The 142500-nt window shown below is 45.0% G+C and overlaps 8 protein-coding genes across 17 annotated transcripts in view; 6 read left to right on the forward strand and 2 right to left on the reverse strand.

Annotated features, from left to right (window-relative positions):
- Positions 1–9177, forward strand: part of arhgap4b (Rho GTPase activating protein 4b) — a 28456-nt gene extending 19279 nt beyond the window's left edge. For 4 of the 5 annotated variants that reach the window (XM_064983285.1, XM_064983283.1, XM_064983286.1 and 1 more), the window contains exons 16-23: positions 1–24; positions 163–390; positions 943–998; positions 2876–3047; positions 7088–7174; positions 7345–7458; positions 7886–7976; positions 8408–9177. The exon at positions 1–24 is cut by the window's left edge and continues 82 nt beyond it. In XM_064983285.1, the coding sequence (XP_064839357.1) occupies positions 1–24; positions 163–390; positions 943–998; positions 2876–3047; positions 7088–7174; positions 7345–7458; positions 7886–7976; positions 8408–8623 (988 nt within the window). In that variant the 3' untranslated portion in view covers positions 8624–9177. The remainder of the gene's footprint in view (positions 25–162; positions 391–942; positions 999–2875; positions 3048–7087; positions 7175–7344; positions 7459–7885; positions 7977–8407) is intronic. The other variant, XM_064983287.1, reaches the window with a different exon arrangement.
- A 46-nt stretch (positions 9178–9223) lies between these two features.
- dclk3 (doublecortin-like kinase 3) lies at positions 9224–19312 on the reverse strand. Its single transcript, XM_064983282.1, has 7 exons — positions 19069–19312; positions 17757–17968; positions 17392–17523; positions 15967–17304; positions 15677–15809; positions 13303–13470; positions 9224–11466 (listed from the first exon to the last, which is right to left on the reverse strand). Exons 1-7 carry the CDS (start codon positions 19148–19150, stop codon positions 9521–9523), a joined length of 4011 nt encoding a protein of 1336 aa, XP_064839354.1. The 5' UTR covers positions 19151–19312; the 3' UTR covers positions 9224–9520.
- Positions 19313–40095: 20783 nt separating this feature from the next.
- fabp3 (fatty acid binding protein 3, muscle and heart) lies at positions 40096–43962 on the forward strand. Its single transcript, XM_064983290.1, has 4 exons — positions 40096–40274; positions 42460–42632; positions 43506–43607; positions 43747–43962. Exons 1-4 carry the CDS (start codon positions 40202–40204, stop codon positions 43798–43800), a joined length of 402 nt encoding a protein of 133 aa, XP_064839362.1. The 5' UTR covers positions 40096–40201; the 3' UTR covers positions 43801–43962.
- A 912-nt stretch (positions 43963–44874) lies between these two features.
- On the reverse strand, positions 44875–52390 carry zcchc17 (zinc finger, CCHC domain containing 17). 2 transcript variants are annotated; one of them, XM_064983288.1, is made up of 7 exons: positions 52252–52390; positions 51161–51333; positions 50397–50497; positions 50205–50296; positions 49995–50095; positions 47772–47962; positions 44875–46938 (listed from the first exon to the last, which is right to left on the reverse strand). In XM_064983288.1, exons 2-7 carry the CDS (start codon positions 51297–51299, stop codon positions 46777–46779), a joined length of 786 nt encoding a protein of 261 aa, XP_064839360.1. In that variant the 5' UTR covers positions 51300–51333; positions 52252–52390; the 3' UTR covers positions 44875–46776. The 2 variants fall into 2 exon arrangements, with proteins under 2 accessions (XP_064839360.1, XP_064839361.1); XM_064983289.1 differs by lacking the exon at positions 52252–52390 and adding an exon at positions 51559–51739.
- Positions 52388–58117, forward strand: snrnp40 (small nuclear ribonucleoprotein 40 (U5)). Its single transcript, XM_064983291.1, has 10 exons — positions 52388–52606; positions 53001–53130; positions 55834–55927; positions 56044–56209; positions 56505–56635; positions 56843–56976; positions 57173–57255; positions 57474–57535; positions 57624–57727; positions 57844–58117. The coding sequence occupies exons 1-10, from the start codon at positions 52499–52501 to the stop codon at positions 57891–57893; spliced, it is 1062 nt and encodes a 353-aa protein (XP_064839363.1). The 5' UTR covers positions 52388–52498; the 3' UTR covers positions 57894–58117.
- A 1298-nt stretch (positions 58118–59415) lies between these two features.
- On the forward strand, positions 59416–66367 carry nkain1 (sodium/potassium transporting ATPase interacting 1). Of its 2 annotated transcripts, XM_064983293.1 has the most exons (8): positions 59416–59529; positions 59769–60159; positions 60939–61076; positions 63596–63676; positions 63795–63992; positions 64099–64159; positions 64811–64892; positions 65049–66367. In XM_064983293.1, the coding sequence occupies exons 2-8, from the start codon at positions 60106–60108 to the stop codon at positions 65056–65058; spliced, it is 624 nt and encodes a 207-aa protein (XP_064839365.1). In that variant the 5' UTR covers positions 59416–59529; positions 59769–60105; the 3' UTR covers positions 65059–66367. The 2 variants fall into 2 exon arrangements, with proteins under 2 accessions (XP_064839365.1, XP_064839364.1); XM_064983292.1 differs by having other exon boundaries at positions 59416–60159.
- A 2501-nt stretch (positions 66368–68868) lies between these two features.
- pum1 (pumilio RNA-binding family member 1) lies at positions 68869–105481 on the forward strand. Of its 4 annotated transcripts, none has more exons than XM_064983294.1 (24): positions 68869–68976; positions 71619–71791; positions 73524–73646; positions 73955–74023; positions 74300–74405; positions 74538–74728; positions 75944–76113; positions 77022–77283; positions 82385–82478; positions 82611–82709; positions 88651–88793; positions 89056–89194; positions 90467–90604; positions 93875–94078; positions 94376–94480; positions 94695–94937; positions 95076–95343; positions 97720–97849; positions 99544–99678; positions 99810–99947; positions 100453–100578; positions 100785–100906; positions 102801–102993; positions 103128–105481. In XM_064983294.1, the coding sequence occupies exons 2-24, from the start codon at positions 71630–71632 to the stop codon at positions 103257–103259; spliced, it is 3492 nt and encodes a 1163-aa protein (XP_064839366.1). In that variant the 5' UTR covers positions 68869–68976; positions 71619–71629; the 3' UTR covers positions 103260–105481. The 4 variants fall into 4 exon arrangements, with proteins under 4 accessions (XP_064839366.1, XP_064839368.1, XP_064839367.1 ...); XM_064983296.1 differs by having other exon boundaries at positions 93875–94060; XM_064983295.1 differs by having other exon boundaries at positions 74303–74405.
- Positions 105482–109812: 4331 nt separating this feature from the next.
- The window catches only part of sdc3 (syndecan 3), a 42554-nt gene continuing 9866 nt past the window's right edge, over positions 109813–142500 (forward strand). The window contains exons 1-2 of the mRNA XM_064983298.1: positions 109813–110210; positions 137610–137706. Coding sequence (XP_064839370.1) covers positions 110151–110210; positions 137610–137706 — 157 coding nt within the window. The 5' untranslated portion in view covers positions 109813–110150. The remainder of the gene's footprint in view (positions 110211–137609; positions 137707–142500) is intronic.

A 142500-nucleotide genomic window follows, 5' to 3' on the forward strand; every position in this document is an offset into this window, starting at 1 on the left:
TTACCTCTTCGCTTTTCTCAACCAGTACGTTTCAGTTTGCACATTCATGTCCTGTGTGTGTCTTCACAGAGCCAACTCCCTTACACAGCTGTATAACTTGGCGGTGGGTGGGTGTGTGTGCGTGCATGCGTGTGGCTGTGTATGTGTCTGGTATGTGTGTAGTGTGTCCCAGTACAGCGATGAGAACATGATGCAGCCCTATAACCTGGCTGTGTGTTTCGGGCCGAGCCTCCTGAGAGGGTCGGATTCTGGTGATGTTGTCGCTAGGCAACCACAGGTCAATGACCTCGTCAAGACCATGATCCTCCAGTATGATGTTGTCTTCCCGTGCCAATCAGAGCTGCCCGGGCCCGTGTACGAGAAGCACATGACTCTGGAGCAGGAGTACTGGTAAGATAGAGAGAGATAGATAGATACTAACAGATACTGTACTATCCTGATTTATAAACCAGTTACCATAAAGCACAATCATTTTGTCACATTTAAACATCTCTTAAAGGTGCTGAATGGTCAATCTGACGTCTGCATTGGCTGTGCAGCATTTACAGTGATTCAGCCTCTGCACAAGTCAGGGCATTCATACCTCTTGTGCTTCGTGGAGCTGCACAGAGCTGTTGTTAAGGAACTTGTCAAGGAAAGTAGCTTGTATTTATACAGGACCTCCCTTACCCACCGACCGGCAACCAATCATGTCAATGTGAAGCTAAACGGAGCTTACGGAGCACTCCGCATTGTTACAAAATTTGGGAGGTGCACAGTGATGCGGTACGGAGCTCAATTTGGCCTCTAATATGCCTCCGGATGCTCCGCAATTGCATCACATCCTCCATACGGAGCCTCCGACCCCATCGGATCAAGCATAAATGGGCTTTTATGCAGTACTGACCATATTGTTTACTTGTGGAACAGAGAGAAAAAGACTGATGTCGTCTCTGTTTGTAGTGAACCAATCACAGAGGAGGGAGATGGGGAGCCTGAACAACTCCACATTGAGGATGGTGAGCACACACACACACACACACACACACACACACACACACACACACACACACACACACACACACACACTGTGGTAGATAGCACGCACATATACACACACACACACTGTGGTAGATAGCACGCACATATACACACACACACACTGTGGTAGATAGCACGCACATATACACACACTGTGGTAGATAGCACGCACATATACACACACACACACTGTGGTAGATAGCACGCACATATACACACACACACACTGTGGTAGATAGCACGCACATATACACACACACACTGTGGTAGATAGCACGCACATATACACACACACACACTGTGGTAGATAGCACGCACATATACACACACACACACTGTGGTAGATAGCACGCACATATACACACACACACACTGTGGTAGATAGCACGCACATATACACACACACACACTGTGGTAGATAGCATGCACATATACACACAACACACACACACACACACACTGTGGTAGATAGCACACATATACACACACACACACTGTGGTAGATAGCACGCACATATACACACACACACACACTGTGGTAGATAGCACGCACATATACACACACACACACTGTGGTAGATAGCACACATATACACACACACACACTGTGGTAGATAGCACACACATACACACACACACACACACTGTGGTAGATAGCACGCACATATACACACACACACACTGTGGTAGATAGCACGCACATATACACACACACACACACACTGTGGTAGATAGCACGCACATATACACACACACACACTGTGGTAGATAGCATGCACATACACACACACACACACACACACATACACACACACACACACACACACACACACACACACACTGTGGTAGATAGCACGCACATATACACGCACGCACATATACACACACACACACTGTGGTAGATAGCACGCACATATACACACACACACTGTGGTAGATAGCACGCACATACATACACACACTGTGGTAGATAGCACATACACACACACACACACACACACACACACACACACACACACACACACTGTGGTAGATAGCACGCACATACACACACACACACTGTGGTAGATAGCACATACACACACACACTGTGGTAGATAGCACATACACACACACACACACACACACTGTGGTAGATAGCACGCACATACATACACACACTGTGGTAGATAGCACATACACACACACACACACACACACTGTGGTAGATAGCACATACACACACACACTGTGGTAGATAGCACATACACACACACACACACACTGTGGTAGATAGCACGCACATACATACACACACTGTGGTAGATATTCTGATTTAACAAATGAGGAGAGCAAGAACCAATCAAAAATCTTTATTGCACTTATTAATAAGGGAGCTGTCACAACATTGGATCAAGAGAGAGCTCAATGTTTCTGAGTTGGGGCTTGTCTTATACAGCCCAACCTTGCTACATTTCCTACAATGCACCACAACTGTATCAATGTGTCGAACCAACCCCTATCTACAAGATGTGTCCAAATATTCTGTACCCTATGTTCTCTTGTTAGTACTAAGAACTGTTTGTTCTTAGAATAGAGGTTAAGGAGAGACTTTTGTTCAGAACAGAAATACCTCGTTCCGAACATGCAAGTTTCAGAGTACAGAGGGTGGGGGCAAGAACACAAGATGGTGGATTAGGCACAGAGTTAGGTGAAAACAGCAATTTACACCAGAATACAGGATTGTACATACCTATAATTTAAAGTAATGCTAATACTAATTTTTCACCCCCACAACACACAAACACATGCACACACATGCTCACACCACTCTCTTTCTTCAGAAATGTACAATAAAGTTTTCTATTTCTTGTAGAGTGGGAGGCGGTGGCCATGTTTGATTACACCGCGCGGTCTGCTACTGAACTGTCCTTTAAGCAGGGGGATCCACTCCTTCTGCACAGCAAGGCCTCTTCTGATTGGTGGAGAGGGGAAGCGGGAGGAGTTAGGGGTCTCATACCGCATAAATACATCAGTGTGTTGGAAGGGTGAGTAAAATGTAAACAAGAGACTAGAGAAATACCTCTTCCCTCTCTTCTCCTACTTTTCCCTGTTCCCTCTCTTCTCCTACTTTTCCCTGTTCCCCCTCTCTTCTCCTACTTTTCCCTGTTCCCCCTCTCTTCTCATACTTTTCCCTTTTCCCCCTCTCTTCTCCTACTTTTCCCTGTTCCCTCTCCTCTTCTCCTACCTTTACCTTTCCTGTTCCCTCTCTGCTATTACTTTTCCCTTTTCCCCCTCTCTTCTCCTACTTTTCCCTGTTCCCCCTCTCTTCTCCTACTTTTCCCTGTTCCCTCTCTTCTCCTACTTTTCCCTGTTCCCTCTCTCTTCTCCTACTTTTCCCTGTTCCCTCTCTCTTCTCCTACTTTTCCCTGTTCTCTCTCTCTTCTCCTACCTTTCCCTGTTCCCTCTCTTCTCCTACTTTTCCCTGTTCTCTTTCTCTTCTCCTACCTTTCCCTGTTCCCTCTCTTCTCCTACTTTTCCCTGTTCCCTCTCTTCTCCTACTTTTCCCTGTTCCCCCTCTCTTCTCCTACTTTTCCCTGTTCCCCCTCTCTTCTCCTACTTTTCCCTGTTCCCTCTCTTCTCCTACTTTTCCCTGTTCCCCCTCTCTTCTCCTACTTTTCCCTGTTCCCTCTCTCTTCTCCTACTTTTCCCTGTTCCCACTCTCTTCCTTACTTTTCCCTGTTCCCCCTCTCTTCTCCTACTTTTCCCTGTTCCCTCTCTCTTCTCCTACTTTTCCCTGTTCCCCCTCTCTTCTCCTACTTTTCCCTGTTCCCCCTCTCTTCTCCTACTTTTCCCTGTTCCCCCTCTCTTCTCCTACTTTTCCCTGTTCCCCCTCTTCTCCTACTTTTCCCTGTTCCCTCTCTCTTCTCCTACTTTTCCCTGTTCCCCCCTCTCTCTTCTCCTACCTTTCCCTGTTCCCTCTCTGCTATTACTTTTCCCTGTTCCCCCTCTCTTCTCCTACTTTTCCCTGTTCCCCCTCTCTTCTCCTACTTTTCCCTGTTCCCCTCTCTTCTCCTACTTTTCCCTGTTCCCTCTCTCTTCTCCTACTTTTCCCTGTTCCCTCTCTCTTCTCCTACTTTTCCCTGTTCCCTCTCTCTTCTCCTACTTTTCCCTGTTCCCTCTCTTCTCCTACTTTTCCCTGTTCCCCTCTCTTCTCCTACCTTTCCCTGTTCCCTCTCTGCTATTACTTTTCCCTGTTCCCCCTCTCTTCTCCTACTTTTCCCTGTTCCCCCTCTCTTCTCCTACTTTTCCCTGTTCCCTCTCTTCTCCTACTTTTCCCTGTTCCCCCTCTCTTCTCCTACTTTTCCCTGTTCCCTCTCTCTTCTCCTACTTTTCCCTGTTCCCTCTCTCTTCCTTACTTTTCCCTGTTCCCCCTCTCTTCTCCTACTTTTCCCTGTTCCCCTCTCTTCTCCTACTTTTCCCTGTTCCCCCTCTCTTCTCCTACTTTTCCCTGTTCCCCCTCTCTTCTCCTACTTTTCCCTGTTCCCCCTCTCTTCTCCTACTTTTCCCTGTTCCCTCTCTCTTCTCCTACTTTTCCCTGTTCCCTCTCTCTTCTCCTACTTTTCCCTGTTCCCTCTCTTCTCCTACTTTTCCCTGTTCCCTCTCTTCTCCTACTTTTCCCCTGTTCCCTCTCTCTTCTCCTACTTTTCCCTGTTCCCCCTCTCTTCTCCTACTTTTCCCTTGTTCCTCTCTCTTCTCCTACTTTTCCCTGTTCCCCTCTCTTCTCATACTTTTCCCTGTTCCCTCTCTCTTCTCCTACCTTTCCATGTTCCCCCTCTCTTCTCCTACTTTTCCCTGTTCCCCCTCTTCTCCTACTTTTCCCTGTTCCCTCTCTCTTCTCCTACTTTTCCCTGTTCCCTCTCTCTTCTCCTACTTTTCCCCTGTTTCCTCTCTCTTCAACTACTTTTCCCTGTTCCCTCTCTTCTCCTACTTTTCCCTTGTTCCTCTCTCTTCTCCTACTTTTCCCTGTTCCTCTCTCTTCTCCTACTTTTCCCTGTTCCCTCTCTCTTCTCCTACTTTTCCCCTGTTCCTCTCTCTTCTCCTACTTTTCCCTGTTCCTCTCTCTTCTCCTACTTTTCCCTGTTCCCCTCTCTTCTCCTACTTTTCCCCTGTTCCTCCTCTTTTCTCCTACTTTTCCCCTGTTCCTCTCTCTTCTCCTACTTTTCCCCTGTTCCCTCTCTCTTCTCCTACTTTTCCTCTGTTCCCTCTCTCTTCTCCTACTTTTCCCCTGTTCCCTCTCTCTTCTCCTACTTTTCCCCTGTTCCCTCTCTCTTCTCCTACTTTTCCCTGTTCCCTCTCTTCTCCTACTTTTCCCTGTTCCCTCTCTCTTCTCCTACTTTTCCCTGTTCCCTCTCTCTTCTCCTACTTTTCCCTGTTCCCTCTCTCTTCTCCTACTTTTCCCTGTTCCCACTCTCTTCTCCTACTTTTCCCTGTTCCCTCTCTCTTCTCCTACTTTTCCCTGTTCCCTCTCTCTTCCTACTTTTCCTTGTTCCCCCTCTCTTCTCCTACTTTTCCCTGTTCCCCCTCCCTTTTCCTACTTTTCCCTGTTCCCCCTCTCTTCTCCTACTTTTCCCTGTTCCCCCTCTCTTCTCCTACTTTTCCCTTGTTCCTCTCTCTTCTCCTACTTTTCCCCTGTTCCTCTCTCTTCTCCTACTTTTCCCCTGTTCCCTCTCTCTTCTCCTACTTTTCCCCTGTTCCCTCTCTTCTCCTACTTTTCCCTGTTCCCTCTCTCTTCTCCTACTTTTCCCTGTTCCTCTCTCTTCTCCTACTTTTCCCTGTTCCCCCTCTCTTCTCCTACTTTTCCCCTGTTCCTCTCTCTTCTCCTACTTTTCCCCTGTTCCTCTCTCTTCTCCTACTTTTCCCTGTTCCCTCTCTTCTCCTACTTTTCCCTGTTCCCCCTCTCTTCTCCTACTTTTCCCTGTTCCCTCTCTTCTCCTACTTTTCCCTGTTCCCTCTCTTCTCCTACTTTTCCCTGTTCCCCCTCTTCTCCTACTTTTCCCTGTTCCCCCTCTCTTCTCCTACTTTTCCCTGTTCCCCCCTCTTCTCCTACTTTTCCCTGTTCCCTCTCTCTTCCTTACTTTTCCCTGTTTCCTCTCTCTTCAACTTCTTTTCCCTGTTTCCCCTCTCTTCTCCTACTTTTCCCTGTTCCCCCTCTCTTCTCCTACTTTTCCCTGTTCCCCCTCTCTTCTCCTACTTTTCCCTGTTCCCTCTCTCTTCCTTACTTTTCCCTGTTTCCTCTCTCTTCAACTTCTTTTCCCTGTTCCCCCTCTCTTCTCCTACTTTTCCCTGTTCCTCTCTCTTCTCCTACTTTTCCCTGTTTCCTCTCTCTTCTCCTACTTTTCCCTGTTCCCCCTCTCTTCTCCTACTTTTCCCTGTTTCCTCTCTCTTCAACTTCTTTTCCCTGTTTCCTCTCTCTTCTCCTACTTTTCCTTGTTTCCTCTCTCTTCTCCTACTTTTCCCTGTTTCCTCTCTCTTCTCCTACTTTTCCTTGTTCCCCTCTCTTCTCCTACTTTTCCCTGTTCCCTCTCTCTTCCTTACTTTTCCCTGTTTCCTCTCTCTTCAACTACTTTTCCCTGTTTCCTCTCTCTTCTCCTACTTTTCCTTGTTCCCTCTCTCTTCTCCTACTTTTCCCTGTTTCCTCTCTCTTCTCCTACTTTTCCTTGTTCCCCTCTCTTCTCCTACTTTTCCCTGTTCCCTCTCTCTTCCTTACTTTTCCCTGTTTCCTCTCTCTTCAACTACTTTTCCCTGTTTCCTCTCTCTTCTCCTACTTTTCCCTGTTCCCTCTCTCTTCTCCTACTTTTCCCTGTTCCCCCTCTCTTCTCCTACTTTTCCCTGTTCCCCCTCTCTTCTCCTACTTTTCCCTGTTCCCCCTCTCTTCTCCTACTTTTCCCTGTTCCCCCTCTCTTCTCCTACTTTTCCCTGTTTCCTCTCTCTTCAACTACTTTTCACTGTTTCCTCTCTCTTCTCCTACTTTTCCCTGTTTCCTCTCTCTTCACCTACTTTCCATGTTCCCTCTCTTCTACTTCAGAGCGGAGCGAGGGAGGAGGGATGAGGTCAGTGGAGGAAGCACTGGAAACCTGGCTTCAGAAGAGCTTCAGACTGAGAACACGACCCGGTACACACACACACACACACACACACACACACACACACACACACACACACACACACACACACACACACACACACACACACACACATAAACATGCAAATGCTTGAGGGGGTCTACCTGTATATATCAAGAACTAGCAAAGGAAGGTCTATGTGTGTGTGTGTGTTTGACAGGCTGCGGGTGAACAGTGACAGTGCTTCGTTGCCTGGACGGCAGAGGGCAGCGGAGGGCAGAGGCAGTCCCGTCCGAAAGAACCCCCTCTCCCCTGTGACACGTCAAACCACAGGGTACAACATGCTACGCATGCACGCACACACACCCATAAACACACACACACACAAACTAACACACACCTGTAATGTACCAAAAACACTCCATCAGCAATCTTACTCCCTCCCTTTCCCTCTCCCTCTCTTCTTTCTCCCCTCCTTCGCTCTCTCCTCTCTCTTCTCTCTCTCTCTCTCTCTCTCTCTCTCTCTCTCTCTCTCTCTCTCTCTCTCTCTCTCTCTCTCTCTCGCTCTCTCTTTCTCTCTCTCTCGCTCTCTTTCTCTCTCTCGCTCTCTCTCTCTCTCTCTCTCTCTCTCTCTCTCTCTCTCTCTCTCTCTCTCTCTCTCTCTCTCGCTCTCTCTTTCTCTCTCTCTCGCTCTCTTTCTCTCTCTCGCTTCTCTCTCTCTCTCTCTTCTCTCTCTCTCTCTCTCTCTCTCTCTCTCTTAGGAATCAGGAGCGTAGGCACACCTTGGACAGTGTGAGGCAGAGGGCAGGAGCCATAGAGAGACAGACAGATGGAGGATCTATTGAAAGACCGGTGGGTGGAGATTAAGTCATTTTTGGGGCCTCGCCCTTGAGACTGCTGAAATTAAATACATTGAATTCGAATTTAGTGCAAATAGTAAACGTCTCTTCCTTCCTCGTTTCCCTCCCTCCCCCTCGCTCTCTCCCTCCCCCTCGTTCTCTCCCTCCCCTCGCTCTCTCCCCCCTCTTTCCCCCTCGCTCTCTTTGAAGCATTGCAGATGTTTAATTTTGAGGTAGATGTGGCTGGATACTGTACGTCTAAGACACTGAAACGTCTCTTCCTTCCTCGCTCTCTCCCTCCCCCTCGCTCTCTCCCTCCCCCTCGCTCTCTCCCTCCCCCTCGCTCTCTCCCTCCCCCTCGCTCTCTCCCTCCCCCTCGCTCTCTCCCTCCCCCTCGCTCTCTCCCTCCCCCTCGCTCTCTTCCTTCCTCGCTCTCTCTTTCAGGACATCAGTAAACAGATGAACTCTGTATTCAAGGAGCTTCTCTCTCGCCAGCCGTCCCTACATCCTGCTGCAACCCAGGCACCTCCCTCCTCTTCTTCCTCCCCCTCCTCCCTCCCTTCCTCTTCCTCTTCATCCCTCTCCTCCTCTCTCCCAGGAGGCAGGAAGGTGGGGTTCAGCCTCAGGGGGCGGGCTCTCTTCAGACCAGCGGACCAATAGGAGGACTGAAGCAGAATTATGATAATGATAATAATGATGATTTATTTTTCTGACACGTTTGTGTGTGATATGATATTAGTGTGTGATGATGTTTGTGTGTGATATTGCTAGTCTTTTACACCTGTCTCAGTGCTGTCTATCGTTCTCTATTAGAACAAGGATGGGTTTGGTTTCCAATAACTCAGGGCTGGGGTAACTTACCTATTTCTGTGGTAAATTGTTTTTAAACTTGATAAACACTCATTTAAACCACTTAGTAAGAGTATAACAACTTACTTCTTAATTATAATACTGGAAACTGGGTCCAATAGCATATCCAAGATGGCCTCCACACCAGATCCTGGGATGCTGGTTAAACTGTGAAAATGATTATTTCCACCACTCTAGTAATTCTAACTCTATGGTCTGAGGGGCTTTGTTCACTCTTGTCATTATATTTCTATGGATGCAACCCTCCTCCCTCTTCCCTGGACCACTGTTGATGATGTCACTGGAATAGCTGTATTAAAATACTTCTGTGGTAAAAGGAATAAATAATAAATATTAGATTCTGATTGGCTGGTCTGTTGTTATCGGTTGTCATACATCACAACGTAAAAGTCAGTTCAAAGTTATTTATTGTTAGTGCAGTACAAAGGGGAAGTGTGTGTAATACACACATTGTCAGAAAAAAACATGTATTGAAACTATTAGAGTTATCTGTTATGCTAGATAATCTACTGAACTAAATACTACAAGCTAAATGGTAAAGTTTATGATTACTATTTTATTGGAATGGGACTGAACATCAGTGTATGACAATTGGTGAGTTCCAGATACACAATCCTGAACAGGGTCTGTGCAGAATACCAGATCTTTTCAATTCCTGGAGAAGCGTTTAAAGTTTCAGGAACCCCATCATTCAGGAGGCTGGGTTGAGGGGAACTGGGGCTTGGTGTTGAGGGGTGGGACACTGCGTGCTGGGACTGGGACTGGGTGGGTATTCGGCTGGGAATGGGTGGGTGGAGGCTGGGTGGAGTGGGAGGGCAGATTGAGAGTTCTGCCAGGTGGGTGGCAGCTGCGTTTGGATGTTGCTGTGGATAGGATGGAGGGTGGGGAAATTGGGTGGGGCGGTTGAGAAGTGCTACTGCCGGGGGGCTGGGGAGCAGTTGATGGGTCCTGCTGGGGGGTGGAGTGAGGAGATGGGGCTGGCTGGGTGGTGGAGTGAGGAGATGGGGCTGGCTGGGTGCTGGAGTGAGGAGATGGGGCTGGCTGGGTGCTGGAGTGAGGAGATGGGACTGGCTGAGTGGTGGAGTGAGGAGATGGGGCTGGCTGGGTGCTGGAGTGAGGAGATGGGACTGGCTGAGTGGTGGAGTGAGGATATGGGGCTGGCTGGGTGCTGGAGTGAGGAGATGGGGCTGGCTGGGTGGTGGAGTGAGGAGATGGGGATGGCTGGGTGCTGGAGTGAGGATATGGGGCTGGCTGGGTGGTGGAGTGAGGAGATGGGGCTGGCTGGGTGGTGGAGTGAGGAGATGGGGATGGCTGGGTGCTGGAGTGAGGATATGGGGCTGGCTGGGTGGTGGAGTGAGGAGATGGGGCTGGCTGGGTGCTGGAGTGAGGAGATGGGGCTGGCTGGGTGGTGGAGTGAGGAGATGGAGCTGGCTGGGTGCTGGAGTGAGGAGATGGAGCTGGCTGGGTGGTGGAGTGAGGAGATGGGGATGGCTGGGTGCTGGAGTGAGGATATGGGGCTGGCTGGGTGGTGGAGTGAGGAGATGGGGCTGGCTGGGTGGTGGAGTGAGGAGATGGGGATGGCTGGGTGCTGGAGTGAGGATATGGGGCTGGCTGGGTGGTGGAGTGAGGAGATGGGGCTGGCTGGGTGCTGGAGTGAGGAGATGGGGCTGGCTGGGTGGTGGAGTGAGGAGATGGAGCTGGCTGGGTGCTGGAGTGAGGAGATGGAGCTGGCTGGGTGCTGGAGTGAGGAGATGGGGATGGCTGGGTGCTGGAGTGAGGATATGGGGCTGGCTGGGTGGTGGAGTGAGGAGATGGGGCTGGCTGGGTGCTGGAGTGAGGAGATGGGGCTGGCTGGGTGGTGGAGTGAGGAGATGGAGCTGGCTGGGTGCTGGAGTGAGGAGATGGAGCTGGCTGGGTGCTGGAGTGAGGAGATGGGGCTGGCTGGGTGGTGGAGTGAGGAGATGGGGCTGGCTGGGTGGTGGAGTGAGGAGATGGGACTGGCTGAGTGGTGGAGTGAGGAGATGGAGCTGGCTGGGTGGGTGGGTGGTGCGCTGGGGGGATTGGGTGTGGTGGTCGCTGTTGGTCTGGGGTTGGTACTGGTCTGTGGTGTTCTGTAACGGTCTGTGCTGGTCGGGACTGGTCTGTGGTTGGACTCTGTACTGGTCTGTAGTGTTCTGTGTTGGTCTTTGCTGGGCTCTGCTGGTTTGCACTGATCGGTTCATGTCGGTGTTGGCCTTTGCTCGGCTGTGCTGGGCTCTGCTGGTCAGTACTGATCTGTGTTGGTCTGTACTGGTCAGTAGTGGTCTGTGTTGGTCTGTACTGGTCAGTAGTGGTCTGTGTTGGTCTGTACTGGTCAGTAGTGGTCTGTGTTGGTCTGTACTGGTCAGTAGTGGTCTGTGCTGGTCTGTACTGGTCAGTAGTGGTCTGTGTTGGTCTGTACTGGTCAGTAGTGGTCTGTGTTGGTCTGTACTGGTCAGTAGTGGTCTGTGTTGGTCTGTACTGGTCAGTAGTGGTCTGTGTTGGTCTGTACTGGTCAGTAGTGGTCTGAATCCAGGGGTACATAAGAGTCTGAGCTGCCGTCAGTCTTTCTGTTGGATCCACCTGCAGCAAGGCTCTCACCAGGCCTCGCGCTCCTATGCACACACACACACACACACACACACACACACACACACACACACACACACAGGGTACAATATGTGTGAGCATGTGTGTGTATACATGTACAGTGCCTTGCGAAAGTATTCGGCCCCCTTGAACTTTGCGACCTTTTGCCACATTTCAGGCTTCAAACAAAGATATAAAACTGTATTTTTTTGTGAAGAATCAACAACAAGTGGGACACAATCATGAAGTGGAACGACATTTATTGGATATTTAAAACTTTTTTAACAAATCAAAAACTGAAAAATTGGGCGTGCAAAATTATTCAGCCCCCTTAAGTTAATACTTTGTAGCGCCACCTTTTGCTGCGATTATAGCTGTAAGTCGCTTGGGGTATGTCTCTATCAGTTTTGCACATCGAGAAACTGAAATTTTTTCCCATTCCTCCTTGCAAAACAGCTTGAGCTCAGTGAGGTTGGATGGAGAGCATTTGTGAACAGCAGTTTTCAGTTCTTTCCACAGATTCTCGATTGGATTCAGGTCTGGACTTTGACTTGGCCATTCTAACACCTGGATATGTTTATTTTTGAACCATTCCATTGTAGATTTTCCTTTATGTTTTGGATCAGTGTCTTGTTGGAAGACAAATCTCCGTCCCAGTCTCAGGTCATTTGCAGACTCCATCAGGTTTTCTTCCAGAATGGTCCTGTATTTGGCTCCATCCATCTTCCCATCAATTTTAACCATCTTCCCTGTCCCTGCTGAAGAAAAGCAGGCCCAAACCATGATGCTGCCACCACCATGTTTGACAGTGGGGATAGTGTGATCAGGGTGATGAGCTGTGTTGCTTTTACGCCAAACATAGCGTTTTGCATTGTTGCCAAAAAGTTCAATTTTGGTTTCATCTGACCAGAGCACCTTCTTCCACATGTTTGGTGTGTCTCCCAGGTGGCTTGTGGCAAACTTTAAACAACACTTTTTATGGATATCTTTAAGAAATGGCTTTCTTCTTGCCACTCTTCCATAAAGGCCAGATTTGTGCAATACACGACTGATTGTTGTCCTATGGACAGAGTCTCCCACCTCAGCTGTAGATCTCTGCAGTTCATCCAGAGTGATCATGGGCCTCTTGGCTGCATCTCTGATCAGTCTTCTCCTTGTATGAGCTGAAAGTTTAGAGGGACGGCCAGGTCTTGGTAGATTTGCAGTGGTCTGATACTCCTTCCATTTCAATATTATCGCTTTCACAGTGCTCCTTGGGATGTTTAAAGCTTGGGAAATCTTTTTGTATCCAAATCGGGCTTTAAACTTCTTCACAACAGTATCTTGGACCTGCCTGGTGTGTTCCTTGTTCTTCATGATGCTCTCTGCACTTTTAACGGACCTCTGAGACTATCACAGTGCAGGTCCATTTATACGGAGACTTGATTACACACAGGTGGATTGTATTTATCATCATTAGTCATTTAGGTCAACATTGGATCATTCAGAGATCCTCACTGAACTTCTGGAGAGAGTTTGCTGCACTGAAAGTAAAGGGGCTGAATAATTTTGCACGCCCAATTTTTCAGTTTTGATTTGTTAAAAAAGTTTGAAATATCCAATAAATGTTGTTCCACTTCATGATTGTGTCCCACTTGTTGTTGATTCTTCACAAAAAAATACAGTTTTATATCTTTATGTTTGAAGCCTGAAATGTGCCAAAAGGTCGCAAAGTTCAAGGGGGCCGAATACTTTCGCAAGGCACTGTATGTCTACAAATGTGTGTGTGTGTGTGTGTATGTGCTCGCGTGCATGTGTATGTGTGTTTGTACAAGCATGGGTGTATGTGCCTGCTTATGTCTATAACCATGTGTGTGTCTCACCGTCTGAGATGTCATCCCAGTAAGGTGACAGGAACGTGAGGTGAGCCTCTCTGATCATCTGGAACAGCTCCCCTTGGTCTCGGTCTCTGCTCCGGAACGGAGGGAACCCACAGAGAAGGACGTACAGTATCACTCCCAATGCCCACAGGTCTACTGGCAGACCATACCCTGTGGAGGGAGGAGAGAGAGAGACAGAGGTAGAGGTAAGTGATTGATAGAGTGACAGTGGTGTGTATTCATGGATGCTAAGGGAAGCCAGGCTTCCCCAAAAATGTTTAAAAAAAAGAGAAAACCCCCCCATATAAAACAGTTAATCTTTCGCCTGCCAGTGTTTCATAATTTTTCTTCAATTCACAAGAGGCTGAACATCTCACCGGAGAAAGTATCTGAGCGAGCGAAACAGCGCCTCTCTGTCTCAGTATGTGTAGCCAAAGCCCATCTATCTGATACTGTCTGGTCAGAAAGAGTATGACATTGTTGCCACCCCTAGCATTGAATGGAAGGGAAGCCAGAGAGCGTTTGGCCTCCTTTGATTAAAAAAATAAAAAATAAATAACAGCCAATCGGTGTTGAGCTAAACTGAGTGAGCTCAACTGTGAATGGTCCTTGAGCACCAAAACAAAGTGTCAAGGGAAGCCAGTTTGGGTTTGGCTTCACACCATTCACATCACATCAAAAGCAAAACTCATTTATAGAAACAAATGTAATTGTTGCTTCTCATTGTCTTCTGGTGGCTAGCTAGCTAAAATCGTCCCTTTCCTAAACTAGCCATGGAAGGAAATAGGGATTTAGATTTGTGGTTTTACTTCATTCTGATCCAACCATTAATTCATACATTGTGCCCCTGGCCTGAGAGGATGGAAGTTCAATATGTAGCTATATGTAGAAGGCTAATGTTAACTAGCTGGCCTGGCGCATCATTGCCCATGAAAAGAAGTTTGGCTAGCGAGCAAGCATTTTAGGATAACAAAAGCTAAAAGAGCGTACTGTATGACAATCATAGACCGTTTCTGCAACATGAAAGAGAGGAGGATGTCATTGGTGTTTCTCTACCAGTCGGGTGAGTCAACATGTTTTTCTACTTGCACACACACAAATCAATACCATGGACAGCCACATCGTATTTAGCTGGACTACATTGTTTTTGGTATCTTTTAGTTGTCACTGTACTCAACTATGCAGAGGTGATATGATGATGTTGAAATGGTGCTGGAATTTTTTTAATTTAACTAGGCAAGTCAGTTAAGACCAAATTCTTATTTTCAATGACGGCCTAGGAACAGTGGGTTTACTGCCTGTTCAGGGGCAGAACGACAGATTTTGTACCTTGTCAGCTCGGGGATTTGAACTTGCAACCTTTCGATTACTAGTCCAACGCTCTAACCACTAGGCTACACTGCCTCCCCACAGTGGAGGCTGCTCATGTTTTCTTTGCGAGTTGTGGCAACTCTCTGTGGTTCTAAATCATTAGTTGTTCAGTGGTCTGAAAATGTTGGAAACATTGAGCAAAGTTACATGCACACAATAGTGCGATTATTGTGGATAGGTTAATATAATAGTTTGTTTAAAACGTTTACATACTTTGCAAGAATAACGATTTCTCTAATATTCCTGTTTACATGGACACATCTGAAATCAGGCTACTGATGGGATTTTTGATAAATGCAGAAAATCGCCAATCAAAATAAACCTTCTACCACAGTGACCATGTTATTTTTGCGAACACTATTCGATTCTTAGTCCGGATATATAAAGTTTGTATGTGAAAGCTATTTATAAGATGCATACTTTCAGTTTTTCCAAACTCACTTCACTCGTCCATTTTAGGGAAACTTGCGCTACCCTTTGCTGGGAAATGTGCAGATCAAATACACCACTGGGATGCTGTTTACGTGTCCTAATAATTCAAAAGATTGCACACAAAACCAGGTGTTTGAATTGGTACATGCTTACTTTGATTATGACCCTATGCTGATTAAGATAAGCAGAGTAAGGTGTGTTTACATGACTAATGCCATACTCTGCCTTTTGCCATAATCAATTTAATATAGAATTATGACTGTGCATGTTAACGTACTCATTAACCTGCTTGACCATGCTGTAGGTCATGTTACTGTGTGTTACATGCAAAATGGTGGGGTTGTGGACTTCACCAGGCAGATGTTGCTCTCCAGGTTTTGTGATGAAACAGAGGTGTGGTTGAATTTATTCTGCCACTGTGTCTTCTTATTGTCTCAGTCTTAGGCCTATATATCACGGTGTCAAGGCATATGAATTAATAGGTTATAGAGCAAACATCGCAATTGCCACAATACAGGCACAGCTACTGTAGAGTGATAGATAAAGGTAGAAATAAAGTGATGGACATGGTCACCTGTCTCTGAGAGGATCTCCGGGGCGACATAGGTGGGAGTTCCACACACAGTGAAGATGGGTTCTGTTACAACCATGGCCAGACCAAAATCACCCAGCTTCAACCTACTGACGCCATCACTACTACATTCCACCTAGAAGAGAGAGGGAGAGGGCAGGGAGAGAGAGGGGGGGAGAGAGCAGCAGGGAGAGAGTGGGTTACAGAGAGAGATGCTTGGAATGCTTGTATTCACACACACACACACACACCTGCACAGACACACAGACACACACACATACCCTCTCCCTTACCAGTAGGTTTTCAGGTTTTAGATCTCTATGTACTATGGTCTTGCTGTGGATGTATCTCAGAGCCTCGCTGACATCACACACCATCAGCCCTGCCTCCTCTTCTGGAAACTTCCCACGGACCGCGATTGCCTCAAACAGGTCGCCCCCGGCAACCATCTCCATGACAAGATAGGAGTGTGTGTGTGTGTGGTGGTGTGTAAAGAGGCGAACCACGCGGGGGTGTGACAGGCTACCCAGAAGGCTCAGCTCATTCTGCATCATGTGCTCTCGGCCAATGAGCTTTGAGTGCTCCACAATCTTCACAGCGAAGGCTTCCCCATTGTCGCGCCGATGACACTCGTGCACAACAGCAAAGTTCCCGTCTCCGACCATGCGGCCAATGTCATAGCAACGCTCAATGTCTGACAGGGTGACATCACTACCATCAGATGGGAGGTCAAATATCACTTCCTGTTTAGTCCTCGCCTCTTCCTGTTTAGACTCTGAGGATGAAGGTTCTGATTGGCTGAGGGACTCCTCATCAAGCCTGCAGATTGGTCCAGTGTGGAGTGGGGTGGGACCGACATGAGGTTTCTCTACTTCCTTGTCGTTTGGTCCGTTTCCTGTTTGCTTCCTGGTTACGGGAGGAAGTGGAGCCCTCCCTGCTCTTGGATTGGGTCCTTCAGAAGGCTTACAGTTCCTGCAGAGTGGAGTAGGGGGCGTGTCTAGCTCCTCTCCTAGCTCTTCCTCCTGGGTGGGGGGACCTATTGGTGAGGAGAGAATCTCTCTGGCTGCAACTTTCACTTTGACCCTCTGAAGGTGATTGGGGGGGTGAGAGGGGTGTGTGGCGTGTTGGTTAGAATGCGTGTTAGGGTGTCTATGTGTGTGCGCATCCGTGTCGAGGTGTGTGTGAATAGGGTGTATGGGCTGTCTAGTTGGGTGTTTGTTTTTGTGTGTGGAGTGCCTGTTTGGATGTGTATTGTGGTGTGTCAGTGTTTTGGGGTGTGTATTGGGTTGTGTCAGTGTGTCTTGGTGCGTATGTGTGTGTGTGTCCAGGTTGCATCCCTGTGTGTATGTAACACTGTATGTCTGTGTGTTCGTGTCGAGGCTTGTGTGTGTATCCTTGTCAGGGTGTGTGTGTATGTCTGTCCCCTCGCTGTATCCACTGTCGGCCTTGGCAGCTTTATCAGGTGAAGGTTGTAACCTCCTCTCCCAGGCCTGGAGTGCGTCGTTGCGGTAACAGGAATGTTGTGGAAACAGCTCCTCCAGGGCCTCCTCGACACTCCGGAGCTCTGGACGAGACTTTCCCAATGCCAGGAACGCTGCTTCACCACGGAAGAAATCACACACACCCCGCACCTGGAGGGTTAGACACAAACACCTGGAATTAGAGGTGTGTTGTTGTTGTTGTTGTGTGTGTGTGTGTGTGTGTGTGTGTGTGGTTACCTCTCGTGCGTGTGGTGTGTAGAGGCGTGTGACTCTGGCCCTGTGCCAGCGAGGGAACCCCAGCGCCTCGGAGACGTCCAATAGAAGCTGCTCGTACGAGACCACGCTCCTACGATTCAACAGCAATGTCACCTGACCAGGCATAAAGATGATGTCATCAAGAAACCAGGAAGAACTGAACATGTGGGAGCCAAGCCAACCATATAATTATAATTGAATAAAATGTAATTGAAGCCAACTTCTTCCGTTATGAATCATGTGTGTTAGTGCAGGAATGGAACAAAATCCTGCAGATCCAGTAGCTCTCCAAAAAGAGGGTTGGTTACTTCTTTGTAATCATTAATCATTTCATTCTGGACCGTTACCTTCCTGAGGGTGCTGTGACCGCATGGTCGGACCACAGTAACCAAGCGTGGTCGCTCGGCACTCTGCTCAGCATGACGAGTGTGGAAGACTGGAAAAGGACTAGGGAGACGTGTCCTAGTGGCTGGAGGGAGGGGGTCAAGGTGGGGGAGGGGGAGAGAGGGCCAGGCCTGAGGGTGAGGAATACCCCCCATACGTTTAGAGAGGGAGGAATCTGAGAGAGATGGGGGAAGAGAGGATGGTGGGGAGGCAGGGAGAGAGAGAAATGAAAGATGTGGGGAAAGGGGTGAGAAAGAGAGGGTGCCGGAAAAGGGGGTAGAGGGTTGAGAGAGAGATGAAAGAATCAACGGGTTAGTTAGCTAAGTTAGTTGAGACGACTTCTTTCCACTTTCTAAATTTGTCATCATCAACTGTCTGTATAGGTTACCTGGGTTATTGCTTTTCCTTAGATAAACAAGGAGGTAACATGATGCGTGGTCCTCATGTGTGTGTGTGTGTGTGTGTGTGTGTGTGTGTGTGTGTGTGTGTGTGTGTGTGTGTGTGTGTGTGTGTGTGTGTGTGTGTGTGTGTGTGTGTGTGTGTGTGTAAACAAATCCGGCTGATCAGATTTGAGTCTTTTCCATGGACTGCATGAGATTCTTTGAGCGCCCCGCTCTCCTGCCTAAATTATTAACGCTTCCTTAAGACACACACACACACTCACACACACACACACACACACAAGCCACAACAACAAAAGCATGGCCTAGTTCTTTCCTGAAGCTGCATGATTAATTAAGCATTAGACACAGTATCAAAGTTGAAGATGTTTCACTTTCAGACACACACACACCTGTGTTGTCCATGGAGTTGGAGAGGAGGTATGGGATCCCTCCCTGACGCACACCCCATCCAGTATGTGCCATGAACCTATTTTACCCCTTTAACAAGGCTATCCCAAAAATTCACCATCTCCCACCAATCTCCCATCAGCTTTTCACTGAGGCAGATCCTAACCTCCTATGAACAAACACCTGATAAAAATAACTCTAACACAACAATAAGAACAAGGCCAAAGTGCGGAGGTTTATGCACAGATGGAGCCACAACAGCGACCAGAATACAAGATACAGTTGTATCTGTATTTTGCTCATTCTTCATTCCTCACAAATTGCTACTTTTTTTAACATAAAAAGAATCTAGATATTTTTCTAAAATACATAAGCAATAAGAAATAAAGACTAAAATGTTGAAATAAAGACTAAGCAATATATATATATATTTGAGAGAAATTATACTTTTTACTTTTAAAGCATGAAGATTGAGTGTTTTCACCTCTTGACTGACATGCCGCTCTCCATCTCGTGCCTGGCGCCGCGTAACCGCATCCGAACCGTTGTTTCCACACGGGCGTCATAGCCTACCTGTTCACTTCCAGCACAATCATTCGGAGTTTCAGTTGGACATTTCTTTACCGGCAGCGGTGGTCATTATTTCAATGTAATATCGTCTTCCTTTTCCGTTTTTGGAAGAGAGATGAGGGATAGGGCTACAGGAGTTGACTGGATTCGCGCGTTGAACCGCTTTGACCAGAACATAGGAGGAACACTAGGGTTGCTACGGGTGCGCGTGGGAGGAGTCCAGTTGTGCAATTTAAAACGCTCTCTCGAAAGTTATAAGAAAGGGAAGGCGGGCATGGACAACCGAAACCTGTGCGTCGAATGGGATGTTAGCGTACATAACAGCAACACTGCCGCCAAACCGGGACGGTAACAATAACAAGGGGAGTCCAGGTGATCATTGCCGGAATAACGGGAGAGATGCGTCACCGCTCTGACACAGCTCGAGCCCGTTTCCAAACAGCCCCCACACACAATCACAGACACACACACACACACACAATCACAGACACACACACACACACACACACACACACACACACACACACACACACACACACACACACACACACACACACACACACACACACACACACACACACACACACACAGTAGGCTATGCGATTGACAACAAAACAACTTTTCCCCTTGGCTTTGTGCAGGGCAACTTCAGTACTTCATTACCAATCTAATACACTTTTTAATATATCCCTTTTCCTGCATTGGGCTAAATCAGGGTCACACTGAGTGTTTCTTGGTAGTCTTAAACAAATCTACTTTGAAACAACAGTATACACTTCACACACATGGTTATGGGGTTAAACAAAAGAAGACAACTATACCATGTCAGATATGTATTATATTTTTAGTTTGCATCCCAATATTACAGTTTATATACATCACAGAAGATTGAAATATAACAAAACCGTTTGAAATAGAAACACCGGATTTTCAGCAGCTTTTAAAAAAAATGTAAAAAAATATTACAGTTTTTTTTCAATTGCTAACATGCATTGATCAAAACTGAAGTCACATTGTCAAAACACTTCACACAGTCAGCGAAACAGAAGTGTATGTGGAACAAACTGTGATTCATTTTTCATTGCTTTCACACAAAATGCATTCAATAACCACATTCTACGAAATCCATTAACTCTTTTCCCATTCATACTCCACCACCTGCAAAACAATATATTTCCAGCACGTTTTCAGATGCTAACACTGTTTCCAAAACTGTTAAAAACACATTCAAAACAGAATGAAATCGATAGAACTAATTTCTCAATACTTTGGTCATTTTTTCAAAACTCTTCACATAGTGAGCACAACAGCAGTCTATCTGGGCTAAACTGTGGATCAATTTTCATTGCTTTGGCACAAAATGCATTCAATGACAACATCTTTCAAATTTCATGAATTATTTTCTCACTCAGACACAACCACCACCAAAACTCTATGTGCCTACAGGCCAATTTCAAAACTATTAAACTTAAGTTCAAAACCTAAAATAACACAAAATTGAATAAGACAGCAATTTGCTACATTTTTACAGTAATACCGTATTGAAATATATTCCAAATCTAAAAAATGAAATACTATCAAAAGAATTCGACCAACCACAGCTGATTCCCATTGTAGCTGAACACCTACCCAGGTGTTGGTCGTTCAAATACATTACCATCTATACAAAAGGGGACATCTTAGGAATAATGCTGTACTGTAATGTCAACATGGACCCGCTAGAGAGAGAGAAGTGGCTGACAGAGGAAGAAGAGTGGCTGGGAGAGGGAGAGGAGTACGTATGCGTGGTGGAAGAAGACCGAGAGGAAGATCAAGAGCTGTAGTCTCAAATGAGATTAGGGCTACTATAATTGATAATGTAATAATTAATGATCTGTCAATGAGTGAGGCTGGTCTGAGAGTGCAGCCAAATCTGAAACGCTCAACAGTGGCATCTATTGTGAGAAATTTCCGGCAAAACAACAGGTAAGATGTTCATTCTGCAAGGACATCTGACTGAACTGCACAATACAGAAGTAAATTGAGCAAAGCCTCCAAACCCACTTGTGTGTAATTGTTTTTGCATTTCTGCTTAGGACCCAACGGTTACCTCACACAGGTGGGAGAGGTAGGATTTTCACTGCTGTGCAGGAAACTGCAATCGTTGATATGGTCATCAGAAACAATGGCATAAAACTCACAGAGATTTGAGTGTTGTTGAGTGTTGACAGAGTGTTGAGTGTTGACAGAGTGTTGAGTGTTGGCAGACAATATTGCATATGGAAATATTCACAATGTAAGCATAACAACTATTGCTAGAGTCCTGAAACAACATCAAGTCAGGATGAAGCAGCTGTACACTGTCCCCTTTGAGAGGTACTCTGAACGGGTTAAGCAAATCAGGAACCAATATGTCCAGGTAAGATGATTATAAAATACTGGTTTTGAACAAAACCAAACAGGGCAGAGGAACACAATGGCATGTTTTTAGGTATAATGTAAACTACCGTAATAGCCTCACTGTTATGTTGCATTGTGGATTTATTTGAGAGAGTCATGGAGATTGAAGCCAGGCAAACACCCCACATATTCATCTTTGTGGATGACGCTGGTTTTAACTTGGCCAAAACACGGCGGTGAGGAAGGAATGTGGTTGGGAAAAGAGCCACAGTGGATGTCCCGGACCAGAGGGGTGCCAACATCACAATGTGTGCATCAATATTCTCTGATGGATGGCTGTTACACAAACCGCTAATTGGGCCGTACAACACAGAGCGTCTCATTTCATGCCTGGATGACCTCTATGGAAGCGTTGTGCCAGGTGAGGAAAGGGGTACAGTGAGGCGAAATAGACCAACGTTTGTAATCGTAAGGGACAATGTGGCATTTCACCAGTCCCATACAGTCACAGAGTGGTTTACAGCCCATCCCAGGATGATGTCACTTCTCCTCCCACCTTACTCTCCATTCCTCAACCCCATAGAGGAATTATGTTCCTCCCACCTTCCTCTCCATTCCTCAACCCCATAGAGGAATTATGTTACCTTCTCTGTCTCTCTCCTCATTCCCACCATAGAGGAATTACTCCCACCTCCATTCCTCAACCCCATAGAGGAATTATGTTCCTCCCACCTTACTCTCCATTCCTCAACCCCATAGAGGAATTATGTTCCTCCCACCTTACTCTCCATTCCTCAACCCCATAGAGGAATTATGTTCCTCCCACCTTACTCTCCATTCCTCAACCCCATAGAGGAATTATGTTCCTCCCACCTTACTCTCCATTCCTCAACCCCATAGAGGAATTATGTTCCTCCCACCTTACTCTCTATTCCTCAACCCCATAGAGGAATTATGTTCCTCCCACCTTACTCTCCATTCCTCAACCCCATAGAGGAATTATGTTCCTCACACCTTACTCTCTATTCCTCAACCCCATAGAGGAATTATGTTCCTCCCACCTTACTCTCCATTCCTCAACCCCATAGAGGAATTATGTTCCTCCCACCTTACTCTCCATTCCTCAACCCCATAGAGGAATTATGTTCCTCCCACCTTACTCTCCATTCCTCAACCCCATAGAGGAATGTTTATCCATTCCTCAACCCCTCACACCTTACTCTCCATTCCTCAACCCCATAGAGGAATTATGTTCCTCCCACCTTACTCTCCATTCCTCAACCCCATAGAGGAATTATGTTCCTCCCACCTTACTCTCCATTCCTCAACCCCATAGAGGAATTATGTTCCTCCCACCTTACTCTCCATTCCTCAACCCCATAGAGGAATTATGTTCCTCACACCTTACTCTCCATTCCTCAACCCCATAGAGGAATTATGTTCCTCACACCTTACTCTCCATTTTCCTCATGGAGGTGGAAGGTTTATGACCACCATCCACATGATCAAATGTCCCTCCTGGACGTAATGAATGCTGTATGACTGGACATATCTGCAGAAGATTGCCAGGGACGGACCAGACCAATAGATTAGTTCCTAGGTGTATTGCCCAAGATGACATAAGATGTGATGTGGATGAGAACCTGTGGCCAAATGCAGAAGACAGGGTTGACTAGCATTGCTACTGTATCTGTATTCGTAGATGGTGTATATATACAAATTCTTGCATTTTGGAATCACTCAATGCCAAAAATGATATAAAACATATTGAAGCATATTGCATAGTGTCTGATTCATTCCTGTAACATATACTGCAGTCAATTCTAAACAGTAGAGAGGTGTCATTCTTGTTGTGTAAAAACATTTGACAAAATAAAACATTGTGTAATGCTACCTGTTGTTAGTGTTTTTTAGGTCATTGTTTTATGAGTGACAAAGTGTGCTTGTTGGGTGACAACCTTTGCTAGTGTTATGGAAGAATGAGTTGATTTGAGACATGTATGAAGTGTTTTGGTAGTTTTAGTGCATTTTGGAATTGAAATTAACTGCTGTGCCAAGCTGAAAGTTGGTTAGGAGAACTGTGTGAAGAGTTTTGAAAAGTGAATTAAGTATTACAAAATGGGTCCTAGCGATTTTAAAAAACAAATAATTCCAAACACAGCTGATTGCAATTTCAGCTGAAAGCCTACCCAAGTGTCCTGTTTTTAGTCTCCTTACCAAACAGACAAAAGAGGACGGCTTCGGAATGATTTATTTTGGAAACATGCATCAAGGAAGACATGTTGGTGGGGGAAGAAGAGTGGCGGGGAGAGGGAGAATGCGTGGAGGACAAAGGAGACGAACACGAAGAGCAGTGGTCTCTGATGAGATAAGGGACACAATTACTGACCATTGTAAACCATGGTCTCTCTTTGAGAGAGGCCGGTTTAAGGGTGCAACCAAATCTGCAGCGTTCACAGTTGCATCAATAGTACGAATTTTCTGGCAAAACAACAGGTGAGATGTGCATCCTTCAATGATAATTGAACTTCATATTACAGTACAATACAGTATGGTCACATTTTTCCATGTACTGATATGTATTGATTGTTTTGTGTTTTTCAGTAGGATCCAAAGGTTGCCTCCCACAGGAGGGAGAGGCAGAATATTATCAGATGCGCAGGAAATTGCCATTGTTGACATGGTAATTGGCAACAATGCATTATAACTGCGGGAGACACGGGACAGAGTGCTGGAAGACAATATCACTGTTGGGAATGTGAATACGGTCAGCACAACGACAGTTGCCAGAGTCTTAGAGAAACATAAGATAAGGATGAAGCAGTTGTACACTGCACCCTTTGAGAGAAACGCTGAACGTGTGAAGAACTCCGGTATCAATATGTCTAGGTCAGATGTCTGTTTTATTTTTTATTTCACCTTTATTTAACCAGATAGGCTAGTTGAAAACAAGTTCTCATTTACAACTGTGACCTGGCCAAGATAAAGGATAGCAGTGTGAACAGACAACAACACAGAGTTACACATGGAGTAAACAATAAACAATAAACAAGTCAATAACATAGTAGAAAAAAATAATCTATATACATTGTGTGCAAAATGAGGAGGTAGGTAATAAATAGGCCATAGGAGCGAATAATTACAATTTGGCAGATTAACACTGGAGTGATAAATGATCAGATGGTCATGTACAGGTAGAGATATTGGTGTGCAAAAGAGCAGAAAAGTAAATAAAATAAAAACAGTATGGGGATGAGGTAGGTAAATTGGGTGGGCTATTTACAGATGGACTATGTACAGCTGCAGCGATCGGTTAGCTGCTCAGATAGCAGATGTTTAAAGTTGGTGAGGGAGATAAAAGTCTCCAACTTCAGAGATTTTTGCAATTTGTTCCAGTCGCAGGCAGCAGAGAACTGGAAGGAAAGGCGGCCAAATGAGGTTTTGGCTTTAGGGATGATCAGTGAGATACACCTGCTGGAGCGTGTGCTACGGTTGGGTGTTGCCATCGTGACCAGTGAACTGAGATAAGGCGGAGCTTTACCTAGCATAGACTTGTCGATGACCTGGAGCCAGTGGGTCTGGCGACGAACATGTAGCGAGGGCCAGCCGACTAGAGCATACAGGTCGCAGTGGTGGGTGGTATAAGGTGCTTTAGTGACAAAACGGATGGCACTGTTCAATAACCAAACAGGGTACATACACAACTATGCATAATGTAAAGTACTGTAAAACTGTGGATTGACTGTATTTTAGAGAGTAATAGAGATGGAAGCCAGGCAAACTGCACAGATATTCATCTTTGTGGATGAAACTGGATTCAACCTGGCAGAAAAACGCCGCAGGGAAAGAGAGCAACTGAGAGCAACTGTGGATGTCCCAGGCCAGATAAGGACTAACATCACAATGTGTGCAGCACTGTCCAACGATGGTTTGCTGTTACACAAACCACTCATTGGCCCCTACAATACAGAGAGGCTCATTTCTTTTCTGGATGACCTACATAATGGACTTGTACCAGCAGAGGAGAGAGGGGCAGGAAACTCCCCTACCTTCGTTGTTGTGTGGGATAATGTGGCATTCCACCACTCTGCATAATGGACTTGTACCAGCAGAGGAGAGAGGAGCAAGGAACTCCCCTACCTTCGTTGTTGTGTGGGATAATGTGGCATTCCACCACTCTGCATAATGGACTTGTACCAGCAGAGGAGAGAGGAGCAAGGAACTCCCCTACCTTCGTTGTTGTGTGAGATAATGTGGCATTCCACCACTCTGCATAATGGACTTGTACCAGCAGAGGAGAGAGGGGCAGGAAACTCCCCTACCTTCGTTGTTGTGTGAGATAATGTGGCATTCCACCACTCTGCATAATGGACTTGTACCAGTAGAGGAGAGAGGGGCAGGAAACTCCCCTACCTTCGTTGTTGTGTGAGATAATGTGGCATTCCACCACTCTGCATAATGGACTTGTACCAGTAGAGGAGAGAGGGGCAGGAAACTCCCCTACCTTCGTTGTTGTGTGAGATAATGTGGCATTCCACCACTCTGCATAATGGACTTGTACCAGTAGAGGAGAGAGGGGCAGGAAACTCCCCTACCTTCGTTGTTGTGTGAGATAATGTGGCATTCCACCACTCTGCATAATGGACTTGTACCAGTAGAGGAGAGAGGGGCAGGAAACTCCCCTACCTTCGTTGTTGTGTGAGATAATGTGGCATTCCACCACTCTGCATAATGGACTTGTACCAGCAGAGGAGAGAGGGGCAACCTTCGTTGTTGTGTGAGATAATGTGGCATTCCACCACTCTGCATAATGGACTTGTACCAGTAGAGGAGAGAGGGGAGGAGACCTTCGTTGTTGTGTGAGATAATGTGGCATTCCACCACTCTGCATAATGGACTTGTACCAGTAGAGGAGAGAGGGGCAGGAAACTCCCCTACCTTCGTTGTTGTGTGAGATAATGTGGCATTCCACCACTCTGCTGCAGTCAGACTGTTTACTGCACATCCCAGGATGTCAGTACTGTTCCTACCTCCATACTCCCTCTTCCTAAACCCCATAGAGGAGGTTTTCTCTGCATGGAGGTGGAAGGTTTATGACCAACATCCACATGACCAGATGTCCTTACTGGATGCCAAAACGTAGGCAAAAATGTACTCAACTTAAAATGATGTGTTTGCTCAAATTGTCTCATGTTCTTTCAACTAGAAATTATTATTTGGGCATCTTACCTAAAAAAAAGGCTGTGGAGCTATAAATGCAAAATGCAACAATTTGAAAGATTTTACTGAGTTACAGTTCATATAAAGAAATCAGGCAATAGAAATACAATCATTAGGCCCGAATCTATGGATTTAACATGACTGGGAATACATACATGCATCCGCTGGTCACAAAAGAGCATTTACAAAGGGGCGTGGATGATGGCAGCGGATGAATGGCATGACAATGGGCCTCAGGATCTCATCACGGTATCTCTGCATTAAAATTGCCATCGATAAAATGCAAATGTGTTCATTGTCCGTAGCTTATGCCGGCCCATACCATGACCCCACTGCCACCATGGGGCACTCTGTTCACAATGTTGACATCAGCAAACTGCTCACCCACACAACGCCAACATTTGCCATCTGCCCGGTACAGTTGAAACCGGGATTCATCCGTGAAGATCACACTTCTCCAGCGTGCTAGTGGCCATCGAAGGTGAGCATTTGTCCACTGAAGTCAGAACTGCAGTCAGGTCAAGACCCTGGTGAGGACGACAAGCACGCAGATGAGCTTCCCTGAGACGGTTTCTGAATGTTTGTGCAGAAATTCTTTGGTTGTGCAAACCCACAGTTTCATCAGCTGTCCGGGTGGCTGGTCTGCAGTTGGTCCGTCCTTCTACATCTGTATTTTCTTTTGTTTGGGGTTTTAGTCTGTGTTTCTATATAAGCCGTTTGTGACATTGCTGATGTAAAAAGTGCTTTATAAATACATTTGTTTTGTGAGGCCAGTTGGACGTACTGCTAAATTCTCTAAACAGGATGTTGGAGGTGGCTTATGGTAGAGAAATGAACATTTAATTTTCTGGCAACAGCTTTGGTGGACATTCCTGCCGTCAGCATGCCAATTGCATGCTTCCTCAAAACTTGAGACATCTGTGGCATTGTGTTGTGTGAAAAAACTTTACAATTTAGAATGGTCTTTTATTGTGCCCAACATAAGGTGCACCTGTGTAATGATCATGCTATCATGCTGTTTATTCAGCTTGTTTATTCAGCTTGTTGATATGCCACACCTGTCAGGTGGATGAATTTGTGCCTCTATATTTCAAAAATTTTGAAAGTTTCTTCAAGTGCGGTCGCAAAAAAGCACTATGATTAAACTGGCTCTCATTAGGACCCCCACGGGAAAGGAAGACCCAGAGTTCAGACAGACCCAGAGTTCAGAAAGACCCAGAAATTGCAGCACAAATAAATGCTTCACAGAGTTCAAGTAACAGACACATCTCAACATCAACTGTTCAGAGGAGACTTTGTGAGTCAGGCCTTCATGGTTGAATTGCTGCAAAGAAACCACTACTAAAGGACACCAATAATAAGAAGAGACTTGCATGGGCCAAGAACCACGAGCAATGGACATTACTGTGGTTCCCACCGTGAAGCATGAAGGACGAAGTATGATGGTGTGGCAGTGCTTTGCTGGTGACACTGTCAGTGATCTATTTAGAGTTCAAGGCACACTTAACCAGCATGGCTACTACAGCATTCTGCAGCGATACGCCATTCCATCTGGAGCTTAGTGGGACTATCATTTGTTTTTCAACAGGACAATGACCCAACCCACCTCCAGGCTGTGTAAGGGCTATTTGACCAAGAAGGAGAGTGATGGAGTGTTGCATCAGATGACCTGACCTCAACAATCACCCACCCTCAAACCAATTGAGATTGTTTGGGATGATGGACCGCTTAGTGAAGGAAAAGCAGCCAACAAGTGCTCAGCATATATGGGAGCTCCTTCAAGACTGTTGGAAAAGCATTCCAGGTGAAGCTGGTTGAGAGAATGCCAAGAGTGTGCAAAGCTGTCATCAAGGCAAAGGGTAGCTACTTTGAAGAATCTAAAATATCAAATATATTTGACTTTGTTTAACACTTTTTTGGTTATTACATGATTCCATATGTATTATTTTATAGTGTTGATGTCTTCACTATTATTCTACAATGTCGAAAATAGTAAAAAATAAGAAAAACCCTTGAATGTGTAGGTGTGTCCAAACTTTTGACTGGTACTCTACATATTTGACATACTTTATTATATTGTACATGTTTATTTATACAGTAATTAATGTTCAACATTTCCTCACCTGGGATTTGAATTCACAACCTCTTAGTTCACAGCATTCCAATCTTCCTGCTAAGCTACCATGCCTGTGTCAATAAATGATTTCACCTGTATTGCTACACCTTGCACTTCAAAGTAAATCTCAGCTCTGTTAAAAGTACATTCAAGAAAAACAAGTGTATTTATCCTAGTGATGATGGAGTACCATTTAAACAAGGTAGTTTGCACCACCTATCTTCGACAGCTATACAGCAAACAAAACAAACATTTCAAAGCAGTGATGAGAGAATAGTCAGATAAACAGATAATTGAGCCAGACATGGTGGCATATCAAGAAGATCGGAATGCCATGAACCAAGAGATTGTGAGTTTAAATCCCAGGTGAGGACATGTTGAATAATAACTACTGTATAAATTAACATGCACAATGTAATCATGTACTGTTTGCCAAATATGTAAGTTGAAAACATTGTGTTAAAAGCACTATTTATGTTTGTCACCAGTTTCACAGCCTTTTGGAGTTAAGATTCACAAGTAATAATTAGTTGAAACAACTAGATTTGTGCTTTTTTTTTTTTACAGTGTAGCCCTACACAGTTTGTGAAAACAAATTTATAGGAATTTCTTTGATTTGAAAATGTGTTTCTGTCCCTCAGGTGTGTGGTGGAGATTCGCTGAGCAGAGAGAGTGAGAGGGAGGGAGAGAGAGATGGAGAGAGCGAGAGAGAGAAACAGAGAGAGGAAGAAAAATAAACTGAAAAACAAATTAACAGAGAAAGAAACAGACAGACAGACAGACAGACAGACAGACAGACAGACAGACAGACAGACAAGAGGAGAGAGAGGGGGAGGTGAAAAAGAGAAAGAGAGTTAGAGTGGTGGTCTCTCTAGTTTCAGGCATAGCTGAGGTGGAATCCCACCTCTGTCTGGCCCGTCTCTTTGTCCTGCTCTCCCCAAGGGTCTGTCACCATGGTTACTGTTAACACCAGGTCAGTTACCACGGTTACTGCTAACACCGGGTACCCGGCAATGAGTCTCATTCCGGATACTCATCCTGGATCTACTCATCAGATAACAGGATGTATGTGTGGGTAGGTGGGTTTGTGTTAGTGTGTGTGTGTGTGTCACAGGAGGCTGCTGAGGGGAGGATGGCTCATAATAATGGCTGAAATGTAGGGAATGGAATGGTATCAAACACGTAGAAACCATGTATTTGATGTGTTCGATACCATACCATCAATTCCGTTACAGCCATTACTATGAGCCTGTCCTCCCCAATTAAGGTGCCACCGGATGCCTTTAGTGTTTGTCAATACCGAAGTAGTGCATGCTGCAGGAGGGGTACGGGCATATGAGGGTCTTGGAGCTTGCCTACATTGGAAATCACCAATAGGGGCAGTCTGACCAGATGTGAATTCTGTTGTTGATTTCTCCAAGCAGGAAGTTGACCTGTTCTCTATGATGATGTCATAATGCTGAGTCCATGTTAACTATCAGAGGAATGAAACATTGTCTATCTCACCACCAGAGAGCAGAAGACACTCACTGTAGTAGCATACCACTTTAGTACCACTGTAGAAGCACAGTAAAAGCATACCACTGTAGTAGCACTGTAGTAGCATACCAATGTAGTAGCACTGTAGTAGCATACCACTGTAGAAGTGCTACTACATACTACTGTACTAGCATTCCACTGTATTAGCATACCACTGTAGTACCACTGTAGTACCACTGTAGCAGCATACCATTGTAGTAGCATACCACTGTAGTACCACTGTAGCAGCATACCACTGTAGTAGCATACCACTGTAGTATCACTGTAGTAGCATTCCACTGCAGTATCACTGTAGTAGCATACAACTGTAGTATCACTGTAATAGCATACCACTGTAGTATCACTGTAGCAGCATACCACTGTAGTACCACTGTAGTAGCATACCACTGTAGTAGCTTTGAGCAGACAGAGAACCAGGATTCCTCTAATGTGGAGGCTAAAGGCACATCAAATCAAATGTTATTGGCCACATACACATATTTTGCAGATGGCATCACAGGTGCAGCAAAATACTTATATTCCTAGTTCCAACAGTGCAGTAATACTTATATTCCTAGCTCCAACAGTGCAGTAATACTTATATTCCTAGCTCCAACAGTGCAGTAATACTTATATTCCTAGTTCCAACAGTGCAGTAATACTTATATTCCTAGCTCCAACAGTGCAGTAATACTTATATTCCTAGCTCCAACAGTGCAGTAATACTTATATTCCTAGCTCCAACAGTGCAGTAATACTTATATTCCTAGCTCCAACAGTGCAGTAATACTTATATTCCTAGCTCCAACAGTGCAGTAATACTTATATTCCTAGCTCCAACAGTGCAGTAATACTTATATTCCTAGCTCCAACAGTGCAGTAATACTTATATTCCTAGCTCCAACAGTGCAGTAATACTTATATTCCTAGCTCCAACAGTGCAGTAATACTTATATTCCTAGCTCCAACAGTGCAGTAATACTTATATTCCTAGCTCCAACAGTGCAGTAATACTTATATTCCTAGCTCCAACAGTGCAGTAATACTTATATTCCTAGCTCCAACAGTGCAGTAATACTTATATTCCTAGCTCCAACAGTGCAGTAATACTTATATTCCTAGCTCCAACAGTGCAGTAATACTTATATTCCTAGCTCCAACAGTGCAGTAATACTTATATTCCTAGCTCCAACAGTGCAGTAATACTTATATTCCTAGCTCCAACAGTGCAGTAATACTTATATTCCTAGCTCCAACAGTGCAGTAATACTTATATTCCTAGCTCCAACAGTGCAGTAATACTTATATTCCTAGCTCCAACAGTGCAGTAATACTTATATTCCTAGCTCCAACAGTGCAGTAATACTTATATTCCTAGCTCTAGCAGTGCAGTAATATTTATATTCCTAGCTCCAACAGTGCAGTAATACTTATATTCCTAGCTCCAACAGTGCAGTAATACTTATATTCCTAGCTCCAGCAGTGCAGTAATATTTATATTCCTAGCTCCAACAGTGCAGTAATACTTATATTCCTAGCTCCAACAGTGCAGTAATACTTATATTCCTAGCTCCAACAGTGCAGTAATACTTATATTCCTAGCTCCAACAGTGCAGTAATACTTATATTCCTAGCTCCAACAGTGCAGTAATACTTATATTCCTAGCTCCAACAGTGCAGTAATACCTAACAATACAAAACAATACACACAAATCCCCCCAAAATGTCATTAAGAAATTAAGAAATATAAGAACGAGCAATGTCAGAGTCCGAAATATAGTCGGAAGGTTACATACATTTAGGTTGGAGTCATTAAAACTTGTTTTTCAACCACTCCACAGGTAAGTAATTTGACAAACAATTGTTCACAGACAGATTATTTCACTGATAATCACAATTCCAGTGGGTCAGAAGTTTACATACACTAAATTGACTGTGCCTTTAAACAGGTTGGAAAATTCCAGAAAATGATGTCATGGCTTTAGAAGCTTCTGATAGGCTAATTGACATAATTTGAGTCAATTGGAGGCGTACCTGTGGATGTATTTCAAGGCATACCTTCAAACTCAGTGCCTCTTTGCTTGACATCATGGGAAAATCAAAAGAAATCAGCCAAGAACTTCATCCTTGGGAGCAATTTCCAAATGCCTGAAGTTACCATGTTCATCTGTACAAACAATAGTATGCAAGTATAAACACCATGGGACTACGCAGCCGTCATACCACTCAGGAAGGAGACGCGTTCTGTCTCCTAGAGATGAACGTACTTTGGTGTGAAAAGTTCAAATCAATCTCAGAACAACAGCAAAGGACCTTGTGAAGATGCTGTAGGAAACAGGTACCAACATATCTATATCCACAGTAACAGAAGTCCTATTTCGACATAACCTGAAAGGCTGCTCAGCAAGTAAGAAGCCACTGCTCCAAAACCGCCATAAAAACTACGGTTTACCACTGCACATGGGGAGAAAGATCGTACTTTTTGGAGAAATGTCCTCTGGTCTGATGAAACAAAAATAGAAACGTTTGGCCATGATGACCATCATTATGTTTGGCGGGAAAATGTGGAAGCTTGCAAGGCGAAGAACACCATCCCAACCGTGCATCATGGGGGTGGTAGCATCATGTTGTGGGGGTGCTTTGCTGCAGGAGGGACTGGTGCCCTTCACAAAATAGATGGCATCATAGGACAGGATAATTATGTGGATATATTGAAGCAACATCTCAAGACATCAGACAGGAAGGTAAAGCTTGGTCGCAAATGGGTTTTCCAAATGGACAATGACCCCAAGCATACTTCCAAAGTTGTGTCATAATGGCTTAAGGACATCAAAGTCAAGGTATTGGAGTGGCCATCACAAACTGAAAAAGTGTGTGCGAGCAAGGAGGCCTACAAACCTGACTCAGTTACACCAGCTCTGTCAGGTGGAATGGGCCAAAATTGACCCAACTTATTGTGGGAAGCTTGTGGAAGGCTACCCGAAATGTTTGACCCAAGTTGAACAATTGAAAGGCAATACTACCCAATACTAATTAAGTGTATGTAAACTTCTGACCCACTGGGAATATGATGAAAGAAATAAAAGCTGAAATAAATCACTCTCTCTACTATTATTAAGACATTTCAAATTCTTAAAATAAAGTGGTGATCCTAACTGACCTAAGACAGGGAATTTTTTCTAGGTTTGAATGTCAGGAATTGTGAAACTGAGTTTAAATGTATTTGGCTAAGGTGTATGTAAACTTCCGACTTCAACTGTAAATATATTTAATGGTGTGTAGACAGTATGGACAGTATATGAATAGAAAAGTGTGTACAGCAGTAGTTATATAGGATGAGCCTTGACTACAATACAGTATATACATATGAAGTGGGTAAAACAGTTATGTAAACATTATTAAAGTGACCTGTGTTCAATGACTATGTTCACAGGGCAGAAGTCTCTAATGGGTAGAGTACCAGGTGGTAGTCGGCTAGTAACAGTGACTAAGTTCAGGGCAGGGTACTTGACGGAGGCCGGCTAGTTGTGACTATTTAACAGTCTGATGGCCTGGAGATAGAAGCTGTCTCTCTGTCCCAGCTTTGATGCAGCTGTAATGTCTCCTTGCTCTAGATGGTAGCTGGGTGAACAGGCCGTGGCTCGGGTGGCTGAGTTCCTTGATGATCTTCTTGGCCTTCCTGTGACACCGGCTGCTGTAGATGTCCTGTAGGGCAGGCAGTGTGCTCCCAATGATGCATTGAGCTGACCGCACAACCTTCTGGAGAGCCCTGCTTTTGCGGACGGAGCAATTGTTGTACTAGGCTATTATACAGCCCAATAGGATGCTCCAAATGGTGCATCTGTAGAAGTTTGTGAGAGTCAACCTCCTGAGGTTGACAAGGCACTGTTGCGCTTTCTTCACCACACTGTCTTTGTGAGTGGACCATTTCAGTTTGTCAGTGATGTGCATGCCGAGGAACTTGAAGCTTTTGACCTTCTCCACTGCGGACATTGTTTCAACTCTAACTATGGTGTGTTAGTATGGTTTGTTAGTGTGTGTGTGTGCGTGTGTGCGTGTGTGTGTGTGTGTGTGTGTGTGTGTGTGTGTGTGTGTGTGTGTGTGTGTGTGTGTGTGTGTGTGTGTGTGTGTGTGTGTGTGTGTGTGTGTGTGTGTGTGATAGTCTTCAGAGGATTAGGACATCAAGATATGGGTGGAATGTGAATATGTAAAAAATAAAAATATATATAAAAAAAAAAACGAACACTGTTGCTCTAATACTCACATTTATTTTTTATCACTAGAACTGACTTTGCTGATAGCTACTATATTTGCACTCAGGTAATGTAGATCACAGGTGTTATGTCATCTATAACTAAAACTAGACTAGAGGAAGAGGGAGAGAGAAAGAGAAGGGAGGGAGGCTATGGGGAAAGAGTGGGATGATGAATACAAAAGGGATTGGAGACAGAGAGAAAGGGGGAGGAAGAGTCAGGATAAAAAGGGACGAAGTGAGAGGAATGGATGTAGAAACACTGCAATCAGGGTCCGGTCATCATTGAGTCAATGTTCAGATGTTTTTCTCCTTTACACAGAGTAGCCTGAGACACAGAGGGCTGGGATATACAGCTGAGTATAGCAGAGTATAGTAGAGTACCGTAGAGCGGAATCCAGTAGAGTAGAGTAGAGTCCGGGAGAGTACGGTACAGTAGAGTACAGTAGAGTAGAATACATTAGAGTCGGGTAGAGTCCAGTAGAGTACAGTACAGTACAGTAGAGTAGAGTACAGTAGAGTACAGTAATGTAAAGTAGAGTGGTGTTGATCTCGTTCAGTTCAGTTGCATTAAAGTGCAACAAGTAGGAGCTTGATTAGACAGCATACTTAACAAGTTTGAGAACTACTGATTTAGCCAATAGAATCAGGTTAGGTAATAGCTTTAGCCAATGGGAGCAGGTTAGGTTTGTGCTTTAGCCAATGGGCTGCTTTCCGAACATTTGAATTGTAGATTAGAAAACCAGGAGTACCTGTCTCTCAAGTCACTCACTCAAACACTGCATACAGGTGAGCTTAGCAGAAGTGTGTGGGTGTGGGTGTGGGTGTGTGGGTGTGTGTGTGCGTGCGTGCTTGCGTGCGTGCATGTGTGTGTGTGCATGCATATGTGTGTGTGGTGTGTGTAAATGTAAACAGTGTTAACAGTACAACTACTAACTTTAAGGGTGTGTCCTCAGAGTATGGGGGGGTGTGACATAATCTTTCTGCACCTGAGTATACAGAGCACACTAGAATTGATCCCTTGAAAGCACTCAAGTCCCACTCATAACCCTTAGTGGGACAGTGTATCCAAAATAATGATATATACATTGAAGGGTTGAACTGAAGGGTTGCCGGTTCAAATCCGGGTCTAATGGAAAAATCTAAGAATGAGTAAGAATCAATATCTCAGATGTATCCTAGTACTGCTGTGCTCCAGAGGCTCTGCTGACCTACCGGTGATACTAATCCTGTGTCCGGGATTGGGTACTACTGTGTCAACAAAAGACTGTTTCTGTTGTATAAGTAAGCAATGAACAACGCCACATGAAGCGGTAGGGGCCGTTCCCTCGAGAACTATACAAATTGTTGCTTTAAGTTTAGTAACTGTCCGATAATCTTCAATCCATCAGAATCAAATATTAATCCATGTCTGATTCTTTGTGTAATAGATCTATACTATTCTATTCTATGTTAATCAACAAGACCTCAGATTTGCCATTTGGTCCTTTGGTTATGTTAAATATCCATTTTAAAGAGGACCCAGAATATATTCTCCAGTCTGTAAGGAACTGTTTTTACCAAGTCATGGTGATCAATATAATCAATATACAGACTGGCCTGGGTCTGAACAAAGATATATGAAAATATAAGAGAAAATACGGTATACTTTAGAAGTAAGTCAATATGGGATGAAAATCTGTCTGCTGCACCAGCAGTGCAGGGCCCTATGAGCGTTTTTTAAGTTTCCTGCTCAAGGTTAAGTTCTTTTCTCTGGCCTGCTTCTCTAAATATTTAACCTTGAGGCTATCGCCGCCCAAGATACAATATATCCTGACCCCTATGAACCCACACAGTAGCAAAACACACTCCTGCAAGACAACACTCGTTATCAGTACATATGGATTACTGCACTTATCCTCACAGTGTCGTGTCTGTTGATTTGGTCAACATATCACTTTAGTTTCTAGACTACATGTGGCATATGGTTGTGTGTGTGTGTCACTTGTGTGTTTTCTGAGCAGGGGTGGGTACGAATAAGCCTGTTGGCAGTTGCCTGAACAAGTCCTTTTGGTATTCAGTTTGAATTATTTATGACTAAGTGTGCTAACCATTGTACCCCCTCACATATCATACTGTATATCATATAACAATCACACACACCTATAGATGTTTGCCAAGGAAAGAGTTGGATCATTTTGACCTTTCACCTCATTTCTCTCTCTCGCTCAGCCTCCCTCTCTAACCCTCCCTCTGTGTACTCTCTGGCCACCTGTTTGTGTCAAATGTCGAACATATGCACACAGCATACCGATTTCGCCACACACGTGTCAGTTTAGGCACAGAGATACTTTGGTGAGGGGGAGGGGTGAGTGAGGGAGTGAGAGAGATGAATAGAGTGAGGGAGGGGTGAAGGGTGAGAGGAGGGAGAGTGGGGAGTGGTAAGAGAGGGGGAGGGGAGGGGAGAGACCGGGTGAGAATGATTTAACATTCTTACCAGGGTAAGGGTCATTTCCATTTCAATTTAGTTAGTTCAAGGCATCCTCATCAAAAACACACAGCGCTTTCAGAAAGTATTCAGACCCCTTCCCTTTTTTGCACATTTTCTTACATTACAGCCGTATTCTAAAATTGATTAAATCGTTTTTTCCCGTCATCAATCCACACACAGTACCCCATAATGACAAAGCAAAAACAGGTTTTTAGAATTTATTTAAAAAACAACAACAACTGAAATATCACATTTATATAAGTATTCAGACCCTTTACTCGTTACTTGAAACACCTTTGGCAGCAATTACAGTCTCAAGTCTTCTTGGGTATGATGCTACAAGCTTGGCACACCTGTATTTGGGGGGTTTCTCCCATTCTTCTCTGCAGATCCTCTCAAGCTTTGTGAGGTTGGATGGGAAGTGTCGCTGCACAGCTATTTTCAGTCTCTCCAGAGATGTTCGATCAGTCTTGGTTTCATCAGACCAGAGAATCATGTTTCTCATGGTCTGGGCCAATTGTGTGCCGCCCTATGGGACTCCCGGTCACGACTGGTTGTGACACAGTCTGGGATCGAACCCGGGTCTCTAATGACTCCTCAAGCATTGCGGTGCAGTGCCTTAGACCGCTGCGCCACTCAGGAGGCCCCAACAAGGCATTTCTGTTTTTTATTTAGCAAAGAAAACTGTTTTTGCTTTGTATTCATGGGGTATTGTCTGTAGATTGATGAGGAAATGATTTAATAACTTTTAGAATAAGGCTGTAACGCAACAAAATGTGAAAAAAGTCAAGGGGTCTGAATAGTTTCCGAAGGCTCTGTATAGATTTTTTCAATTTTAGAATTGGAATTTAAATTCAGTTCTTCAATAAAAAAAAGGAATGTCCTGAATTGAAATGGAACTGACTGGATTGGTATGAACTTTTTGGTTTTTCAGAGCGAGCCTCTGTGAGTGTGTTTGTCTGTCCATTTGTCTGTCCCTTACAGAACCAGTGGAGTTGGTTGTCTCATTATTGGCTAAAGACAATATTTCACAAGACACATAAACAGTCTGAGAGACTTGTGTGTGTGTGTGTGTGTGTGTGCGTGTGTAAGAAAGAGAGAAACGACAAGCCATGGTTCTACAAGAGCAAGAACAGGGACCTCTATAGCGAGGCCAAGAAAAAGCTACACTCAGGAATTAAGGCAGCATTTTACATTTACCAGACACTCTTATCAAGAGTGACTTATAGGAGCAATTAGGGTTAAGTGCCTTGGTCAAGGGCACATCAACAGATTTTTCACCTATTCATGGTTAAAACCAGCAACTTATTCTGTTACTGGTCCAACACCAGCAGTAGGGGAGAGGGGGGCAAGCTGCGGCATTTTTACAATCAGCATCACTCCGTCAAGGGAAATATAGTATTCTGTCTAACAAATATACTGTATCTACATATATTTCAGTATGTTGTGTATCCCTGGAAATAATCAAAATTCCTGTAAACATCACAGTTTCTAAAACATCCCACTTAGCACAAAGTCTATTTCACATTGGTTCAACGTAATTTCATTGAAATGAAGTGGAACCAATGTTGAATCAGCCAGTGTGTGACCAGTGGGATGTTGATGTTGTGGTAAGTAAAGCCGCTACATATGTCTGTACTGAATGGGATAATACCTTTTTAGATTTCCCAAACACAATATAAACACAATCGGAATCACTTTTTGCACAATAAACAAATTCATATAATTGAATAGTTAGCTCGCATCACATCACACACACACTTTGTATTTAAAAAAGAAAAAAGGAAGTGACTCCACTCAAACCAAAAGCCCCCCGGGAGCAGACAACCCCTCACTGCTGAATAAACTAAACCAGTTTGACTCACAAAGGCCCATAAATCACCAGGATCTACCCCCCTTGCCACTTCCACTCTCAGCCATCTACCTCCCACCCCTCCCTCCCCCATTCATCTCCAGGCTGCTATATCCTCTACCCCTCTGCCATCCCAGGAACCCCCACCTCTCTGCATTTAGATATATTTAAACTGATACTGTACATTTGTACGTCCACTGTCTATCAACTGTAATCCACTGTATATCCTTACAGAGTCATTAACATTACAGAGTTAGGGAGGTAAGTCCCGACTCCTGGTCAGTGTGTCACTCTGTTGCTGGTAACCACACACACACACCCGTGTGCACGCACACATGCACACTCTTTCTCTATCGTTGTCTCTTTATCTGTTGAGTGAATAATTAGAGTGAGGTCGATGACGGTCAGATGGAGGAGAGAGAACGAGAGAGAGAAAGAGGTAGAAAACAGGAGAGAAATAGAAAGAGAGAAAATGTCCATGTCGTTCCCCCTGACCTTCACACCAAATCAATCATCAACCCCTCCCTCTCTCGCTTCCTCCCTCTTTCCACCTCCCTCTCTGTCTTCCTCCCTCTTTCCCCCTCCCTCTCTCGCTTCCTCCCTCTTTCCCCCTACCTCTCTGTCTTCCTCCCTCTTTCCCCCTCACTCTCTCGCTTCCTCCCTCTTTCCCCCTCCCTCTCTGTCTTCCTCCCTCTTTCCCCCTCCCTCTCTCGCTTCCTCCCTCTTTCCCCCCTCCCTCTCTGTCTTCCTCCCTCTTTCCCCCTCCCTCTCTGGCTTCCTCCCTCTTTCCACCTCCCTCTCTGGCTTCCTCCCTCTTCCCCCCTCCTTCTCTGGCTTCCTCCCTCTTTCCCCCTCCCTCTCTGGCTTCCTCCCTCTTTCCCCCCTCGTTCTCTCTCTTTCTGACTGGAGCAAGATGTTCTTCTACTCTCCCCTCCCCCACTCCTCTCCTCTTTTTTTGACTGTCTTTTATTCTTCCTGCTGGACACCTTAATATCCCCCTGCCCCTCCTGTCTGTCTGTCTGTCTGTCTGTCTGTGTCTTTGTCTCCTCTCACCTCCCCTCCCTCCCCCTTCCCTCCTCTCCCCGCTCAGAGTGATGACATCACGAACAGCCGGTATAAAACCGACCAGTAGGATTGCAGCATAGCAGTCTCTCTGTCCCTCTCTCTCACTCACTCACTCTCTCATTCTGTTTCTGCTCTCTCACTCCCTCTCTCATTCCTCCACACCACTGCTAACAACATGGCTGAGGCATTCACAGGCACATGGAACCTGAAGGACAGCAAGAACTTTGACGAATACATGAAGGCTCTGGGTGAGCAGTGTGTGCGTTTGTAGTGTAACGGTAATGGTAAAGGATGGGGTGTGCCTCCCTGTGGGTGCATGTGTGCACTTGTGAGAAGGGTGTGAGTGTTCATGAGTACTTAAAGGTGTGTGCTTGTGTGCACCCACATGTGTGTTTTTGTACTGATGTGTGTTTGTGAACATGAGTGTGTGACACACATGAGCTCACAAATACACATATACGCCCAAAACTACACACACATGCAGGTGTGTGTATCTGTGTGCGCCCTCATATATGTGTGTGGCAGTGGAGGCTGCTAAGGGGAGGATGGCTCATAATAATTGCCGGAATGGTGTGGAATCAAACACATGGTTTCCACATGGTTTGATTCCATTCCATTCTAGCCATTATTTTAAACAGTCCTCCCCTCAGCAACCTCCACTGGTGTGTGGGCGCTGCATGTGTGTGTGTGTGTGTGAGTAGCAGAGCATGCGTGTTTAAACGGATAATGCAGCCGTTAATGCTAAGCATGGGAAAACAGGGTGTGTGTTGGACACACAAATAGAGAACGAAGAGGGAAAGGGACAGAAGGAGAGAGGGATATCAGGAGGGAGAGAGTGAGGGAGGTTGGATGAAAGATAGAGAAGTAGGAAAAGAGCCAGAGAGGGAGATGAAGACAGTGGTTCACCACATGGAGATAGTGGTAATTATTATTATTATTATTTTTTAATACTTTTTTTATTGAACCTTTATTTAACTAGGCAAGTCAGTTATTATTTATTTACACCAGCCAAACCCGGACGACGCTGGGCAAATTGTGCGTCTCCCTATGGGACTTCCAATCACGGCCGGGGTGAGTGGGAGACTCAATTTAATTCAAAGGACTTTATGGACATTGGAAACATGTTTACATTGCCAAAGCAAGTGAAATAGATAATAAACAAAAGTTAAACAAACTAAAAATGAAACAGTAAAGAATTATTTATTTTTTTAAACCTTTATTTAACTACGCAAGTCAGTTAAGAACAAATTCTTATTTTCAATGATGACCTTGGAACAGTGGGTTAACTGCCTGTTCAGGGGTAGAACGACAGATTTGTACCTTGTCAGGTCGGGGATTTGAACTTGCAACCTTTCGGTTACTAGTCCAACGCTCTAACCACTAGGCTACCCTGCCGCCCCACATTCAAAAAAAGTTCCAAAGGACTAAATATTTCAAATGTCATATTATGTATACAGTGTTGTAACGCTGTGCAAATAGTTCAATAAAAAGGGAAAATAAATAAACATATAGGTTGTATTTACAATGGTGTTTGTTCTTCACTGGTTTCCCTTTTCTTGTGGTAACAGGTCACAAACCTTGCTGCCGTCTCTCTCGCTCCCTCCGTTTGAATGGGGGAGGGGGGGAATGACCCTACTGTGAGAAACTCATTGTAGTCTGAGCTGTGTACACACACACACATAGGGGGTGAAATTCTCCGAAAGAGTGGTCCTTTTTTGAGGCTAGGTTGTGAGGAGGGGTTGAATATTAACATAGTGTGTGTGTGTGACCCGTTCGTTGACCCCTGGGGTTATTAGCTTCGACCCCTCTGCTCTTGTCACCATAGTATTGACCCCCAACCAACTCTCCGGATCACTCAGGCAGGTGCCACAAACTAGCTGTTTGTTGTGTGACTGTGTCTCTATTTGCCTTGGGAGATCAACTCAGCTGCTACAGAAACATTACTTTAGTTCATGGGAGGAGGAAAGTACTCTAGAACGGATCACACACAGCTGGGTCTGATGACTTTTGCTGAATGTTTAAAGAACACAGGAAATAGTGATAAGAGTGGGAATTAGATTCCGTTAGATCAGTCCAATCAGCAGTCAGTTTCCTCAAACAGAACAGATCAATAAGTGATGCAGTGCACTGTCTTTTGTAAAGACTTCCCTTAGTATGTACCTTTTTATTTTGGACCTATAGTCACACTATAGTCACAAGGAGTTTTTATGGGCTTGAAAAGTCAGTCAGTCACACATCATTAACCCCAAAAGAGTTTTCGTGCATGGGTGTGTGCATGGGCTTTTTCTTCCGAATGGAATATCTACAGTAAGGGTGGGGCTGTATTGGCAGCAGCAGCAGCAGTCTTTCTAATCAAGATGTGATATGAGATAGTAGGCTATAATGTTCTTATCTAGATGAAGTGTTAACTTGTGATGTGTTTTTGATTGACAGGTGTGGGCTTTGCAACACGCCAGGTTGGCGGTATGACCAAGCCCACCACCATCATCGAGGTAGCTGGAGACACAGTCACTCTGAAGACACAGAGCACCTTCAAGAACACCGAGATCTCCTTCAAACTAGGAGTGGAGTTCGACGAGACCACCGCCGACGACAGGAAAGTCAAGGTAAGAGGTCAGGGTTAAGAGTGCTGATATAGGATCAGTTTAGCCTTTTAGATCATAATTAGTAAGACTATATGGACAGGATGGACCTGATCCTAGATCAGGATGCTGACACTGATTTAAGTCCTAGATGTCTAGCTGATGATCAGTCATACTTTATGGTGTGTTTTAACTGTATGTTTTTAGTGATAACACTTTACAGTCATTTTTATGGCTACCACGTTACCCTTTACAGCTATAATGCATTATGATGCCGTTATAATACATTGTAAGAGTTGTCATGAGTGTGTATCCTAATAATGAGGTGAGAGGTCAGGGACTAGAGGTTATGTATGCTGGATTACAGGTAATGGTTGTATCCGCCATGACATGCAGGATTCAGTAGAAGAGCAAATGATTTCAAACAGACAAACAGAGCCAGAGGCCTTGAAATGTTGGGTGGGTTGAGGGGTCAAAGGTAAGAGGTCAAGGATGATGAGTTGTAGCTTTGTGACCGGAGACAGCTGCTACATGAATCAGAGAGAGAGAGAGAGAGAGAGAGGCTGCTAAGCATGATCTGAGTGAAAAAGAGAACAGACACACACACAGACACTCACAATGTCTTATTGTTGAGGAATAGTTACTTTTGTTTGTGTGTGTGTGTGTGTCTAATAACCTCAAGTCAACTCTCGATAGGTGGCCACACATGTCACATAGTGCAGGCTAACTTTGTTGAAAGTGCAGTCATATCCATTCTTAATCTGCAATTACACCCATTCACCACAGTCTCAAACTCACTTAATTAGTAGTAGATTTTATCTTATCACCTCTCTCCAGTTTTCCCCAGTCAATAGTATGTGACGTGTGTGTTCATAACATATCTCTCGCTCTCTCTAGTCTCTAATAACGATAGACGGTGGTAAGATGGTTCACGTGCAGAAGTGGGACGGCAAGGAGACCACTCTGGTCCGTGAAGTCAGCGGCAACGCCCTCGAACTGGTCAGTACTGAGTGTGTTTTTGTGTACATTTATGGAGCGTCTGCATATACATACACACTGTATATATGTATATAAAAAAATCTCTATATAAATCTGTGTATATTGTATATCTAACTATCCTCTCCTCTCTGCTCCACAGACTCTGACTCTGGGTGACGTCGTCTCCACACGCTCCTACGTCAAGGCCGAGTGACAACATTCCCCAAAAACAACCCTACCCGACCCCCACCGCAACGACCTCTAACCCGTCTGTCCGAACCCCTGACTTCCCCTGCTGTCCCGTCCTTCTCTTTGTAGTGTTTCTCTTCTGTATGAAACACTGAATAAATTCCACTTATGTTTTTTTTCTCTAAAACCGTTCCGAGTGCTTCTCTGTCAATCACACTCACCATGACAACAGTCACAGTATATAAACCATTGTCATAAGTCATTGGTTATAACACTGGGTACTGCACTTACACACTAGTTTCATGAAACCACAGGAATTTTTCAACTGGCCTGTAGGAAAGTCAACTCATCTACCAACGTTGTGTGGCAACCATTTTGTGCCAAATGGCTCATCAAGTCTTACAGTAGTAGGACCCATCAGGGTGAGGCACGGCAGCCATTTTGTGCCAAGCTGAGATCATAGGCTGCTGTGTGGAAACAGCATATGGCTCCTCAGACAGATCAAGGCAGTTTACTTGGTGTTGTGGCAACACACAAAGGCCTTTCCACTTTGACCCATTTCTGAGTAGTTATGGCCGTGTGTGTAGCTCAGGGAGGGGGAGTTGACTTCTGGTACAATTATAGCAGTTCCAAAACAGCGACAAGTTTCCATCTTAACTAGGTTTACACAGAGCATCACGAGGAGAATAATTATAGACCAACCTCAGTGTGTGCCACCATCGGCTCCTCCTAGGTGAACAGAAATTGTGATTGGTGCCTGGCTGCGTAGGTGTGTGTGTGTGTCCTGGGCTATGAGTGTGTGTTCTAATTTGGGCGCATTCCTGACTTGTGTAGATTGGTATCATGTGTTGCAGACAGGGTGCCAACCAGGGACAGAGGACCTGCAGTACAGGACACCTCACAGTGACCCCTACATTCTATGACCACCACATGAAACAAACAGACTGGTGTTTGAGCAAATGAACCCTACAACGTAATGATCAACTCTAACAAAACCATTCAAATGAACTCAAAATCAACATCACCATAAATTACCAAGCCAGACTGGAGCAAAGCTCTGCTTCATGAACGCTTTGTGACCATACGGACCATGAAATACTTGACAGTTCAAATCTTTAATAAAGACCCTCATAGTTTGCATACAGGAATATGGACCATGTTACACAAACTCCTTTGCGCACAAACACACATCTTCAAGTACTGGATGACATGTTTGCAGAGTACACGTGTTCACACACAATAAGGGGTGTGTACCAACAGGATATCGCAAGCATGAGGTTCCTGTATGTTTGACCGGGACTCCCTAAAAACTCAGCACTTCCATACAGCTATGACTGTGACTTTTCGTAGAAGGTTACGAGAGCATTTTTTCTAACCCTAGCCTTATTCTCCTAACCTGCTACGAAAAAGTAACTTCCAGTCATAGCTGTATCGAAGTGGCGTGTTTCTGGGGAATCTCCTGTAACACATATACACTTCCTCTTTACGGCTTTACCACTTCCTGTGTGTGTTGCTTTGATGTATGTACACTATATATATACAAAAGTACGTGGACACCCCTTCAAATGAGTGGATTTGGCTACTTCAGCCACACCTCTTGCTGACAGGTGTATAAAATCGAGCACACAGCCATGCAATCTCCATAGCCAAAGATTGGCACTAAAATGGCCTTACTGAAGAGTGGGACCACGAAGTGTGGAAGGGTGTAAAAATCATCTGTCCTCGGTTGCAACACTTACTATCGAGTTCCAAACTGCCTTTGGAACCAACGTCAGCACAAGAACTGTTTGTCAGGAGCTTAATGAAATGGGTTTCCATGGCTGAGCAGTCGCACACAGGCCAAAGATCACCATGCGCAATGCCAAGCGTCGGCTAGAGTGGTGGAAATCTCGCCATCATTGGACTTTAGAGCAGTGGAAACGCCTTCTCTGGAGTGAAGAATCACGCATCACCATCTGGCAGTCCGACAGAGAAATCTGGGGTTGGCGGATGCCAGAAGAGCGCTACCTGCCCTAATGCATAGTACCAACTGTAAAGTTTGGTGGAGGAATATTAATGATCTGGGACAGTTTATGGTTCGGTCTAGTCCCCTTAGTTCCAGTGTAGGGAAATCTTAACGCTACAGCATACAATGACAATCTAGACAATTCTGTTCTTCCAACTTTGTGGCAACAGTTTGGGGAAGGCCCTTTCCTGTTTCAGCATGGTTTGTCGACATCATTGTAGAAGAACTTTACTAGCCTGCACATAGTCCTGACCTCAACCCCATCAAACACCTTTGGGATGAATTGGAATGCCGTCTGTGAGCCAGGCCTAATCATCTAACGTCTGTGCCTGACCTCACTAATGCTCTTGTGGCTGAATGGAAGTAAGTCTCCGCAATGTTCCAACATCTAGTGGAAAGTCTTCCCAGAAGGGTGGAGGCTGTTATAGCAGCAATGGGAGGACCAACTACACATTAATGCCTATGATTTTGGAATGAGATTTTCGACGAGCAGGTGTCCACATACTTTTGGTCATGTAGTGTATGTCATGCGTTTAACCTGACCAGTGAGGACAGGTGGACTGGTTCCAGATACACGTATTACTAACACAGCACAGGCCTGCACAGATTACAACGTCTTGATATGGTTCCTGAGATGTTAACTCCAGGTGTTGTGGGATCTGAGACACCTATACTGTCATCCTGAAAACAACACTAACCTCTTCAGTGTTAAAGGTAGATCTGAGGGAACTGGATAGGTGCAATATATACTTAACTTTCCGATGGGCTCAGGGAAGCTGCCATATTGCTAACACCTATCAGGTTTCTATCGATCTGCATGTGTCAGACGGTAGGGGCAAGGGGCTATGAGGGGCTTCTGACTGTTGCGTCAACTTGTGTGTGTGTCCAACCAAGTCTAGACTGTGTATGTGCGTGTCCACCTGTGTGTATGTGTGTCTACAGTGTCATTTGTGTGTGTTTAGTGCAATGTATGTGTGTCAGTCCGTCAGATCAGTCTCAGATGTGTTTGTGGGACTTGTGTTTCTTGTGTTTCTTCTTCTTTCTGTCCTCTCTGTCGTCATGGCGCCCTCTCTTGGCCTGACTGGGTCCACTGCTGCTGCTGTCACTTTCGGACTCCTTCCTCTCCCTCTTCCTCTTCTTCTTCTTCCCCTTCTTCTCCTGAGGAAAGGGGAGGAGAGATAAGCAATGAAAGACAAAGAAGAATCAAACTGCTCGATTTTTATATCCCTACATGAATCATCTATTTAAAATGTTGGTTATTCTGCAATGCGTCACTGATGCAACTTTTCTCAGGACAGAGAGACATGGTCACCAGGGGGTGTTAACCCAAGTGTTACATTTTACAGGAGCGATAAATACCTCACACGAGAGAGAGATAGACAGACCGCCGTAGGCAGACCTGGCTTTCAACAGAGAGCACACTGCCCACAAAATGAGGTGGAAACTGAGCTGCACTTCCTAACCTCCTGCCAAATGTATGACCATATTAGAGACAAATATTTCCCTCAGATTACACAGACCCACAAATAATTCCAAAACAAATCCAATTTTGATAAACTCCCATATTTATTGGGTGAAATACCACAGTGTGCAACCACAGCAGCAATATTTGTGACCTGTTGCCACAAGAAAAGGGTAACCAGGGAAGAACAAACACCATTGTAAATACCCATATTTATGTTTATTTTCCCTTTTGTACTTTAACTATGTGCACATCATTATTACACTGTATATAGCCATAATGAGATTTGAAAAGTCTATTTAAAAAAAAAAACTTGAGTAATGTTTACTGTTAATATTTGTTTGTTTATTATCTATTTCACTTGCTTTGGCAATGTAAACAAGTTTCTCATACCAATAAAGCCCTTTGAATTGAGAGAGGGAGAAAGAGCCACTGTAGACTATTGATAAATACCCCTGGCGCCAATCAATCCTTACCATGGAGACAGGAATATAAAACCTTGACTTCTATGTCACTCTGTGGTCTTTACCTTTTTCTCTTTTTTCTCCTTTTTCTTCTTCTTGTGTGAGTCCTGTGGAGGTTGGGTTTTGCGGACTGCGAGTGGGATGAGGTTGGGGTTGATAGGCTCTTTCTGTAGCTGCTGAGGCTCATCATCGCCCTCCTCAGGTATCAGATCATACTGCAGCCCTGGGGCCGAGAAACAGTCCTTCGCAAAGTGACCTGAGAGAAAGAGAGAAACAGTCCTTAGCGAAGTGAACTGAGAGAAAGAGTCCTTAGCAAGGTGCCCTGAGAGAAACAGTCCTTAGCGAAGTGAACTGAGAGAAAGAGTCCTTAGCAAGGTGCCCTGAGAGAAACAGTCCTTAGCGAAGTGCCCTGAGAGAAAGAGTCCTTAGAAAGGTCCTGAGAGAAACAGTCCAGCGAAGTGAACTGAGAGAAACAGTCCTGAGCAAAGAGACCTGAGAGAAAGAGAGAAACAGTCCTGAGCAAAGAGACCTGAGAGAAAGAGAGAAACAGTCCTTAGCAAAGAGACCAGAGAGCAAAGTGCCCTGAGAAAGAGAAACAGTCCTGAGCAAAGAGACCTGAGAGAAAGAGAGAAACAGTCCTGAGCAAAGAGACCTGAGAGAAAGAGAGAAACAGTCCTGAGCAAAGAGACCTGAGAGAAAGAGAGAAACAGTCCTGAGCAAAGAGACCTGAGAGAAAGAGAGAAACAGTCCTGAGCAAAGAGACCAGAGAGAAAGAGAGAAACAGTCCTGAGCAAAGTGCCCTGAGAGAAAGAGAGAAACAGTCCTGAGCAAAGAGACCAGAGAGAAAGAGAGAAAGAGAGCAAGGTGCCCTGAGAGAAACAGTCCTGAGCAAAGTGCCCTGAGAGAAAGAGAGAAACAGTCCTGAGCAAAGAGACCTGAGAGAAAGAGAGAAACAGTCCTGAGCAAAGAGACCAGAGAGAGAGAGAGAAACAGTCCTGAGCAAAGAGACCAGAGAGAAAGAGAGAAACAGTCCTGAGCAAAGAGACCTGAGAGAAAGAGAGAAACAGTCCTTAGCAAAGAGACCTGAGAGAAAGAGAGAAACAGTCCTTAGCAAAGACACCTGAGAGAAAGAGAGAAACAGTCCTGAGCAAAGAGACCTGAGAGAAAGAGAGAAACAGTCCTGAGCAAAGAGACCTGAGAGAAAGAGAGAAACAGTCCTGAGCAAAGAGACCTGAGAGAAAGAGAGAAACAGTCCTGAGCAAAGAGACCAGAGAGAGAGAGAGAAACAGTCCTGAGCAAAGTGCCCTGAGAGAAAGAGAGAAACAGTCCTTAGCAAAGAGACCTGAGAGAAAGAGAGAAACAGTCCTGAGCAAAGAGACCTGAGAGAAAGAGAGAAACAGTCCTGAGCAAAGTGCCCTGAGAGAAAGAGAGAAACAGTCCTGAGCAAAGAGACCAGAGAGAGAGAGAGAGAGAAACAGTCCTTAGCAAAGAGACCAGAGAGAGAGAGAGAAACAATCCTTAGCAAAGAGACCAGAGAGAGAGAGAGAGAGAAACAATCCTTAGCAAAGAGACCAGAGAGAAAGAAAGAGAGAGAGAGCGAGATCATATGCTACATTAGGATGGAGGTAAACAACAGGGGCCGTGTGTAGAGGCTTTTGTTCCAGTCCAGTTCCAAACACACATAATTCAAGGATTGATTGAAGGTCTTCAAGATTAGTTGAATCCGTTTGCCTAGAGAATGTGTTCATTAGGGATATGAATGGTTATTTGAATGTCCGAACGGACATTACTATTTGAATACTTGTGAGTATTCATTTTTGTGATAACATTTTATTAAAGGCCTATTATAACACTGAAAATGCTTTTTTCTCAATTAAAATACCCATGTGACATTGTTACATACAAGGACATTTCAAATGATTAATTTAATAAAACAAACTTTTCAATGAGAAGGAGTAGACTACAACGAGAAACCAACAGGTAGGCTGTTTTATCTGAATGGGGTTGAGGAGAAAGCGCAGCATGTGGCCTCAATTAGCTTAGCTAGCTAGCATCTCTAGGCTACTCCAGTCAAGACAGGCACTTAAATGGGATGATAAATAACATGATAAATAATATTGTAGCTGCTACAAGTTAGCAAGTCATGGCTGTAGCTGAGTTGCCTTGGCATCTCTCCCTCAGTCTTTTCGCTCACAGCTGCAGCTATAGTGCGTGCAGGTTTTGAATATCCAAGAAATTCATGATACTATTGGAATAGTGAAAATATTTCAACCCCCATGTGGCTGTACCTTTGCAGCCACACTTCTTGCAGGTGGTGTTGAGTACAGCCTCCAATGTGATCCTCCGTCCTGTACCATCTTTGAACTGTCTACGCCTCCGCTCATCCTGCCTACACACACACACACACACACACACATACATACACACACACACATTTGATAAAAAGCAGCAATAGCCAATCATCGTATCAGTGAACCCAGTTGGACACAAAAACATACTCTGCTATGACATTGTTGGGGTCCAGGTCTTTCCCTGTTCCTTGATTGACAGCTTTCATTGAGAAGGAGAGCTTCACCTTGTCATCACGCATCTGAGAAAGATGGAGGGAGGGAGAGGTAAGGCCATGTTCGGAACCATTTGCTCATTAGGGAGAGATGGAGTTTATTTACATGTATGTGTCTGCGTGTTACCTCTCTCCCGATGACCTTGATCCACACCTGCTCTCCCACGTCAACGACTTCTGCAACATTTTCAACCCTACAGGCTGACAACTCACTGATATGAACCAACCCTGAGAGAGAGCGAGAATAGATAAAGTGGGAGAGATAGAGGGAAGAGGTAGAAAGTGAGGAGAAAGAGTAGTGCCTCAGAAGAAACCGTAATACTCAAAACAGACAAAGATAATATAAATCAGAAAGAGATCATGAAGTCAAAGATATTGTAAAGTGAAAGATGCCCAAAGATGTCCGCATGCTTCCAAGCCGAAACAATTCGGAAGAGTTTGTGCATATATCACGGCGACATTTTGTGACGTTTCTGTTCATCTTGGACTTGGGTTTTTTCTTGAGGCCCGAGAAGTTTGGGAGCCAAAGTCTACACCGCTTCGTCAGTGATTGGTCAACAGTAGGAACTCTTCAATAAAGTCCTTGTTGTCATTCAATGAGAGACAACAGGTTTTCATGCACATTTTGGGGGGGGGAAATAATGCACCAACCATTAATTAGATGTAAAATTGCATGACTAAGATCTCCAAATGAATGACAGATTATTTGAGTTATATTAGATTAATTCTGACTTTTGAGGAAGTATACTGGCTACAGCGTCTCAAAATGGACAAACAAGTACTATTGCCGCTTTTTTCTCGTTTTCCAAGCAAAGGTCTTTTAAGGGAGCATGAGAGCACACTCGTTCCAGGCGCCAGCCGAACTGAAGCATGCTGATGCCTTAAGCCTACCCTGCTTCCTGTAGCCAGGAATCTTGATGAAGGCTCCGTAGGTCTGTACAGAAGCCACCTCTCCCTTCACAATACTGTACATGGCTGGCAAGCCATCTAGTCCTGCAGGCTCCTGCTGGTCATGGTCAAAGTCTGCCATGATGATGATGGCGACTCACAGTATAACTCTCTCCCTGCAGACACACAGAAGGACATCTGGGTTAGGTAAGGAGATGATCATCATGTAAAGACTAGGTGCAACACCTCAATCTAAACATTCTGTAATGTTGCACCCCACTGAATACGCCTGGTTATGTATTTTGGCACTCTGCTTTGAAACTGTGTACCCTTCCTCCTTCGTAATGCCTTGTTAAGAGGAATCACTGATCTAACTAGCTAGCACAGAGTTTTCTACCAACCTTAACTTGGCAATACTTTCTCAATTCCTGACTTGGAAGACACCAAGTCTTTTAAACATCCATGTCTAGTTGCAGAGGGTTCGTTTGAATTTAGAAAATGCTCTGTTATTAAATGTAATCATTGTTTTGCTCCATGATGTAATCCAACAATGTGTACGCCGCCATCTTGTCTATTTCAAATATTCTCTCATTGATCGAGACTGACGAGTGTCATCATGACGTGTAGCACTTTGGGGTGGACACCCACTTGTCTCAATCAATGAGACAAGATTTGAAAAAGAAAAAAGATGGCGAGGTAGACATTGTTTATCAGCCAGCTGGAACAGTGTCTGACTAGGCAACATGTTAAATAGCTATACATACAGTATAGAATACATGGCTGAATGTGGGGTCAACTAGCTACTGTAAGCAACCTGAGTAACTTTGCCAACAAGCAGTATGTTGCTGAGGGTGACAAACGGATTCAAAATTTAGCCGTTTTACCTTTTCCTGTTTTAAGCACTAGATTGATGGGCTGGCTGGCTAGGCTAGCGAGTTTATATAGCCTATGGCTAGAAGCCTTGGCGTTGTTAGCTTGCCCTACCTTAGGGGCAAATATACGTATGTACACTTCTTATAGGGAGATATGTAGCAATCAAATCTTAATCCGCACCTACACACGTTTATATACACACTATTATATATTATAGCTACCTTATGTGCCGAGTATTTATTTTTGTAGTCTGTTTCAGATGTTTTCTTCCGGTTCACGGACCATGATCAACAACAATGATAACCAATCAACGTTAACAGAGGAGCTGCGAACCAATCAATCGCCCTGAGAACCGGAAGTACCTCAGACCGCTCTTCACTTCGTACTTGTGTCGAAAGCGGTTTGTTGAAAGAATTTATTCAATTCGATTTTTGTTATACACCATCGCGTTCATTGAGTTGTTAAACCATGATTGAGCCAAAGAAGAGACCGGGGGACATGGCTTTGGTTCCTGCCGGCGGAGTCAAGAGGCCCAGGACGGAACTGATCGCCGCGGCACAGTCGCAACAGCTCGTGGTAAGAAAGGAGGGGGTCATCAAAATACAACAAGGGGGAAGTTCAATTTCGCTAGTTAGCTTCAGAGAGTTGTTAACTACCAATGTTTTCAGTCTTTCAACTAGTAACATAAAAATAACCTCAATTGCAGCTTTGATACGCTGTGACTGAGATATGCACTTGTTTACTAGTTAAGGCTATCCAATGCATATACTGCATATACATATATAAGCAGAAAACTTATTTTGATCGCTAGATAGCAAGTAGAATTGTTTTACTTTATCAGCTAGTTTAATCAATACCAGGATTGTTAGTGGGCCATGCACATATACAGTAATGCTCTGAGAATAGTGTGTGCGTCTACCTGCCTGCCTGTGATTGTGCGATATGATAATCTAACATGTCCCCTCTCCAGGGCCCTCCCCGCAGCTCCAGCCTGCAGGCTCCCATCATGCTGATGTGTGGCCATGAGGGAGAGGTCTACTGCTGCAAGTTCCATCCCAATGGAGCCACCTTGGCCTCCTCTGGCTATGACAGGCTCATCTGTGTGTGTGTATACATACAGTACCAGTCAAGAGTTTGGACACGCCTACTCATTCAAGGGTTTTGTTTTATTTTTTTTACATTGTAGAATAATAGTGAAGACATCAAAACTATGACATAAGACATGGAATAATGTAGTAACCAAAAAAGTGTTAAACAAATCCAAATATATTTGAGATTATTCAAAGTAGCCACCCTTTGCATTGATGATAGCTTTGCACATTCTTGGCATTCTATCAACCAGCTTCATGAGGAATGCTTTTCCAACAGTCTTGAAGGAGTTCACACATACTGACTACTTGTTGGCTGCTTTTCCTTCACTCTGCAAATGAGAGTCCCACTAAGCGCAAACCAGATGGGATGGCGTATTGCTGCAGAATGCTGTGGTAGCCATGCTGGTTAAGTGTGCTTTGAATTCAAAATAAAGCACCCCCACAGCATCACTCCTCTTCCTCCATGCTTCACGGTGGGAACTACACATGCGGAGATCATCCATTCACCTACTCGGCGTCTCACTAAGACGCAGCAGTTGGAGCCAAAAATCTCGCGATTTGAAGTATTTCAAATATAAAATATATTTTGATTTGTTTAGCACTTTTTTGGGGTTACAACATGATTCAACGTGTTATTTCTACAATGTAGAAAATAGTAAAAAATTCAAAATCCTTGAATGTGTAAGGGCGTCAACTTTTGGCTGGTACACACACACGTGGAAAGTATTCAGACCCCTTGACTTTTCCCCCATTTTTTTTACATTACAGCCATATTCTAAAATGGATTAAATACATTTTTTCTGAAATACATAATACATTTACATTAGTTTTCAGACCCTTTCCTATGAGACTTGAAATTGAGTGTTCTAACACACTGCATCTAAGTGCTAGAGGCATCACTACAGACCCTGATTCGATTCCAGGCTGGATCACAACTGACCAGGATTGGGTGTCCCATAGGGCAGCGCACAATTGGCCCAGCATCGGCCGGTGTATGCCGTCATTGTAAATAAGAATTTGTTTCTTAACTGACTTGCCTAGTTTAAAGGTTAAATAAATATTCAATTGATTGGACATGATTTGGAAAGGCACAAGCCTGTCTATATAAGGTCCCACAGTTGACAGTTCATGTCAGAGCAAAAATCAAGCCATGAGGTTGAAGGAAATGTCTGTAGAGCTCCGGGACAGAATAGTGTCGAGACAGATCTGGGGAAGGGCACCAAAACATTTCTGCAGCATTGAAGGTTCCCAAGAACACAGTGGCCTCCATCCTTCTTAAATGGCTGAAGTTTGGAACCACCAAGACTCTGGCCGCCCAGCCAAACTGAGCAATTGGGGGAGAAGGGCTTTGGTGACCAAGAACCCGATGGTCACTCTGATAGAGGTCCTCTGTGGAGATGGGAGAATCTTCCAGTAGGACAACCATATCTGCAGCACTCCACCAATTAGGCCTTTATGGTAGAGTGGCAAGGCGGAAGCCACTCCTCAGTAAAAGGCACATGACAGCCCGCTATGAGTTTGCCAAAAGGCACCTAAAGACTCTCATACCATGAGAAACAAGATTCTCTGGTCTGTTGAAACCAAGATTTAACTCTTTGGCCTGAATGCCAAGCGTCACACCTGGAGTAAACCTGGCACCATCCCTACGGTGAAGCATGGTGGAGACAGCATCATGCTGTGGGGATGTTTTTCAGCGGTAGGGACTGGGAGACTAGTCAGGCTCAAGGGAAAGATGAATGGAGCAAATTACAGAGAAACACTTGATGAAAACCTTGTCCAGAGCGCTCAGGACCTCAGACAACAACCCTAAGCACACATCCAAGACAACGCAGGAGTGGCTTTGAGACAAGTCTTAATGTCATTGAGTGGCCCAGCCAGAGCCCGAACTTGAACCCGATCTAATATATCTGGAGAGACCTGAAAACAGCTGTGCAGCAATGTTCCCCATCCAATTTGACCACTTGAGAGGATCTGTAGAGAAGAACGTGTCACGAACTGGCTCAAAGCCAGGAACAAAAAGGGAGACAACATGGAGATAACAAAATATATTTCATATCTCAAGTAACCTATATACAATAAACATTGGTGTATGTAGTCAGTAGTGTGAGTGGTTGCGTGCATAGATGTGATAATGAAGGGTGTTGAAAGGTGCAAACAAACAAAACGGACATGCAAAAAAATGCAACAACAAAAAACAAAGTGTGTCTGCATGGAGAATTTCTTCAATGAATGGGGAAGAGATGTATTTATCCCGGGACACACCCTGGCCCAGGTGTGTCCCATTTCTCTGACGACCCTCCCGGATCTGCCCACCAACATCCTATTCAGGGAAACGAGAGCAAAGAGAAAGAATACGGAGTGAGAGGGTCGTTACAAATGGGAGAAACTCTCCAAATACAGGTGTGCCAAGCTTGTAGCGTCATACACAAGAAGACTGGAGTCTGCAATTACTGTCGAAGGTGTGAAGGGTCTGAATGTTTATGTAAATGTTTTATTTTTAATACATTTTGCCAAAATGTTTTTTTTTTTTTAATGGTTTTGCTTTGTCATTATGTAAAAAAATTTTTTTTAGAAAAGACTAACGTAACAAAGTGGAAAAAGTCAAGGGGTCTGAATAGAAGGCATTGTACACGTGCGTGCGTGCGTACGCACACAATACTCTCGCTCACTTGACCTAACTGGTGACACTCATCCATCTCCCTCTCTCTACAGTGATGTGGAATGTGTATGGGGATTGTGATAACTTTGCCACCTTGAAGGGACACAGTGGAGCTGTGATGGACCTTCACTACAACACAGACGGCAGGTAGGATATATATTCACACACACGAACTCGCTCAGGTCCGGCAAAAACGTGATGTAGTTTTTGGGTCAATATCCCGTGTGTTTAATGACCCTTTCCCCACCTGTGTGTGCGTGCAGCCTGCTGTTCAGTGCCAGTATAGATAAGACAGTGGGAGTGTGGGACAGTGAGACGGGCGAGAGAATCAAGCGTCTAAAAGGCCACACCTCCTTCGTTAACTCCTGCTACCCTGCTCGACGCGGACCCCAGCTTGTTTGTACCGGCAGTGACGACGCAACTGTCAGGGTAACCATGCCTACCACAGACTGCTTTAATTAAGCCAGTGTTCTTCAAACCTGGTTCTAGACAACTACTGTGTGTGCAGGCTTTAGGTCCATTCCAGCACTACTAACATGCCTGATTACCTGATCAAGTTCTCTTACGAGCAGTGTATTTATTGAATCAGGTGTGTTAACACTGAGCTGGAACTAAAACCTACCCTGCACAATCTTTCTGAGTGTTGTTTGACTGTTGTAAGTGGAGGACAGCCGTCATTAGGATATTGTTGTGTTTGTTAACAGTGTGCGTGTGTGTGTTGTAGCTGTGGGACATCCGTAAGAAGGGGGCGGTCCATACGTTCCAAAACACCTACCAGGTGTTGGCTGTCACATTCAACGACACCAGCGACCAGATCCTGTCTGGGGGCATCGACAATGACATCAAGGTACATGTGTGGGTTTTGATAGTGTGAAAGAAAGACCTGGGCCCATGTCCACAAAGTATCTCAGAGTAGGAGTGCTGATCTAAGATTAGTTTAGCCTTTTAGGTCATAATGAAAAATATTATATGAGCAGATCCTAAATCAGCACTCCAACTCTTAGATGCTTTGTGGCTACGGGCCTGGATACTACCAGGAGGCAAGGCTACTGTGCCATACAGTGATCAACTCCTTGTGTGGGACCTGAGTCAGAATAAGCTGGTCTACAGTATGCATGGTCATGGTGATTCTCTGACTGGACTCAGCCTGAGCTCAGAGGGGTCCTACCTCCTCTCCAACTCCATGGACAACACAGGTCAGTGTGTGTGGGTGTGTCATATTTAAAGACGTGTGTTTGCGTGAGATACATTGTGTGTTTACAAATCAAATTTGTATTGGTCACATACACGTGTTTAGCAGTTATGCCGGGTGTAGTGAAACGCTTGTTTCTATCGCCAACTGTGTGTGTTTACTGTACTTGATTATGTGTACAAATGTGTGTTGTCCTGCAGTGCGTATTTGGGACGTCCGTCCGTTCGCTCCCAAGGAGAGGTGTGTGAAGATATTCCAGGGGAACATTCACAACTTTGAGAAGGTAAATAAAATACCTTTGACCAGAGAGTATGAGATTCAAGTGTTTTGATTTTGGAACTGGACAAAGACTTTCAGTGTGAGTGTCAATATTTGTGCTCATATCATGTTTGATAAGCCTAGTGGCCTGCTATAGCATGGTTATGGCCTGCTATAGCATGGTTATGGCATGTTAATACACTCTGTATAGGTTTTGTTTATAATACATTGATGTGTCTGCAGAACCTTCTGAGGTGTTCCTGGTCCGCTGACGGCAGCAAGATTGCAGCAGGCTCAGCCGACAGGTGAGTACACTCTCCGCAGTACGAAACCTCAACATAAATGCACCAATCCCCTCTTTTATGATCCTTTATAAGCTGTGTGTGTGTCCAGGTTTGTATATGTGTGGGACACCACGTCTCGTAGGATCCTGTACAAGCTGCCAGGCCATGCTGGGTCAGTCAATGAGGTCGCCTTCCACCCTGAGGAGCCTATTGGTGAGATGGCTTTATATCTGTCTGGCTATTTACACTCTCCCTCTTTCTATTGCTTTTTTTTTTTTCATTGAGTGCTTAGTCTCTCTGTCATATTTTTTTTTTTTACTTTCCCACAGTCCTCTCTGGTGCCAGTGACAAGAGACTCTACATGGGAGAGATTCAGTAGGACTGTTGTTTGTGTGTGTGTGTGAGAGAGAAGGGTAATTGTGTGTACATCTGAGTGTGTATGTTCTGCTCTGTTGTGTGAATGATCAATACTCTGTACTTTTATATACTTCTGTTTATTTAATAATGAGACAGTATTTTGAGTTTATAATTTCCAGTCACAACAACCAACACCTGTATTTTTTTTTTGTATTTCTCTTAATAAACTACTTCTGGAAGAATGTTGTTGTTCTTCCGTTTCCTGTTCTTGTTGAAGCTGAATATTTGTATGTCTTTACTATGAAACTATTAGTATGCAAGCCTGTCCTTTTGTTAAACTCTCACACTCTTAATAAACACAGCCATACAACCAAATGGGGGTTTAAATGGCCAAAAGGTTAAATTGAGTTTTAGAATATCAAATCAATATTGAGCAATCTAATCAAAGTAATAGATTATTTAGATTTCGTTAATGCAAATGTATTTGAATTATTTAACCACTGGCTGCTTACCATGACAGAGCATGTTCCTAGATATTCTATTATTCTCACTCTTATTTCTGCCGGCAATTCCATTATTTATTTGTATTCGCTGCTAGTCCTGTTTCTTTTGTCTCTGCTGAACGTCTCGCGCTCCACGGTTTCACTACCCACAGGGCCGGTCCTATATGTTCTGCCCCACCTGGACAACAGTTGTGATCCTCCAATCAATATTGTCCATTTTACTTTGACCTGTCCTGTTTTTAGGATATGTTTGTTACTTGATTGGGCGCAATTTAGGTTAGGCTGTTTGATCGGAGAAACCTGCATGATGTAAAATGTGTCTGTCTCATTACATTGTCATACATTTTATCTCCAGCCTGCATGCTACTGAAAGGGCCACATACCGGTTCTACCATATTCTATATCTGCTACAAGATTTATGTTCATGTTTTTATTTGACGGAACGTTGGTGGAGCGCCGCACTGATGTGTCTCCAACAGCACCCTGGAGAGGAATGGACAAGCAAAATATTTTACGCCCCTTCCTTTGACAGAATGGGGACTATTTATCACAGGGCAGCCAGCGACAACTCGCACATAAATAATCCCATATGCCAGTGGTTGAGATCAATTGTTTGGGGGTAGAATTATGTGAGGTGTTGTGTTGTTGGAGATGCGTCTTGGTCAATTTGACGAAGGCTGTATTTCTGAGTTAGTCTTCACTCTGCCTCAACTAGCCTACCTTGTTAAATAAAGGTGAAATAAATAAATAAAAATGAGCTGACCAGCGGTGATTTCCCCAAGCAGTCTGCAGAATACAGGGGCCCATTTCGACTACTTTAAATTGCATCCTTACTCCCTCTCCTTTAGTTTATAATTTATTTGACAAAGTTTGAAGTTAAAATCTATTTAGTGGGTCACTAATTTACTTTATTCAATCCCATCATGTCAAATCAGTGATCGCCATCAAGGAACACGGCCCATTTCCTAATTTGAAATGAGGGGGGCTTGCAATGTCCCCTCCTCGACCCCCCTCGCGCCCACCCCGGCAGGCACCACCGATTGTTGACAAAGACACCGCGAGACAGAAGAGAGCCCTAAATCTTGGTTTTTAGCATTACGCCATCGGAGGCCTACGGAGAACGGGAAAGCAGCGCAAACGTCTTGAAAACCAACCGTGAGTCACTATTACGGCTTTGTGTGTGTCGGGCATGGCATATTTCATTTAGCCATCCCAGACAGTTGGCCACCTCCATCCGCTCATTTCATTCCTCTCCCTCCCCGTGTTACCCATTATCATATTATGCTAATGTATACCCGCTAACCCGCGAGACCTGCTCCGTTATGACAGCTTTCCGTCTTTCTTTGTGTCTGTCTGTGTGGTTTTCGCCCCCTCCTTTCGCTACCAACCGGAAGGTGTGGTCGGCTCGAGGCGATTCGTAATCGTTACCTAGTGGTCGGACCGCAGACCTCGCCGCGTGAAGAAGAGGACACCTCCGGCGAACCACAGCCACCTTTACCTACCCACACCGACAGAATGATCACGGCGGGTCGGGCTGGGTTGGTGTCGGTGTGATTTAACGTATCTCAAGGAGTCTTCCGTACCTAGAAGAACCAAGAGGCCGGGGTATAGGCGAGATCTGGCCGGGCATGGTGTGATCTGAGTCGGGCTGCCAGTCTGGATCTGACCGGTGACCACCCGTCCTTTCCCCGGAGCCTTTGTGGCTCCAAGCCGCGTCCAGAGCACTCCAAGATGGGGAATTGTGACGGGAGATGCACGCTGGTGGCGATATGTTCACTGCAGCTGGTGAGTGTGTTGGGGTGAGGTGAAATGTGATTGGGAGAATGTGAAAAGGTGTTGTTGTTGACCATATTTTGACTATATCCCTATTCCTTTCCTCTTTCACTCAACGAATCTGTGTGTGTAACTGAGAGGGAGTGCTGGTCTGACTGACTGAAAAGTGTTTCAAAACTACTAGCTGTGTGTGTCACATTATTGGTATTATTGGCAACCACACAGTGTGTGTGGTGATCACTGTATTCTGGGAGACCACGTGAAAAGGAACCCTTCAGCTTTTGAAAGTAACAGCAGGAAAACAAGGGAGCTCCCTCTCGCTGTCTTCCTGCTCTATCGGTCTCTCTAAACTTTTTAATTTCCAGTTTTTAATTTCTACTCTTATTTTCTGACTTAAATAGTGTGTGTGGTGGTGTGCTATTGTTGGTGTGTGTGTGTGTTTATTTTTTTGTGATATAGGGTGACAGTGGGCACTTGGAATACAGCATATTTTCAGTTGTTTGGGGAGTTTATTAGTGGGTGTGTGTGGGGTGGGTGGGGTCGGGGGGGGGGGGTAGTCCCTCAGCTGGTGCTCCTGGCACCCTCAGCTGGTGCTCCTGGCAGTTTCCATGGAAACAACTGGCAGACTGTGTGAAGTGTGTGTGAGAAAGACAGTTGTTTCCTTATCTGTGTGTTTGTGTGTGAAACTGTAGCAATGTATTACCATGCCAATCCTCTAGAAGTACAGGTGGACTCTTTTAGTAAAAATATACCTGTGTGTGTGTGTGTGGTGTGTGTGTGTGTGTGTGTAGATGGCAGCACTACAGAGACAGGTGTTTGACTTCCTGGGCTACCAGTGGGCTCCTATCCTGGCCAACTTCCTCCAAATCATGGCCGTCATACTGGGGATCTTTGGAACCGTGCAGTTCAGATCCCGCTACCTCATACTGGTGAGACATACATGCATGCATACACTATATACACAAAAGTATGTGGACACCCCTTCAAATGAGTGAATTTGGCTATTTCAGCCACACCCATTGCTGACAGGTGTATAAAACCGAGCACACAGCCATTGAATCTTCATAGACAAACATTAGCAGTAGAATGGCCTTACTGAAGAGCTCAGTGACTTTCAACATACCGTCATAGGATGCCACTTTTCCAAAAAGTCAGTTTGTCAAATTTCTGCCCAGCTACAGCTGTCCCGGGTCAACTGTAAGTGCTGTTATTGTGAAGTGGAAACATCTAGGAGCAATAACGGCTCACCCGCGAAGTGGTAGACCACACATGCTCACAGAATGGGACCACCAAGTGCTGAAGCATGTAGTGCGTAAGAATCGTCTGTCCTCGGTTGCAGCACTCACTACCGAGTTCCAAACTGCCTCTGGAAGCGACGTCAGCACAAGAACTGTTAGTCAGGAGCTTCATGAAATAGGTTTCCATGGCTGAGCAGCCGCACACAAACCTAAGATCACCATGCACATGCCAAGCGTCGGCTGGAGTGGTGTAAAGCTCGCCGCCATTGAACTCTGGAGCAGTGGAAACGTGTTCTCTGGAGAGATGAATCACGCTTCACCATCTGGCAGTCCGACAGACGAATCTGGGTTTAGCGGATGCCAGGAGAACGCTACCTGCCCCGATGCATAGTACCAACTGTAAAGTTTGGAATAATGGTCTGGGGCTGTTTCTCATGGTTCGGGCTAGGCCCCTTAGTTCCAGTGAAGGGAAATGTTAACGCTACAGTATACAATGGCACTCAAGACGATTCTGTGCTTCCAACTTTGTTGCAACATTTTTTATTTTTTATTTTTTTATTTCACCTTTATTTAACCAGGTAGGCAAGTTGAGAACAAGTTCTCATTTACAATTGCGACCTGGCCAGGATAAAGCAAAGCAGTTCGACACATACAACGACACAGAGTTACACATGGAGTAAAACAAACATACAGTCAATAATACAGTTTAAACAAGTCTATATACGATGTGAGCAAATGAGGTGAGATAAGGGAGGTAAAGGCAAAAAAAGGCCATGGTGGCAAAGTAAATACAATATAGCACATAAAACACTGGAATGGTAGATTTGCAATGGAAGAATATGCAAAGTAGAAATAAAAATAATGGGGTGCAAAGGAGCAAAATAAATAAATTAATTAAATACAGTAGGGAAAGAGGTAGTTGTTTGAGCTAAATTATAGGTGGGCTATGTACAGGTGCAGTAATCTGTGAGCTGCTCTGACAGTTGGTGCTTAAAGCTAGTGAGGGAGATAAGTGTTTCCAGTTTCAGAGATTTTTGTAGTTCGTTCCAGTCATTTGCAGCAGAGAACTGGAAGGAGAGGCGGCCAAAGAAAGAATTGGTTTTGGGGGTGACTAGAGAGATATACCTGCTGGAGCGTGTGCTAAAGGTGGGAGATGCTATGGTGACCAGCGAGCTGAGATAAGGGGGGACTTTACCTAGCAGGGTCTTGTAGATGACATGGAGCCAGTGGGTTTGGCGACGAGTATGAAGCAAGGGCCAGCCAACGAGAGCGTACAGGTCGCAATGGTGGGTAGTATATGGGGCTTTGGTGACAAAACGGATTGCACTGTGATAAACTGCATCCAATTTGTTGAGTAGGGTATTGGAGGCTATTTTGTAAATGACATCGCCAAAGTCGAGGATTGGTAGGATGGTCAGTTTTACAAGGGTATGTTTGGCAGCATGAGTGAAGGATGCTTTGTTGCGAAATAGGAAGCCAATTCTAGATTTAACTTTGGATTGGAGATGTTTGATATGGGTCTGGAAGGAAAGTTGACAGTCTAACCAGACACCTAAGTATTTGTAGTTGTCCACGTATTCTAAGTCAGAGCCGTCCAGAGTAGTGATGTTGGACAGGCGGGCAGGTGCAGGTAGCGATCGGTTGAAGAGCATGCATTTAATTTTACTTGTATTTAAGAGCAATTGGAGGCCACGGAAGGAGAGTTGTATGGCATTGAAGCTTGCCTGGAGGGTTGTTAACACAGTGTCCAAAGAAGGGCCAGAAGTATACAGAATGGTGTCGTCTGCGTAGATGTGGATCAAAGACTCACCAGCAGCAAGAGCGACCTCATTGATGCATACAGCGAAGAGAGTCTTTGGGGAATTTGAGAGTTTGGGGAAGACCCTTTCCTGTTTCAGCATGACAATGCCCTTGTTGAACATCTTTGAGATGAATTGGAACACCGACTGCGAGCCAGGCCTTATCGCCCAACATCATTGCCCAACCTCACTAATGCTCTTGTGGATGAATGGATGAATCCCTGCAGCAATGTTCCAACATCTAGTGGAAAGCCTTCCCAGAAGAGTGGAGGCTGTTATAGCAGCAAAGGGGGGACCAACTCTATATTAATGAGCAGGTGTCCACATATGAGCAGGTGTCCACATACTTTTGGTCACTTCGTTTTATTTAACGCACACGCACTAACCCCTTTTTGTCACTGTGTCTGTCAGTATGCAGTGTGGTTGGTGCTGTGGGTGGGATGGAACTCCTTTATCATCTGTTTCTACCTGGAGGTGGGACACTTGTCTCAGGTAAGAGATGTGTGTTTGTTTATAGCATGTTGATAATGTGTGTTTGTGTTTAGAATGTGTTTATAACATTTGTGTGCTTATAACATGTTTTAAAATATATATATGTGTGTGTGTGTAGGACAGGGACTTCCTGATGACTTTCAATACGTCGCTGCATCGGTCATGGTGGATGGAGCATGGCCCTGGTTGCCTAGTAACACCAGTGTTGGACTCCCGCATTGCCCCTGATGACCACCATGTCATCACCGTCTCCGGCTGTCTCCTTGACTACCAGTACATTGAGGTGTTGAGCTCTGCACTACAGGTCTTACTGGCTGTGAGTATCTCACACACACACACACACACACACACACACACACACACACACACACACACACACACACACTATGATACTAACCTTATCCTGTCTACCTGTCCCTCAGCTCTTTGGCATTGTGTATGCCTGCTACGTGAGCAAAGTCTTCCAGGATGACGAGGATAGCTGTGAGTGTTGCTCACCTTTCTTCCATCGGTCTGACGGTCTGAGTGTCCCGGTCTGAGCGGTCTGAGTGTTTGGCTGAGTGTTCCTGTGTCTGAGTGTTCCCTCGGTCTAGTGTTCCTGTCGGTCTGAGTTCTGAAAGTGTTCCTGTCCAGGATCTGAGGATAGCGTGTCTGAGTGTTCCTGTCGGTCTGAGTGTTCCTGTCGGTCTGAGTGTTCCTGTCGGTCTGAGTGTTCCGTCGGTCTGAGTGTTCCTGTCGGTCTGAGTGTTCCGTCGGTCTGAGTGTTCCTGTCGGTCTGAGTGTTCCTGTCGTTCTGAGTGTTCCCGTCGGTCTGAGTGTTCCCATCGGTCTGAGTGTTCCCGTCGGTCTGAGTGTTCCCGTCGGTCTGAGTGTTCCCGTCGGTCTGAGTGTTCCCGTCGGTCTGAGTGTTCCCGTCGGTCTGAGTGTTCCCGTCGGTCTGAGTGTTCCCGTCGGTCTGAGTGTTCCCGTCGGTCTGAGTGTTCCGTCGTTCGAGTGTTCGGTCTGAGTGTTCCCGTCGGTCTGAGTGTTCCCGTCGGTCTGAGTGTTCCCGTCGGTCTGAGTGTTCCCGTCGGTCTGAGTGTTCCATCTGCATCTGAGTTCTCTGTCAGCTTCTGATCTTTCTCCCTCTGTCAGTTGATTTCATTGGTGGCTTTGACTCCTATGGTTACCAGCCTCCTCAGAAGACCTCCCACCTCCAACTGCAGCCCCTCTACACGTAAGTAACCCCTGACCTCTAACCTTTCATCCTTAACCTCGCGGTGATCCCTAAACCCCTAACCAGTAGGGAGGGAATTGGTTCAACAAGAGATATCTACTTTTTAGTGTGACCTTTTTAGTTTTCCTTGGAACTGTATATCATTCTCTCTTTCAGTGCTGGGTAGGTGAAGGTGGCGCACCTATCAGACAATACCTCAGCAGGGAAGCGGAGTCGCCATGGGAATAGAACATTCACTCTGTGTGTCACAGTACAACTGAAGGATAGACTCACCTGTGTGTGTATGTGAAACCGTGTGTGTATGTGTTAACCAAGGGTAAACTGACTGACACCCCTGAGGTGAATGTACCAGCAGTTCTAGGGGGAAGCAGGGGGAGATGGCGGGGAGACACTGGGCGTGGTCACATCCTAATGGACACTGAGGATATTGAGAGGACACTGCACCTACCGGCTCTCCACATTCCTGCGACCCCGTGTGTGTATGTGTGGCGCTACAGGACTAGCTGGATGACCTCTGAACTATTGTGGAAGGGGCCTCGAAGTCACATGGGGCACAGCTCTTCATGTTGTCGTTTTAGAATGTGATGTCGTAATAGAACAGTCGAATGTCGAATTCCAAGCTTGTCCCTAGTTCTGTTGTGACAGGGTGACTGTTTAAACACAATCACGGCAAAAATGGACTGGTTAGGGGTGGGCTTTAGTGTCTCTGGGTAAAGATATGGGGGATTCTGTGCATGTACATATCTGGCTGATGAATGGTTGTTGCTTTTGTTTGGTGATGAGGGGGTGATCGTGTAGCCACGTCCCTTTACATTTCTCCTCTCACCGTTAGACAACCCAGGGAGGATCTCAATTGCATACCTCTCGCATACTCTCCTCGCCTCCTTCTCAAAACGAATTGGAGGAGAATGTTCAAGGGGAGTGACCTCTGGCTTTCTCATCCAATGGGTTTTGAAAAGGAGGCCAGGAGAGAGATGATGTGAGGAGTATGTAATTGAGCTTCTCCCCCAATGTCCTCCTTGACTTTGGGGGAGAATGCGTCCTTCCTCACACCCTACTATCCTTCCTTTTATTCTCTCCTTACACTTCATTCACTCCCTCTTTCCTTCCATCCATCCCTAAATATACAGTATCACTGGTCTGACCTGATGATATTGATGAAAGGAATATATGAAGGACACTGATTTATTTCACCAACATACAATAGGTCTGGTCAGGGAGTGTTTCCAGGAAGAAAGAGAAGAGATGGCAGGGAGGAGAGGATAGGAGGGCTGTATTTCTGAAGTGGTTTACTTGGATGAGACAGGTGTGTGTGTGGGGGGGGGGAATAAATAAACTTTCTAAATTAAATCAGTCTGGTGTTGTCTATACACAAACACACACACCTGTATAAAAGATCCCAGAAATGTTTAATTCTCTCAAATTGTGTGCACAAATTTGTTTCCATTATTGTTAATGAGCATTTCTCCGTTACCAAAATATGCCACACCTGTCAGGAGGATGGATTATCATGAAGCTGATTAAACAGCATGATCATTATACAGGTGCACCTTGTGCTGGGGACAATAAAAGGCCACTCTAAAATGTGCAGTTTTGTTACACAGCACAATGCCACAGATGTCTCTAGTTTTGACAGAGTGTACATTTGGCATGCTGACTGCAGGAATTTCCACCAGAGCTGTTGCCAGAGAATTGAATGTTAATTTCTCCACCATAAGCCGCCTCTAATGTCAATGTGAGGACTCGCAACCCGAAGACCACTTGTAACCACGCCAGACCAGGGTCTCCACATCTGTTTTTTTCACCTGTGGGCTCATCTGAGACCAGCCACCCGGACAGCTGATGGAACCGTGGTTTTGCACAACTGAAGAATTTCTCCACAAACTGTCAGAAACCGTTTTAGGGAAGCTCATCTTCATGCTCGTCGACCTCACCAGGGCCTCGACCTGAATGCAGTCTGTTAAGACTCCAGACATCAGTGAGCAAATGCTTACCTTCGATGGAAGTGTGCTCTTCACAGATGGATCCCAGTTAAAACTGTACCTGGCAGATGGCAGACGGTATGGTGTGGTGTAGGCAAGTGGTTTGCTGATGTCAATGTTGTGAACAGAGTGTCCCATTGTGGAGGTGGGGTTATGGTACGGGCAGGCATAAGCTACGGACAACAAACACAATTGCATTTTATCAATGTCAATTTGAATGCACAGAGATACCGTGAAGAGATCCTGAAGCCCATTGTCGTGCCATAAATCCGCCGCCATCACCTCATGTTTCAGCATGATAATGCACGGTTCCATGTGGCAAGGATCTGTACTCAATTCCTGGAAGCTAGAAATGTCCCACTTCTTCCATGGCATGTATACTCATTAGACATGTCACCCATTGAGCATGTTTGTGATGCTCTGGATTGACACGTACTACAGCGTGTTCCAGTTCCCGCCAATATCCAGCAACTTTGCACAGCCATTGAAGAGGAGTGGGACAACATTCCACAGGCCACAATCAACAGCCTGATCAATTCTATGCAAATGAGATGTGTTAAGAATGTGTTCTTAACTGACTTGTCTAGTTAAATAAAGGTTAAATAAATAAAAAATAAATGTGTTGCGCTGCATGAGGCAAATGGTGGTGGTTACACCAGATACTGACTGGTTTTCTGATCCATGCCCTTACCTACTGTTTTCCCAGTCATATGAAATCCATAGATTAGGACCTAATGAATTTAAAATTAACTGATTTCTTTATATGAACTGTAAAATTGTTGAAATTGCTTTTATATTTTTGTTCAGTTTAGCATAATTTTCCATAATAGACCATGCATTATTTGTTGCATATAGTCTCCTGAGGATTAATCTCCCACAAATGAAACAATATGTGATTTGGGATCTCAATTTACTGTTGAGAGTTAGAATAGTAGAATACAGCAGGTGCAATTTCGAAATGTGGTTATGCATCAGCAGTTTTTCTCTTATGTCAGTCACTGACAGTCACTCAACTGGCCCATGTTAGCATTTTTTAAATTTAATTTAGTCTAGCCAGCTATCTAACCTTGTAGCAATCATGGTCTAATTACCGACCAGGGGGACCCCAATGATTTTGTTAGTCACTCTCACTCAGATATCATATTAACAACTTCAAAATTTCTCTCCACTCTATGGCAAAATGCATATAATTGTGTGAAATTAGCTCTAAATCTGTGCAGCAATTTCAGTTGCCCCACTCTTGAGTGAAAACTCCCATTTTAAAATTAATTTTCTGCAATTTTACACATTTTGTCATGACTTATTTCATGTTAATATGATATCTGACTAGGAATGACTACCAAAATCAATAAAACCACTTGTCACTTGCCTGGAACCGACCCTGACTGTGGCCCCTCATGATAAGTTTGGGGTTTTTGTGGGCCCCACACCATCAGTTGCCCATCCCTGGTTTACTTTATTTTAGTGACAGTAACACACTCGACTAGCTTCACTATTGAATTGTAATTTATTTGGTTGTTACAGGCTACACCCTACTTTTCACTATGGCTGTTGGTTGGTTTACATTCCACCAGTCTAGCAGAGCATCCAGATCCAGCCTCTTGAACACCCTCTGGGTCTTTGTGTCTCAGCACGTTGCCGTGGCTGCGGCTGGACTCCATCCATTACGGTCATAGTCCGCTGAACATGCTGTACCAACCGGAATAGCAGTATGTTTATTATATGTTTATGTTTATTATAGGGGAACATCAGCCCAGGGGATCTGGGACTGGGAATAAACTGTCCAGATTTACCTAACCAGTGTTTTTGATATTTAATTATTCGTATATTTCTTAGTTTATTTTTAGGTTATTATTGTATTTTTGTCGATTGTGAGATAGAATACATCATGTCAACAAAGCCACATAACAAAGGACTGGCAGTGGTGAAACGGTTGGCGCAATGAACCGCACGCGCTCCGCTCTCGCCATCTTCCGTTCCCATGATGCAGCGCGTCAGCCTGTCTCTGAGTCCCTCCGAGCCGCCATGTTGTTGGAGTGAAAGCTTGGAAGTCTGGAAAGAGAACCGGGGCTGAAATCTGCGACCATCTGCCCTCTCCGCCTGTAAGTAGCCCTCTCCCGTGGGCACAGAAACACTCTAGACGCATTAAACCACACATCACCCGGTTGATTGTCTTTACCGGACCGGAACGAGAGTTCTGGGTGTTATTTTAACGGCTGTGTTGTCGCCTCCCTCCCCTGCCTCCGGTTGTGTTGCTGTCTTCCGCTCTTTGCCAGACAGCTCAGGCCTTTGTTAGCTAGCTTATATCCGCGTCATGGAGACAGCGCTCTTCTCGTGCCCCTCCTGGTACTAGTAACGGGTCACCGGTGTGTGCGATCCAGCGAGGAGGTGTTGGAGCCTGGTTTGGCCAGTGTCGGACTGGGCTGAACAGGTCTCTGGCTTGGAGGCCGTGTATTGTTGGTAAATGGGTAACGTTAGCTCGCTACTGAAACCAGTTCCGTGGTTGGCATGCGACTTTAGCTAGTTAACGTTATTCGGCTAGCGAACACTTCCTTACACGGAGAACATAGTTAACTAGCTATATGTCAAAACCAGACGAACTAATTTGCTTACGTCCATTTATGCCTAAATGGCCTCATTGTTTTGTTTAGTTAGCTAGTTGGATGTTGTGCCTCAGCGACTGACAGCTAACGCTAGCAAGCTGCCACACAAAACTACGTTCCGCTTTTGTTCTGGCACGGGTGGACAGGACAGTAGATCGCGGTGATAATCGATCCCTGGTATTAAATAATGATTAACCCAGTTAGAGCCAACAATGCCTATTTCCGGGTGGCGAACACAACGACTCGAGCGTGATGAACAAGAGACTGTGGTACTGATTTCCGGGTGTTTCCAAATCGGTAGCTAATGTTACATGTCTAACATGGCATAAACCATTGTTGTCTGCTTGCATGGAATAACATACTTTAATGCTATTTTCATGCAACTGGGGGTATTTTTATATATATATATATTTTATTTCAAGTGGCTGTCTTGAAGCGTTGTCTGGATGGCAGGACCTAGCTTGCTGGCTAGCTAATGATACCTGCAGAGGGGGGCGTGTTCGTTACGGTATAGCTCAATGCATGGAGGCGTCTGCTCATTGTAGTGTGTCTGTGGTTGATAGGTGTGTGTACACCTCGGAACCATGATGGTGTGTTTGAGGTAGAGAGAAGAGTTTTGCGATTTGACAAATTCAGGCTGTATTTCCCAAGACTTCTCTTCCTCTCCATCTGTGTATCAGTACAAGGCCTTATGATTCAGACAGAGGTTGAGGTTCAATGATAAATAAAACATGGAAACAGAAGCAGACCACCTGGTTGTCTAGATAGAAAATACCTTACCACTGAACACACTCCTCGCCTGTTGAGTGGGTGGAATCCACATCACCTGAGGTGTAGGCTGTTGGGAAACCATCTTCTCCAAGTGGAAAAATTGAGGTATGTCCCTCGCTGTTTGGTTCTGTTTGCTTCCATTTGGTACCTAGAGTAAACGGTTCGGTCTGTTGCAAAACGTTTTGCAATGGTCTGTAACTAATGAATACACCCCTGGCTGGGCTGCGTTCAGCAGGACACAATGTTGTGGAATGTTGCAGATGTCTTAATTACAACTGACGTATGTTAGAAAAGCATGTTTGCACTACAGAATATATTCCTATAGGAACATTGCACAACCCTGTAGTCAATGTTCCTATGGTCTACTGATCAAGACAAGTGATGCCCTTAATACAGTTGTTGAACATAAGTAGGTTCATATATCCAAGCCATCTGAGTCTATAGTAGAACATGTATAAGAAACAGGCGTGCCTCCTGAAATATGACAATGCAAGCATTTGCTGCAGAATCATGTGGAGTAAACTGTATCAAAATGGGTTTCTGTCTAGCATGTCATGTAGGCCACATAAGATGAAATACACCAGACTTCTAATGTTACCCACCTACGATACCTATTTACCTTTAGATCAGTGGTGTCAATCTAATTATATAGAGGGCCTAGTGTCTGCTGGTTTTTCTTTCGATTAAGACCTCGACAACCAGGTGAGGGAAGTTCCTTAGTAATCAATGACCTTAATTAATCAATCAAAAGTACAAGGGAAGAAAGATAACCTGAAGACACTTGCCCCTCCGTGGAATAAGTTTGACAAGCGGTTTAGATAATCTATTACTACTGAAAGGGAATGGGCAAGTGGTGATGTCAGGCTTCAGATCCATTTCAAACTCTAGTCTATCAGTTAAATCGAACGTGGAAATCCCCCACACGAGTCATGAATTGACAAAGTATTGTCGAGATGGAATTTGACCCCAGTTTTAGCGTGTGTGTTATTTATTTATGACACTGTGGGTGATTTGCAAAATGCTGGGTATGAAAAATAGGTTTTCCCCAACCCCAGTTGTTGCTTACCTGATTCACCTTATCAACCAGATAATTATTAGAATCGGATGTGTTAGATTAGGGTTGGAGTGAATATCTATTGGACGGTAACTCTCCAGGAACAGGTTTAGGGAGCCCAAACTTAGAATATGTTGTAATTTATGTTCTGCAAGTTGACTCCACTGGCTGGTGGACATAAATGTTGATTCATTCCAGTCCCTGCAAATGTGTATGTGTGTTCCAGATTGTGTTGAAAGGAGTGTAGCTCATGTGTATTGGAGGTGTGTGTGTCACTAACAATGTGTGTGTGTGTGTGTCTCCCTCTTCTCCCCAGGCCTTGGTGGAATGAGCAGTGTGTGTGTGTTGAAGGGTAAAGCAGTGCTCTGGCAGGACTCATTCAGCCCCCACCTCAGAACTTCAACTCCCAGCATGCCTGTGGTGCTGAGCAGCGGAGGACACGCCCCCCCGGCCGGACAAACCCCACATGCCCCGTCCCCTAGCCAACAGGTAAAGGTGGAGATGGATACAACCGCATATAGTCGGTAGACACCAATACAAACATGTCTCCTATTTATACATTACATGTCACACGTGCAGACAAATTAATACACTGCTCAAAAAAAGAAAGGGAACACTTAAACAACACAAAGTAACTCCAAGTCAGTCACACTCACACAAATTAAACTGTCCACTTAGGAAGCAACACCGATTGACAATAAATGTCACATGCTGTTGTGCAAATGGAATAGACAACAGGTGGAAATTATAGGCAATTAGCAAGACACCCCTAATAAAGGAGTGGTTCTGCAGGTGGTGACCACAGACCACTTCTCAGTTCCTATGCTTCCTGGCTGATGTTTTGGTCACTTTTGAAGGCTGGCGGTGCTTTCACCCTAAGGGTAGCATGAGATGGAGTCTACAACCCACACAAGTGGCTCAGGTAGTGCAGCTCATCCAGGATGGCACATCAATGTGAGCTGTGGCAAGAAGGTTTGCTGTGTCTGTCAGCGTAGTGTCCAGAGCATGGAGGCGCTACCAGGAGACAGGCCAGTACATCAGGAGACGTGGAGGAGGCCGTAGGAGGGCAAAAACCCAGCAGCAGGACCGCTACCTCCACCCTTGTGCAAGGAGGAGCAGGAGGAGCACTGCTAGAGCCCTGCAAAATGACCTCCAGCAGGCCACAAATGTGCATGTGTCTGCTCAACTGGTCAGAAACAGACTCCATGAGGGTGGTATGAGGGCCCGACGTCCACATGTGGGGGTTGTGCTTTACAGCCCAACACCGTGCAGGACGTTTGGCATTTGCCAGAGAACACCAAGATTGGCAAATTCGCAATTAGCGCCCTGTGCTCTTCACAGATGAAAGCAGGTTCACACTGAGCACATGTGACAGAGTCTGGAGACGCCTTGGAGAACGTTCTGCTGCCTGCAACATCCTCCAGCATGACCGGTTTGGCGGTGGGTCAGTCATGGTGTGGGGTGGCATTTCTTTGGGGGGCTGCACAGCCCTCCATGTGCTCGCCAGAGGTAGCCTGACTGCCATTAGGTACCGAGATGAGATCCTCAGACCCCTTGTGAGACCATATGCTGGTGCGGTTGGCCCTGGGTTCCTCCTAATGCAAGACAATGCTAGACCTCATGTGGCTGAAGTGTGTCAGCAGTTCCTGCAAGAGGAAGGCATTGATGCTATGGACTGGCCCGCCTGTTTCCCCAGACCTGAATCCAATTGAGCACATCTGGGACATCATGTCTCGCTCCATCCACCAACGCCACGTTGCACCACAGACTGTCCAGGAGTTGGCGGATGCTTTAGTCCAGGTCTGGGAGGAGATCCTTCAGGAGACCATCCGCCACCTCATCAGGAGCATGCCCAGGCGTTGTAGGGAGGTCATACAGGCACGTGGAGGCCACACACACTACTGAGCATAATTTGGACTTGTTTTAAGGACATTACATCAAAGTTGGATCAGCCTGTAGTGTGGTTTTCCACTTTAATTTTCAGTGTGACTCCAAATCCAGGGCTCCATGGGTTGATAAATTTGATTTCCATTGATAACTTGTGTGATTTTGTTGTCAGCACATTCAACTATGTAAAGAAAAAAGTATTTAATAAGAATATTTCATTCATTCAGATCTAGGATGTGTTATTTTAGTGTTCCCTTTATTTTTTTGAGCAGTGTAGTTTTTGGTGCAAAACCGGCGGGGCCAGAGGCGTTAGCTAAGTGTGCCTGTGTCACAGGGCGTGGCGGGTGCCGGACGGTCTCAGGATGATGCCATGGTGGATTACTTCTTCCAGCGGCAGCACGGAGAGCAGCCTGGGAAACATCGCTGGCCCATTGGGGATAACATCCACGACAGCCAGGTACTAAGTGTGTGTGTGTGTATAAAATCAGAAAATAGTCTGGGTTAATGTGTGTGAGTGTATACCGTTAGTCTTTACCGACCGTCTCTCTCTGTTGCTCTGTGTATGTGTAACCTTGCCTCTCAGTAGGGCTGATTATGTGTGTGGTACTCTAACATTGTCTGTCTGTAGATGTTTGATGCTCTACCTTGTCTTTCTGTTGGGATGTGTGTGTTACTCTAAACTTGTCTCTGTCTGTAGGTGTGTGTTACTCTACACTTGTCTGTGTGTGGGTGTGTGTGTTACTCTAATCTTGTCTCTTTCTGTAGGTGCGGTCGATGGATGAGCTGAACCATGACTTCCAGGCCCTGGCTCTAGAGGGGCGTGCCATGGGAGAGGTAAGGGGTCAGGTGTTAGAGGTCAAGTAGTTTGAGGACTGTAGACACAGCTTACCAAAGGCCATGTGGTGGTAGGAAGACTGAAACCCAGAATAGTGTCCTGTCATACAGCACATCCAGCTGCTGTAGGAATCTTCAGCATTGTAATGTTAGCTAGCAGTTATCTTGGTAGTTATATAGCGAAGACATTGAGGAAAATGTCCTTACACTTCATATTTCTCTTTCTGTTTCTCTCGCTGTCCCTTTCGATGTTTCGCTCCTGTCTCTCCTCTATAGCAGCTTCTGACAGGTAAGAAGTTTTGGGAGAGTGATGAAGCGGGGAAAGACGGACCAAAAGGGATCTTTCTGGACCAGTGGAGGGACAGTGCGTGGGGGGCCACAGGTAAGACAGAGGGTGGGCCCAGTCCCAGGATTAAAACACCAATGGGTCAACACACCAAAGTCTCAGTGCCCAGCCTAATGTGTGCGTGTTTGGAGACTGACGGTAGGGTGCTCTCTAATTTCCCCTCCCCAGACCACTCGGTATCTCAGCCAATCATGGTGTCCCGTCGGCCTGGCGGTGGGTTCCATAGCGGCGGGGAAGTGGGCGGGTCAGTGATGTCACCGCGGTCAGAGAGTGGGGGTTTAGGAGTCAGTATGGTAGAGTACGTCCTCTCCTCCTCTCCTGCCGAAAAACTGGACTCGTGCCTTCGCAAGGGACCCTATGTAAGTAGCCTAAACCCGTTTTCACTATCATTCATCTATCACTATAACCAACTCAATTTTATCACTGACAAACTGGACTCCTACACTAGGTTCTATTGTAGTCTGAACCTGGACTCCTGCGCTAGGTTCTATTGTAGTCTGAACCTGGACTCCTGCGCTAGGTTCTATTGTAGTCTGAACCTGGACTCCTGCGCTAGGTTCTATTGTAGTCTGAACCTGGTCTACTGCGCTGCACTGAACCTGGTTCTATTGTAGTCTGAACCTGGTCTACTGCGCTAGGTTCTATTGTAGTCTGAACCTGGTCTACTGCGCTAGGTTCTATTGTAGTCTGAAACCTGGACTCCTGCGCTAGGTTCTATTGTAGTCTGAACCTGGTCTACTGCGCTAGGTTCTATTGTAGTCTGAACCTGGTCTACTGCGCTAGGTTCTATTGTAGTCTGAACCTGGTCTACTGCGCTAGGTTCTATTGTAGTCTGAACCTGGTCTACTGCGCTAGGTTCTATTGTAGTCTGAACCTGGTCTACTGCGCTAGGTTCTATTGTAGTCTGAACCTGGTCTACTGCGCTAGGTTCTATTGTAGTCTGAACCTGGTCTACTGCGCTAGGTTCTATTGTAGTCTGAACCTGGTCTACTGCGCTAGGTTCTATTGTAGTCTGAACCTGGTCTACTGCGCTAGGTTCTATTGTAGTCTGAACCTGGTCTACTGCGCTAGGTTCTATTGTAGTCTGAACCTGGACTCCTACGCTAGGTTCTATTGTAGTCTGAACCTGGTCTACTGCGCTAGGTTCTATTGTAGTCTGAACCTGGACTCCTGCGCTAGGTTCTATTGTAGTCTGAACCTGGACTCCTGCACTAGGTTCTATTGTAGTCTGAACCTGGACTCCTACGCTAGGTTCTATTGTAGTCTGAACCTGGACTCCTACGCTAGGTTCTATTGTAGTCTGAACCTGGACTCCTACGCTAGGTTCTATTGTAGTCTGAACCTGGTTACTGCGCTAGGTTCTATTGTAGTCTGAACCTGGACTCCTGCGCTAGGTTCTATTGTAGTCTGAACCTGGACTCCCTCCATCTTACTGGTTCATTCCTTCCTGCACTCCTCTATCGATCTCATCCTCTGATCAGTAAAAGGACAGTGATACATCTCTCAATCACAATGTTCTCAATCTGTCCATCCATCGACTTTTACATCTCTATCCCTCGCTCTCCCTCTGACAGGGCCCGAGGGATGGAGAGGTGGAGGATGAGAAGAGGGAGAAACCTAAGGCCGCGTTTGAAGTAGAGAAACTCGAGATGACGGAGGGAGAGAATGATGTCATCAGTGATGTCATCAACCCTAATGGGCTCCCTGTGCAGAATGGCCTGGACGTGGACGTCAAAGAGTACAGGTACACACACATTCACACACACACACCAGCATACATACGTTCACTCACACCGGCACACACACCAGCATACACACGTTCACTCACACCGGCACACACACCAGCATACACACGTTCACTCACACCGGCACACACAGCAGCATACATACGTTCACTCACACCGGCACACACACCAGCATACACACGTTCACTCACACCGGCACACACACCAGCATACATACGTTCACTCACACCGGCACACACACCAGCATACATGCGTTCACTCACACCGGCACACACACCAGCATACATGCGTTCACTCACACCGGCACACACACCAGCATACATGCGTTCACTCACACCGGCACACACACCAGCATACATGCGTTCACTCACACCGGCACACACACCAGCATACACGCGTTCACTCACACCGGCACACACACCAGCATACACGCGTTCACTCACACTGGCACACACACCAGCATACACACGTTCACTCACACCGGCACACACACGTTCACTCACACCGGCACACACACGTTCACTCACACCGGCACACACACGTTCACTCACACCGGCACACACACGTTCACTCACACCGGCACACACACGTTCACTCACACCGGCACACACACGTTCACTCACACCGGCACACACACGTTCACTCACACCGGCACACACACGTTCACTCACACCGGCACACACACGTTCACTCACACCGGCACACACACGTTCACTCACACCGGCACACACACGTTCACTCACACCGGCACACACACGTTCACTCACACCGGCACACACACCAGCATACACACGTTCACTCACACCGGCACACACATTCACTCACACCGGCACTCACACCAGCACACACACATTCTCACACACACCTCCCTCCCCATGTTCTCTCCTGCTCTCTTTCCTCTCTTCAGTCGTCAAGGCCAGATGCAGCCTGCGGGGACAGACACTGACATGATGGGGGGTGTAGGGGGATGTGTAGGAGGGGAAGGTATGGTCCCCATGGGAGGAGGTGGGGGTCCCAAACCCCAAGAGGACTTCTCTGGTGTGGAACAGGGCGTTACCATGGATACCATGGAGTCTGTGATGGAGCCTCTGCAGTTTGACTACAACTCCCAGATGGCCATGGACTCGCAGCCCACCGTGGGGCTGTTTGACTACAGCAACCAACAACAGGTGTGTGTGTGTGTGGGGTATGATGATGACCACCATGGACTCCTGGACTACTAAAGCCCACTTTGGGCTGCGGGTGTTTTTATTTGTTGGACAGAAGACTGTTAAACACCATGAAATCAGCTCCAAGTACAGTGCCTTGCGAAAGTATTCGGCCCCCTTGAACTTTGCGACCTTTTGCCACATTTCAGGCTTCAAACATAAAGATATAAAACTGTATTTTTTTTGAAGAATCAACAAGTGGGACACAATCATGAAGTGGAACGACATTTATTGGATATTTCAAACTTTTTTTACAAATCAAAAACTGAAAAATTGGGCGTGCAAAATTATTCAGCCCCCTTAAGTTAATACTTTGTAGCGCCACCTTTTGCTGCGATTACAGCTGTAAGTCTCTTGGGGTATGTCTCTATCAGTTTTGCACATCGAGAGACTGAAATTTTTTCCCATTCCTCCTTGGAAAACAGCTCAAGCTCAGTGAGGTTGGATGGAGAGCATTTGTGAACAGCAGTTCTCAGTTCTTTCCACAGATTCTCGATTGAATTCAGGTCTGGACTTTGACTTGGCCATTCTAACACCTGGATATGTTTATTTTTGAACCATTCCATTGTAGATTTTGCTTTATGTTTTGGATCAGTGTCTTGTTGGAAGACATCTCCGTCCCAGTCTCAGGTCTTTTGCAGACTCCATCAGGTTTTCTTCCAGAATGGTCCTGTATTTGGCTCCATCCATCTTCCCATCAATTTTAACCATCTTCCCTGTCCCTGCTGAAGAAAAGCAGGCCCAAACCATGATGCTGCCACCACCATGTTTGACAGTGGGGATGGTGTGTTCATGGTGATGAGCTGTGTTGCTTTTACGCCAAACATAATGTTTTGCATTGTTGCCAAAAAGTTCAATTTTGGTTTCATCTGACCAGAGCCGCTTCTTCCACATGTTTGGTGTGTCTCCCAGGTGGCTTGTGGCAAACTTTAAACAACACTTTTTATGGATATCTTTAAGAAATGTCTTTCTTCTTGCCACTCTTCCATAAAGGCCAGATTTGTGCAATATACGACTGATTGTTGTCCTATGGACAGAGTCTCCCACCTCAGCTGTAGATCTCTGCAGTTCATCCAGAGTGATCATGGGCCTCTTGGCTGCATCTCTGATCAGTCTTCTCCTTGTATGAGCTGAAAGTTTAGAGGGACGGCCAGGTCTTGGTAGATTTGCAGTGGTCTGATACTCCTTCCATTTCAATATTATCGCTTGCACAGTGCTCCTTGGGATGTTTAAAGCTTGGGAAATCTTTTTGTATCCAAATCCGGCTTTAAACTTCTTCACAACAGTATCTTGGACCTGCCTGGTGTGTTCCTTGTTCTTCATGATGCTCTCTGCGCTTTTAACGGACCTCTGAGTCTATCACACTGCAGGTGCATTTATACGGAGACTTGATTACACACAGGTGGATTGTATTTATCATCATTAGTCATTTAGGTCAACATTGGATCATTCAGAGATCCTCACTGAACTTCTGGAGAGAGTTTGCTGCACTGAAAGTAAAGGGGCTGAATAATTTTGCACGCCCAATTTTTCAGTTTTTGATTTGTTAAAAAAGTTTGAAATATCCAATAAATGTCGTTCCACTTCATGATTGTGTCCCACTTGTTGTTGATTCTTCACAAAAAAATACAGTTTTATATCTTTATGTTTGAAGCCTGAAATGTGGCAAAAGGTCGCAAAGTTCAAGGGGGCCCGAATACTTTCGCAAGGCACTGTAATTTTCATTTTGGAAATCTGTTCCCATGTATTCCCACGTATAATACAGAGACACGTGATCGTATTCAAATGTCAGCAAGGTTTGCAATGATTGTTTTAGTCAAATTTTGTGTCTCTTTGGTCTTGCGGTCAATTTGCAGTCTACAAATGATTTGTAATTAAGTTTCCACTCCCGGCCACCCACTCAAGAAAAAATAATCCCTCAGTTTAATCTAATTGATATTCCTTGGTGTATATACTCAGATCAAATTAATATTTCATTTGTTGATACACATATTTTGTGTGTGAACAGCAGTAGTTATATAGGGCTGAGTGGGTGTGGTATATAGCTAATATACCACGGCTAAGGGCTGTTCTTAAGCATGACGCAACACGGAGTGCCTGGTTACAGCCCTTGGCCGTAGTATATTGGTCATACACCACAAACCTCCAAGGTGCCTTATTGCTATTAAAACCTGGTTGCCAATGTAATTAGAGCAATAACAAGAAATGCTTTGGTGGTATACGGTCTGATGACACTGCTGTCAGCCAATCGACATTCAGGGCTCGAACCACCCAGTTTATAAACTAGCCCTTAGCCGTGGTATATTAGCCATCATGCCTTATTGCTTAGATATATCATATGAAGTGGATAAAGCAGTATGTAAACATAATTCAAGTGACCAGTGTTCAATAACTGTAAATAGGGAAGCACTCTCTAAGGTACAGGGTTGAGTACTGGGTGTGAGCAGACTGTGTATGTATGTACACTACCGGTCAAAAGTATTAGAAAACCTACTCGTTTAAGGGGTTTTCAATATTATTCTGCAATGTAGAAAATAGCATAAATATAGAAGACCTTAAAACTATGAAATATCACCAAAAAAGTGAAAAACAAATAAAAATATTTTTTATATTTGAGATTCTTCAAATAGCCACCCTTTGCCTTGATGACTTCATTGCACGCTCTTGTTCTCTCAACCAGCTTCACCTGGAATGCTTTTCCAACAGTCCTGATGGAGTTCCCACATATGCTGAGCACTTGTTGGCTGCTTTTCCTTCACTCGGTGGTTCGACTCATCCCAAACTATCTCAATTTGGTTGAGGTCGGAGGATTATGGGAGCCAGGTCATCTGATGCAGCACTCCATCACTCTCCTTCTTGGTCAAATAGCTCGTACACAGCCTGGAGGTGTGTTGGATCATTATCCTGTTGAAAAACAAATGATAGTCCCACTAAGCGCAAACCAGATGGGATGGCGTATCGCTGCAGAATGCGTTGGTAGCCATGCTGGTTAAGTGTGCTTTGAATTCTAAGTAAATCACACCTCTTCCTCTATGCTTCATGGTGGGAAATACACATGCAGAGATCATCCGTTCACCTACTCTGCGTCTCACAGAAGACATGGCTGTTGGAACCAAAAATCTCACATTTGGATTCATCAGACTAAAGGAAAGATTTCCACTGGTGTAATGTCCATTGCTCGTGTTTCTTGGCCCAAGCAAGTCTCTACTTATTGGTTTCCTTTAGTAGTGGTTTCTTTGCAGCAATTTATTTGGGCTGCAATCTGAGGTGCAGTTAACTCTAATGAACGTATCCTCTGCAGCAGTGGTAACTCTGGGTCTTCCTTTCCTGTGGCGGTCCTCAAGAGAGCCAGTTTCATCATAGCGCTTGATGGTTTTTGCGACTGCACTTGAAGAAACTTTCAAAGTTCTTGACATTTTCCGTATTGACTGACGTGTCTTAAAGTAATGATGGACTCTCGTTTCTCTTTGCTTTTTTGAGCTGTTCTTGCCATGATATGGACTTAATATGTTACCAAATAGGGCTCTCTTCTGTATACCACCCCTACCATGTCACAACACAACTGATTGGCTCAAACGTATTAAGAAGGAAAGAAATTCCACAAATTAACTTTTAACAAGGCACACCTGTTAATTGAAATGCATTCCATGTGATTACCTCATGAAGCTGGTTGAGAGAATGTGAAGTGTGCAATGCTGTCATCAAGGCAAAGGGTGGCTATTTGAAGAATCTCATATAAAATATATTTTGATTAGACGCAGATTTTTGGCTACTACATTTTTTGAAAACGTACTTAATTAGGCAAGTCAGTTAAGAACAAAATCTTGCTTACAATGACGGCCTACTGTGGGTTAATGGCCTTGTTCAGGGGCAGAACGACAGATTTCTACCTTGTCAGCTCAGGGATTCGATCTTGCAACCTTCCAGTTACTAGTCCAACGCTCTAACCACTAGGCTACCTGCCGTCCTACATGATTCCATGTGTTATTTCACAGTTTTGATGTCTTCACTATTATTCTACAATGTGGAAAATAGTCAAAATAAAGAAAAATCCTAAAATGAGAAGGTGTTTTTGACTGGTAGTTTTGGAAAGAAAAGCAAATTTTTTTTTTGTCCATTAAAATAACATCAAATTTAATCGGAAATACAGTGTAGACATTGTTAATGTTGTAAATGACTATTGTAGCTGGAAACGGCTGGTTTTTAATGGAATATCTACATCGGTGTACAGAGACCCATTATCAGCAACCATCACTCCTGCGTTCCAATGGCACGTTGTTAGCTAATCCAAGTTTATCATTTTAAAGGCCTAATTGATCATTAGAAAGCCCTTTTGCAATTGTTAGCACAGCTGAAAACTGTTGTTCTGATTTAAAGAAGCAATAAAACTGGCCTTCTTTAGACTAGTTGTGTATCTGGAACATCAGCATTTGTGGGTTCGAATACAAGCTCAAAATGGCCAGAAACAAAGAGCTTTCTTTTGAAACTCGTCAGTCTATTCTTGTTCTGAGAAATGAAGGCTATTCCATGCGAGAAATTGCTGAGAAACTGAAGATCTCGTACTACTCTGTCACAGAACAGTGCAAACTGGCTCTAACCAGAATTGAAAGAGGAGTGGGAGGCCCAAGTGCGCAACTGAGCAAGAGGACAAGTACTCGCAAGTCCTCAACTGGCAGCTTCATTAAATAGTACCCACAAAACCCCAGTCTCGATGTTAACAGTGAAGATGCGGTTCCGGGATGCTGGCCTTCTCGGCAGAGTTCCTCTGTCTAGTGTCCTTTTGCCCATCTTAATCTTTTCTTGTGGTGTTTTTCTGGTGTTTTGCAGGTACTATTTAATGAAGTTGCCAGTTGACGTCTTATGGGGTGTCTGTTTCTCAGACTAGACACACTGTCTACACTGTATTTCTGATCAATTATATTTTAAAAGGACAAAAAAATGTGATTTTCTTAAAACAAAACAAAAACAAAACAAGGACATTTCTCAATGACCCCAAACTTTTGAATGGTAGAGAGTGTGTGTGTGTGTGTGTGTGTGTGTAATAAATAACCTGTGTGTGTAGTTGTTTCAGAGACCCAGTGCTCTAGCACTGCAGCAGCTGACAGCAGCCCAACAACAACAGTACGCCTTGGCAGCAGCACAGCAATCTCACATTGGTAAGTTTTAGGTGAAAGACATGTTCAACATGATGCTCTGCTGACCCATTTCTGGGAATTTATTCAGTGACAAAGTTCTTGGACTGTGTGTGTTCCTGTCTCACTGACCTCTATCTCTGTGTGTGTTATCAGGTCTGGCTCCTGCGTTTGTTCCCAACCCTTACATCATCAGTACGGGTCCGCCTGGAACTGACCCCTACGCTGCTGGGCTGGCAGCTGCTGCAACACTGGGTGAGAGGCAGATACACACTCACCTGCCATTTCTATTCCATGTCCAGCGGCGATGCCTCCCCAGTGGGGGAGTGAGAGGACACACCTACTCATTCCAGGGTTTTTCTTTATTCTTTATATTGTAGATTAGTAGTGAAGACATCAAAAATATGAAATGACACATATTTGAGATTTTTCAAAGTCTCCACCCTGTGCCTTGATGATAGCTTTGCACACTCTTGGCATTCTCTCAATCAGCTTCATGAGGTAGTCACCTGGAATGCATTTCAATTAACAGATGTGCCTTAAGTTCATTTGTGATATTTCTTTCCTTAATGCGTTTGAGCCAATCAGTTGTGTTGTGACATATAGTAGAGGTGGTATACAGAAGATAGCCTTATTTGGTAAAAGACCAAGTCCATATGGCAAGAACAGCTCAAATAAGCAATGAGAAACGGCAGGCAATCATTACTTTATGACATGAAGGTCAGTCAATATGGAAGATGTCGTGAACTTAGAAAGTTTCTTCAAGTGCAGTCGCAAAAACCAAGCGCTATGATGAAACTGGCTCATGAGGACTGCCACAGGAAAGGAAGACCCAGAGTTACCTCTGCTGCAGAGGATAAGTTCATTAGAGTTACCAGCCTCAGATTGCAGCCCAATTAAATGCTTCACAGTGTTCAAGTAACACACATCTCAACATAAACTGTTCAGAGGAGACTGCGTGAATCAGGCTTTTATGATCAAATTGCTGCAAAGAAACCACTACTAAAGGACACCAATAAGAAGAGACTTTCTTTTGGTCTGATGTGTCCAAATTTAACCGCTGTGTCTTTTGAGAGATGCGGAGAAGGTGAACAGATGATCTCCGCGTGTGTGGTTCCCACTGTGAAGCATGGAGGAGATGGTGTGATGGTGTAGGTGTCCTTTGCTGGTGACACTGTCTGTAATTTAAGGCACACTTAACCAGCATGGCAATCACAGCATTCTGAAGTGATACACCATTCCTTCTGGTTTGCGGCTGTGTAAGGCCTATTTGACCAAGGAGAGTGATGGAGTGCTGTATCAGATGACCTGGCCTCCACAATCACCTGATCTCAACCCAATTGAGATGGTCTGATGAGTTGGACTGGAGAGTGAAGGAAAAGCAGCCAACAAGTGCTCAGAATATGTGGGAACTCCTTCAAGACTGTTGGAAAAGCATTCCTCATGAAGCTGGTTGAGAAAATGCCAAGAATGTGGAAAGGGTGGCAACTTTGAATCTAAAATATATTTTGATTTTGTTAAACACTTTTTTGATTCCATGTCTCACTTCATAGTTGTGTTGTCTTCGCTATTATTCTACAATGTAGAAAAGAGTAAAAAAATAAAGAAAAACCCTTGAATGAGTAGATGTTTCCAAACTTTTGACTGGTACTGTCTGTGGGTGTGTGTAGAGTGTATATGTGTGTAGATAAGTGTGTGTGTATATAAACTCAGCAAAAAAAGAAACGTCCCCTTTTCAGGACTCTGTCTTTCAAAGATAATTCATAAAAATCCAAATAACTTCACAGATCTTCATTGTAAAGGGTTTAACAAGTCCAATACAGCAAATGAAAGATAAACATCTTGTTAATCTACCCATCGTGTCCGATTTTTAAAATGTTTTACAGCGAAAACACAACCTATATTTACGTTAGATGACCACCAAATTCAAAAACACACAGAGCGATATTTCAGTCACAAAAGCATAAATATAGATAAAATGAATCACTAACCTTTTGATTATCGACATCAGATGACACTCATAGGACATCATGTTATACATGTATTGTGTGTGTTGTTCGATAATGTGCATATATATATTGGCGCGTTTTACGTGCAGTAATGTTTTGATTCCAAAGCATCCAGTGATTTTTGCAGAAATACTCACAATAAACATTGATAAAAGATGCAATTGTATTCCACAGAATTAAAGATAAATGTATCCTCTATGCAACCGCTGTGTCAGATTTAAAATAAATAAATAATAACTTTACGGAAAAATAATAATCTGAGAACGGTGCTCAGAACCCAAAGAAATAGCCGCCATTTTGGCATCAACAGAAGCTACAAAAAAACACTAAATATTCACTTACCTTTGAATATCTTCATCAGAAGGCAGTTCCAGGAATCCCAGTTTGACAAATGACTGATTTGTTCCATGAAGTTCCAAAAAGCCCATAATTTAGCCACTTGTTGTTAGCTTGTTCAGCCCAGCATTCAATCCTCAAAAAGCACGAGCAATTCCTCCAGACAAAAACTCAAACTTCCGTTACAGGTCTTAGAAACAAGTCAAATGATGTATGCAATCCATATTTAGGATGTTTTAAACATTAATCAGCAATAAGGTTCCAACCGGAGGATTTCATTGTCTGAAGAAAAGCATAGGAACGTAAGAACCCTCTCTCGTGACCGCGCAAAATGAAACCGAGGCTTTCTGCCAGACCACCTACTCAAAGAGCTGTTATGCGCCCTACCTATATAGTAGAATCATACAACCAGTATCTAAAGACGGTGACATCTTGTGGAAGCCCTAGGAAGTGCATTCTCATCCATATCTAAGGTGGACATTCAATGGCACTGTTTTCTAAATTGAGTTCTCACTTCCTGTTTGGATTTCTTCTCAGGTTTTTGTCTGCCATATGAGTTCTGTTATACTCACAGACATAATTCAAACAGTTTTAGAAACTTCAGTGTTTTCTATCCACAGATAATAATACTATGCATATATTCCCATCTGGGAAAGAGTAGGAGGCCGTTTACTCTGGGCATGCCTTTCATCCAAAAGTGAAAATACTGCCCCCTAGCCTCAACAGGTTTTAAACACTGTTCCCATGCTTTTTCAGTGAACCGTAAACAATTGATGAACATGCACCTGTGGAACGGTCGTTAAGACACTAACAGCTTACAGATGGTAGGCAATTAACGTCATTTATGAAAACTTATGACACTAAAGAGGCCTTTCTACTGACTCTGAAAAACACCAAAAGAAAGATGCCCAGGGTCCCTGCTCATCTGCGTGAATGTGCCTTAGGCATGTGCCTTAGGCATGAGGAGGCATGAGAACTGCAGATGTGGCCAGGGCAATAAATTGCAATATCCGTACTGTGAGACGCCTAAGACTGCGCTACAGGGAGACGCGACAGACAACTGATCGTCCACAGTGGCAGACCACGTGTAACAACTGCACAGGATTGGTACAGCTGAACATCACACCTGCGGGACAGGTACAGGATGGCAACAACAACTGCCCGAGTTACACCAGAAGTGCACAATCCCTCCATCAGTGCTCAGACTGTCCGCAATCGGCTGAGAGAGGCTGGACTGAGGGCTTGTAGGCCGGTTGAAAGACAGGTCCTCACCAGACATCACCAGCAATGACGTCGCCTATGGGCACAAACCCACCGTCGCTGGACCAGACAGGACTGGCAAAAAGTACTCTTCACAGACGAGTTGCGGTTTTGTCTCACCAGGAGTGATGGTCGGATTCACATTTATTGTTGAAAGAATGAGTGTTACACCGAGGCCTGTACTCTGGAGCGGGATCAATTTGGAGGTGGAGGGTCTGGGGCGGTGTGTCACAGCATCATCGGACTGAGGTTGATGTCATTACAGGCAATCTGCGTTACAGGAAAGACATCCTCCTCCGTCAAGTGGTACCCTTCCTGCAGGCTCATCCTGATATGACCCTCCAGCATGACAATGCCACCAGCCGTACTGCTCGTTCTGTGCGTGATTTCCTGCAAGACAGGAATGTCTGTTCTGCCATGGCCAGCGAAGAGCCCGGATCTCAATCCCTTTGAGCACGTCTGGGACCTGTTGGATCGGAGGGTGAGGGCTCGGACCGAAATTTCTGGGAACTTGCAGGTGCCTTGGTGGAAGAGTGGGGTAACATCTCACAGCAAGAACCGGCAAATCAGGTGCAGTCCATGAGGAGGAGATGCACTGCAGTACGTAATGCAGCTGGTGGCCACACCAGATACTGACTGTTAGTTTTGATTTTGCCCCCCCGCCTTTGTTCAGGGGCACATTATTCAATTTCTGTTAGTCACATGTCTGTGGAACCTGTTCAGTTTATGTCTCAGTTGTTGAATCTTGTTATGTTCATACAAATATTTACACATGTAAAGTTTGCTGAAAATTAATGCAGTTGACAGTGAGGGAACGTTTAGTTTATATATACAGTTGAAGTCGGACGTTTACATACACTTTGGTTTGAGTTTTTAAAACTTGTTTTTCAACCACTCCACAAATGTATTGGTAACGAACTATAGTTTTGGCAAGTCGGTAAGGACATCTACTTTGCATGGCACAAGTAATTTTTCCAACAATTGTTTACAGACGGATTATTTCACTTATAATTCACTGCATCACAATTCCAGTGGGTTAAGTTTACATACACTAAGTTGACTGTGCCTTTTAAACAGCTTGGAAAAATCCAGAAAATGATGTCATTGCTTTATAAGCTTCTGATAGGCTAATTTACATTATTTGAGTCAATTGGAGGTGTACCTGTGGATGTATTTCAAGCCCTACCTGCCTCTTTGCTTGACATCATGGGAAAATCAAAAGAAATCAGCAAAGACCTCATAAAATGGAGACTTGTGAGCAATTTCCAAACACTTGAAGGTACGTTCATCTGTACAAACAATAGTATGCAAGTATAAACACCATGGGACCACGCAGCTGTCATACCGCTCAGGAAGGAGACGCATTATGGCTCTTAGAGATGAACGTACTTTGTCGCGTAACGTGCAAATCAATCCCAGAACAGCAGCAAAGGACCTTGTGAAGAAACGGGTACAAAAGTATCTATATCCACAGTGAAACGAGTCCTATATCGACATAACCTGAAAGGCCACTCAGCAAGGAAGAAGCCACTGCTCCAAAACCGCCATTAAAAAAGCCAGACTACGGTTTGCAACTGCACATGGGGAGAAAGATTGTACTTTTTGGAGAAATGTTCTCTGGTCTGATGAAACAAAACTAGAACTGTTTGGCCATAATGACCATTGTTATGTTTGGAGGAAAAAGAGGGATGCTCGCAAGCCAAAGAACATCATCCCAACCGTGAAGCACGGGGGGGGGGGGGGGCAGCATCATGTTGTGGGGGTGATTTGCTGCAGGGGGGACTGGTGCACTTCACAAAATAGATGGCATCATGAGGTAGGGAAATAATATATACAAATAAACACAACATCTCAAGACATCAGTCAGGAAGTTAAAGCTTGGTTGCAAATGGGTCTTCCAAATGGACAATGACCCCATTGCTATAGAAAATTTGCGGGCAGAACTGAAAAGGCGTTTGTGAGCAAGAGGCTTATAAACCTGACTCAGTTCCTCCTGACAGCTGGTGTAACGGGCCAAAATTCACCCAACTTATTGTGGCAAGCTTGTGGAAGGCTACCCGAAAAGTTTGACCCAAGTTAAAACCTCTCGATAGTATCCATCCGGGATCGTGAATACAGCCTCAAGCTCATTACCATAACGCAATGTTAACCATTTATGAAAATCGCAAATTAAATGAACGTTTTTTGTCCAAAAATGAAATACTGCCCCTAGAGTTCCAAGAGGTTTTAAAGGCAATGCTACCAAATACTAATTGAGTGTGTATAAACTTCTGACCCACTGGGAATGCGATGTAAGAAAAAAGCTGAAATAAATAATTCTCTCTATTTTAAGAATGTGAAATATCAGAAAAATAGTAAAGTGTTTATCTTAACTGACCTAAGACAGGACATTTTTACTAGGATTGAATGTCAGGAATTGTTAAACTGAGTTTAAATGTATTTGGCTAAGGTGTATGGAAACTTACGACTTCAACTGTCATTTAGCAACTTGCAGTCATGCGTGCATACTTTTTACATATGCATACTCCAAGGAATTGAACCCACTATTCTGGCATTGTATGTGCCAACCAATTTACTGTGTGTGTATTCAGGCCCAGCGGTGATGCCTCCTCAGTACTACGGGGTGACTCCATGGGGAGTGTATCCAGCCAATCTGTTCCAGCAACAGGCTGCAGCTGCCAACAACTCAGCCAATCAACAGGCTCAAGGACAGAACCAGCAGAACCAACAACAGGTCAGTGGCTTCCTATTGGCTAGACCTCTCCTCAACTGCTCTCCTATTAGATAAATCTTCTGTCAGACATTTTTTGCCTGTCTTTCAATGCTCACCACTTTGGTTGTAGATTGTTTCAACATGCGTAGAGTAATTATTGATGCAATCATGCACATTATTTGCCCAGTCACGTTGTGTCCATGGCATTTTACTAAGGATAACACCCGTTTCAGACCCTCTGCCCTCTTATTGGCTATTGCTTTGTGTATCCTGTGTTTCCTAGGTAATGCGTGGGGGCGGTAACCAGAGACCCCTGACCCCTAGCCAAGGTCCACAGGGTCAGCAGAATGACCAGCTGATCTCCGCCGCAGCTGTCAACTCGGCGCTCGCCTTCGGACAGGGGCTGGCTGCCGGAGTGCCCGGTGAGACGCATACAGACACTCACATGCTTGTGCTTGCATACGCACAAATACACACACCAGGTTTCTGTTGCCCCAGGCAATATTTAAATTTACCGGCCATTTCAGAAATTTACCTGAACCATATGCATTGGGTGTGTAACCCATTAGGTCGTCCACTGACAGTACTCAGAATGACAAATCACATTTAGATTAATTACCATAATCTAAACAGAATATGCAACTCCTGTAATGAAGTAGACAATTTTCAAACATTTTCCAAAATGCAATTTGTGGGAAAACACCGTTCTTAACAGTGCACCTGATGAGATGAAAATCTCTACTGGAGACTTAGAGGGAGAATCTAAAGGTGCAACAACTAGGATGGTTTGCTAATATGACTAGGATTGTGCGTTTGGCTTTTCCCTACAAAGAAAGAAAGGTGATAGGAAAACCAAGAGAAATGCTGGTTTCAATGGAATATGAAAGGAAGTCTTTGTAAAGTAATTGCTTCCATGTTTCCATGGTCAGATTTGGTCTAGGCTACTTTTAAGCAAGGTAAAAAATGCCTCATAATATGAAGTGAAATGTTCAGTTTTCAAAATGCATCCTGCCTGCAGCTCACATTGCAAAGCGGTGGGTGATGCTCTGATAACATGCCCATCCTTGCCTATTGCACATGAATGGGAGGCACACTAGTTGAGAAATAAAAATAGTAGCTCTTTAATTGTGGTGATCAAAACCATTTTTAATAAGTTATTTATTTTAGTTGTTGCACAATGACTGGGTTCATAAAAGCACATTTCACCCCAGCAGCTCTATTGTGCTCAAAATAGGCTCTCTGTAGGCTGTGCGCATGTGATAAATACACATGCTCCAATTTAATTCCACAAAATTATGCTAATTAACCGTTAGACCCATAAGCATAACTGTCAAATGTTTTTCAGTTGACTTGTATTTAAATCAATTAATTAAAAAGCACTATCCCTGTCGCCAGCAACAATTTTATTTATTGGCCTTTAGTTTTTTTAATCTGTCAAAAGCCGGCAATTACCGGTTTACGGACACACACACACAGGTCAAACACAAGTTTTCCCAAACAAGGTCCTCGGGACCCCAAGGGTGCACGTTTAGGTTTTTGCCTCAGCACTACACTGCTGGTTCAAATGATCAACTAATCATCAAGCTTTGAATCAGCTGTGTAGTGTTGGGGGGAAGAAATAAAAGCGTGCACACCTTGGGGTCCCGAGGACCGAGTTTGGGAAATGCTGGTCTAACTCGTGTTTCTCTCTGCAGGCTATCCCATGCTAGCTCCAGCTGCCTACTATGACCAGACGGGGGCGCTCGTGGTCAACACAGGATCTAGGGGCGGACCTGTACGCCTCATGGCCCCCGCGGGCTCAGTTATTATCTCTCCATCCGCTGCACAAGCAGGTAACACACTCCTCCATTTACACTGTCATTCCATCTGGGGTGGCAGGTAGCCTAGTGGTTAGAGGCAGGTAGCCTAGTGGTTAGAGGCAGGTAGCCTCTAGTGGTTAGAGGCAGGTAGCCTCTAGTGGTTAGAGGCAGGTAGCCTCTAGTGGTTAGTGGTTAGAGGCCTCTAGTGGTTAGAGGCAGGTAGCCTAGTGGTTAGAGGCAGGTAGCCTCTAGTGGTTAGAGGCAGGTAGCCTCTAGTGGTTAGAGGCAGGTAGCCTCTAGTGGTTAGAGGCAGGTAGCCTCTAGTGGTTAGAGGCAGGTAGCCTCTAGTGGTTAGAGGCAGGTAGCCTCTAGTGGTTAGAGGCAGGTAGCCTCTAGTGGTTAGAGGCAGGTAGCCTCTAGTGGTTAGAGGCAGGTAGCCTCTAGTGGTTGGAGTGTTGGGTCAGTAACCAAAAAGGTTGCTGGATTGAATCCCTGAGCTGACAAGGTAAAAATCTGTCGTTCTGCGCCCTGAACAAGACAGTTAACCCACTGTTCCCCTGTAGGCTGTCATTGTAAATAAGAATTTGTTCTAAACTGACCTTCTGAGTTAAATAAAGGTTAAGAACATTTTAAAAAGACTCTCTACCCCTCTCTCTCTCTCTCTCTACCTCCCTCTCTCTCTACCTCCCTCTCTCTACCTCCCTCTCTCTCTACCTCCCTCTGCCTCTCTCTCTACCTCCCTCTGCCTCTCTCTCTACCTCCCTATGCCTCTCTCTCTACCTCCCTCTGCCTCTCTCTCTACCTCCCTATGCCTCTCTCTCTACCTCCCTATGCCTCTCTCTCTACCTCGCTATGCCTCTCTCTACCTCGCTATGCCTCTCTCTGCCTCGCTATGCCTCTCTCTGCCTCGCTATGCCTCTCTCTCTGCCTCGCTATGCCTCTCTCTCTGCCTCGCTATGCCTCTCTCTCTGCCTCGCTATGCCTCTCTCTCTGCCTCGCTATGCCTCTCTCTCTGCCTCGCTATGCCTCTCTCTCTGCCTCGCTATGCCTCTCTCTCTGCCTCGCTATGCCTCTCTCTCTGCCTGCCTCTCTCTCTGCCTCGCTATGCCTCTCTCTCTGCCTCGCTATGCCTCTCTCTCTGCCTCGCTATGCCTCTCTCTCTGCCTCGCTATGCCTCTCTCTGCCTCGCTATGCCTCTCTCTCTGCCTCGCTATGCCTCTCTCTCTGCCTCGCTATGCCTCTCTCTCTGCCTCGCTATGCCTCTCTCTCTGCCTCGCTATGCCTCTCTCTCCGCCCTGCGCCTCGCTCTCTCTCGCCCTGCGCCTCGCTCTCTCTCGCCCTGCGCCTCGCTCTCTCTCGCCCTGCGCCTCGCTCTCTCTCGCCCTGCGCCTCGCTCTCTCTCGCCCTGCGCCTCGCTCTCTCTCGCCCTGCGCCTCGCTCTCTCTCGCCCTGCGCTCTCTCTCGCTCTCTCTCGCTCTCTCTCGCTCTCTCTCGCTCTCTCTCGCTCTGCGCCTCTCTCTCGCTCTGCGCCTCTCTCTCGCTCTGCGCCTCTCTCTCGCTCTGCGCCTCTCTCTCGCTCTGCGCCTCTCTCTCGCTCTGCGCCTCTCTCTCTCTCGCTCTGCGCCTCGCTCTCTCTCGCTCTGCGCCTCTCTCTCTCTCGCTCTGCCCCTCGCTCTCTCTCGCTCTGCCCCTCTCTCTCTCGCTCTGCCCCTCTCTCTCGCTCTGCCCCTCTCTCTCGCTCTGCCCCTCTCTCTCGCTCTGCCCCTCTCTCTCGCTCTGCCCCTCTCTCTCGCTCTGCTCTCTCGCTCTCTCGCTCTGCCCCTCTCTCTCGCTCTGCCTCTCTCTCGCTCTGCCCCTCTCTCTCGCTCTGCCCCTCTCTCTCGCTCTGGCTCTCGCTCTGCCCCTCTCTCTCGCTCTGCTCCTCTCTCTCGCTCTCGCTCTCTCGCTCTGCCCCTCTCTCTCTCTCGCTCTGCCCCTCTCTCTCTCTCGCTCTGCCCCTCTCTCTCTCTCGCTCTGCCTCTCTCTCGCTCTGCCCCTCTCTCTCTCTCGCTCTGCCCCTCTCTCTCTCTCGCTCTGCCCCTCTCTCTCTCTCGCTCTGCCCCTCTCTCTCTCTCTCGCTCTGCCCTCTCTCTCTCTCTCGCTCTGCCCCCTCTCTCTCTCTCTCGCTCTGCCCCTCGCTCTCTCTCTCGCTCTGCCCCTCTCTCTCGCTCTCTCGCTCTGCCCCTCTCTCTCTCTCGCTCTGCCCCTCTCTCTCTCTCTCGCTCTGCCCCTCTCTCTCTCTCTCTGCCCCTCTCTCTCTCTCTCGCTCTCTCTCTCGCTCCCTCTCTCTCTCGCTCTGCCCCTCTCTCTCGCTCTGCCCCTCTCTCTCGCTCTGCCCCCTCTCTCTCTCGCTCTGCCCCCCTCTCTCTCGCTCTGCCCCCTCTCTCTCGCTCTGCCCCTCTCTCTCGCTCTGCCCCTCTCTCTCTCTCTCGCTCTGCCCCTCGCTCTCGCTCTGCCCCTCTCTCTCTCTCTCGCTCTGCCCCTCTCGCTCTCTCTCGCTCTGCCCCTCGCTCTCGCTCTGCCCCTCGCTCTCGCTCTGCCTCGCTCTCGCCCCTCGCTGCCCCCTCGCTCTCGCTCTGCCCCTCTCGCTCTGCCCCTCTCGCTCTCTCTCGCTCTCGCTCTGCTCTGCCCCTCTCGCTCTCTGCCCCTCTCGCTCTGCCCCTCTCGCTCTCTCTCGCTCTCTGCCCCTCTCGCTCTCTGCCTCTCTCGCTCTCTGCCCCTCTCGCTCTCTGCCCCTCTCGCTCTCTGCCCCTCTCGCTCTCTGCCCCTCTCGCTCTCTGCCCCTCTCGCTCTCTGCCCCTCTCGCTCTCTGCCCCTCTCGCTCTCTGCCCCTCTCGCTCTCTGCCCCTCTCGCTCTCTGCCCCTCTCGCTCTCTGCCCCTCTCGCTCTCTCTCGCTCTCTGCCCCTCTCGCTCTCTCTCTCGCTCTCTCTCTCGCCTCTCTCGCTCTCTCTCTCGCTCTCTGCCCCTCTCGCTCTCTCTCTCTCTCTCTCTGCCCCTCTCTCTCTCTCTCTCGCTCTCTGCCCCTCTCGCTCTCTCTCGCTCTCTGCCCCTCTCGCTCTCTCTCGCTCTCTGCCCCTCTCGCTCTCTCTCGCTCTCTGCCCCTCTCGCTCTCTCTCGCTCTCTGCCCCTCTCGCTCTCTCTCGCTCTCTGCCCCTCTCTCTCTCTCTCTCTCTCTCTCTCGCTCTCTGCCCCTCTCTCTCTCTCTCTCTCTTGCTCTGCCCCTCTCTCTTGCTCTGCCCCTCTCTCTCGCTCTGCCTCTCCAGTGGCGGCTGCAGCAGCTGCGGGTGGCGGGGCTAACGGCGGTATGGGAGGCGGGGCCAATGGTCAGTTCCGAGGCATGCAATCCCAGCAGCCTCAGCAGCAGGGGGGAGGGGCTATGTCAGGAAACTCCTTTTATGGATCCTCCTCTCTCAGCAACTCCTCCCAGAGCTCCTCCCTCTTCTCTCAAGGTAGCCAAACAACGTACTGTGAGTGAAAACAAAACGGTGAATTGACAGATGTTGTGTTCCAGGCAAACTACATTGCAGACGTTTCAATGGATGCATGCCATTTCATCGACTTCACAATCGGGCATCAGATTCCTATATTATTACGAGTTTAGTTGATTTGTCAAATATCTATACAGACGTTAGATCCCGCTGGGGTCTGCAATGTAGTCAGCCTGGAACATGGCCAAAATGTGTGTGCAAATATTATTTAATTTACCATTTTAAATTCCGAAACAAATGTAGATTAATGAAGGTGATATGTTGTTTTCTTTACAGGCTCCGCCCAGCAAGGCCCTGGCTCTGCCTCTCTGGGGTTCGGTCAGAGCAACTCTTCACTGGGAGCAACATTGGGAGCTACGCTGGGAGGCTTTGGGACCGCAGGTGTGTGTGGTGTTTTATTGTCTCATCTCTCTCCCTCTATATCCATGTGCAACCCAAGGCTGATATTCAATAGGCTGGATGGAGAGGCTTCTCATTGTGTTTAACTGTCTGTAGAATGCTGTCCTCTGTGTATAACTCCCTCTACCGGCTAACTGTAGTGACAGCTGTGTGTGTGTGTGTGTGTGTGTTTAATGGTCTCTCTGTCTCCCTCCAGTGGCTAACTCCAGTGGTGGGAGTGGTTCTCGTCGTGACTCTCTGACCGGCAGTAGTGACCTGTACAAACGCACACAGTCGAGTCTCACTCCCATTGGTCACGGGGGGTTCTACAACGGAACCCTTGGCTTTAGCTCCTCCCCCGGGCCTGTCGGAATGCCCCTGCCCAACCAAGGCCCCTCCCACTCCCTAACCCCACCCCCATCTCTGTCCAATCACAGCTCCTCATCCAACCTCAACCTGGGTGAGTGACGCAGTCTATTAAAATGCTGACATAACTTGCATTGTATTTTCAGAGTTAGTGTATTATAACATTCTATCAGTGTTATTATTATGTTATCCAACCAGTACTAACCATCACTACTCTGAACCCTCCCCACAGGAGGTCTGACCAATGGCAGCGGTCGTTTCATTTCTGCTGCTCCGGGGGCGGAGGCCAAGTATCGCAGTGCCAGTTCTGGCTCCTCCCTCTTCTCTCCCAGCAGCCAGCTCTTCCCATCGTCACGGCTACGTTACGGAATGTCGGATGTGATGCCGTCAGGGCGGAGCCGGCTCCTGGAAGACTTCCGGAACAACCGCTACCCCAACCTGCAGCTGAGAGAGATTGCTGGGCACATCATGGAGTTCAGTCAGGACCAACACGGCAGCAGGTAGAGACACATCATGGAGTTCAGTCAGGACCAACACGGCAGCAGGTAGAGACACATCATGGAGTTCAGTCAGGACCAACACGGCAGCAGGTAGAGACACATCATGGAGTTCAGTCAGGACCAACACGGCAGCAGGTAGAGACACATCATGGAGTTCAGTCAGGACCAACACGGCAGCAGGTAGAGACACATCATGGAGTTCAGTCAGGACCAACACGGCAGCAGGTAGAGACGCATCATGGAGTTCAGTCAGGACCAACACGGCAGCAGGTAGAGACACATCATGGAGTTCAGTCAGGACCAACACGGCAGCAGGTAGAGACACATCATGGAGTTCAGTCAGGACCAACACGGCAGCAGGTAGAGACACATCATGGAGTTCAGTCAGGACCAACACGGCAGCAGGTAGAGACACATCATGGAGTTCAGTCAGGACCAACACGGCAGCAGGTAGACACGTAGACCACACAAATAATCTCTCATCACTCCTGTCCAGTACCAAAACATAGACCTACTGTCTCATCCTCAATGATGGACTCCAGATGTTGTCTGCTTGGATGCTGGGTCTACCTACATGTCTTTTACAACTGGAATGTTCTATTTAGAAACCTTGATGACATTCCCTCTCATGTCTTTCATCTCTCTCCTCATCCCTCTCTCCTCTTCCTTGTCTCTCTTTCCTCCCGTTCTCCTTATTACTCAACCCCCTCAATGCAATTCAATACACTTTATTGGTATGGAAAGTTTTGGAGCTTACATTGCCAATGCAGAAATATAGGAACATGTTGAATCTAGAGATGAAACTGTATGAAAATTTAATATCGTGATTATAGTGACCTGTATTATTGTGGTTCGCTGTATTATTGCGGTTAGCTGTATTATCGCGGTTAGCTATATTATCTGTATTATCGCGGTTAGCTGTATTATCTGTATTATCGGGGTATTGTTAAAATGTGCTGGAAATGTTCAGAAAGTACTGATACACTGAAATAATTTCACCAAGTTTTATATTGAAAACCAACAAATACAATTAAGAGCACTATGCACTTTTTGTTTTGCATAAACCATTTAAAATAATAACATTTTAAAATGGCATTGTGGCCATGAGGTAAAATGTTCCCTAGTGCAGGTTTTAAGAACACAACCTTAGGTAAGCAATCCAATAAACAAACAACAAATTAAATTAGCAGCATGGCAACCTTTATCAGCCTCAGAAAGACAGGCCTCTCAACAGTTTGAAATGGCATCATGTCCTTTGCAATGTAATATGAAAGGGCTTGGAGTGAGGTCTGAGCATTTTGTTTTGATGTGGGTTCACAAGCAGCCTGCTTTTTTAAATGCTTGCTCAGTGTCTGTCACAACTGTAGATGAGGGACCAATAGCATCACTGGGTTTGCCTGTTGCACACCCACTCTGTAATAGGGAATAGCAAATGCATTATTATTGGTGTTGTCACATTATTATTATTATTATTATTATTATTATTATTATTACACACACAGTCCATCTGTGTTGCATTTGACTATATGCAATGACACCATGCACAATTTACATAAATACAAATGAGTCTTAAGAAGACAGTGATAGTAATTGCAATGAGCCCAACAATTGTCTTTGTATAGGAGTCTATAGCGTTTCTCCAGTTGGAACACTTTTACCACCAAGTTGACAACTGACAAATTTTAAATGAACAAAATGTGTTGGTTGGATAACTAAACTACATAATGTGTTATCGTGTGCAATGGGCGAATAGAGTCTGCAGACACACGACACATACAACAGCAGAACAACATGTTGTGTTTTTACAAGAGTAGGTAACACTGAAAGCTTCAGTTTACATTATAGACAAGCTATTAGCAAGTTAGACGGACAAACCATGACATTTTCCCCCATTCCGAAGTCCCCACATCATGCATTGAGGTGAAAGTTAGTTGACCTTGCATTCGCTATAAAGTAGAGGGTGGTGGTCACGAAGACCACTCAAGCGATTTGAAGTGTTGCAGGTTCTGCAGACAAGGTGACCGTCTTCGATTAAGTTTCCCTCGGCACTCTTGTAAAACCCAAAATACAACCACTTGGTCCTCTTAGAAGGCTGAAAAATCTCCGGAGTGCTGTCACTACCTTCTGCCATGTTTTCACACAAAACAAAACCCACGTTGCATGCTGCATCTGCGTCAGACTGTTGCTAACTTTGGTTGATGCTCAACAGTATTTACCATGAGTTTTTCAAACCACGGTAATCAAACGATTTAATGGATAATTAAAGTTAGAAACGGTAATACTAATTGTTGGGAATTTTACCATGATTTCTCGTGAAACCGGTAACTTTTTTTATCCCTCAAAGATGATAATGAAAATAACTATTTTCCCCTCCAGGTTTATCCAGTTGAAGTTGGAGAGGGCCAGCTCAGCAGAGCGTCAGCTAGTCTTCAGTGAGATCCTCCAGGCTGCCTATCAACTCATGGTCGACGTCTTCGGAAACTACGTCATCCAGAAGTTCTTTGAGGTTTGTGTGAATGTTATGTTGGTATCAACATAACGGGGGGGATTGTGTGTTTTTTTGCCAGGCACCTAATCCAGAAGTTCTTTGAGTTGTGTGTATTGGGGGGGGGCTAATTTCTAACAGTCCTGTCTCTGTGTAAATGGTGTGTTGTGAATGCTACAGGGCCTTCAGACAGTATTCATACATACCCTCTGGCTTATTCCACATTTGTTGTTACAGCCTGAATTCAAAATGGAAAAAAACCAAAACAATTCTACACTATAATGACAATGTGAAAACAGGATTTTAGAGACTTACTCAGAAAGACTCACAGCTGTAATCACTGTTGGCAGTGATTACAGCTGTGAGTCTTTCTGGGTGAGTCTCTGTAAGAGCTTTGTAAACCTGGATTGTAGAATATTTTCTCATTTTTATTCTATTTTTTTAATTCTTCCATCTCTGTCCGATTGGCCATTGATAGGCAGCCATTTTCAGGTCTTGCATAGATTTTCAAGCTGATTTAACTTTAACTAGGCCACTCAGGAACATTCAATGTCGTCTTGATAAACAACTCCAGTGTGTTTGGCCTTGTGTTTTAGGCTACTGTCCTGCTGAAAGGTGAATTTGTCTCCCGGTGTCTGTTGGAAAGCACACTCAACCAGGTTTTCCTCTAGGATTCTGCTTATGCTTAGCTCTATTCCGTTTCTTTTTGTCCTGTAACCATATTCCTTGCCGATTTACAAGCATACCCATAACATGGTGCAGCCGCCACCATTCTTGAAAATATGAAGAGTGGTACTCAGTGATGTGTTGGATCTGCCCCTTAGTAATGCTTTGTATTCAGGACATAAAGTGAATTTCTTTGCCACATTTTTTTTGCAGTATTCCTCTAGTGTGTTATTGCAAACAGGATGCATATTTTGGTATATTTCTTTTCTTTACTGGCTTCCTTTTTCACTCTGTCAATTAGGTTAGAATTGTGGAGTAACTACAATGTTGTTGATCCATCGTCTGTTTTCTCCTATCACAGCCATTAAACTCTAACTGTTTTAGTCACCATTGCCTCACGGTAAAATCCCTGAGTGGTTTCCTTCCTCTCCGGCAACTGAGTTAGGAAGGACGCCTGTATCTTTGGGTGTATTGATACACCCAAAGTGTAATTAATAACTTCACCATGCTAAAAGCGATATTCAATGTCTACTTATTGTATTTTTACCAATCTACCAATGGGTGCCGTTCTTTACGACGCATTGGAAATCCTCGCTGGTTTTTGTGGTTAAATCTGTGTTTGAAATTCACTGCTTACACATAATTGTGTGTGTGGGGTACAGGTGTTAGGTAGTCATTTAAAAAAATTATGTTAATAAACACTTATTGCACACAGCCCATGCAACTTATGGGACTTGTTAAACACATTTTTATTCCTGAACTAATTTAGGCTTGCCATAACAAAGGGGTTGAATGCTTATTGACTCTAGACATTTCAGCTTTTCATTTGTAAAAATGTTTGAAAACATAATTCCACCTTGACATTATGGGGTATTGTGTGTAGGTCAGTGACACAGCTCAATTTAGTCCATTTTAAATTCAGGCTGTAACACAACAATATGGGGAAAAGTCGAGGGGTGTGAATACTTTTTTTTGAAGGCACTGTGCATCATCCAGAAGTGTTTGTTAGCTGTTCTCTCTTCTCCCTCTCGGTCTTCCTCTTTGTGTAGTTTGGCAGTCTGGACCAAAAGCTGGCTCTAGCAGAGAGGATCAGGGGTCATGTCCTGTCTCTGGCCCTGCAGATGTATGGCTGTAGAGTCATACAGAAGGCCCTGGAGTTCATCCCCTCAGACCAACAAGTTATAGTACGTATTGTACTGCCGTTTGTGTGTGCACATCGTCTGTGTATGAGGAGCCTCCAAGCAAATAGCAACTATAGACTGTGTGCTTTGGTGTGTTCAGCTATCTCTAACCCTGTGTGTGTGTTGTTTTGCAGAGTGAGATGGTGCGGGAGCTGGATGGCCATGTATTGAAGTGTGTGAAGGATCAGAACGGCAACCACGTGGTGCAGAAGTGTATTGAGTGTGTTCAGCCCCACGCACTACACTTCATAATAGACGCCTTCAAGGGACAGGTGGGTGACGCGCACACTCTCTCTCTCTCACTCACACACACACACACACATGGCCTGCAGGGAACACGTGGGTCACCATGTTAATGACAACAGCAGCCCAGTGGCAGACCAGCGGCAACGTTCTTCCATCCACTGGCTAAAGGTAAAAAATTACCATAAAGAGTGTGTTTTTAAAGAGAATAATGTGCCTGTGCTTAGCTGACTGGGAGAGTGAGCTAATGCACTAGATATTGTGGTTTATCAGCTCACATAAAGATTGTCTGTTTATTAGTCACATTGGATTGGGCTCTTGGATTTTTCAATTGTACCAATTTTCACGTTCCTGCGTGTTTCCATTCCCACTCACGAGATAGTTGTGTGGATGTTAGTGATTGTTTGTCTAGTTAAGTAGGTAATTGAGAATTGGCTTTCTTCAGTCTTTCACTGGTGTGGGTGTGTGAATGAACTATCAGTTATGTCAGGTGTGTTAAGGTCTAGGTGTGTGTGTGTGTGTCTCTCTCTGCAGGTGTTTGCCCTCTCCACCCACCCCTACGGCTGTAGAGTGATCCAGCGTATTCTAGAACACTGCCTTCCAGACCAGACCCTGCCCATTCTGGAGGAGCTGCACCAACACACTGAACAACTGGTGCAGGTAACACACGCATACCACCGGTTTCACCAGACATTTTGCTGCAAAATTTATAAAATGTTTGTTTTGCATCTGCTGATGTCCAGATCAGGACATTGTCATCACATTGACATTCTGTTTTGTGTTTAAGGCTGGATCTGGTTGAACAACTAGCTAAATGGTCAACTAGCTAAATGCCAAACTGTGTGTAAATCTCTCTCTCTGTCCAGGACCAGTATGGTAACTATGTGATCCAGCATGTATTAGAACACGGCAGAGCGGAGGACAAGAGTAAGATAGTAGCTGAGATCAGAGGAAACGTACTGGGGCTCAGCCAACACAAGTTTGCCAGGTACACACTCACACATCAAGCAATCATATTGGTTTATCATTTTTAGTCATTGACCAAATTTCTGGTCTGCTCAGCGCAAACCGCTTTGTTAGTTATAACAGTGGCCAAGTAGACTACTGTAGCTATTGGATCATAATGTAGGCCTACCAGAGTGGCCTACCATCAAAAACAATGGAGAACATGCATCCCATAACATTTTAACATGCAAATAACTGTTATATCATTCAGCCTACAGACAATGTGTGGTGTTCAATGTAGGCCTACGTTCCATGAGACTTGGAAAAAAGCATACAGGGCTTGACGTGAACCTGTTTATCCACTTGTCCTTCAGACAAGGACGTGACTGAAAATGTTGTTTGACACAAGAAACCACTGTACAAAATAAAATGAATTCATATTCCCAACCATAATTACAGAAAATGTTACTCCAATGCACTCTGCCTACAAGAAAATATCTTGTGCAATTTTGTTTCGGTATGTTGCGTTGAAAGTGGCTAATCTTGAGTTGATTCGATCACAATTCTCACATAGGTAGTGTTAACTCTTGAAACTACCGCTCCCGGATCCGGGAGAATTGTCATCAACTGACACTAATTAGCATAACGCAACGGACAAAAAATATTACTAGAAAATATTCATGAAATCACAAGTGAAATATAGTGAAACACAGCCTTAGCCTTTTGTTAATCACCCTGTCATCTCAGATTTTGAAATGATGCTTTACAGCCAAAGCAAGACAAGCATTTGTAAGTTTATTGATAGCCTAGCATAGCATTATGTCCAGCTAGCAGTAGGTAACTTGGTCACGAAAATTAAATCGTTTACCTTTGATGAGCTTCGGATGTTTTCACTCACGAGACTCCCAGTTAGACAGCAAATGTTCATTTTGTTCCATAAAGATCATTTTTATAGCCGAAATACCTCCGTTTGTTCTTCATGTTTGGTTGAGAAATCCACCGGCAACTGCGGTCACGACAACGCCGAAAAATATTCCAAATTAGATCCATAATATCGACAGAAACATGGCAGTTTTTTTAATAATCAATCCTCAAGGTGTTTTTACATTTACATTTAAGTCATTTGGCAGACGCTCTTATCCAGAGCGACTTACAAATTGGTGAATTCACCTTATGACATCCAGTGGAAGGTGTTTGCCCTCTTTTCAAATATCTATTCGATAATATATCAACCGGGACAGTTGGCTTCTTAGTAGGAGCGAGTGAAACAATGGCCGCATTTGTCTATTACGCACAAATCACTCTGAGAGCCACCAGCTGACCACTGACGCAAAGTTGTCCTTCACGCTCATTTTTCAAAATAAAAGCCTGAAACTATGTCTTGTGACACTATACACATTAGGGAAGCCATAGAAAAAGGAATCTGGTTGATATCCCTTTCACTGCTCAACAGGGACGCATAGGAACGCAGAGGTTTCTAAATAAGAGTCACTTCCTGATTGGATTTTTCTCAGGCTTTCGCCTGCAATATCAGTTCTGTTATACTCACAGGCAATATTTTTACAGTTTTGGAAACGTTAGTGTTTTCTATCCTAAGCTTTCAATTATATGCATATTCTAGCATCTTGTCCTGACAAAATAACCGGTTTACTTTGGGAACGTTACTTTTCCAAAAATAAAAATAGTGCCCCCTAGTTTCAAGAGGTTAACTAAAAGGGAAAACTAGTTGAGTGAAGTTAAATCTTTTGCTTCTCTGCGCGGTTTGATGTTTATTCTGCGCGACAGTCCCAGGAGAGCTGCGTGCCCATGCGTAGCTTAGAGGGAACATGGTTTATAAACCCGTTTTGTATCTGTGGTTGTCACAAAGTTACAGTTAACCTGGCCTAGAACGCAAAAGGCCGAGCAGAATCCGTGGCTAACTCAGCCTCTCTCTGCAGTAATGTGGTGGAGAAGTGTGTGAGCCATGCGTCCCGTGCAGAGCGGGCCGTGTTGATAGACGAGGTGTGTAGCCTGACGGAGGGGCCCCACAGCGCCTTGTACACCATGATGAAGGACCAGTACGCCAACTATGTGGTTCAGAAGATGATTGACGTGGCTGAACCAACACAGAGGAAGATCGTAATGCACAAGGTTGGGACGTGTGTGTGTGTGTGATTTATTTTGTATAGCGTTTTTTCATTAGTGTTATCCCAAAGCTCTAGAAATATATGTTTCAATGGTTATGCAATAGTGTGTATACTTATTTCTCCCTCTCTCCCCATCAGATCCGGCCCCACATCTCCACTCTGAGGAAGTATACGTATGGCAAACACATTCTGGCTAAGCTGGAGAAATACTACATGAAGAATGGAGTGGACCTGGGCCCTCTCTGTGGCCCTCCCAATGGCATCATGTAAACTACAACCCTTACACCCTAACCCTTAAGGACAAGATGGACCAACATGTACGTCGGCCGTGTGCAGTAGATCACCTGCTGGGTGTTGGAGGAATGGTGGCCATTCAACATAAAGGCCGACCACCCTCTCTCTGTGCACAGCTGACGTTGTATTGGAATGTCTTGTCTTCTGTACCATAACCCCTGGCCTATACCCTACATGAAGAACGGAGTGGCCCGCCTAGTGGCATCGTGTAAACTACTATCAATATATACCCCATTATTCCCGACACCCATAACCCTATATATACACCACCCCTCCCCTTTATTCCCCTCCTAATGAGATCATGTAAACTACTATCCTACCCCCCAATTACATAATGTAGAACCCTCTTTAAATACTCCAACTGTCCCGTTCACTCTTACCCCCATGGTAGCCCATTGGGAGGGGCCTGTCTAAACAGGAAGCCTTGGTTAATTTAGCCCCTCCCCCAACCCAAGCATCCCACTCCTTCATTCATTCTCCCTTTTTTTTTTTTTTTTCCTTTATTCGTCTTTTAAATAAATTAGAATCATTTAACTTTGTTGCTACTGCTGCGGCGCACACACTGTCCCATCGCAAGTATGGGATGGAACAAACGTATTTAATTTGTCTGACGGCGTCACCAACTCCGAAAACACACACTGTACACAAACAGACATGCACACCACACATGCTACACACGCACGCCATGAGCTTACCAGCACACAGATCATTTAGCATGGGAGATTCGTTTCCGGTCTTGCTTCTATATATAGCGTGTATACTTGGTGTAGACCTTTGCATATATATATATATAAATATATATATAAAACTTTGTAGTTTTTCTGGTTTTTGATGTTGAATCTGTATCTATAATGTATCCTAGTAGTGAACACATATTTCTGACTGTATAATTGTACATTTGTAAACCCTTGTAATGTAAAAGTGATTTACCACCCTTTTTGGTATCAGACGATATAAAAGAAAAAAAAACTCACACAAAAAACTAAAATCTTAGAAAAACTATTGTGCATTTCAGTGTATATTCTCACCTCCTTGGTTGTGACATATAAGTTGTTGTATATTGTAAATTGTAATATCAAATTTTTGTTTTGAAAAGCCCTTTCTATACTGCGTAGTACTTGTACAAAGCCCCCCCCCCACCACCACCATCTCGTTTGACCTTCCACTCACTGCTTCAATATAATTCACTTCCCCAACCCCTGAACTACACCACCTCCCCAACCCCCAAACTACACTGCAAACGTGGCTTGTCCGTTTACTAAACATCCGTTACCCACAGTTGAAGCAAATCCACTGAAATCAACGAGACAAGTCTTTTTACACTTCAAGTCTATTTAAAACGCAGAGAGAGACCTGGCTGAAGTGTAAATGACTGATAAAGTGGTTTCCCCCTTCTGGTGTAGCAGTCCGAAAACATTACGCTTACGGAACACGCAAAGCGTTTGCGGTGTAGTTTGGGGATTGTTACCACCACCACAGGACACACTGTTAGTAGTATTTTCTGCTTTAACTTGAAGCTGTATTTGTTTTTTAGATCTTTTATAGGAATTCTGAGGGAAGGGGGTGAGGGGTCATGAGTTTAAAGGTAGATGCCGTGATATGACATCGTACACAACGGAGCGACTTCCTGCTTGCAGACGTCCACAACAACCTATTTCAAATCTGCCAACACTACCCACTATTGGCTCATCTTGAGGCATGATATATGAAAGGTGTTGTTACTTAAGTCTCGAAGAAGGAAGTAGCTCTAAGGTGTACTGTCATCGCTGAGTCTACCTCGAACCCCAATCTCCCCCCTCCTCTCTCAGGGGGGGTGAAGTGAAACCATGGATTGTACAGAAAAGAGGAGAGTGGTGTTTTGTTTTTTTGACCTATATTAGTCCTGTAAAAGTGATGTATCATATCATATGTCCATGTCCCCCGGGAAAAGACCGGGCGTCGCCTGTCTTGCCCTCTGTAACCATGATTACCGCTGTGGCAGACGGCAGCGACACGGTGTACATTTGGGGCAGCGAGCCTTGTGTATATGAATAGGAGCACCACCTGTAACCATAATGTGTATAGTTATAACAGAAACCTGTGTATGTTTATTGCCTGGGCAACTATTTTTTGTAACTCCTGTTGTAGATTGTCTCTAAACAATGATGTGAGTCTTTATTTTGAAACAAAACTGAACAAAAAAACACTCAAAATTTGAAGTGTCATTTCGAGTGGTTTTTGTTTGTCTGTGTCTCTGATTTGTGTTGGGTAGTACACAGAGCAGTGTTGATGGGATTTGATAATCCTCACCACAGCTAAGAATGGAGTGAGGGAGATGCAAAGTACATCCCTTGTCTTTTCTTACTTGAGTTGATATAACTGCTGCGAGGAAGGTTTTTATCCATGACTGATGTGGTTGTCACCTAGCTACATTTAGGATGATTATTTCAAATGATTGATTGGTTTCTAGTTATTCCTTGATTGGTTTGATCATTTAAGAGTACACACATGGAGCCTTCTCTCTGCAGAGTGATGAAACAGTACTAGCCTATAAAATGAGTATAGTTGTGTTGTCCCCCAAGAAAGGAAGAGGTGTTTTTTATACAGCCGCCAAATAAACCAACAATCCCAGAATTTTTATCAACTTTTGTCAGGGTAAGGGAATCAGGAAAGACATATTTGTATAATTATGGTGTTTTGTAATGCATTGTGTGTAATTCAGCTTGATGCCATTTTGTACCGTTTTAAATATTTAAAAACCATTACATCAGAAGACACTCCTTTAGTCAACAGAAAGTCATTTTCTTCTCCTTGCCTTCAGCTGCAGAACTGTTCTCGAAAGTACAAAGGACAAGTGAGAAAATGGCAGGAGAGTGGTACTTCTCATGGGAACATGTACTCACATGCCCAATAGTAATAGGCTAATGTCACCTCAGTATAATGAAATGGGAAAATAACCCAGGGTCATAGCAGTAGAGTAACCTAGGCAACAACATAGAAACGCATCGAGATGGACTGACCTGGACTGAAGTTCAGTTAAATGTTTCAAAACGTTTTTCCCTGTGCCTCTAGCCTAGGCTACTGAATGTGACTCAGTTTACTTTTACTGTAGAATCACCGGATATGTTGGTGTGAAGGCCCTCTGACTCTGGTTGGCCTAATGGTACTTTCAAGACAACTGGGAACTCAGGGGAATTTTTTATTATGACTTCAGTGATCTTCAGGTTGGAAAGTCTGAGTTTTAGAAAGAGGCAGGAGTTCCTGACTTGAATTCCGAGTTGGATGACCGTTCAAAAAGATTATCAGTCGGAGCTAGTTTTTTCCTAGTTCAAAGTAGTCTTGGAACACTCAGAAGTCAGAGATTTTCAAGTTCCCAGTTGTTTTGAACTCAGACACATCCCTGGTAATCTGGAGTTGCACCCATGCGCCCTGCAGTGTGGAATGTGCTCTACCTCGGCCCCTGTGTTTTTTCACTGGGAGGTGTGTGTTTGTATGCAGGGTTGGGTAGTAACGGATTACATGTAATGGGGATTAGGTATATAGTAGTCAGATTACAGTTAGATTCTTAAAAACATCTTTTTTGGATTACTTTATAGGCTATCAAGAGGAACATTGATGAAAAATTCTCAGCAATGCCATTTAGTGCACCATCAAGTCTCACAGGCTCTCGATTCTATTGTCTTGCTGATCGCTCATCAAAGGTGGATGGATTCTTATTGTGGGTCACACGATTCTTTAAAGTCATTCAGTGTGCTTTATTAAGAAGTGTAGGCCTACTAAGTATGATTCAATAAATGTTTTAATCCATGCAAGAATGCACAACTCAAGATATTTTGATGTGCAACCTGAACCAGTAATTGTCATGAAGTTTGGGCTCCCGAGTATTCAGACATCCCCCCCCCAATAGGATAATTTGCCTACATAATGTTTTGTGCTCTCAAATCACATTGTCAAATTTTCTGTCCACCAGGCCCACTCTGGGAGCACAGGGGGAAGAGAGCGAATGTGCAGCCTAGTCTCAGACTAGAAGTAACATAGTAAACGTAAATAAGGGACACTCAAAATAATAATGTTACCTTTAGTATTCTTACATAAGACAGGTTACTTAAGGCAAAAATATATAACACAAACATCTACCAACCAAAAGATTGCGTGTTTGAATTTCATCACAGACAATTTGGAATTTGTAACATCACACAAATGTAAATTTATAACTTATACAAAATGGATGATGGACATCCACAAATGAATACATATCATACGAAACATAACATACTAATTGGGGTACTCCGGATTTACTTTACTATGTTACGTCTATCTCTGAGTTCAGGTTGCAGCGTACACAGTAGATCTAAATAGTCTACAAAGCAGCAAGCAAGGCAGGAGCTTTATGGAGAACAGACGACTGATTGACCAATGGAAAAGAGAAACATGCATATCCAATTTATCAGGTGCAGGAAAGAAGAACGTCAAGGGAAAAAGGAATGTCGGCAACTGGTAGACTGCTCCTATGGTGATTTAATCAGACGCACAACAAAGACAGATCTAAATATCTTTGGATCAAAACGCTGTCTTTTTTGTGCGTCTGATTACATCGACATGGGAGCATTTCTTTGATTGACCAGTGGGCCAGGTGTGAATGTTTTGAAGCCGTGTCTAGTCATTCAACCAGTTTGAATAGGCCACCGTGACAATATTTTGGAACCTTGTGTAGCCTGTTTTATTTATTTTTATTTCACCTTTATTTAACCAGGTAGGCTAGTTGAGAACAAGTTCTCATTTGCAACTGCGACCTGGCCAAGATAAAGCATAGCAGTGTAAACAGACAACACAGAGTTACACATGGAGTAAACAATTAACAAGTCAATAACACAGTAGGAAAAAAAGGGAGTATATACATTGTGTGCAAAAGGCATGAGGAGGTAGGCGAATAATTACAATTTTGCAGATTAACACGAGTGATAAATGATCAGATGGTCATGTACAGGTAGAGATATTGGTGTGCAAAAGAGCAGAAAAGTAAATAAATAAAAACAGTATGGGGATGAGGTAGGTAAAATTGGGTGGGCTATTTACCGATAGACTATGTACAGCTGCAGCGATCGGTTAGCTGCTCAGATAGCAGATGTTTGAAGTTGGTGAGGGAGATAAAAGTCTCCAACTTCAGCGATTTTTGCAATTCGTTCCAGTCACAGGCAGCAGAGAACTGGAACGAAAGGCGGCCAAATGAGGTGTTGGCTTTAGGGATGATCAGTGAGATACACCTGCTGGAGCGCGTGCTACGGGTGCGTGTTGCCATCGTGACCAATGAACTGAGATAAGGCGGATTTTTACCTAGCATGGACTTGTAGATGACCTGGAGCCAGTGGGTCTGGCGACGAATATGTAGCGAGGGCCAGCCGACTAGAGCATACAGGTCGCAGTGGTGGGTGGTATAAGGTGCTTTAGTGACAAAATGGATGGCACTGATAAACTGGATCAGGGAATCGCCCACAGCAAGAGCAACATCATTGATATATAAAGAGAAAAGAGTCGGCCCGAGAATTGAACCCTGTGGCACCCCCATAGAGACTGCCAGAGGACCGGACAGCATGCCCTCCGATTTGACACACTGAACTCTGTCTGCAAAGTAGTTGGTGAACCAGGCAAGGCAGTCATCAGAAAAACCGAGGCTACTGAGTCTGCCGATAAGAATATGGTGATTGACAGAGTCAAAAGCCTTGGCAAGGTCGATGAAGACGGCTGCACAGTACTGTCTTTTATCGATGGCGGTTATGATATCGTTTAGTACCTTGAGCGTGGCTGAGGTGCACCTGTGACTGGCTCGGAAACCAGATTGCACAGCGGAGGAGGTACGGTGGGATTCGAGATGGTCAGTGACCTGTTTGTTGACTTGGCTTTCAAAGACCTTAGATAGGCAGGGCAGGATGGATTTAGGTCTGTAGCAGTTTGGGTCCAGGTTGTCTCCCCCTTTGAAGAGGGGGATGACTGCGGCAGCTTTCCAATCCTTGGGGATCTCAGACGATATGAAAGAGAGGTTGAACAGGCTGGTAGTAGGGGTTGCGACAATGGCGGCAGATAGTTTCAGAAATAGAGGGTCCAGATTGTCAAGCCCAGCTGATTTGTACGGGTCCAGGTTTTGCAGCTCTTTCAGAACATCTGCTATCTGGATTTGGGTAAAGGAGAACCTGGAGAGGCTTGGGCGGAGCTGTTGGCCGAGGTTGGAGTAGCCAGGCGGAAGGCATGGCCAGACGTTGAGAAATGCTTGTATGCTCACACATATAGAACATGTGAATTATAGGTTATCTATGTTCTTACACTATTGGAAATAAGGTTACTAAATTAAATACATCTATTTTAAACGCTGCATATTTAAATTAGGCTACATGTGTGTGAGAGAGGCGGGGAACAGCCAGTGGGTGCCTATTCGGGGCTGCAGGGGGCATCCTCGCCTCGCCCGCCAGAGGAGATCCCCCCCGCCCAACACACACACACCCCCTCTGCCAGACTCCCAGGCCGAGCGGCGTCGCCATAATAAGGAACATCCTGCTTTCGACAGAGAGGGGGAGGATAGAGCTGAGGTCTGTGGCATCTCCCGGTAGTAGGCTATATCTACCAGGTCTTGAACACTACAGGGTCCAACAGAGGGGGACAAAATAATAGAAAGAAAAGGGCTTCCGTCGTAGGAAGAAGGAATCTCCACTCGTTTTATGCCTGGTACCATTACCGGAGAAGGACACACGCCGGTTTAGTGTTTTACCGATACGGATTAATAACCCGCCAGACGGATGTTCGCGAGGAGGGGCGGTGCACTCTGAAGTTAGAGACTACTGCCTACCGAGAGAAGTGCTTGTTCCCCCGTGAAGGTTCGCGCCCCCCAGCCACAGCATGAAGCTGCCGCCGTGTCTGATGACGATCCTCGCGGCGCTGCTCGCTCACTCCGCGCTGGTAAGGGTCTGCCGGGTCCTTTGTATTCTATTGTTCCATTTCTACCGATGTATCATGTCGCAACGTGGTCCGGGATCTAGGGTTGCATAGCATAGGCCATAGGGTATTGATAAACTATATATTTGGTGTGTGTGCGTGCCTGCGTGTGTTGCTCGTGGATAATGAGGCAGCAGTAGCAGTGTGTGTCTGCTACTCGGTGATCGGTAGTAAATATTGGACTCGACCCACGTTTGGTCGCGAGCCGCCCGTGACTCCCGTGTCTGGCTCGCGGCCCCAGACTCTACCCGGGTCTTTGTGTCTCAGAGACGGGGGTTAATTTTTTAGAAAGGCCTCGCGAATTAGACGCCAAAGAGCAGTTAACCGAATAAAGACCCGTAATAACCTCAATTAGAAGGGACCCACTAATTACACACACACATAACTCAGGAGCTGTGTGCGTAATTAGTGGGTCCATTCTAATTTAGGTTATTACGGGTCTTTATTCGGTTAACTGCTCTGTGGCGTCTGATTCGTGAACTCACTTACACCCCCGGTAATTAAGCTCGAGTCCGTAGGCCTACAGCGGCGAGGGGACATGGTGGTGTGTTCGATCTGCTGCCCGCTTGACCTCTTTATGTGCGTGCGTCTATTTCCGAGGCGGAGGTGAGAGCTAACGAGGCCTGTCCGGAAAACGCAGGGGCTGCTCTGGTAACCGGAGGGTGTGTGTGAGATGAAGAAGGGGTGGGCTGTAGGAAACGCGATGCGGTGCGCAAGGGATGGGAATGATGTCATCGGGAATCGCGAGGCGAACTGATTAGGAATGCGCACGTCTCCCGGAACCAACCAGTGCGTCACGCGCATACGCGCAATCAGCACCCCCTCACCAGCCGGTACCAATTTATCCTCCATACCGGGAGAAGTCGTTCGTTGTGCTCTTAGTATGATAACACAGTTCTTCAAATAGCCTACAGTCTGTATACAGTCCATCTTGGATGCAAAAGTGCTATTGGCTTAAAATGGTAAAACACGTAATGCCTAAAATATCCTCCTTTTTTATGTAACTTGACAAGTCAGTTAAGAACATTCTTATTTACAATGATGGCCTACCCAAACCCCGCCAAACCCTAACCCTGATTGTACACCGCCATATGGGACTCCCAATCACAGCCGGTTTTGATACATCCTTGAATCAAACCAGGGTCTGTAGTGACACCTCTAGCACTGAGATGCAGTGCCTAAGACCACTTGGGAGCATTAAAAGGGGACAGTGTACTTTTCCTCTTATTCACTGTGATCTTGGGCTGGACTAGAGCTCAAACTACAAGTTTGACTTCGCTGTCCAACAAGTCTTGGACGGCGCTGTATGTGATAACGTGTGAATCCCTTATATTTCCCCGGCTCTACAGTAGCCTATTTGATGGGAGTGTCTAGTTGGCCCGGTGCTCGGAGCTGAATGACCACGCCGGTACCGCTGGCTACCATAGCCTTATGCAGGCCGCACACATACGATTAACTGTGTCAGTCGGTGCTGTTGGCGGCCTACCTCCCTCTAATCTGACCCTGATGACACACACACACGGTGGCAGGTGTGTTTCTCATGCTGGCACAGGCCACATCACACATACATCAGTGATCTCAGCTATGCGCAGGATAGGGCTCTCAACTGTGATTTCACAGTCTACACAAATGGAGGTATGGAGCTCCGTTTGCGTGATGTTCCAAAACTTAATCCACACAAAAATACGTAGATCCGTAGGATCTGTTGCAGAGACTGTGTAGAGTCCTCAACCCAAGAAAGCCCTGCCTTGCACACACACACACACACACACACACACACACACACACACACACACACACACACACACACACACACACACACACACACACTCTCTCTTCAAAGGCACACACACATCAAAGGCACACAACACAGATTGGCTTTCTTGCCCAGATCTTTTGCTGCCTCCAGTGAATGACTGGCCATGTGTGTGTCCTGGTTCAATCCTTAGTGGATGGTCGCAATTGGTATTTATTTCCTGTGATATGAGGCCATGATGTAATTTCCTGCCGTGTAAATTTAGATGAAGCGTGATTTTCCCACAGACATCTGCTGCATCCCACAACGACCTTGTGTGTGTGTGTGTGTGTGTGTGTGTGTCTGCCTGTCTTTTCCTGCCAGGGTTTGTGTGCTAGCTCTTTTTGTGGTGTGTATGAAATGAGAGAGAGCTTTTATGTAGTGTATGTGTGTGTGTGTGTTTGTGTGTGTGTGTGTGTGTGAGAAGAGTGGTGTTTTTGAGGATCATGTTTGGTTCGTGCAATGAATCAGTTTCTTGTGCCTGAAATGGTAGACCAAGCCCCCAATAGAGACCAAAGGACGGCGGGAGGGAGAAAATAGTGTGAGAGAGAGGGGGATAGAGAGAGAATGTGGAATGTGAGAGGCAATTTGACACAGGAAGTGGGTCCTTCTCACTCCTTTAGAGGACAGACTCTACCACACACATCGATCTGTATAGAGGCACACATACACAGATGGGTATGGACACAGATAACAGCATGAACTCACATACAGTATATAGTGTGTAATAATACCTATACTACACTATGTAGCCCAGGATACTTTTTTTCAGGGTTGTGGCCAGTTCCACTGCAGTAGTAGGAAATGAAACCGCTCTCAGCTCATATCCAGAGCTCTGTTATACCCTACAGTAGGTCTGTACATGTGTAGGCTTACAGTAGGTCTGTACGTGTGTAGGCTTACAGTAGGTCTGTACGTGTGTAGGCTTACAGTAGGTCTGTATGTGTGTAGGCTTACAGTAGGTCTGTGTTGGCCTGAAGCTAAGATCACAGACGCTGAGATGCGATAGTCCGCCCCCCCATTGTGACATAGCTACATGGCTCTGAGGCCACCACCTGCGAGAGGCGCACAGCCCCAACACACACCTCCCCACAATTCCCAACCAACGCGTCTCTGGTACGTGTCCTCTGTTCATTTGAATGTGTTGACTGCTGGAGAAATTCCTTGAGCTGAGCTGAGAATTCAAAGTATGAATGAATGCCAACGGTCCAATATTCTAGAACACTGCTGTGCACACGCGGACATGTTTGGTACTCTGATAGACCCTTAAGTATTGAGCCTGGCATGACAAGCAGTGTAGTGATGATGTCTCAACCCTACCCCTCGGCTCCCCTTACCTCTATTGTACTAGTGTTCAGTGATGGGACACAGCCGTGAAAGGTGGAACCAGTGTTTCCCCTCGCTCTCCTGAGGGACAACCATACAGACAAGCCACATCTTTGTTCCAGCCCTGCACTGACCTGACACGCCTGAATCAAATAACCAAAGGTTTTGTTGAGTCAGGTGTGCTAGTGCAGGGCTAAAACAAAAAGGTGGACTGTCTGGTGGTCCCCCAGGTCCAGAAGAAACACCTGTCATAATATGTCTCTACCCTCCAACATGCTTAGTGGAGGTATGACATCCCCAGGGTACCACACCTAGCCTGTCCTCTTCAGATCTCTAAATAGTGACAGGGAAGGGGATAGGGTGTGGGGATAGAAGTAGTTTTTTCCCCCAGGGTTAGTGTTTTCATCTGAAATAGTGACTTATTGCACAAGAGGCAAAATTGCTCCATGTAGGGGCTGCAGTGTAATGTGTGTCTGGTGTCAGATAGGGAGATTCCCATCTCTATCCATCTGCCACTATCTACACACTATCTACTGTATAAGGTGTGCATGTGTTGGTGTGTTGGTAGTGTTAATGCTTACAGATGGGCCTCTATGTAGCAGCTTGAGGTACAGTCAACTACAGTCTTTACTCTTTAGCTCACACACACACAGAACAAACCCTCAGTAATTGGGCAGTACTGCAGACATCCTCACACACTCGTATTCTCAAGAGAAGGTAGAGGGGGATGCACAGGAAGGAAAGAAAAAGGAGGGAGGGAGACATGAATAGAAGGAGAGAATCGACAATGAAGATGAATGGATGGAACGCAAAGTGAGATGTAGAGAGCTGTGAAGAGACCAATAGAGGGAGGGATGGTGGGAGAGAGGGATGGAGAGCGAGGGGGAGGGAGGCCAGTGTAGCTCATTTCCCAGGAGACACTGCTCTACCTGCTCTCCATGGCCGTCGCTATGACAACCACACTACTGCTACTGTCACAGCTTTATCTCTATCCCTCTTTATCTCTCTCTCCCTCAACCTCCCTCTCTATCCATATCCCTATCTTTGTATCTCTCCCTCAACCTCCCTCTCTATCCCTATCCCTATCTTTGTATCTCTCCCTCAACATCCCTCTCTATCCATATCCCTATCTTTGTATCTCTCCCTCAACCTCCCTCTCTATCCATATCCCTATCCCTATCTTTGTATCTCTCCCTCAACCTCCTCTCTATCCATATCCCCTTTGTATCTCTCCCTCAACCTCCCTCTCTATCCATATCCCTATCTTTGTATCTCTCCCTCAACCTCCCTCTCTATCCATATCCCTATCTTTGTATCTCTCCCTCAACCTCCCTCTCTATCCATATCCCTATCTTTGTATCTCTCCCTCAACCTCCCTCTCTATCCCTATCCCTATCTTTGTATCTCTCCTTCAACATCCCTCTCTATCCATATCCCTATCTTTATCTCTCCCTCAACATCCCTCTCTATCCATATCCCTATCTTTGTATCTCTCCCTCAACCTCCCTCTCTATCCATATCCCTATCCCTATCTTTGTATCTCTCCCTCAACCTCCCTCTCTATCCATATCCCTATCTTTGTATCTCTCCCTCAACCTCCCTCTCTATCCATATCCCTATCTTTGTATCTCTCCCTCAACCTCCCTCTCTATCCATATCCCTATCTTTGTATCTCTCCCTCAACCTCCCTCTCTATCCATATCCCTATCTTTGTATCTCTCCCTCAACCTCCCTCTCTATCCCTATCCCTATCTTTGTATCTCTCCTTCAACCTCCCTCTCTATCCCTATCTTTGTATCTCTCCCTCAACCTCCCTCTCTATCCATATCCCTATCTTTGTATCTCTCCCTCAACCTCCCTCTCTATCCCTATCTTTGTATCTCTCCTTCAACCTCCCTCTCTATCCATATCCCTATCCCTATCTTTGTATCTCTACCTCAACCTCCCTCTCTATCCCTATCCCTGTATCTCTCCCTCAACCTCCCTCTCTATCCCTATCTTTGTATCTCTCCCTCAACCTCCCTCTCTATCCATATCCCTATCTTTATTTCTCCCTCAACCTCCCTCTCTATCCATATCCCTATCTTTATCTCTCCCTCAACCTCCCTCTCTATCCATATCCCTATCTTTATTTCTCCCTCAACCTCCCTCTCTATCCATATCCCTATCTTTATCTCTCCCTCAACCTCCCTCTCTATCCATATCCCTATCTTTATCTCTCCCTCAACCTCCCTCTCTATCCATATCCCTATCTTTATCTCTCCCTCAACCTCCCTCTCTATCCATATCCCTATCTTTATCTCTCCCTCAACCTCCCTCTCTATCCATATCCCTATCTTTATTTCTCCCTCAACCTCCCTCTCTATCCATATCCCTATCTTTGTATCTCTCCCTCAACCTCCCTCTTTATCCATATCACTATCTTTATTTCTCTCTCTCCCTCAACCTCCCTGTGTTTAGTGTGCGCGTGCATTTATGCACATTGAGCGAAACTGTGTGTGTGCATTCTATAACAGGACTGTAAATTAGAGAGCAGCAGCAGCAGCAGCATACTGTCTCCAAAACCTCAAAGCATTCTGGGATCTCTGTTTTGGTGCTTCACTATAAATATAAACCAGAAACAGGGCACTCCCTCACATAAACATATAGGTTTTTTTTGTGTGTGTGTGTGATGCATCTTTCACCTCTATTCTTTCTCAGTTGTCTGCTTCTCTTCCTTGCATGTGGGTTTGGAGACGTGCATGTATCCTTCCTCTCCTCTCTTTGCCTCTCTCTCTCTCTCTCCCTCCATCTCTATCTCTCTCTCTATCTGTCTCACGTGTTTCCGTAGCGATCATGGTAATTAGGTTACCAAGGAGACCAGATGGGTGTGGTCAGAAATCTGATCCGCCCTGTAGGGAACTCTGAGATTCAGCTTCCAAGCAGGAGCGATAAAGGTAGACTAACATTCTCAAACTTTGTCAGACCGGGGACCCCTTTTGTGCTAGCAAATACATCAGGAACCCCCTCATAATTCAAGTGAGATAAAAATAGCATACAAGGAATTTTACTATGACTTCGGCAGTGCAGGGCCGGATGAACCAAGTCTCGGGCCCTGGAAAAGAACATTTTGAAGGCCCCCCTCTTGGCATCAGAGAGAAAATGTTGCTGTTTTTGAACTAATTTCTTGCAATTCTACTCTGTTTTGGTAAAAGTCTGAGGGATGGGCCTGGAGAAATGTAACCACTCTCAAATTCATAAACAGGGCTATGGATGCAAGGACCATCCATGACATCAAAATTGTAGTTTTAACCATGTTTTGAGGCTATATAGTGTTTGTTTACATTTACATTGTTCACAAACATTGGAGTAAAACAAGCTGAAATTTTGGGTTCTGATGGGGTACGACAATTGACCTAAGCTCATGAGGTATTTCTAAGTTATTTTCTTCAAGAATCAATGGGTAAAAATTGATGTAGCAACTAAGGATTCTTGCTTTAAATTCCAGTGCGTTTAGGAAAAAAAATTGAGGGGAATACAAGCAGTATTAAAGAGCCGCTGAACACGTTGATTGGCACGTTGTTCTCTTACTCATTAGGAAACACAATTTCAGTCTTGGAGGTGTTTCCTGAACTATCCCCCCCCACCCTATGAGACACTGGAAGCCTATTTCACATTTTCAAAACTCCCAGAATGAAACTAAGATAACTCAAGAAACCTGTCATTCATTTTGATGTTTTTGCCAAGGTTGTTTTAGTTAGGCAATTTTACATCTAACTAGGGTGTTTGGGGCAATATTTCTCAAGTAAATGTGCGACGTGTTGTCTTATGTAAACAGTCGGAGCTGGTGGGCAGGTCTGTCTCACTCATCCTATTGGATAGAGTGCAATCACCGCAGCGGTTCATCCAATGTTAGTGGGCAATTGGACATCAAATCAAAACCCAACCTCAAACTGTCTCTAACCAGAATAGAAAGAGGAGTTGGAGGCCCCGGTGCACAACTGAGCAAGAGGACAAGTAAATAAGAGTGTCTAGTTTGAGAAACAGACGCCTCACAAGTCCTCAACTGGTAGCTTCATTAAATAGTACCCGCAAAACCACAGTCTCAACATCAACAGTGAAGAGGCGACTCCGGGATGCTGGCCTACTGTCAATACTGTTTGAAGCTGTTTTAATATGTCTTAATATTTGTAGCTACTTTTTAAGTAAACACCTGCAGTCAACTTGTGCAATATGTTAGGAGATAAAGAAGATTGCGCTCTTCATTTCACCTGTCACATAATTCTTCATTTATGAAGCTTACCAGTAGTCCCCAGTTACGTGGTGTTTGTTTACAAGCACATATCAACGAGAAACCGGAGCCTTGTGATTCACTCACTGTTGTGCAGCATGCGCCAGGTGATTTAGTTACAGTATGGAATTCACAACTAAATGTTTGCCAGCTAGATCTCTTATAACTATTAAAGCTGCAATATATCACTTTTTGGGCGACCTGACCAAATTCACTACGAAATGTGAGTTATAGATCTGTCATTCTCATTGAAAGCAAGTCTAAGAAATGGTAGATCTGTTGCGCTATTTCTATGCTTCCCGTTCTTAAGTTTTGTTTTTTGCATCTTTTACTTTCTGTACATATCTACCAGTTGAAAATACAATATATTTCGTTATTGAAAATATATTTCACACCTGTATAGATGGTAAAATGATTCTCTACAATATACATGGCTTGTTTTGTCACATAAACGGAAATGAGGATTTCTACATATTGCACCTTTTAAGTTAACTGTCTAAAATGTGCTAAATGCTCTGCAGTTGTGCTCTTGGTTTGCTAATGGTTTGTAATGCGCTCGTTAATATTTAGTTATTTAGATTAGATTTTAGATTAGAGGCTCAGTGGGGTTTGAAAATAGCACCCCTTGTGTTCAGTGCTGGTATTACTGGATATCCCAGTGTGGCACAATGTCGGTATGAAGGTATGGCAATCTGGATACCACCCAAGCCGTGTGCATGTGTGGCATCTGGCCCAGTACATCACTGGGGCTGGGCTCCCTGCCATCCAGGACCTTTATACCAGGCGGTGTCAGAGTAATGCCCTAAAAATGGTTAAAGAATCTAGCCACCAAAGTCATAGACTGTTCTCTCTGCTACCGCACGGCAAGCAGTACTGTCTGGAACCAACAGGACCCTGATCAGCTTCTACCCCCAAGCCATAAGACTGGTGAATAGTTAACTCTGTAACTATCTGCATTGACCCTTCTGCACTAACTCTTTTGACTCACCACATACGCTTACGCTGCTGCTGTTTATTATCTATCTTGTTGCCTTGACACTTTATCCCTACCTGTTAGGGAGGTTACCAGTATTGCGATACTCGTAAGTGTCGTGCCAAGAAGAAAAAAAAGCACAAAGTGCGTTTATCTTCTTTAGGGAAACCGCCCGAATGTTGAAAACAAACATCATCATGTTGTCATCCAGAGTCATGTGTTTATCTTTCAGGCTGTAGAACACTATCTTACAAACAGCAGGTTTTTAAAGGACCAAAGAGTTTGGTCTGCTTTGTGTTTTCATTTTTTACCATATTGCCATGTGTACATATCTACCTCAATTACCTTGTACCCCTGCTCATCAACTCGTACTGGTACTCGTGTATTTTGTCCTCGTGTTATTATTTTTCCATAATTTCTTTAATTTTCTCTCTGCATTGTTGGGAAGGGCCCGTAAGTAAGCATTTCACTGTTAGTCTTGTTTCGTGCATGTGTGTGTTGATATGTTGTGGGGTTATGTTGCTAGACACAGGAAGTGTGTATTTGTAGATCTGGCCTTTTAGCTTTGTCTGAGAAGATGGGTGGGGGGGGGGCTTCCTGTGTGTGTTTTTGAATAATTTAGCCGATGTCCCGACAGAGGAGTGAACGAGGTCAGAAGCTCCTGCTACAACCGTCTCTTCCCATCCCTCACTCCCCCTCTCCCATCCCTCACTCCCCCTCTCCCATCCCTCACTCCCCCTCTCCCATCCCTCACTCCCCCTCTCCCTCCCCATCCCTCCATTTTTACATCTCTACTCGCTTCTCAGAGATTCCCTATCTACATCTACATCTTGCTCTCAATCTCTCTCTCAGTACATCTCTCTCCCCTATTTTCCCCCTCCCTCCTTCCTTACATCTCCCATCCCTCCTTCTTCCTCCATTACTAGAGAAGGATCAGATTTCGACCACAGATGCTCATGTGGAGTTTAACCACAGATGACTGTGTGTAGATGCAAGTATTGCCCCTTGTGTCGTCAATGTGACTATATGTAATGCACTGTTCTATAGTGTGTTATAGAGAGTATGTTGTGGGTCACCAGAACATTAGACTAAAGAGGCCTGATCAGGTGGAACCACTGTCTTATCCTCATGAACAACCATCAGACATTCAGCCTCCATCTGTGTCACCACAGAAACAGATTATCCTTAAACAATCAAGAAAAATACAATGTAATATTGTATCTGTATGCAACTCTGACAGGGAACTAAGTGTGATGCATTAAGGAAATTCGTAGTGGATTGGTTAATGTCTTAATCTGAACTATTACTGCCTGAATGAAAAAGATCCTTGAATATGGACTCAATGTCTGTCATTATAGGGAATAGATTCTGTGCTTCAAAGCAAAGTTAAAAACATAGCCGTAGACGCTAGTGTGTGTGTGTGTGTGTGTGTGTGTGCATGAGGAGACAGAAATGGATGATACACACATCAGTGGAGGCTGCTGAGGGGAGGACTGCTCATAATAATGGCTGGAACGGAGCAAATGAAATGACATCAAACACATGGAAACCATGGGGAAACCATGTGGAAACCATGTGGAAAGCATGTGGAAAGCATGTGGAAACCAAGTGGAAACCATGGGGAAACCAAGTGGAAACCAAGTGGAAACCATGGGGAAACCAAGTGGAAACCATGTGGAAACCATGTGGAAACCATGTGGAAACCAAGTGGAAACCATGGGGAAACCAAGTGGAAACCATGGGGAAACCAAGTGGAAACCATGTGGAAACCATGTGGAAACCATGTGGAAACCAAGTGGAAACCATGGGGAAACCAAGTGGAAACCATGTGGAAACCATGGGGAAACCAAGTGGAAACCACATGGAAACCATGTGGAAACCAAGTGGAAACCACGTGGAAACCATGTGTTTGATGTACTTTATACCATTCCACTGATTTCGGTCCAGCCATTACCACAAGCCTGTCCTCCCCAATTAAGGTGCCACCAACCTCCTGTGACACACACACTGAAAGCATGCATGAATCCCCGAGCTGACAAGGTACAAATCTGTCGTTCTGCCCCTGAACAAGGCATTTAACCCACTGTTCCTAGGTCGTCATTGAAAATAAGAATTTGTTCTTAACTGACTTAACTAGTTAAATAAAGTGCGGGCTGCTCATAGTTTCAGGCTTCCCATACCGCACAGACATGAATGGCACACACCCTCACCCTTTCTATCTCACCCTCTCTGTCTCACCCTTTTGCTCTCTCTCTCTCTCTCTCTCTCTCTCTCTCATCTCTCTCTCGCCTCATCTCTCTCTCTCTCGCCTCATCTCTCTCTCGCCTCATCTCTCTCTCTGTCTCTCTCTCTCTCTCTGTCTCTGTCTCACCAGCAGCAGGTAATTCATTCTTAATCTTTCATCCCAACAGTTCTGGATTACCCCTAATCTCAACCAGCAGGGAGCCAGGCCACAGAGACGTGTGTGTGTGTGTGATTGATATTGTCTTGTCCCTACTGAATGGAGTTGTCATGTGATATGATGATATACTGAGTCCAGACAGACTGACTCACATTCGCCAGACGCACTACATTAAGGAGAGAGCAGGGGGGCATATAGACTCGGAGGGAGAAGTTAGTAGCAGCCAAGTATTGAGGGAGAGAGGAGGAGAGGTAGAGGGAGAGGTGGGTAGAGGGAGAAGGAGATGGGTAGAGGGAGAAGGAGGTGGGTAGAGGGAGAAGGAGGTGGGTAGAGGGAGAAGGAGGTGGGTAGAGGGAGAAGGAGGTGGGTAGAGGGAGAAGGAGATGGGTAGAGGGAGAAGGAGATGGGTAGAGGGAGAAGGAGGTGGGTAGAGGGAGAAGGAGATGGGTAGAGGGAGAAGGAGATGGGTAGAGGGAGAAGGAGATGGGTAGAGGGAGAAGTAGAGGGAGGAGGAGAGTTAGAGGGAGAAGGAGATGGGTAGAGGGAGAGGTGGGTAAAGGGAGGAGGAGAGGTAGAGGGAGAAGGAGATGGGTAGAGGGAGAAGGAGATGGGTAGAGGGAGGAGGAGATGGGTAGAGGGAGAAGGAGATGGGTAGAGGGAGAGGTGGGTAAAGGGAGGAGGAGAGGTAGAGGGAGAATGAGAGGTACAGTAGGAAGGGTCAGCAGTAGAAAGATAGAGTGGTGGTTAACGGATGTTTATAAAGAGCTTAGTAGAGCTGAGAGGGATTGAATGGACAGAACAACCTGGAAAGGATTAGAGGGGGGGGGGGGGGGAAAGATAAGGGTGCCATAAATGGTGTGGTATTTTATTGTTCATTATTATCTGTTGAGGTGCAGCTAATATTGAAAGTCTCATGAAGACAGACTGTTCATTCATAAATAGTACTTACAATGGCATGGGCCCAGACATGGGTAGCGTTCATTTGGCACTAAACAGGAAAACATTTCAAAAATAAAATGAGCGTCTCTTATTAGACAAGTAGAGACAGTACCCCTTCTGTTTCAAAACATTTTTTCATGTATTGTGCCAAATGAACACAACCCTGGTAAGAGACTACCAAGAGAAGCATGGCTAACTTAAGAGCACCATTTTAACCCAGTCATAACCTGTTACAATGGTTTTAACTTAGTACACTATGGGAATTCAAAGTTAATTGACCAATAGGGATCAGTGTGAGGCACACTGGTGACTGATTGGGTGGAAATGTCTCTGAAACACCAATCAACAGGAGCAGTTAGTCTAGGCGTGCGTGTGTGTGTGTGTGTGTGTGTGTGTGTGTGTCTGAGTATTGAATGTGAGGTAGGTCACATGTATCATTTATATTACACACACACACACACACACACACAGACGTTGGAGCCTCTCTCTATTACAGATTGAATTACAGAGAACTGATTATATTTTCCTTCCCTGTATCAGAGAACACTTTTACCTCTCTCTTTCTCTCTCTCTCTCTCTCTCCTCTCTTTTTCTCTACCCCTTCGCTCTCTCTCTTTCTCTACCCTCTCTCTCTATTTCTCTACCCCCCCCTCCTCTCTCTAACTCTCCTCTCTCTTTTTCTTTACCCCTTCGCGCTCTTTCTCTCTTTCTCTACCCCTTCGCTCTTGCTCTCTCTTTTTCTCTACTCTCTCTCCTCTCTCTTTTTCTCTACTCTCTCTCTCTCCTCTCTCTTTTTCTCTACTCTCTCTCTCTCCTCTCTCTTTTTCTCTACTCTCTCTCTCTCCTCTCTCTTTTTCTCTACTCTCTCTCTCTCCTTACCCTATTTTCTTTTTCTCCTTGTTGTCCTCCCTTCCTCTTCTATCCCTTTTCTGAATAATTTCTGTAATGAATAGATCACATGAGTCTTATAATATGTGTCTCTTGTGATTCTGATTACTCTGTCAGACAAATGGGATTCCCATCAACGTGTGTGTGTTGCCGTCTGGCCAGCCAATCTATTCAAAAGTTTAAAGGTCACCATTGATTTCTTTGCTATAAGTCCTTCACCCTCCCTCCCCACAAACTCTCTCTCTCACACACACACACATTATTTTGCTCGCTCACACACACACAAAGGAAGCTTGGTCCATGGGGTTCTCTTTCACACACAAGCACATTTTTGAAGCCTTTTGAAAAGTTTCTTAGGAACACCAGAACAGTGAAGACCACAGGAGCCACGCCCTCCTACTGGCCTGGTGAAACAAGGCATTCAGCTAGGCTATAATCTTACACACACACACACACACACACACACACACACTAACTGTGTCTGAGGGCATTGTTGGCAGATAGAATAGTAAGACATCACACACAAACACACGGTCTGATGCATCTTTCATAAAGTCATATATAATGGAATAGGATTCTGTCTCTCTGTCTCTCTCTCTCTCTGTGACGTGGTCTATAATCCTGTTGGATTGGTGGATTAGTGTAACAGCTGGCTCCTACATACAGATATACATCTGACTGCTGCAGCTCTTCTATTTTCTCTCACCGTCCTCCTCCTCTCTCCGTCCTCCTCTCTCCGCCCTCCTCCTCCTCTCTCCGTCCTCCTCCTCTCTCCGTCCTCCTCCTCTTTCCATCCTCCTCCTCCTCTTTCCATCCGTCCTCCTCCTCTTTCCACCCTCCTCCTCCTCTCTCCGTCCTCCTCCTTCTCACTCCATCCTCTTCCTCCTCTCTCCATCCTCCTCTTTCCATCCTCCTCCTCCTCTCTCCATCCTCCTCTTTCCATCCTCCTCTTTCCATCCTCCTCCTCCTCCTCTTTCCATCCTCCTCCTCCTCCTCTCCATCCTCCTCCTCCGTCCTCCTCCTCCTCACTCCGTCCTCCTCCTTCTCTCTCCGTCCTCCTCCTTCTCTCTCCATCCTCCTCCTCCGTCCTCCTCATTCTCTCTCCGTCCTCCTCATTCTCTCTCCGTCCTCCTCATTCTCTCTCCATCCTCCTCATTCTCTCTCCATCCTCCTCCTTCTCTCTCCGTCCTCCTCCTCCCTTCTCTCTCCATCCTCCTCCTCCGTCCTCCTCATCTCTCTCCGTCCTCCTCATTCTCTCTCCATCCTCCTCCTTCTCTCTCCGTCCTCTTCCTTCTCTCTCCGTCCTCCTCCCTCCTCCATCCTCCTCCTCCTCCTCCGTCCTCCTCCTTCTCTCTCCGTCCTCCTCATTCTCTCTCCGTCCTCCTCATTCTCTCTCCATCCTCCTCCTTTCTCTCTCCGTCCTCCTCCTCACTCCGTCCTCTTCCTTCTCTCTCCGTCCTCCTCCTCTCTCCATCCTCCTCCTCTCTCCATCCTCCTCCTCTCTCCATCCTCCTCATCTCCCTACTTTTTTCTATTTCCACCCCTCTCCTCTTTAGACATGTATGTTATTCTACATGTTATTATTTTGTGACTCTTTAAGACTGGCGCTATCAACGTCAAGGTTGTGGGTTCAACTTCCCACAGGGATCACATGTACATACAAACAATGTATGCACACACTCTGCTGTGTGTTGCTTTGGAAAAATGCCTCTGCTAAGTGGCGTATAACAACAATAGTTCTCCAGCTGTGTTTTTCTATCAGACCGTTAGGTCTGTCAGAGTTTCATAACTCAATTAGCAGGCTTTGATGGGTTTTTGTTGGGATATTCGTGAGCACACCATTTTTTCTTGAGGCAAGTCGAAGTTCAGTAGCTAAAGTCTACGCCCCTTCGTCTTTGATTTGTCAACAGTACTACTCCTAGTAGGAATGGGAACATGAAGTGTTTGTTTTCATGCACATTTTTTCACTTGAGAAATACGGCACCAAACATCATAGTTAGATGTAAAACTGCATGACTAAGACCTCGGCAGAAACGTCCAAATTAATGACACATTTCTTGATTCATCTTAGACTATTTTGAGGAAGTGTTTATGGCTCTGTTATTGCTACAGTGGCCCAAGAGGGACAAACAACAGTAATATTGGTGCTTTTTTTTCTCGTTTTTCAAGTGAAGGTCTTCAGGGAGTATGCAAGCATAGATGTCCCCCTAGCCGAGTTCTGTTAGGACAAACCCAACCTATGTATGCAGAGTTAAGCTACCATCACTGTTAGAGGATTCTCTCTGTCCCCTAACTCTACCTTGACAGGATTAAGATACTGGTCCTGCTGAAACTTGGTTTCGCTGCCAAGTGTATGTGTGTGCGTGCATGCGACGGGTTTCTGTGTTAATCTCTGCTGAAGGTGGCAGGTGTCTAAACGAGGTCATCACCTGGTAACCCAATCGCTCTGTCACACTCCTCACACACACACACACACACACACACACACACACACGCACAATACCTCCACCTCTGTCTCCCTCTCTCTCTTTCTCATTTTTACATTGTAGTCATTTAGCAGACACTCTTCTCCAGAGTGACTTACAGGAGCAATTAGGGTTAATAAGTGCCTTGGGCACGTCAACAGATTTTTCACTTAGCCGGCTCGGGGATTCGAACCTTCGGCCTTTCGGTTACTGGCCCAACAAACTTAATCGCTAGGCTACCTGCCACCCATTCTTTCTCTCTCAAACTCCCTGACCAAGCCTGGCTGCCACCCAAGTCAACCAGCTGTCGAAGACAGGAGGGAGAGGAAGAGGATAGATAGATAGATAGATAGATAGATAGATAGATGCAGAGAGGGGGTTGGAACTGTGATGGACACAGGACAATATGGCTAAATTACCATTTCTAAATGTGTTAGTCCAGTCACTGTAGCTCAGCATGGTGCAACACCAGGGTTGTGGGTTTGATTCTCGCTTGTGCCACATACAGTATGTAGTGCCTTCAGAAAGTATTCACATCCTGTGACTTATTTCCACATTCTGTTGTGTTACAGCCTGATTTTAAAATTGTTTGAATTTAGATTTTGTGTCGCTGTTCTACACACAATATCCCATAATGTCAAAGTGGAATTATGTTTTTAGAATAAAAAATATAAAAAAGCAAAAAAATGAAAAATCTTGAGTCAAGTATTCAACCCCTTTGTTATGGCAAGCCTAAATAAGTTCAGGAGTAAAAATGTATTTAACTCTTGGCGCGTTTTGTTCAGAAATCCACAGGCTCAAGCGGTCACGACGGGGCAGACGAAAATTCCAAATAGTGTCCGTAAAGTTCGTAGAAACATGTCAAATGTTTTTTATAATCAATCCTCAGGTTGTTTTTCCAATAAATAATCAATAATATTTCAACCGGACCGTAGCTTTTTCAATATGATAGAGAGAAAACGTCTGCTCCAATCTGTTGCGCATGCAAAACTCTGCTGGCACCCAGCCATCCACTGACACACTCTGATCGTTCTCGCTCATTTTTCAGAATAAAAGCCTGAAACTATGTCTAAAGACTGTTCACACCATGTGGAAGCCATAGAGAAAGGCATCTGGTTGTTATCCCTTTAAATGGAGGGAAGGCATGCAATGGAACAGAGAGGTTTCAGGAAAAACAGCACTTCCTGGTTGGATTTTCCTCAGGTTTTCGCCTGCAATATCAGTTCTGTTATACTCACAGACAATATTTTGACAGTTTTGGAAACTTTAGAGGGTTTTCTATCCTAATCCGAAAATTATATGTATATTCTAGATTCTGGGCTTGAGAAATGGGCTGTTTAATTTGGGTATGTTTTTCATCCAAACATCAAAATACTGCCCCCTACACTCGAGGTTAACAAGTCAGATAATAAGTTGCATAGACTAACTCTGGGGGCAATAATGGTGTTTAACATGATTTTTGAATGACTACCCATCTCTGTACCCCACACATACAATTATCTTTTAAGGTCCCTAAGTCGGGCAGTGAATTTCAAGCACAGATTCAACCACAAAGACCAGGGAGGTTTTCCCATGCCTTTCAAAGAAGGGGACCTATTGCTAGATGGGTAAAATAAAAAGCAGACATTAAATATCCCTTTGAGCATGGTGAAGTTATTAATTACTCTTTGGATGATGTATCAATACACCCAGTCACTACAAAGATACAGGTGCCCTTCCTAACTCAGTTAATGGAGAGGAAGAAAACTGCTCAGGGATTTTTATCATGATGCCAATGGTGACTTTAAAACAGTTACAGAGTTTAAAGGCTGTGATAGGAGAGAACTGAGGATGGATCAACCTTTTATTTGAGAACAAGTTCTCATTTACAACTGCAACATGGCCAAGATAAAGCAAAGCAGTTTGACAACAACAACAACACAGAGTTACACATGGGATAAACAAACGTACAGTCAATAACACAATAGAAAAATCTATATACAGTGTGTGCAAATGTAGTAAGATTAGGGAGGAAATGGCAATAAATAGGCCATAGTGACAAAATAATTATAATTTAACATTAACACTGGAGTGATAGATGTGCAGATGATGATGTGCAAGTAGCGATAGTGGGGTGCAAAAGACGAAAAATAAATAACAATATGGGGATGAAGTAGTTGGTGGGCTATTTACAGATGGGCTGTGTACAGCTGCAGAGATCGGTAAGGGAGATATAAGTCTCCAGCTTCAGTGATTTATGCAATTTGTTCCAGTCATTGGCAGCAGATAACTGGAAGGAAAGGTGGCCAAAGGACGTGTTAGCTTTGAGGATGACCAGTGAAATATACCTGCTGGAGCGTGTGCTACGGGTGGGTGTTGCTATGGTGACCAGTGACCTGAGATATGGCAGGGCTTTACCTAGCAAAGACTTATAGATGACCTGTTGCCAGTGGGTTTGGCGACGAATATGTAGCGAGGGCCAACCAACGAGAGCATACAGGTCGCAGTGATGGGTAGTATATGGGACTTTGGTGACAAAACGGATGGCACCGTGATAGACTACCTCCAATTTACTGAGTAGAGTGTTGGTGGCTATTTTGTAAATGACATCGCCAAAGTCAAGGATTGGTAGGAGAGTCAGTTTTACGAGGGTATGTTTGGCAGCATAAGTGAAGGAGGCTTTGTTGCCAAATAGGAAGCCGATTCTAGATTTAATTTTGGATTGGAGATGCTTAATGTGAGTCTGGAAGGAGAGTTTACAGTCTTGCCAGACACCTAGGTATTTATAGTTGTTCACATATTCTAAGTCAGAACCGTACAAAGTAGTGATGCTAGTCGGGCGGGCAGCGATCGTTTGAAGAGCATGCATTTAGTTTTACTAGCATTTAAGTGCAATTGGAGGCCACGGAAGGAGTGTTGTATGGCATTGAAGCTCGTTTGGAGGTTTGTTAAAACCTCTTGAAACTCCCCATCCCGGATCCGGGATCGTGACTAAAGCCTCAGGCTCATTAGCATAACGCAACGTTAACGATTTCTGAAAATCGCAAATAAAATGAAAATAATGCGCCTGCTCTCAAGCTTAGCCTTTTCTTAACAACACTGTCATCTCAGATTTTCAAAATATGCTTTTGAACCATAGCAATTGACTAATTTGTGTAAGAGTATGCTAAGCTAGCTTAGCATTTTGAGTAGCATTTAGCACGCAACATTTTCACAAAAACCAGATAACCAAATAAATAAAATCATTTACCTTTGAAGAGCTTCGGATGTTTTCAATGAGGAGACTCTCAGTTACATACCAAATGCGCAGTTTTTCCTGAAAGCGTCTGTGTGTAGGAGAAATCGCTCCGTTTTGTACATCACATTTGGCTACCGAACCGAAAATTCAGTCACCTACAACGTCAAACTTTTTCCGAATTAACTCCATAATATCGACCGAAACATGGCAAACGTTGTTTGGAATCAATCCTCAAGGTGTTTTTTCACATATCTCTTCATTGATATATCGTTCGTGGAAGCCTGCATTCTTCTCTGAATTCTGTGGAAAAATACTTGCAGCTGACTTTTGCGCACCAATTTCGGCGCAGGACACCGGGCGGACACCTGGTAAATGTGGTCTCTTATGGTCAATCTTCCAATGATATGCCTACAAATACGTCACAATGCTGCAGACACCTTGGGGAAACGACAGAAAGGGCAGACTTACTCCTCTCGCATTCACAGCCATATAAGGAGACAATGGAAAACAGAGCCTCAAAAATCCTGCTCATTTCCTGGATGCCGTCTCATCTTGGTTTTGCCTGAAGCTCACGTTCTAGGGCACGCACAGAAAATATCTTTGCAGTTCTGGAAACGTCAGAGTGTTTTCTTTCCAAAGTTACCAATTATATGCATAGTCAAGCATCTTTTTGTGACAAAATATTGCGCTTAAAACGGGCACGTCTTTTTATCCAAAAGTGATATAGCGCCCCTAGAGTTTCAAGAGGTTAACACAGTGTCCAAAGAAGGGCCAGAAGTATACAGAATGGTGTCGTCTGCGTAGAGGTACAATGATGGCCTACCCCAGCCTAACCCAGACGACTCTGGGCCAATTGTGCACCCAATGGGACTCCCAATCACGGGCGGTCGTGATACAGTCTGGAGTCGAACCCGGGTCTCCCGCCACTCGGGAGCCCGTAATTGCTTGAGGCAATCATAAAGCACTAAACCAGAGCACGCAGTTATCAGGAACACAAAATAATACGCTTGAGCTGGGACTGGAAAACAGTTTTGCACATCAACAGTTATGGAATTCACACATATGCAAAGTATTGACATAGAACCACTAGCCTCTAGTCCTGTGTAGCAGACTGTGTGTTATGAACCACTAGCCTCTAGTCCTGTGTAGCAGACTGTGTTATGAACCACTAGTCTCTCGTCCTGTGTAGCAGACTGTGTTATGAACCACTAGTCTCTCGTCCTGTGTAGCAGACTGTGTGTTATGAACCACTAGTCTCTCGTCCTGTGTAGCAGACTGTGTTATGAACCACTAGCCTCTAGTCCTGTGTAGCAGACTGTGTGTTATGAACCACTAGCCTCTAGTCCTGTGTAGCAGACTGTGTTATGAACCACTAGCCTCTAGTCCTGTGTAGCAGACTGTGTGTTATGAACCACTAGCCTCTAGTCCTGTGTAGCAGACTGTGTGTTATGAACCACTAGTCTCTCGTCCTGTGTAGCAGACTGTGTTATGAACCACTAGTCTCTCGTCCTGTGTAGCAGACTGTGTTATGAACCACTAGTCTCTCGTCCTGTGTAGCAGACTGTGTTATGAACCACTAGTCTCTCGTCCTGTGTAGCAGACTGTGTGTTATGAACCACTAGTCTCTCGTCCTGTGTAGCAGACTGTGTGTTATGAACCACTAGTCTCTCGTCCTGTGTAGCAGACTGTGTGTTATGAACCACTAGTCTCTCGTCCTGTGTAGCAGACTGTGTGTTATGAACCACTAGTCTCTCGTCCTGTGTAGCAGACTGTGTGTTATGAACCACTAGTCTCTCGTCCTGTGTAGCAGACTGTGTGTTATGAACCACTAGCCTCTAGTCCTGTGTAGCAGACTGTGTGTTATGAACCACTAGCCTCTAGTCCTGTGTAGCAGACTGTGTGTTATGAACCACTAGCCTCTAGTCCTGTGTAGCAGACTGTGTGTTATGAACCACTAGCCTCTAGTCCTGTGTAGCAGACTGTGTGTTATGAACCACTAGCCTCTAGTCCTGTGTAGCAGACTGTGTGTTATGAACCACTAGTCTCTCGTCCTGTGTAGCAGACTGTGTGTTATGAACCACTAGCCTCTAGTCCTGTGTAGCAGACTGTGTGTTATGAACCACTAGCCTCTAGTCCTGTGTAGCAGACTGTGTGTTATGAACCACTAGCCTCTAGTCCTGTGTAGCAGACTGTGTGTTATGAACCACTAGCCTCTAGTCCTGTGTAGCAGACTGTGTGTTATGAACCACTAGCCTCTAGTCCTGTGTAGCAGACTGTGTGTTATGAACCACTAGTCTCTCGTCCTGTGTAGCAGACTGTGTGTTATGAACCACTAGCCTCTAGTCCTGTGTAGCAGACTGTGTTATGAACCACTAGTCTCTCGTCCTGTGTAGCAGACTGTGTTATGAACCACTAGTCTCTCGTCCTGTGTAGCAGACTGTGTTATGAACCACTAGTCCTGTGTAGCATTATATGTATTTTGATGTGAATCACAGTTTAGCTCCCTGTCTCTGTGAGAGAGAGCAGGGAGCTGGTTGACCTAGCAGGATCAACCTGTTAGAAACCAGAAAAACACGCGCACGCACACACATACTCACACACACACGCACACAGACTCTCACACACACACACTGGAAAACAGTAAAGACAGGAAAAGCCTGGACTTAAAATAACATGTCATTCATACAGCAACTTATAACAACAGTTAACTTCAAAAACAAAGGGGCTTATTCTAGACTGGCGGGTGCAACGTCATGGAACCAAATGGCTAGATAAAAATGTGTTGTGTAGTATGGATATGACTCACTGTCATGTAGTTTTTCTGCTCTATACACTACAGTTCTATCTGCTACAGTCGACACATTACACATTACAGTGCATTGAATAAGGGTGGGGTTACTGAGGGGTAGAACTGTCACAAAACAGGATGAAAGAGTTAGCCAGCTAACTTTCTTAAACATTCTGAAAGAACACCACCATTTGACTTGAAACAAAGACTGACTTGTATGTAACAACGCAGGCGTTCGCTGGCACACTTGACCTTTCTGATCCTGCTTTTAACATCCACGTGTTCAAGATATTTGTTACACTTCAAGATATATTCACAAGACATTATAAGAATGTCATACATGCTCATGACAAGTCGTACGTTCATTATAACCACATCATAATGCATTGTATGTGTGTGTGTCCACCTCTCAGTGTGGTGTGTTCATTATCCTGTGTTGTATAGTGTACATGTGCTTCTGTTTTTAGCCGACTTTCCTGATTGTCTGTGTGCAGACAAACTGCAACCTCGGCTGTATTCGCCACACAACTCACACAACTCACTCACTCTCGCTCGCTCACCCACACACACACACACCCTGTGATTACATACTTGTTTATACGAGCACAGACATACGTATGTACACACACCCTGTCATTATACACAGTGACACACTTCAGAATGAGGTCATACCATACATTTACACTTGTAATATGCACTCATGTATATTTACCCTGCGGATGGAGAGACATTACTGTAGAAGGATAAACATAGAATAAACATAAAGGATACAGACATATAGACATGCATCTCTCTGTCCTCTATCTCTCTCGAATACACATCATAAACACACACAGACAACCTACATTACTCAGACTGGACACAGAGGAAAACAAAGCAGGCGTGAAACACTGTGTGTGTGTGTGTGTGTGTGTGTGTGTGTGTGTGTGTGTGTGTGTGTGTGTGTGTGTGTGTGTGTGTGTGTGTGTGTGTGTGTGTGTGTGTGTGTGTGTGTGTGTTTATAATCAGGGGTGGTATGTGAGAGGCTTCTTCAAGGGACAGTCTCACAGCTAGCCCGAGGAGGAGGGGTAAGATGGGAGGATGAGAGGAGAGGAAGGAGGGGGTTGTTGACACAGCTCCAACAACAATCAGAGAAGGATTGGGAGAGAGGGTGTGGGAGAGGGAGATAAAGGGAGAAGGAGGGATAGATAAGGGAGAAAAACAGATGAAAGGAAAGATAAAGGGAGACCGATGAAGGGCGAGAGAGCTGGAGGAGAGAAACAGTCTGTTTTTAACTTGTTTTTGGGTTGTTTATTTGGTGTTACGTAACTCCTGCCTATTTAGTTACAGTCATGTGTGTTACGTATAAGTTGTGTTTGCGTGTGTGTTCATTTAAGGTTGTGTGTGTGGTTGTCTCACTGTGGGAGATGTGAATTTCTGTGAAAGGCAGAGGTTGCTCCTAGCAACGGGCCTCATTGTAAAACAGATCCTTGCTATAGACACACACACACACACACACTGCTGCCATGAACGGTTTGAGATGTCTTTTCAGCACTTTTCAGTGCTGACTGATCGTTGGGTTTGCTAGTAACAGTAGCCCTGCAATAACAGAAAGGTTCAGCCTACTTTCAAACTTCCAGACTCCATGTGAATGTTGTTTCTCTACAGACCTGCTCAGAGAATCAAAACAACATTTAGTAATTCTCCCATTTGTAAAGAACCCTCATTTGGACCTATATCTTTCGATCTCTTTCAATCTCTTATAGTTCTATCTCAGAGGTAGTGTCGAGTTATTAAACAACTAATTGACCAACGTCAGTTCATTTTAGTTTACTTTTTTTTGTGAGCTCAGCGCGCCATTTCTCTAGAGAAATTAAATAAAGAACTACTGTATGTGGGACGCTGGGAGTTTTCATTAGGCAAATATTCAAACTAGTTCAGCGTAGAAACGTGGTTATTAACTACAATGACCATAATCCATTGCACCTGTTCTCCCTGGCTTGGACAGAGACGGATGGTCTACACACAGACCGCATAAGAGAGGAATGTACAGACAAGAGGGTTAGTGACCGTTCGTGGGGTAGCTCTGCCCGATTGATAGTTGGAGTAATAAGCAGTACCTTATGTACTTTGAAGAACTAGTACAATTATTTTCAGACAGCTCTGCAGCATACTTAGGCAGCTACTAGCCTAACTAAGTAGGATGACTCAAAGACTGTACAGTGAGTGTGGGGAGCACAGAGATAACGGTAGATGGTTGTCTAGCTGGCTGCATGCTACTGCCTGATCAGAGATAACGGTAGATGGTTGTCTAGCTGGCTGGATGCTACTGCCTGATCAGAGATAACGGTAGATGGTTGTCTAGCTGGCTGGATGCTACTGCCTGATCAGAGATAACGGTAGATGGTTGTCTAGCTGGCTGGATGCTACTGCCTGATTAGAGATAACGGTAGATGGTTGTCTAGCTGGCTGGATGCTACTGCCTGATCAGAGATAACGGTAGATGAACAGAGATAACGGTAGATGGTGGTCTAGCTGGCTGGATGCTACTGCCTGATTAGAGATAACGGTAGATGGTGGTCTAGCTGGCTGGATGCTACTGCCTGATCAGAGATAACGGTAGATGGTTGTCTTGCTGGCTGGATGCTACTGCCTGATTAGAGATAACGGTAGATGGTTGTCTTGCTGGCTGGATGCTACTGCCTGATCAGAGATAACGGTAGATGGTGGTCTAGCTGGCTGGATGCTACTGCCTGATTAGAGATAACGGTAGATGGTGGTCTAGCTGGCTGGATGCTACTGCCTGATCAGAGATAACGGTAGATGGTGGTCTAGCTGGCTGGATGCTACTGCCTGTTTAGAGATAACGGTAGATGGTGGTCTTGCTGGCTGGATGCTACTGCCTGATCAGAGATGTAGATGGTGGTCTAGCTGGCTGGATGCTACTGCCTGATTAGAGATAACGGTAGATGGTGGTCTTGCTGGCTGGATGCTACTGCCTGATCAGAGATAACGGTAGATGGTTGTCTAGCTGGCTGGATGCTACTGCCTGATTAGAGATAACGGTAGATGGTTGTCTAGCTGGCTGGATGCTACTGCCTGATTAGAGATAACGGTAGATGGTAGATGTTGTCTTGCTGGCTGGATGCTACTGCCTGATCAGAGATAACGGTAGATGGTGGTCTAGCTGGCTGGATGCTACTGCCTGATTAGAGATAACGGTAGATGGTGGTCTAGCTGGCTGGATGCTACTGCCTGATCAGAGATAACGGTAGATGGTGGTCTAGCTGGCTGGATGCTACTGCCTGTTTAGAGATAACGGTAGATGGTTGTCTTGCTGGCTGGATGCTACTGCCTGATCAGAGATAACGGTAGATGGTGGTCTAGCTGGCTGGATGCTACTGCCTGATTAGAGATAACGGTAGATGGTTGTCTTGCTGGCTGGATGCTACTGCCTGATCAGAGATAACGGTAGATGGTGGTCTAGCTGGCTGGATGCTACTGCCTGATCAGAGATAGATGGTTGTCTTGCTGGCTGGAGATGGTCAGAGATGTCTAGCTGGCTGGATGCTGATTAGAGATAACGGTAGATGGTTGTCTGCTGGCTGGATGATGCCTGATCAGAGATAGATGGTTGTCTTGCTGGCTGGATGCTATGCCTGATTAGAGTCTAGATGGTTGTCTTGCTGGCTGGATGCTACTGCCTGATCAGAGATAATGGTAGATGGTTGTCTTGCTGGCTGGATGCTATTGCCTGATTAGAGATAACGGTAGATGGTTGTCTAGCTGGCTGGATGCTACTGCCTGATTAGAGATAACGGTAGATGGTTGTCTTGCTGGCTGGATGCTACTGCCTGATTAGAGATAACGGTAGATGGTTGTCTAGCTGGCTGGATGCTACTGCCTGATCAGAGATGAGATAATGACTTTAAAAACGAAGAAATACATATACAAACCTGGAAAATGTCACTTTTCATAGTAATTTCCTATTTTTCTATTGATGTTTACCCAATGTGGACCTGACAGAGACAATGGAATGTTTTCAATATTTTGGCATTTGAATGTTCACTATTTTTGGCTTTGGAATTTCCATTCAAAAGCTCAAATCACTTTAAAGTAATTATTTCATAATGCATTCAATGTTTTTAAAAAGTATCAAAAACTAAATAGAAAAACGTGATTATTTTTGAATAATCCAAACTGACCTCAAAAAGCACTAATCACTCGGAGAAAATCTATTCCCTGTAGAGCACTACCACTATAACTAAAGCACAGCGCATCAAAAGTAGTGCACTATAAGAGGAGAATGCACTACTTCTGACCAAAAGCTGGACACTATACAGGGATAGGGTGCCAGAAATAGTGCATTATAAAGTGAATAGTGTTCCAGTTGAAATGTGGTTCTAGTACGGTCCACAGTGAAGCAAGTAGAGCCACACTGAGGTCAGGTTTCTAGTTTCTACATTGCATGATGGTTTAATTGGCTTTCAGTGGCATCAGGTTTCCTCTGTGTTTCCTGGAGGCAGAGAGAGCAGTGGGATACCACTAGCTAACTGGCACTGTCTGTCTGTCTGTGTGTGTCTGTCTGTTTCTTCCTGCCTGCCAGAGGTTGACTTTAAGATATGATGACTGTTTACACAACAGTTTATAATGAACAGTTGGAAGCTAGCTGATAGTACTACAGTAATTATTCAAATCAAATCTACAGTATCTACCCTGAACCTATCATATCTACCATAAACCACCCCACATCTTTCCAAGTTACCCCATATGTAACATCCCTATTCCCCATGGCCCTATGAAGTGGCTTGTCCTCCGCTGTAAACGACGTAACCGTTTTGGGGAAGGTCAGAGAGGGTGGAGGTGAGGACATTCAGGCCGGGAGCTCACCCTAACCCTGTCACCTTTCTCTTGACCTGAGCTTGGGGTGGCTAGGTCGTCACAACACGACCACAGGACCAGACAGTAGCATAAATCCCAGTTAAAAGTCAAACGCAGTGCACAGCTTGTTTATCTGCGTTTGTTTGAATCCCAGTTTGTTTCGAAATGTAGATGAGCTGTTCTAATGTTACCTACCTGGATTATTGCAGTGCAGTATGGTTGCGGTGCAGTATGGTTGCAGTGTAGTGTAGTGTGGTTGTACTGTGGTTGTGGTGTACTATGGTTGTGGTGCAGTATGGTTGTGGTGCAGTATGGTTGTGGTGCAGTATGGTTGCGGTGCAGTATGGTTGCAGTGCAGTATGGTTGCGGTGCAGTATGGTTGCGGTGCAGTATGGTTGCAGTGCAGTATGGTTGTGGTGCAGTATGGTTGTGGTGCAGTATGGTTGTGGTGCAGTATGGTTGCGGTGCAGTATGGTTGCAGTGCAGTATGGTTGCAGTGTAGTGTAGTGTGGTTGTACTGTGGTTGTGGTGCAGTATGGTTGTGGTGCAGTATGGTTGTGGTGCAGTATGGTTGCGGTGCAGTATGGTTGCGGTGCAGTATGGTTGCAGTGCAGTATGGTTGCAGTGTAGTGTAGTGTGGTTGTACTGTGGTTGTGGTGTACTATGGTTGTGGTGCACTATGGTTGTGGTGCACTATGGTTGTGGTGCACTATGGTTGTGGTGCACTATGGTTGTGGTGCACTATGGTTGTGGTGCACTGTGGTTGTGGTGTACTGTGGTTGTGGTGTACTGTGGTTGTGGTGTACTGTGGTTGTGGTGTACTGTGGTTGTGGTGTACTATGGTTGTGGTGTACTATGGTTGTGGTGCACTATGGTTGTGGTGTGTTTTGGTTTTATGCTGATAATGAAATGACTCTCATCGTTTGCTATTTTTCTGACAGTATGTAACTCTCAGGTGAAACAGTGTTTCTGGGCTGTATAAATATATGACAGACATTGTTATGTATCCAACATCCACTTATTGAGATTACCAACAAACAGCTCTTCTCATCTCTAAGCCATTATAGAACTAAAAACAACTTTGGCCTGCCAAACTTTCAGCTTTGGTTCAGACTCAATAGTACAATAGTACTTATACTCAACTCAATAGTGGTCAGTTATACAACTCAATAGAACAGTCTGACAGTCTCTCGTGTGAGAGAGAGAAACAGATGCCTTGTCTTCTCTCTCCTGTTAATGGAAGATAATGGTCCATCTCTCTCTTCTATTTTCTATTCTCTGTCTCTTCTTCTTTTTCCCTAATGTATAGTTCCTCTCTCATCTCTTTGGCTTTATCATTCTGAAAGTAGTCTCATCTAACTAAGTTTTCTATGATGGATGAAATGGACAAAACAAACAAACAGAGAGAAGAATAACCTCTGTCTTTTCTTTCTCTCTCCAGGGTCAAACCTGGGTTCCGTCTATAGAATTAGAAGGTTCTTCTGGAGATGATGAGTTCTATGACGACGAAGACCTCTTCTCAGGCTCTGGATCTGGCTGTGAGTTTGTGTGTGTGTGTGTGTGTGTGTGTGTGTGTGTGTGTGTGTGTGTGTGTGTGTGTGTGTGTGTACATAGGCATGTTTGAACATGTAGGGGGCCTATGTACACACAATCTAACATAGGCCCACTACACGTTCAAACATGCCTATGTTAGATTGTGTGTGTGGGAATTCTCTGCAGCCTGTTGGTTTAAGAGGTGACAGCTGCTGTGTTTAAATCTGCAGCTCTGACTCCCAACCCCAAATCTGAGGTCAAATTAAACACAGGGACGCATAAACACACACACGCATACACACGCATAAACATACGCATAAGCACACACACACACACGCATAAGCACACACATACACACGCATAAGCACACACATACACACGCATAAGCACACACATACACATGCATAAGCACACACATACACACGCATAAACACACGCATAAACACGCAAAAACACGCGTACACACGCATATACACACGCATAAGCACACACACACACATATGCATTAACACACACACACACTCATAAACAACACACACACACATAAGCATACACACGCATAAACACACACACACGCATAACCACACACACACGCATAAACAACACATACACACGCATAAGCACACACATACACACGCATGAACACACGCATAAACACACACATACACACACATAAGCACACACATACACACGCATAAACACATGCATAAACACACACAATAAACAACACATACACACACATAAAAACACGCATACACACGCATAAACACACACATACACACATACACACACAAACACACACACACACGCATAAACAACACATACACACGCATAAGCACACACATACACACACATACACACGCATAAGCACACACATACACACACATAAACGCACACATACACACGCATAAGCACACACATACACACGCATAAGCACACACACACGCATAAACAACACATACACACGCATAAGCACACACACATATAAACACACACACACACATAAACACACACATACACATGCATAACACACATATAAACACACACACACACATAAACACACACATACACACCATAAACACACACATACACACGTATAAACACACACATACACACGTATAAACACACACATACACAAGTTTAAACACACACATACACACACATAAACACACACATACACACGCATAAGCACACACATACACACGCATAAGCACACATAAACACACACACACACGCATAAACACACACATACACACACATAAACACACACATACACACACATACACACGCATAAACACACACATACACACGCATAAACACACACATACACATGCATAAACACACACATACACACGCATAAACACACACACACACACATACACATACACACATACACACACATACACACACATACACACGCATAAACACACACATACACACGCATAAACACACACATACACACGCATAAGCACACACATACACACGCATAAACACACATACACACGCATAAACACACACACGCATAAACAACACATACACACGCATAAGCACACACATGCACACACATACACACGCATAAGCACACACATACACACGCATAAACACACGCATAAACACACACATACACACACATACACAGGCATAAACACACACATAAACACACACACACGCATAAACACGCACACACACTCATAAGCACACACATAAACACACACACACGCATAAACACACACACACGCATAAACAACACATACACACGCATAAACGCACGCATACACACGCATAAACACACACATACACACATACACACGCATAAGCACACACATACACACACATAAACACACACATGCATAAACAACACATACACACATACACACACATACACACGCATAAGCACACACATACACACACATAAACACACGCATAAGCACACACATACACACACACACACAAACACACACATACACACATAAACACACACATACACACGCATAAACACACACATACACACGCATAAGCACACATACACACGCATAAACACACACATAACACACACATAAACACACACATAAACACACGCATAAACAACAAACGCATAAAACACACACATACACACGCATAAGCACACACATGCGCATAAACACACGCATAAACACGCATATACACACACACACACACGCATAAACACACACATACACACATACACACGCATAAGCACACACACACATACACACACATAAACACACACATGCATAAACAACACATACACACATACACACACATACACACGCATAAGCACACACATACACACACATAAACACACGCATAAGCACACACATACACACACATAAACACACACATACACACGCATAAACACACACATACACACACATAAGCACACACATACACACGCATAAACACACACATACACACACATAAGCACACACATACACACGCATAAACACACGCATAAACAAACGCATAAACACACACATACACACGCATAAGCACACGCATAAACACACGCATAAACACACACATACACGCGCATAAGCACACGTACATGCGCATATACACACGCATAAGCACACACATACATAAACATAAACAACACATACACACGCATAAGCACACACACACATACACACGCATAAACACACACATAAACACACGCATACACACACATAAACACACGCATAAACACACACATACACACGCATAAACACACACATACACACGCATAAACACACACATACACACGCATAAGCACACACATACACACGCATAAGCACACACATACACACGCATAAACACACACATACACACGCATAAACACACGCATAAACACACACACACGCGCATAAGCACACGCATAAACACACATGTACACACGCATAAGCACACACACACATAAACACACATACACACGCATAAACACATATACACACGCATAAACACACACACACGCATAAACACACATACACACGCATAAACACACACATACACACGCATAAGCACACACATACACACGCATAAACACACACATACACGCGCATAAACACACACATACACGCGCATAAACACACATACACACGCATAAACACACACGTACACACGCATAAACACATACACACGCATAAACACACACGTACACACGCATAAACACACATACACACGCATAAACACACACACACATAAACACACATACACACGCATAAACACACACATAAGCACGCATAAACACACGCATAAACACACACACGCACACGCATAAACACACACAAGCAAAAACACACACATACACACGCATAAACATACACACACACACGCATAAACACACACATACACACGCATAAACACACACATACACACGCATAAACACACACACGCATAAGCACACACGCATAAGCACGCATAAACACACGCATAAACACACACACACACGCAAAAACACACACCGCCCCCCTTTCGGAAAAGCTGACCACGACTCCATTTTGCTGATCCCTGCCTACAGACAGAAACTAAAACAAGAAGCTCCCACGCTGAGGTCTGTCCAACACTGGTCCGACCAATCTGATTCCACACTCCAAGACTGCTTCCATCACGTGGACTGGGACATGTTTCGTATTGCGTCAGATAACAACATTGACGAATACGCTGATTCGGTGTGCGAGTTCATTAGAACGTGCGTTGAAGATGTCATTCCCATAGCAACGATTAAAACATTCCCTAACCAGAAACCGTGGATTGATGGCAGCATTCGCGTGAAACTGAAAGCGCGAACCACTGCTTTTAATCAGGGCAAGGTGTCTGCTAACATGACCGAATACAAACAGTGCAGCTATTCCCTCCGCAAGGCTATCAAACAAGCTAAGCGTCAGTACAGAGACAAAGTAGAATCTCAATTCAACGGCTCAGACACAAGAGGCATGTGGCAGGGTCTACAGTCAATCACGGACTACAGGAAGAAATCCAGCCCAGTCACGGACCAGGATGTCTTGCTCCCAGGCAGACTAAATAACTTTTTTGCCAGCTTTGAGGACAATACAGTGCCACTGACACGGCCTGCAACGGAAACATGCGGTCTCTCCTTCACTGCAGCCGAGGTGAGTAAAACATTTAAACGTGTTAACCCTCGCAAGGCTGCAGGCCCAGACGGCATCCCCAGCCGCGCCCTCAGAGCATGCGCAGACCAGCTGGCTGGTGTGTTTACGGACATATTCAATCAATCCCTATACCAGTCTGCTGTTCCCACATGCTTCAAGAGGGCCACCATTGTTCCTGTTCCCAAGAAGGCTAAGGTAACTGAGCTAAACGACTACCGCCCCGTAGCACTCACTTCCGTCATCATGAAGTGCTTTGAGAGACTAGTCAAGGACCATATCACCTCCACCCTACCTGACACCCTAGACCCACTCCAATTTGCTTACCGCCCAAATAGGTCCACAGACGATGCAATCTCAACCACACTGCACACTGCCCTAACCCATCTGGACAAGAGGAATACCTATGTGAGAATGCTGTTCATCGACTACAGCTCGGCATTCAACACCATAGTACCCTCCAAGCTCGTCATCAAGCTCGAGACACTGGGTCTCGACCCCGCCCTGTGCAACTGGGTACTGGACTTCCTGACGGGCCGCCCCCAGGTGGTGAGGGTAGGTAACAACATCTCCTCCCCGCTGATCCTCAACACTGGGGCCCCACAAGGGTGCGTTCTGAGCCCTCTCCTGTACTCCCTGTTCAACCACGACTGAGTGGCCACGCACGCCTCCAACTCAATCATCAAGTTTGCGGAC

This window comes from Oncorhynchus masou, chromosome 13 (genome assembly GCF_036934945.1).
Source record: "Oncorhynchus masou masou isolate Uvic2021 chromosome 13, UVic_Omas_1.1, whole genome shotgun sequence".
Classification (NCBI taxonomy): domain Eukaryota; kingdom Metazoa; phylum Chordata; class Actinopteri; order Salmoniformes; family Salmonidae; genus Oncorhynchus; species Oncorhynchus masou.

Coding starts and splice junctions, on each gene's coding strand:
- dclk3 (XM_064983282.1), bottom strand. CDS start 19,150: ATGACGCCCGTGTGGAAACAACGGTTCGGATGCGGTTACGCGGCGCCA. Junction 15,810..15,966: donor TAAAACCTGAAAACCTACTG/GTAAGGGAGAGG, acceptor TCTCTCTTCTAG/GTGGAATGTAGTAGTGATGG. Junction 11,467..13,302: donor CTGGGATGACATCTCAGACG/GTGAGACACACA, acceptor GTGTGTGCATAG/GAGCGCGAGGCCTGGTGAGA.
- fabp3 (XM_064983290.1), top strand. CDS start 40,202: ATGGCTGAGGCATTCACAGGCACATGGAACCTGAAGGACAGCAAGAAC. Junction 40,275..42,459: donor CGAATACATGAAGGCTCTGG/GTGAGCAGTGTG, acceptor TTTGATTGACAG/GTGTGGGCTTTGCAACACGC. Junction 42,633..43,505: donor CCGACGACAGGAAAGTCAAG/GTAAGAGGTCAG, acceptor CGCTCTCTCTAG/TCTCTAATAACGATAGACGG.
- zcchc17 (XM_064983288.1), bottom strand. CDS start 51,299: ATGGCAGACTTTGACCATGACCAGCAGGAGCCTGCAGGACTAGATGGC. Junction 50,297..50,396: donor TCAAGGTCATCGGGAGAGAG/GTAACACGCAGA, acceptor CATCTTTCTCAG/ATGCGTGATGACAAGGTGAA. Junction 46,939..47,771: donor AGGAGAAAAAAGAGAAAAAG/GTAAAGACCACA, acceptor CCCTTTCCTCAG/GAGAAGAAGGGGAAGAAGAA.
- snrnp40 (XM_064983291.1), top strand. CDS start 52,499: ATGATTGAGCCAAAGAAGAGACCGGGGGACATGGCTTTGGTTCCTGCC. Junction 55,928..56,043: donor CACTACAACACAGACGGCAG/GTAGGATATATA, acceptor GTGTGCGTGCAG/CCTGCTGTTCAGTGCCAGTA. Junction 57,728..57,843: donor CCACCCTGAGGAGCCTATTG/GTGAGATGGCTT, acceptor ACTTTCCCACAG/TCCTCTCTGGTGCCAGTGAC.
- nkain1 (XM_064983292.1), top strand. CDS start 60,106: ATGGGGAATTGTGACGGGAGATGCACGCTGGTGGCGATATGTTCACTG. Junction 60,160..60,938: donor CGATATGTTCACTGCAGCTG/GTGAGTGTGTTG, acceptor GTGTGTGTGTAG/ATGGCAGCACTACAGAGACA. Junction 61,077..63,595: donor GATCCCGCTACCTCATACTG/GTGAGACATACA, acceptor TGTGTCTGTCAG/TATGCAGTGTGGTTGGTGCT.
- pum1 (XM_064983294.1), top strand. CDS start 71,630: ATGAGCAGTGTGTGTGTGTTGAAGGGTAAAGCAGTGCTCTGGCAGGAC. Junction 74,024..74,299: donor AGGGGCGTGCCATGGGAGAG/GTAAGGGGTCAG, acceptor TCTCCTCTATAG/CAGCTTCTGACAGGTAAGAA. Junction 77,284..82,384: donor ACTACAGCAACCAACAACAG/GTGTGTGTGTGT, acceptor CTGTGTGTGTAG/TTGTTTCAGAGACCCAGTGC.